The sequence below is a fragment of the Rana temporaria genome, chromosome 7 (assembly GCF_905171775.1).
Source record: "Rana temporaria chromosome 7, aRanTem1.1, whole genome shotgun sequence".
NCBI lineage: Eukaryota > Metazoa > Chordata > Amphibia > Anura > Ranidae > Rana > Rana temporaria.
The window spans coordinates 150,164,792-150,297,665 of NC_053495.1; the positions used below are offsets into that span (position 1 = coordinate 150,164,792).

General features: G+C 44.1%; 3 protein-coding genes across 3 annotated transcripts in view; 1 reads left to right on the forward strand and 2 right to left on the reverse strand.

Annotated features, from left to right (window-relative positions):
- The window catches only part of DNM3 (dynamin 3), a 414,911-nt gene extending 404,725 nt beyond the window's left edge, over positions 1 to 10,186 (reverse strand). Inside the window, exons 1-3 of the mRNA XM_040360124.1 lie at positions 9,874 to 10,186; positions 5,405 to 5,478; positions 1,053 to 1,202 (exon numbers count right to left, since the gene is read on the reverse strand). Coding sequence (XP_040216058.1) covers positions 1,053 to 1,202; positions 5,405 to 5,478; positions 9,874 to 10,058 — 409 coding nt within the window. The 5' untranslated portion in view covers positions 10,059 to 10,186. The remainder of the gene's footprint in view (positions 1 to 1,052; positions 1,203 to 5,404; positions 5,479 to 9,873) is intronic.
- Positions 10,187 to 31,092: 20,906 nt separating this feature from the next.
- Positions 31,093 to 64,702, reverse strand: EEF1AKNMT (eEF1A lysine and N-terminal methyltransferase). Its single transcript, XM_040360125.1, has 8 exons — positions 64,484 to 64,702; positions 59,228 to 59,981; positions 56,048 to 56,247; positions 53,800 to 53,995; positions 40,129 to 40,281; positions 36,793 to 37,005; positions 34,179 to 34,310; positions 31,093 to 31,517 (listed from the first exon to the last, which is right to left on the reverse strand). The coding sequence occupies exons 1-8, from the start codon at positions 64,634 to 64,636 to the stop codon at positions 31,243 to 31,245; spliced, it is 2,076 nt and encodes a 691-aa protein (XP_040216059.1). The 5' UTR covers positions 64,637 to 64,702; the 3' UTR covers positions 31,093 to 31,242.
- Positions 64,703 to 65,084: 382 nt separating this feature from the next.
- Positions 65,085 to 96,358, forward strand: ITPA (inosine triphosphatase). The gene is made up of 9 exons (XM_040360126.1): positions 65,085 to 65,236; positions 69,875 to 69,932; positions 70,017 to 70,081; positions 74,625 to 74,698; positions 79,151 to 79,182; positions 79,501 to 79,616; positions 83,507 to 83,583; positions 92,330 to 92,452; positions 96,247 to 96,358. Exons 1-8 carry the CDS (start codon positions 65,174 to 65,176, stop codon positions 92,433 to 92,435), a joined length of 591 nt encoding a protein of 196 aa, XP_040216060.1. The 5' UTR covers positions 65,085 to 65,173; the 3' UTR covers positions 92,436 to 92,452; positions 96,247 to 96,358.
- The last annotated feature ends 36,516 nt before the right edge of the window (positions 96,359 to 132,874 follow it).

A 132,874-nucleotide genomic window follows, 5' to 3' on the forward strand; every position in this document is an offset into this window, starting at 1 on the left:
CGACGGCGCGACTATTCGTTTATAGTCGCTCCGTCGCGATCGCTCCACGGAGCTGAAGAACGGGGAGAGCCGTATGTAAACACGGCTTCCCCGTGCTTCACTGTGGCAGGGCATCGATCGTGTCATCCCCTTTATAGGGGAGACACAATCGATGACATCAGACCTACAGCCACACCCCCCTACTGTTGTAAACACACACTAGGTGAAGCCTAACACGTTCAGCGCCCCCTGTGGTTAACTCCTAAACTGCAACTGTCATTTTCACAATAAAGAATGCAATTTAAATGCATTTTTTGCTGTGAAAATGACAATGGTCCCAAAAATGTGTCAAAATTGTCCGAAGTGTCCGCCATAATGTCGCAGTCACGAAAAAAATCGCTGATCGCCGCCATTAGTAGTAAAAAAAAATAAAAAAATAAAATGCAATAAAAATATCCCCTATTTTGTAAACGCTATAAATTTTGCGCAAACCAATCTATAAACGCTTATTGCGATTTTTTTTACCAAAAATAGGTAGAAGAATACGTATCGGCCTAAACTGAGGAAAAAAAATGTATATATGTTTTTGGGGGATATTTATTATAGCAAAAAGTAAAAAATATTGATTTTTTTTCAAAATTGTCGCTCTATTTTTGTTTATAGCGCAAAAAATAAAAACCGCAGAGGTGATCAAATACCACCAAAAGAAAGCTCTATTTGTGGGGAAAAAAGGAAGTCAATATTGTTTGGGAGCCACGTCGCACGACCACGCAATTGTCTGTTAAAGCGACGCAGTGCCGAATCGCAAAACCTGGCCTGGGCATTTAGCTGCCTAAAGGTCCGGGGCTTAAGTGGTTACATTTTCCTTGCATGTGATTGGGTATTCTTTGCAAAGTGAAGCTTTACCTCCTTTACTAAGCGCTGGGGCAACTGCACTTGCAGAGTGCAATTGCAGTTTGCAAAGTGCACAGTCTATTTGCCTTTAGTAAATCAACCCCATTGCATTGCATGTAGAATACAAACATTTGTTAGCTAATGTTTTCATAGATTACTCGACCTAAAATATCACATACCATTTGGTGAATATATCCTCAAATTTATAGGAATGGATGAAATTCCTTTATTTGTACCAGTTGTTCGATCGGTTTCTGCTTCAATTTCTTCACGAACCTCATCAAAATCTGAAAACCTTTTTCCTTTACAGTGCAGGAACTCGGCATATTCTGTAAGAAGAACAATGAAATGAGTTGTTGGTAACATTGGGCCAGATTCACAAATGACATACGACGGCGTATCTGCTGATACGCCGTTGTATCTCTGTTTCTATCTATGCGACTGATTCATAGAATCAGTTACGCATAGATAGCCATAAGATCCGACAGGTGTCGGATCTTAAGATGCAATACCGCGGCCGCCGCTGGGGGGAGTTTGCGTTGTAAACCAGCGTCGGGTATGCAAATTAGGAGTTACGGCGATCCACAAAGCTTTTTCCCGTTGTTACGTCGCCGCGAGTGTTAGTTTTCTGTCGCAAAGATAGGGCACCTTTTACAAAGTGGAAAATTACTCCACCATGTAAAAGTATACCCGTCTTTCCCGCGTCGCTTTTGAATTTTTTTTAAAAAAAATATTTTTCCCGGCGCAAGTCGTAATTTCGCGCAAAGCACGTCGGGAAATTTGCGTCGGGAGCATGCGCAGTACGTCCGGCGCGGGGGCGCGCCTAATTTAAATGGTACCCGCCCCATTTGAATTGGCCCGCCTTGTGCCGGACGGATTTACGATACACCGCCGCAAATTTCCAGGTAAGTGCTTTGTGGATCGGGCACTTAGACAGAAAATTTGGGGCGGTGTAACGTAAATCGGTTACGTTACGCTGCGCCCGGGCTACGTGAATCTGGCCCATTGTGTCTTATCTCACATATCATGAAGTACAGCAAAAAACAAAATTCTGCTTTGTTCCTAAATTTTAATCTGAACACAGGCTTTATTAGCTGGAGCTAATAGTGGGGGTCATCATGTACAAAATGTAATAACTGATAATTATATTTCTGTATACATATAAACTGAAATGAAAAATATAGTACAGCCATTTTAGGGCCCATTCACACTAGGCACTGCATGTGAATCGCACAGGAACGTTCCACATGCGCTTCACATGCAGTTCTGTGCAGTGTGATTTCATCCTCGTTTATTTTGAATGGGCTGAAATAGTACCACATCACATGTGCTGCACTACTTTTTGAACATACGGTGACCGCATAGCATGGTGATCCAGTGTGGGCTAATGCAATGCATTTGCGACTTGCGTTTTGGGGTGTTGTTAACTTGAACTGATCCCCACAGCAGATCACATTGGTATTGTGATCGGAATGTGATGCAGGAAGCTGGGTGGGAACGTGGCTCTCCTACACTGCATTATAGTGTGAAGGGGCCCTTAGCTGTCAGATTTTGTTAACAAATACAAAGAACTTGGTAAAGGTGCTGAAATGTGAGTGTTCCTGGACTATGGACATTCAAATATTTGCATATTTCAAATAGGCAGTAAATAAGCTTTACACAAACCTCACTGACCTCTGTAGCTACAGAAACTTGAGCAATTCATCATCAAAGTTTACAAAGAAACACTAAAGTTGTCAAGGTCATGTCCAAATGCTCTGCTAGCCCCAATTACTGTGGCAAGTAGGCTGCCAAACCACTGCTGGGAGGGGGGAGCTGAATGAAAGCGAGAATGAATTAGGTCACTTTTGAAAATGAGGCTTTTAAGGATTAGATGCGGGATACCCATCAGATATCACAGAGCGATTATCTGAGGAACGGTGGGCCCTGAACGCAGGCAGTCAGCAAGCTACTGTGATTAGCTGTGGGAGCTGTCAGCCTTCGTTTGCTTTCAATGGGTCTTCTGTCTGCAGCTAATTGCTGGGAACCCCTGCTGGGTCTCCTGCATTTAATCGCTAATGGTGCCTTACTCCACAGTACCTGCAGCTACAGAGGTCTATGAGGCTTGTTTAAAGCTTATGCACTGCTTGGTAAAGTGACATGTCATGATAAATGTAAAGGTGTTGCCAGTGGTGGCTGGTGACAGTCAGTCTGACACTTACCTGATGTAGGTGGCGGGTGGGGGGCTGCGGGTAGCGGCTACCATGTCCTCTCCTCCAGCACGGCAGCTTCCGCAGTGTGTCTCCTCTCTCCTCCTCCTAGGCGCTAGGCGTCCAATAGGATTGCCTGTCCAATCGGGTGACAGTCCACACTACCCACTTCCTGATTGGCTCGGAGGAGGATTAGTGTAAGAATAGTGAATATTCATTCGCTATTCTCACACAACTGGGTGGGCTCAGAGTGCAGGGCTCTGCGCCCCAAACCTAAGCCTACTAGAGCCTCTGGCTCTAATCATGTGCCTCTGGCTCCAATCATAATGCACAGGGCACAACTGGGTTTTCCCATGGCTCTTCTGAAAATACTAGTTGCCTAGCTGTGCCAGAGAATGGGAACAGGTATGCTTTAAATTAGAACTGAAAGCAAAACCTTTTTTCATTTTGGATAGAGTAAGGGGGGATTGTAACCCTCGTCATTTTTTTTTTTTTTTTGCCATCTGTGACCCACTGGGTACATTTCCCTTCACTTCCTGTCTTAAAGCCACAACAGGAAGTGAGGTAAATACCTCCAAAGTGAAAGAAATCCCTGGTCTCCAGAACTAGTTTGCATATTAGATGATTTTTCCTCTATTACTGTTCTGGTGGACCATCAAACCTTGGGATTTTCTTTCATTTGAACTTTTGCGAATAATGGTCCTCAAGATAAAAAGAGAGGGTGAATCTCTCTAACGGGGCAGAGACAGCAAGAAAAAATTAGACAGATGTTCTAATCCAGGGGTGCCCAACCTTTTGAAGAGCAAGGGCCACTTAAGCGACTTGGTAACCGGTCGCGGGCCACAATGAGCGGAGCGGGTGGATGGCAGTCCACTCGGTTCTATAGAGCCCACTTTACTCTCAGCACACTAAACTCACAGGTAATGGAAGTCTATGGCTCAGTGCAGGTAACCCACAGGTGCACTTCTCTGTACCTGCTGATCAATTTGAAAGCAGCCCAGTAACCCCTGCAGAACAGATATGTCCATATATACTGTGATTTTAGTAATAACCGTACCTTTAATAACAGTCTTCTATTCTATTTTATTCCATCCCAGAGCAGGAGGTCGCGGGCCATATCAGAGGGCTCCGCGGGCCACATGTGGCCCTGGGCCACTGGTTGGGCACACCTGTTCTAATCCTTCTCCGCTCTGTTCAAAACTAAAACTTTTGCCTTCAATTATACTTTAACCCCAGAGCCACCGGCTTTGTGTCAATAGATCCAGACAGGAAGACTCAGGAACGAGCACGCTCCAGGCTTCCATGGGGGCACCTGCCAAAGAGAAGGAGCCTGGAGCAACAATGGGGAACCCCAGAAGAGGAGGATCGGGGCTGCTCTGTGCAAAATCATTGCACAAAGCAGGCAAGTATAACATGTTTGTTATGTTAATTATAAAAATAAAAAAAATCAAGCTTTAAAGGGGTTGTAAAGGTAAATGTTTTTTTACCTAAATGCATCCTATGCATTAAGGTGAAAAAACATCCGACAATACTGCCCCCCATCCCCCGTGCCCCCGTTTTACTTACCTGAGCCCTCGGAAGTCCCGCGCTCGCCCCGTCATCCTCCTCGTTTTTGAGCCTGTAGCCTGGCCGTTGATTGGCTACACTAGATGGGTGGAGCCGAGACAGCCGCCGAGGGACCCCAGAAGACCAGGTTCGGGGTCACTTCTAGCTGCACAGTGGAGGTAAGTATAACATGTTTGTTATGGTTTTTTTTTTAAATGTTAACTTTACAACCCCTTTAATATCGCTTTATAGCCTTAAAGCGGTTGTAAACCGCATAAAATATTATTATTTTTTTCAAACCTGCAAGGCAAAAGGCATAATCAGCTAGTATGCACCGCATACTGGCTGATTATGAAATACTTACCTCGGAACGAGGTGAAGAACACTTACCTGGTCCACGCCGAGCGAGATGTCATCTTGCTCCGGCGTGTCTTCCGGGTATCGCCGCTCCAGCGCTGTGATTGGCTGGAGCGGCGATGACGTCACTCCCGCGTGTGCGCGCGGGAGATTTAAATTCGGCAAGGTCGGGCGGCTGCCGGTCTTTTCGCCGTGGATTCCCCCTGCGCATGCGCCGCTGCAATCAGCGGCGCATTGCGAGGGGAATATCTCCTAAACCGTACAGGTTTAGGAGATATTCTTGATACCTACAGGTAAGCCTTATTATAGGCTTACCTGTAGGTAAAAGTGAAAAAAGTGGGTTTACAACCACTTTAATCCATCCCTGTTTACCAGAATTTCGATGTATGTATAGGTTTCAAAGGTTTCTTTTTTAAATTATTATTCCCAAAATGTCCTACCTAGTTTGGAAGTGATGAGCTGGAGGAGCAATGGACGTCTTGTCACAATACCGGAGCCGCGTGGGAGGAAATCCCTAGAAAACAACATAATATGAAATCCATATGTAAAAACTAATTATTAATCAAGTGATATATAGATTAAAGGAACACTAAAGGCAACATTTTTTTTTATTTTTTATTTTTAAATAACAAACATGTTATACTTACCTCCACTGTGCAGCTCGTTTTTCACAGAGTGTCCCCGAATCCGGTCTTCTGGGGTCCCTTGGCGTCTGTCTCGGCTCCTCCTCGCAAAAGCTTTCCACCTTAATGCGAGCGAGCTCGCATGGTGGAAAGCTTTTGCGGGCGCGCTCCCGTGATACAGCGGCAGGCATAGCCGCCGACTGTATCACTCGGCCCCGCCCCCCGGCGCGCCGCTTCATCGGATGTGATTGACAGCAGCGCCAGCCAATGGCTGCGCTGCTATCAATCCGTCCAGCCTAGCCAATCAACCGCCAGGCTGGGAACCGAAGAGGATCACGAGGACGCGCGCAGGACTTTGGAGGGGTGAGGTAAGTAAAACCGGGGTTCGGGGGGGGGGGGGGTATGTACCGTCGGATGTTTTTTCACCCTAATGCATAGGATGCATTAAGGTGAAAAAACATTTACCTTTACAACCCCTTTAAGTACAGGCTTGTAACTGTGAGGATCTGTATTGCAATATAAACAGGTTATATGAGGTGCTAAGTTGTAAAATAATTTAAAAAGTCGACACTTAACAGGAACCTCTGCCCACATTATGCCCACTAAAGTATTCACTTGTTCCAAACAATTGTGTGAGTAAAAGGTCAATGAATTTCTGGACTCCTGACAGACCCTTGCATCTTTCATCCAGTGCTGCACTGACATTTCTGTATTCTGAGTCATGGAGAAAGCAAAATAATTGTCAAAGGATCTACGGGAAAAGGTAGTTGAGCCAGGTGACCGACCAGGCATGTGGGTGGATCTCGACTTCATTGTGGCGATCTTGCCCAATGCTTCAGCCCGTTGTCTGCTGAAAATTGGTCTCAGGAGTGCAGAACGAACTGCACTCATGTGATCCACAGGAGAAGTACAGCCAAATTTTATTTTCCTTTAATGCAATCTATGCATTAGGATAAAATTCCCTTCTGTGTGCAGCAGCCCCCCCCCCATTTCCCCCAGCCCCCTAATACTTACCTGAGCCCCATCTCGATTCAACGATGTTGCACAAGAGCTTCGGCTGTGTGGGACTCCCCCTCCTCATTGGTTTTAGACAGTGGTGGGCGACATTGGCTATCAATCAAAGTCAGTGAGCCAATGAGAGAGGGGGTGGGGCTGAGGCATGGCTCTGTGTCTGAATGGACACACAGAGCAGCGGCTCAGCTCAGGTGCCCCAATTACAAGCTGCTTGCTGTGGGGGCACTCAGCAGGAGGGAGAGGCCAGAAGCACCTCAGAGGGACCCAAGAAGTGGAGGAATCGGGCTGCCCTGTGCAAACCCACTGCACAGAGCAGGCAACTATAACATGTTTGTTATTTTTAACCACTTGCCGCCCAGCCGCCGCAGTTACAATTTGTCTGGATGGTTAGGCTGCGCAAATCGACGTGGCTGTACATCGGCCCGTTTAATAGCTATAGCAGGCAAGGGTGTGTGCGCCCACGGCGCATAACCGGAGCTGATGCGCATTGCCAGTGGGCGCGATGTCCACCGGCCACCCGCGGTCGCTCCACAGAGAGCCAGAGTGGGGATCTGTCAATGTAAACAAACAGATCTTTGTTTTGACAGGGGAGTGTCTATTCCTAGTGATCAGCAACAGCGATCTCTCTCTACTCCCAGTCAGTCCCCTCCCCCCAAAGTTAGAAACCCCTCCCGAGGGAACAAGTAACCCCTTGATTGCCCCCCCTCCCTAGTGTTAACCCCTTCCCTGCCAATGTCATTTATACAGTAATCAGTGGCTACTTTTAGCTCTGATTACTGTAATAATGTCACTGGTCCAAAAAAAGTGTCAAAAGTGTCTGATCTGTCCTCCTCAATGTCACAATCCTGCTAAAAATCACTGATCACCGGCAAAAATAATAATAAAAATGCCATAAATCCATCCCATAGTTTGTAAACGCTATAACTTTTGCACAAACCAATCAATATACGCTTAGACCCCTTTCACACTGGAGCGTATTGCAGGCACTATAGCGTTAAAAATAGTGCCTGCAATATGCCCTTAAAAATCTGTCCCCATTCACTCCAGTGTGAAAGCCTGAGGGGCTTTCACACTGGAGCGGTGCGCTAGCAGGGCGGTAAAAAAAGTCCTGCTAGCCGCATCTTTGGAGCGGAGAAGGAGCTGTGTGTTTACCGCCTCCTTCTCCGCTGCTGCCCATTGAAATCAGTGGGACAGCGCGGCTATACCCGTAATGCGCATTGCGGGTGGTTTTAACCCTTTCTCCGCTGCTAGCGGGGGGGTAAATGCACCCGCTAGCGGCCAAAATGCGGCGCAAATCCGCCCGACACTATGGGCAGCACAAAAAAGAGCTCTTATTGTGATTTTTTTTACCAAAAATATGTAGATGAATACCTATTGGCCTAAACTGGTGAAGAATTTTTTTTGGAAATGTATTATAGCAAAAATTTAAAAATGTAGGCCCAGATTCACAAAGACTTACGACGGCGTATCTCCAGATACGCCGTTGTAAGTCCGAATGGCCGCCGTCGTATCTATGCGCCTGATTCATAGAATCAGTTATGCATTGATTTGGCCAAGATACGAGCGTCGTAAGTCTCCTACGCCGTCGTATCTTGGGGTGCAATAATTACGCTGGCCGATAGGTGGCGCTTCCTTGATTTCCGCGTCGAATATGTAAATGAGCAAGATACGCCGATTCACGAACGTACGTACGCCCGTCGCAATTAGTTACGCCGTTTAGGTAAGACATACGCCGGCGTAAAGATAAAGCAGGTCTCTAGGTGGCGCAGCCCATGCAAAGTATGGACGTCGGAACAAGCGTATCTTTTTACGTTGTTTGCGTAAGTCGTACGCGAATAGGGCTGTGCGTAAGTTACGTTCACATCACAGGCATTGAGCCGGCGTATCTTTGGACGTAAATACGACGTGATACTGAGCATGCGCGCGCATGCGCCGTTCGTTTGGCCATGCATCTACATGGGGTCAAGCCTCATTTAAATACAACACACCCCCTACAAGCCTACTTTGAATTACGGGCGCTTACGCCGGCCCATTTACGCTACGCCGCCGTAACTTAGGACGCAAGTGCTTTGTGAATTCAGCACTTGCCTCTCTAAGTTGGGGCGGAGTAGCGTAAATACGATACGCTACGCCCGCGCAACGTAAAACAGCCCTACGTGAATCCGGGCCATAGTTTTTTCCACAATTGACTGCCTTTTTTTATTTATAGCGCAAAAATTTAAAATCGCAGAGGTGATCCAATACCACGAAAAGAAAGTTCTATTTGTTGGAAAAAAGGACGCCTACAGTGTCGGACGACCGTTTAATTGTCAGTTAAAGCGACGCAGTGCCGTATCGCAAAAAACAAGACTTTTATATCACGTTAACAGCAATGATGGGTACAGTTTGAAATATACAATAGATCGGGATCATTTAACAACAGCAAATCCATTCACACTTAGAATAGAATTGTGTTGCATAAATAAACCTCAATGAGAAAAATAAATTCATGAAACTCATTTGCTTGTGAACTGCGAAGTCCGTGACATCAAAGATGACCAACGAATGAATGCTACTATTGATGCAAAAATAGGAGAATCCCACTATTTTGTAGAGATAATCAAGCCATTCAGAAGAAAGAGTAATTCTACCAGAAAAGACAAATTCATGGCTCGATTTCTTGGTTGAGAACCAGCTCACGATGATGTAGAAGAAGCAATGTGAATGTCTCGGAAAACGAAATGCATCCAAACCATTGACTACACCAAATCAACTTACTGTTCAACGCACTTCTATAGAGAAAATAGTCATTTCCTTAGTCATCAGCTCCAATGAAGCAAAAAAACTGATCAATATGACCATCAAACAATTTAGTGACAAACTCCAAATAAAAAACACAGAGGACTATAAAATGAAACATGTTATGCATATAAACTCATCATTCTTGATTTACATTTAACTTTCTCAGCCAGGGATGCAGAAACCCATTTTTATACTTCTGTTTATTAAGATATTATATGCAAAATCACGAGGGCATACTTCTGAAACTGGCCATACACTGATCGAAAATCATCATGTTCGGTCAATTTGTCGAAGGAACACGTTGGAAATTGTTCCTCAATCAGCAGCTGCAGGCAGTCCAGCTGTAGTTACTGATTGGTGCATTCTGACTCGCCATCTCACCTGCCTACGAGGTTCTCCGGCCACACGCTGCTCCCCTATAGTCCCGCCATCTCACCTGCCTACGAGGTTCTCCGGCCACACCCTGCTCCCCTATAGCCCCGCCCTCTCACCTGCCCACGAAGTTCTCCAGCACGGAGCTCTTCCCGGCGCTCTGCCCGCCCACCACAGCAATCTGCGGCAGGTCCAGGTGGCAGCTCTGCCCGATGGCGCTGAATGCGTCCTGTAGCCGGTTCACCAGCGGGATCAGTTCCTGCATCTCCCGGTTACCCATCACACAAAGTTTCTGGTCGGTCATTGGGAGCCGGTTATCCTTCCAGGTACAGAGGGGGCAGTGGCAAGGAGCTGTGTGTGGTCGGAGCTTGCAGCCTTTCTTTCCGCTTTACAACCAGTGATCCGCTCCGACTGCTGTCTCTGGTGCTGGAGGAGAAGACAGGCGGAGCATGCGCACTGAGCTCTCCTCTATACACATAGAAAAGTTCCTCTGCAAGAAGCTGCATATACTATTATATGATTCCACATCTGACTGCAGGAGGTATTATATAACCACTTCTCTACCAGGCAATTTTTTACATTTATGATACATTAAAGGGTATGTAAAGGATTTTTTTTTTTTAACCACTTAAGACCCGGACCTTTATGCAGGTAAAAGACCTGGCCAGTTTTTGCGATTCGGCACTGCGTCGCTTTAACTGACAATTGCGCGGTCGTGCGATGTGGCTCCCAAACAAAATTGGCGTCCTTTTTTTTCCTCACAAATAGAGCTTTCTTTTGGTGGTATTTGATCACCTCTGCGGTTTTTATTTTTTGCGCTATAAACAAAAATAGAGCGACAATTTTGAAAAAATGCATTATTTTTTGCTATAATAAATATCCCCCAAAAAGATATAAAAAATATATATTTTTTCCTCAGTTTAGGCCGGTACGTATTCTTCTACCTATTTTTGGTTAAAAAAAATCGCAATAAGCGTTTATCGATTGGTTTGCGCCAAATTTATAGCGTTTACAAAATAAGAGATCATTTTATTGCATTTTTATAAAAAAAAATTTTTTACTACTAATGGCGGCGATCAGCGATTTTTTTTCGCGACTGCGACATTATGGCGGACACTTCGCACAATTTTGACACATTTTTGGGACCATTGTCATTTTCACAGCAAAAACTGCTATAAAAATGCATTGTTTATTGTGAAAATGACAGTGCAAATTAGGAGTTAACCACTAGGGGGCGCTGTAGGGTTTATGTGTGACCTCATATGTTTTTCTAACTGTAGGGGGCGGGGCTGGACGTGTGACCTCATTGAACGTGTTTCTCTATATCAGGGAACACACGATCAATGAAGCTGCCACTGTGAAGAACGGGGAAGCTGTGTTTACACACAGCTCTCCCCGTTCTTCAGCTCCGGGGGCCGATTGCGGGACTCCAGCGGCGATCGGGTCCGCGGCCGCAATCACAGAGCTTCGGACCGTGGCGCGCGCCCGCGACTGGGCACTTAAAGAGGATGTACAGGTACGTGCTTGTGTCCAGCCGTGCCATTCTGCCGCCGTATATCTGCAGGAGGTGGTCCTTAAGTGGTTAAATAACAAACATGTTATACTTACTTCCACTGTGCAGCTCGTTTTGCACAGTGTGGCCCCGATCCTCGTCTTCTGGGGTCCCTCGGCGGGTGTCTGGGCTCCCCCTCGCAAGAACTCATCACCTTCATGTGAGCGAGCTTGCATGATGATGAGTTCTTGCGGGCACGCTCCTATGATACAGCCAGCGGCCATAGCCGCTCACTGTATCACTCACCCCCGACGCACCGCGTCATTGGATGTGATCGACAGCAGCGCCAGCCAAAGGCTATGCTGCTTTCAATCAACCAATGAATGAGCCGAGTAGCAAGCGCGTTCACAGCGCGGGACTTTCGAGGGGTCAGGTAAGTAAACAGGGGGGCTGGGGGCCAATGTTTTTTCACCTTAATGCATAGAATGCATTAAGGTGAAACAACTTTTACCTTTACAACCCCTTTAACCACTTCATTTCCGGATGGTTTACCTCCCTTTATGACCAGGCCAATTTTTGCGATACGGTACTGCGTTACTTTTAGCCCTGGTTCACATTGATGCGATTTGACATGTCAAATCACATGCCAAATTGGCAGCAATTGCCAGCAATGGCAGCGTCTGGATCTGTGCGACGCAGCATTTGCAGCGCCATACCGATTCCCGAAAGTAGTTTCTGTACTACGTTTGGCGATTTCAGGGTGCGATTTCCAGAAACCCGCACAGATGTCTCTAAAATCGGGATTGAAATGAAGGAATGAAATCGTGAGAGTTCAGCTGAACTCACATGATTTCATTCCCGCAGTTAGTGCGAAGCTGGGCTAACTGACAATTGCGCAATCGTGCAACACTGTACCCAAAAAAAATTTATGTCCTTTTTTTCCCCACAAATAGAGCTTTATGTTGGTGCTATTTGATCACCTCTGTGGTTTTTATTTTTTTCCATATAAGCAAAAAAAGACGGACAATTTAAAAATATATATATATTTTTTACTTTCTGATATTAAACACATCCATTAACAAAAATTAAAAAAATCTAATTTATTCATAAATTTAGGCCAATATGTATTCTGCCAAATGTTTTTGGTAAAAAAAAAAAAAAATCACAATAAGCGAATATTGATTGGTTTGCACAAAATGTATACCATCTACAAGCAATGGGATATATTTATCAGTTTTTTTTTTTTTTTTTTTTTACTAGTAATGGAGGCGATCAGTGACTTATAGGGGGACTGCAACATTGCGGCAGACAAATCAGACACTAGGTGACACTTTTTTGGGGACCAGTAAAACGAATACGGTGATCAGTGCTACAAATATACACTGTCACTGAACTAATGAGACTGGGTGGGAAGGGGTTAACATCAGGGGCGATCAAAGGGTTAAATGTGTGCCTAAAATGTGCTTGGTTACTGTGGGGGAGGTGCTTGTACTAGGGGAAGGCAGAAATCTGTGTTCCTGGATCAGTGCCTTCCCTACTGACAGAAAGGCAATCTGCCTTGTTTATATAGGTAGACCTCCGTTCTGCTTGTGCCCCGAATGATCGGCGGGTCATTGAGTCTGCCGGACCCGTTGATTGGCTCCCGCTGTGTCCAATCACAGTGGGTGGGAGTGGGTCGCCAGCGGCGCACGTGTGTGCCCCAGATTTGCAGGATCACGCAATTGGTACATGATCCTGCACAGGAGAGCCACCTTGCTGCCGTATATGTACAGTATAGGGTCGGCAAGCGGTTAAAGCAATACTAAACCCTGGAGTCCAGGACTCCAAAAAGTCAAAATTTCAAGTTGTAAAGTGCTGAGCAAACTGTTGGCACTATATAAATCCTGTGTAATAATAATAACACCATTCCCTAATGCAGGGCTCGACAAATCCCGGTCGCCAGGTCGCCATGAGTCCTGGCGACTTGGCTTGGAAGGTGGGCAAAAAAAAATATATTTTTTTTTGTGAGCTGGCGCCATCTGGTGGTAAGCCGTTGGTATTACAAGTTATTACCACCAGATGTGTGAGCTGGCGCCATCTGGTGGTGGCCGTTGGTATTACAAGTTAAGCATTACAAGTTAAACAGCAATTCTAATGTCATTTTTCAATATTTTTTACTATTTTCACTGCCATCTTTTTCCCTCTAATTAGAACCCCCAAACATTATATATATATGTTTTTTATCCTAACACCCTAGAGAATAAAATGGCGATCGTTGCAATACTTTCTGTCACGCCGTATTTGTGCAGAGGTCTTACAAGTGCACTTTTTTGGGAAAAAATTACACTTTTTTTTAATTAAAAAATAAGACAACGAGATTAAGCGGAACGGTCCGGACTTCCGTTTCCGGGGGTGGTGACGTGAGCATGGAGGAGTGAGCGCGCTGGTCTAGCGGAGGTCCGTGGTGCGCCTCGACAGAAGAGCGGCAGTTTTGAAACCCCCTCTCCCTTCACCCCTCCCGGCGAGTGAGGGAGAGTGGCGCCTAGTATGCGGCGCTGAACAGCTGATGTCGCGGCGGGGAAAGAAGAGCGGTAGCTCAGGAGGAGTGCACACGCCCGGCCATTCGTATATTACCAGGTACATGACGGTACAAAGGGGCAGTGCACAGCAGAAGGACGCCAGTGGAAGTGCTGTGTTGAGGAGGGAATCCCTGACAGAAAGCTCTCTGCAAGCAGCCGCTGTAATACTGAGGCCATATGCAGCGGTCACAGCAGAGGCGGAAGGAAAGCGGCAGATAACAGTACCGGAGGATACCACGGCAGTAGGATCAGCTGCAAAGACCTTGACAACTCAGGAGGTTCAAAACCGGACGAGAAGCACGGTAGCAGCCCCCGAGGTGGAGTGGATAGGGGAAGAGCTGACCGGAGGTATTTCATACCCATCTACAGAGGTAAAGTCACTATTCCCATTGTCATTAACGCCAGATATACGGAAATTATCGGGGGCTTATATCGCAACGCATACAGAGACACTGACTGCACCACCCACACTAGAAATTAAAAGTGTGAAAATGGCCATAGTAGGTGAAATGTCTAAGGTAAAGGAAAAAATACACTCAGCAGGAGAAGACACACAGCCTGACTTACAGAATAGAGGGGACACAGCGAATACACCTCTACAAGAGCAGCCTCTTGACATTAGACAATTAAGCAGGCTTATCCAGGCCCTTCCAACTAAAGAGGACATTCAGAAAATGTTAACGGCCTTGACAGGCACACTGAAAGAAGAGATGGAAGAGGTCCGGATAAGAGTGTCAGATGGGGAGCAAAAAATAGCTGTACTAGAGAACCAGCAAGCTACAGGTGACTATAGATTAGAAGTCCTGGAAGAAAAAGTCCGTAGACAGCAACAGCAGCTGGTTAGACTACAATTAAAGGCTGAAGAGGCGGATAATAGAAGCAGAAGAAATAACGTGCGCATTAGAGGCATACCGGAAAGTTGTGAGGGCGCTGCGCTAAGAGAAGCTGTCGTATCTATCTTCAACAAAATATTGAAAAAAAATTCAGAGTCCCCAATAGAGCTGGATAGAGTACATAAGGTTCCTACAATAAGAAACCCGGATCAAAGCAGTCCTCGGGATGTGTTATGCCGAATACATTTTTTTAGAATAAAGGAGGATATTCTGAGGGAGGCATGGAAAGAAGGAACTATGATATGGGAGGGGGCAAGTATACAGCTATTTCCTGATTTGTGTTGGCAAACAAAAGCAAGACGACGTATGTTGAGACCGCTACTTGAATATATACGCAGTCAAGAAGCTACATACAGATGGGGATACCCGCTGGCTGTAAATATAAAAAGGGCAGGAAGAAACTTTAATCTAAGAGACCCCTCTCAGCTCCCCGCTCTTTTTGGATTTCTGGAAGCAACACCTATAGAAGTACCGAACTGGTTAGACCTACCAGACACAGTATCAGATAGATAGAAGGAGGATATAGACAGCAAAGGTCCACAGCAATACAGACATGGATACTAAGGAGCGACATCCCTCTAAAAATTGGAAGGAAGGGAGAGGAAGCTAATTACCTGCCCCCAGTTAAGGGGGGTTTCTGACAATAATTAACACCCCCTTCTTTTTTATAGCCCTCAATTTTTTCTTTTTTTTTAAGGGCTGGGAAAATATGTTGGATATTGGAAAAATTGGAGTAAAGTGTGCAGTAGAACACAGATGGGGGTTAAGCTCAGAAATAATGAGGAATTCTAATGCCTGCCTTTTTTTTTTTTTTTTTTTTTCTCCTCTGTGTGGTTTGGGGGTATCCTGAGAACATTTCTCTCCCTTTGCCTTTATTTTTTTTTTTTGGGGGTCCTTTCTAGGCCATTTCCAAACGCTGGCTGGTTATTGGTGTTTAATGCTGGTGTAGTTGGATTTGGGGTTTATGTATTTTGGGTATGTTGTGGGTATGCTCATAATTAGAGAAGGTTAGAGGCCAGAATTGCAAACCTGAAACCAATATAGGATATGATCGGACTCCCCGTCCACCAAAGGGGGAGGGGTGGGAATTTAGGGTTGAATGGGAAGGGGTAGGGGGGGGGGAATAGGGAGAAGGGGTGGGGTTGGGTTAGAGGGGAATTTTGTTTTTTTGTGGGTTTGATATTGGATTGAATGATATTGTATATATTGGGTTAGTAGGGGTTTAATGGTTAAGAGGCAGACATCATTTCACTAAATGAAGTATGATAAATATTACAAGGGGTTTAAGTATCAAGTGGGAATAAGGATGGGCAAGAGTGAGACACGAACAAGTAAGGGAATGGGAATGAGTAGAGATGCAGTGTAATAAGGAAGGAATTGATCACACGGGTAAAATAAGAGCACTTGATTTAGGGAAGATTTTGACACTAATGTCTAGTATATCTAGACACACTAGAGGATGGGGATAACACAGTCAATAGAGGACTAATTTAAAGGAATGACACGGGGAGGGGGGGGAGGAATGGGAAGGATTTGGGGGAGGGGGTGGGAGGGGAAAGGTTAGTGGGAGATGGGATGAGGGGAGGAAGGGTGGAGGGGAAGAACAAACAAGCAACCCAAAATAGGGATTCTGTGGAGCCAGGGAATAATGTAAAAGTATTAAGATTGCAAGATCGTTGGGCCATGGCAGGGAAAGGAGATAAGAGAGAAAGAAGTGAGAGGAGGGAAGAGGAGGGATGACAGGAACGACAAGTATATATAGAATGATATGTATGTGATATGTATGTATAATATTGTAAATATGTGGATACCGATGCTATGGAAGAGGGATGAAAAGGCCCAGTTATAAAAAGGCTGTTAGCTGTGTAGGAGACGGGGGGAGGGAGGTGGAGGGTGAGGAGGGGGGGGTGGACGGGGGGGGAGAGGATTTTTTTTTTTTTTTGTTCTCCCTTTCTCTCCCCCCTTCTTGCTCCTCTCCTCTCTTGGTCTTTGTTTCTCTCCTTCTCTGGTGGGGAGAGGTGGGAGACCAAATAGACGAGGGGTACCCGGACCTGCGGGAAGGCGCGGTTCTCCTTGCTGCTCATACATCGACCCCCATTAGAGCGTCTCTCCTCCGTGTGGAGGGAAGTCGGAGACGCTAGGTGGAGGGTATTTTTTTTTTTTTTTTTTTTTTTTTTTTTCCTTTTTTCCAGGTCTGAGATCCCAGGGGTTAAACCAGATCAGGTCACTCTTTCTTTTTTTTTTCTTTCTCTCTCCCTCTCTCTTCCCGGGCTTGCCTTTTTTCCCCCCCTTCCTCGCTCGCTTCCCCTCGCGCATTCTTTTTGGCCGGGGGGTGGAGCCCCCCATCATCTTAGTGTATCAGCCCCCGATCCCTTTCCCCTCCCAAGAAGAGCGGTGGGGGTTAACCTAGGCAAAATTTCAAAATGTCTAAAATTACGGTAATGACCTATAATGTGAAAGGGCTAAATAAACCGGAGAAACAATCAAAATTAATGGCAGAACTATGGAGATCAAAGGCACATATAGTATTTCTTCAAGAGACTCATTTTAAAAAAAATAAAATTCCAAAGCTAGAGAATCACAGATTCCCAAAGGTGTATCACAGTTCCTCATCGTCAACAAAGACAAAGGGAGTATCAATTATGCTCTCAAAAACGATATTATGGAAAGAGTTAAGCATAATAAAGGAAGAGGAAGGACGCCTCCTTATTGTGAAAGGATACATAAATGAGCAGAAGGTGACCCTGGTAAATGTGTACTTGCCCAATGACGGTCAAATAGCAGCATTGGAGAAGTACACAAACAGGGTACAACAGATTACGGAAGGTATTGTAATAATGGCAGGAGACTTAAATATTGCTCTAGATCCTATTTTAGACACATCAAGGGGAACCTCACATCTAGCATATAGTAAACTAAGAAAAGCAAATAGGCTCCTACAAGAAACACAGGTAGTAGACTGTTGGAGGACCACCCACCCACATGAGAGAGACTACACTTTTTTTTCAGCGAAATATAGAACCTATTCCAGAATAGATTATATATTTGTATCACAAAATTATTTACAGGGAATAGAGGAAGCTACTATTGGGTCTTTTTCAATATCTGACCACGCACCTATAAAGTGTACATTGAAATGGGGGGAAGAGGTAGCACGTGAATGGCACTGGAAAATCAATGAGTCCCTTATAAGGGACCCAGAGTATGAGGAAAAGATAAAACAGGAAATGGAGACCTTCTTTGACAATAACGAGGATGGAGAAGTGACCCCAATGTGCATTTGGGAAACACATAAGTGTTATATCAGAGGAATATTGATATCCCTGGGAACACATAGGAAACGAAAGATAGGAGCACAGATGGATGCTCTGATGGGAGAAATCCGTAGACTAGAAAAAGTACATAAGAGATCTTTAGCAATACAGGTAGAGGAAGAGCTGAGGAAGACACGGGAGGAATTGAACCTAATATTAACGGATAAAGCGAAAGCATCATTAAGAAGGTGTAAACAAGCGTTTTATGAATTTGGCAACAAACCAAGTAAGATGCTAGCGAGAGCTTTAGGTGAGGTAAGAGCCCAAAACCATATAGAGGGTATTAAAACAACGGGGGACAAAATAACGAAATCCCCACAAGAAATTGCTGAAATATTTAGAAACTATTATGTGAGTTTGTACCAACTAGAAGGGGAGCAGAGGATGGCTAAAATGGGGGAGAGGGAGGGAAAAATAAAAGAATACATAGAGAAGTCAGGAATGCCGAAGTTATCAGAAGATATAGGGAGAAGTCTAGAAGGCCCGATAACAGCAGAAGAAGTTAGAAACACGCTTAAGCAGCTAAAACCGGGTAAAGCACCCGGCCCAGATGGATTTACCCTTCTTTATTATAAGACTTACGCAGAAAAGTTGCTGCCGAGATTCTTAGATGCTTTCAACTCGATACGAGAAGGACAGAAGATGCCAGAAGAAACTCTTATGGCACATATAGCGGTTATACAGAAAGAGGGGAAAGACCCAGCGCAATGTGCAAATTATCGCCCAATATCTTTACTGAACGTTGATTTGAAGATCTTTGCAAAAATTTTAGCAAATAGAATATTACCATACACGCCTAGCCTGATACATCAGGACCAAGTAGGCTTCACGCCAGGAAGAGAAGGTAGGGAAAATACGCAACGAGTGATTAATGCGATCCACCTCTCGCAGTCACATAAAAAGCCCTTAGTATTAGTATCTACGGACGCTGAAAAAGCATTCGATAGGGTTGATTGGAAGTTTTTAAAATCTATTATCCAACATATAGGACTGCGGGAGGGAATGCAAAGATGGATTATGAGCCTATATTCCAGACCAAAAGCGAAAATAAAGATAAATGGCATTATGTCAGAACCCTTTGATATATGCAATGGGACACGACAAGGGTGTCCTTTATCGCCATTGATCTTTGTTTTAACATTAGAACCTTTTTTAAGAACAATAAGGCTAAGCACAGATATTAGAGGAATAAAAGTAAAGGGGGGAGAGCAGAAGCTCGCCGCATTTGCCGACGATTTAATGTTTTTTGTGACAGAACCAGTACTATCTCTGCCCCCACTGCTTGCAGAGATAGACAAGTATGGAAAAATCTCAAACTTTAGAGTAAACTATGACAAATCAGAGGCAATGGGGGTAGAGATGAATAATACACAACAACAACATTTGGCGAACTGCTTCCCGTTTAGATGGACGAACTCACATGTAGGATACCTGGGGACTAAAATACCGAAGAAACTAAGCAGAATATTAGAGTTAAATCTAGCCCCGTTGGTAAGACAATTGAAAAAAGACTTACAGAAATGGGACAAGGAGGTGTTTACTTGGTTCGGGAGGATTAACATCCTAAAGATGAATGCAATGCCGAGGTTATTGTACGTACTACAGACACTCCCAACAAGGATACCGCAGGGATTCCTAAAAGGAATCAAAGCGAAGTTTGCAGGATTCATATGGGCAGGGAAACCGGCAAGAGTGAGAAGAGATATCTTAACACTGCCAAAGGAAAAGGGGGGAGTAGGATTCCCAGATCCGCTAGCCTATTATGAGGCAGTTCACCTGTCGAGAGTACTTGACTGGTGCGTTGCGCCAAAGATCAAACCTTGGATCCTTTTAGAGCAAGAAATGACGGATATCCCACTGGAGGGGCTATTATGGCTCTCTAAATCGGTCATACCACAGACAGTCAAGAGACACCCAACGATAGGGACGACAATAAGTACTGTTAAAAAAGTACTTAAAAACCTAGATGACGAAACGGAAGTCAACCCGATGACACCAATTCTAGGGAACCCACTGTTTACTCCTGGCCTGAACGATCCAGGATTCGGGAACTTAAAAAATAGAGGTCAAACTAGATTGATACACTTTCAGAGAGAGAATCGGGTAATGTCTAATGAAGAAATAGAAAGGGAACTGGCCGAACATCTAGACCCGTTTAGGAGAAGACAGTTAGGGGGATTTCTCCGAACTATTCGAGGACAAATCAGGGTGAGAGAAATACTGACGGAATTTGAGAAAATGTGCCTTAAGAGAGAACCAGTAAGACATTCACTATCCCTGTTCTACTCAATGGTAAACGAAATAAAAGCGCCACGAGTAATAGGTTTTATTCAGAGTTGGGAAAGAGACCTAGAGGTAACATTCACGGAAACTCAGAAGAAAAAAATCTTTCAATTTAATCATAAAGCATCAATAGCATCTAAATTCCAAGAAGGAGGATATAAGATTCTGAGCAGGTGGTACAGAACACCGGAGGTCTTAAATCGGATATTTCCCCAAGTATCAAATATTTGCTGGCGATGTCAGAAAGAAGAGGGAACTCTGCTACACATTTTTTGGAACTGTGAAGGAGTCAAAGACTTTTGGAAAATGGTATCTGAAGTGATAGAAGAAATAACTGAGATAGTGTTGGGGGATGAACCGGCGACTTATCTGCTATTAGATTTACCCATGTCAATAGAAAAATTTAAGAGATCCTTAGTGAGACATTTAGTGGTCACAGCCAGATCGTGTATCCCGGCTCTTTGGAAGAGCGCATGTTCCCCAAGCAAATCACAATGGATAGCCAAAATCACTGAAATGCAAAGCATGGAAACCCTCACGGCTTCTTTGAGGGAGAGGGAGGAGAGGGTGGAAGAGATATGGGCACCATATGTCAGATATAGGGCGCGGGGGGGGGAGGGGTAAGGGTGAGGAGGAGAGTCCATTAGGAGGAGGAGGGAGAGCTTTAGGAGTTTTTTTTTTTTTTTTTTTTGGTTGTTATGCCGAGTAATAGACTCGGGGGAAGGGGGGGGGGAGGGGGAGAAGATGGGGTATTAGTGCCTTAAACAGGGGAAGATCACGTCAAAGATGTAGAAAAGGGAGGAAAAGAGGAAAAGGAGAAAAAGTACTTGGGTAGAAGAGATGTAGAGGGAGAGCGGTAGATAAAAATAGAGGAAATCTGAATAGGAGAAAAGACAAACATAAGAATGTAGAGTATGAAGCTGTTTATATTGTTTGATGTGATACGAACCTGTGTTTTGAGGCAAGGTGATATGTTGAAAAATGAAAAATAAAGAATTTGTAAAAAAAAAAAAAAATAAGACAACAGTAAAGCTCTACCAATCGCGGCGATACCTCACGTGTGGTTTGAACACCGTTTACATATGCGGGCGCTGCTCGCGTATGTGTTCGCTTCTGCGCGCAAGCTCGTCGGGACGGGGTGCATTTTTTTGGCTCCTAACTTTTTTAGCTGGCTCCTAGATTCCAAGCAAATTTGTCAAACCCTGCCCTAATGTCACCCTATCATTAGTAAATATTGATACAAAAAAATCACTGGCGCTCAATGGGAAATAACTAATATCCCATGAAATACTTGAAACCCTCGTATGGGCTGAGAACAGTCCGTGCTCATTAGTAAAGATTGTATAAACCTCTATTTTTATGCCCACTGTGTTTGGTAGTATCATCCTTTATTTCCTGGTCCCATAGAAGCCAAGGCAATTGACATAGGAGCACGCCCGTAAGGTAAATCCCTTGGGAGAGAGCCTCCCAGAGGGGGTTATCGAATGCATGTAGGAGCCGCTAGAGCTGCTGTGGGACCCCAGAACAGGAGAATCGGGCCCACTCTGTGCAAAACAAACTGCACAGCGGAGGTAAGTATGGCATGTTTGTTATTTTTATTTTAAAAGCGGATGTCCGCCGAAAAAAAAAATATTAAAAGCCAGCAGCTACAAATACTGCAGCTGCTGACTTTTAATATTAGGACACTTACCTGTCCTGGAGTCCAGCGCCGTCCGCAGGAGAGGATGAGCGATCGCTCATCACTCTGCTGCTCCCACTGCCATCCTCTGTGAGGGAACCAGGAAGTGAAGAGCTCCAGCTTCACTGCCCGGTTCCCTACGGCCCATGCACGAGACGCGCTGCGCCGTGCTGACTGGTTCCTGCTGTGTTCTTGGAGCTGTGCGTTTCCCAGAACACAACGGCGGGAGGGGGGTGTGATCGGACGTCCTGCCCACAGACTGTGTGGCTGGAAGTGGGTGCAAATACCTGTCTTTAGAGGTATCTGCACCCTCCTCCCCCCTGAAAGGTGTCAAATGTGACACCGGAGGGGGGAGGGTTTCAATGAGCGGAAGTTCCACTTTAGGGTGGAGCTCCGCTTTAAACTGAACCTTTACTGTCACTTTAAGATTCCTGCAAACATGTGAGTGTATCTTTTTAGTAATAAAGGAAATAATAATAAAGGAAAGTTTCGTTTTTACAATATCACACTATTGGAGTGCTTCTCTTTTTTATTCGGCCCGGCACCGCTCTGGAACGATTGCTGAGCTGCCGTTGGTTGCTGGAGCTTGTTGTTCATCAATCTTAACCACTTAACCAATTCTGACACCTCTCTCCTACATGTAAAAATCATCATACATTATATATGTTTTTTTTAGCAGAGACCCTAGAGACTACAATGACGGTCATTCCACCTTTGTATCTCGCATGATATTTCATGCTTTAAAAAAAAAAAAAAACAGTAAAATTAGCCCAATTTTTTTGCATAATGTGAAAGATGAAGTTACGCCAAGTAAATAGATACCCAACATGTCACCCTTCAAAATTGCACACGGTCGTGGAATGGCGCCAAGTTTCGGTACTTAAAAATTCCCACAGGCAATTTTTTTTTACTGGTTACATGTTTTGAGTTACAGAGGAGGTCGAGGGCTAGAATTATTGCTCTCGCTCTAACGTTTGCGGCAACACCTCACATGTGTGGTTTGAACACCGTTTTCATATGTGGGTGGGACTTACGTATGTGCTCGCTTCTGCGTGCGAGAACACGGGGACAGGGGCACTTAAAAAAAAAAATTTTATTGTTAATTTCACTTAAAAAAAAATGTATTTTGACACTTTTAAAAAAAAAATCATGTAAACATTTAATTGGATGTAATAGGAATATTGCATTACAGGACCTCTTTACAGTGAGATATGGGGTCAATATGACCCCCACATCTCACCTCTAGGCTGGGAAGCCTAAAATAATAATAAAAAAAAAAAAAACGATCACCGCTTCACAGCAAAAGCTGCACAGTTTTTTTTAATGCAGAGGCCGGGCGTGACATCATAACATCGCGCCCGGCCTCCGAAATTCATAGAGACTCTTGCGACCATGTGGTCTGCCGGAAAGCTCTATGATCAACATCCGGGCCGGCAGATCCTCTCACTGATCGCTCAGGTGAGTCGGTGGCATTCATAATATTTATTTGTTAGTGAGAAGGCGACCGTGGCTGATGTCACTTAATTCTGATTATATTTATTAATTAGTATTAATTTTTCTAAAGAATATCGTATCTGCCCCTTTTTTCACTTTATGTTGAGCATAGAGTTGTTTTCGGTCTGCTTGGCAATTTGTTAAGTATGACCGGCCGTCTTCTATTATATAGACACAAGATGGCGCTGTTGGCAGGTCTTTGTTTGTTGTGCTAGGTTGCTGAGGCAACGGCACACTGTATAACACACTGCGGGACGCACACGTTGATCTCCCCACCCTATGCTGATGAAGTCCCGCCTATTGGGACGTAACGTACGAAAGGGGGAGGAGTCACGTGACTTCACCCGCGCTCGCCGTCTCACACGCTGCTTTGTGAACAGAACGTAGAATCGGAAGCCTGCAGCTCCGATACATGCTATTGATGCTTCACACTCGGCTTTGAGTGCCACTAATTGTGAGTTGTTACCTGTTTTTTAATAAATACTTAGTTTTACCAGACAGAGAGCACTAGTCTGTTTCCTCTCTCATTCACATATACCCTCCTGCTGATCTGGAAATTGGCTGAGCTGAGTTGCTGGTAGCTGCCTGCCTATTGGGATTCAAAGGTTTTTTGCTTATACCTGGGAGGTGTAATACGCTTTGTGACCTAGCCATGGTCGAATGGCTAAGGTGAGAGGCCATCTATCTATTTATCTAACCGGTGGAGGATTCTTTACCTGTGGATCACAGATTTTCTGATTTACTGCACTCAATCACTTTACATTGGAGCACCATTTGGATTTTTCACTTGTGCACTTTATGGACTCTCTTTAATATTTAATTACTATTTTATTGTTTTAGATTTTATTTGCGCTGCACTATTTTATACACTATATGACTTTGGGACTTTTTATTTGAATTCATCCTTAGTGCTAACTTGCAATCTTTTGTTTTTTGTGTTTATTATTCCAGCGCTGAATTTTTCTTTATATCAGAGTCGGTGGAAGCACCAGAGGGCGGCAAGAGGGCAGGGGCGTCCCCTCTTGCTGCCCGTAAAAACGATCAAGCGGTGGAACAGCCGCTATGATCATTCTTATGGTGTAGGGCAGGGGTCTCCAAACTTTTCAAACAAAGGGCCAGTTTATTGGCCTTCAGACTTTAGGAGGGCCGGATTGTTTTTTGGAAAACCGATCGCAAATAGTGAAGTTAGGACCTTTCATTTCTGAGAAACGCACATTATCGTGCGGAGTCCCTCAAGGATCCCCCCTGTCGCTGGTGTTATTCAACATCTATCTTTGCCCTCTTTTTGAGATTATTAGCAGTCAAAAACTGCTCTACCACTCATATGCAGACGACACGCAACTATATTTCAGGATTTGCAATAAAAAGGATCACCACCTCAATCTAGAGACATGCCTCTCTTTGATAGAGGACTGGATGACAAAGAGTTATCTTAAACTCAACGGAGCGAAAACAGAACTTCTCCTGTTTCACGCCAAGCGTATGAATCAACCTGCAACAACTTGGACCCCCCCGCCCGTTCTGGGCAAAATCATCACCCCTAGCGCCAAAGTCAGAAGTCTTGGGGTCATCTTCGACTCCTACATGACAATGGATGCACAAATAGGGTCAGTAGTCAGCGGATCTCACCATCTGCTGCGCCTACTACGCAGACTTACTCCTTTTATTCCCAAGGAAGACATAGCGGGCGTGGTGGGAGCTATTGTAAACTCAAGATTGGACTATGCAAATGCCCTTTACCTCGGACTCCCCAAGTACCAAATCGCTCGTCTACAAGTCGTTCAAAATACGGCCGCTAGACTTGTGACTGGGAAAAAACCCTGGGAATCAATCTCACCTTCACTGAGAACTCTTCACTGGTTACCAGTAAAAGACAGAATCACTTTTAAAGCACTCTGTCTAACGCATAGATGTATCTATGGGAATGCTCCCCATTATCTATGCGAAAAAATAAAAGCTCACAACTCCAATCGCGTTCTGCGATCCACCAATCAAAATCTCCTCCAGATACCGAAAGCCAACTACAAGTCCAAAGGAGAAAGGAGATTTGCGGTCCAAGGGCCTAGACTATGAAACGCTTTACCAACCAGCATTCGGTTGGAGGAGAACCACTTGGCGTTCAGGAGAAAGATCAAGAGTCATCTCTTTTGATACCAAAGGAGACAGGAACAACAAGCGCCCAGAGGCGATTAAGTTCGCATGTGCTGCGCTATATAAGTTTTCATTCATTCATTGTTGTCAGCTTAGGCAGAAAATGTCCCGAGCCCAGCATCAGTGAGAATAAATAGGGCCTCAGGGTTCGTGGTCAGTAGTAGGAGGAGTAGTGCCCCTATTAGTATGAGGAATAGTATCCCATCATTGGTATCAGCAGAAGAAATAGTGCCTCCTTGGGAGGAATGGTACCCCAAGGGCCAGATAAAGGCTAGCAAAGGGCCGCATCTGGCCCCCAGGCCGCAGTTTGGAGACCACTGGTGTATGTAATTGCTGGCTGAAAATACCGATATCTGAATGATGCCTGTAGCTGTAGACATCATTCAGATATATCGCCACAAAGCAGAGGACGTCATATGACGGCCAGCGGACGGCAAGTGATTAAAGTGAACCTCCTGCCTACCTGGGATGTCGGATTATCTCTGTAAGATGAGCATGTGTTGACCACCCTTATTAGGGTGTCACGTGATATCTGGTAAGAAGTGTATCAGAGGAAAGGGTGTCACCTGGCTTTCCTAAGGATTCATTTGCCGTCACATTTGTGGGATTACTGCAATTGGAACTTTCGGCTTTTTCTTTTAGATATCTTGGACTTTACAGGTGAAACTCTAAAAATTTGAATATCGGTCAAAAGTTCATTTATTTCACTAATGCAACTTAAAAGGTGAAACTAATATATTAGAGAGACTCATTACATGCAAAGCAAGATAGGTCAAGCCGTGATTTGTCATATTTGTGATGATTATGGCTTACAGCTCATGAAAACCCCAAATCCACAACTTTTGATCATTTATCTGGAATTCCTCTTCTGGATTGGATGATGGAGGCTGTTCCGTGGGGACCCTTGTGAGGGGTGTTTCCGAGCTCAGACGGGTTCTATCGCCTGTTGGTGAGTGGGCGGCGGCGACTTTGTTTTTCTCATGAAAATGGTTTTTAACCACTTCCAGACCTGCGCACGACGATGTACGTCCTGTTTTTAAAGATTGATATCTCGGTAACGGCAGCAGCTGCTGCCACAACCGAGGTATCGATCTTTAGTGTGCGCGGTCTGGTACACGATAACGGCGGTCTCCGCGGCGGATTCGCCGCGAGATCGCCGTTATCGGTGGCGGGAGAGGGGGCCCTCCCGCCGCTCTCCCGCGCCCTCCGCCGCTTACCGGAGCCGTCGGTAGCGGCGGAGGAGATCGCGACTGTTCGGCAGCTGAGCGGGGACGAGACTGAAGGAAAAATCTCCTTCGCCCGTCCCCATAGCTCTGCTGGGCGGAAGTGACGTCAAAACGTCAGTCCCGCCCAGCCTCTTAAAGAGACTAACTTTCAAATATTTGTTTTGTTTTTTTGCAATTTAGTCTAAATATGAGATCTGAGGTCTTTTTGACCCCAGATCTCATATTTAAGAGGACCTGTCATGCTTTTTTCTATTACAAGGGATGTTTACATTCCTTATAATAGGAATAAAAGTGATCAATTTTTTTTTTCAGTGTAAAAAGTAATAAAATAAATAAAAATAAATAAGAAAACAAAAAAAAATGTTTTTAAAGCGCCCCGTCCTGATGAGCTCGCGCGCAGAAGCGAACGCATACGCGAGTAGCGACCGCATATGAAAACGGTGTTCAAATCACACAAGTGAGGTATCGCCGCGATCGTTAGAGCGAGAGCAATAATTCTAGCCCTAGGCCTACTCTGTAGCTCAAAAAATGCAATCTCTAGAATTTTTTAAACATCGCCTATCGAGATTTTTAAGGGTAAAAGTTTGACGCCATGCCACGAGCGGGCGCAATTTTTAAGCGTGACATGTTGGGCATCATTTTACTCGGCGTAACATTATCTTTCACAATATATAAAAAAATTGGGCCAAATTTATTGTTGTCTTATTTTTTTATTAAAAAAAGTGCATTTTTTCCAAAAAAAGTGCGCTTGTAAGACCGCTGCGCAAATACGGTGTGACAAAAATATTGGAATGACCACTATTTTATTCTCTAGGGTGTTAGAAAAAAAATATATATAATGTTTGGGGGGTTTGAAGTAATTTTCTAGCAGAAAAAACTGTTTTAGTCTTGCAAACACCAAATCTAAAAAACACCTAAGGTCTGGAAGTGGTTAAACCAACATTCTAATATAAAACTATTACAATTCAGTGTTGGTATGTATGGTGGACATATGGATGTGCTTCAATGTTGATGTTACCAGAGAACATTGTTTTGAGACGCTCTTTTTCAGAATGTATTTGCACTTTCTCCTATAAGGCCTCTGAAGAAGAGATTCAATTCTTGAAACATGTTAGGCTTCATCCTAATTCATCAGCATGACGTTGCCTACACACCATCGTTTTAAGCAAAGCAAAGCGCGGTGACGTACAACACGTACGACAGCACTATAAAGGGGAAGTTCCATTCGCCTTTGGGCTGCTTTAGCTGATTCCGTGTTAGTAAAAGACGATTTGCGCTTTTCTGTCTGTTACAGCGTGATGAATGTGCTTACTCCATTATGAACGGTAGTTTTACCAGAACGAGCGTTCCCATCTCATAACTTGCTTCTGAGCATGCGCGGGTTATTTACGTTGTTTTTAGCCCACACACGATCATTTTTTACAACCCGAAAAACTACATCGTTTAAAACGACGTTAAAAAATGCAGCATGTTCGAATTTTTTTTGTCGTTTTTCAGAACCTGAAAAATGATGTGAAGCCCACACACGATCATTTTAAATGACATTTTTGAAAAACAACGTTGTTTTCATGCCGAAAAATGATCGTGTGTACGCGGCATTACGGAAATTTGTAATAGCTCATCTGAGCATAATTTTGTCTTCGTATATCAATGTATTGTACAAACTACCGACATGTTTGATATTGTACATATATATGTTTTTTAATTGTTTTTCAAATAAATGATATTTTATGATATATAAAATTCTATCTGTTTGCCCATAAAGTCCCATTTACCGGGGGGTACTTGTGCCCTGTTTTTCAGGGTTCTTTTTCCCAATGTCTGGGATGTTGGCAACGCTCTAGGGAGAATTTTCTATTCTCTCTTTGTGGTTCACCACTTATACTAAATGTAGTCTATAGGGTGCCAATTCGTTATTCAAGAACCAGAGCTTTTCAATAAATAAATCCAACATTTTAGACCAAGTAGAATATTTAAAGAAGAGAAAACCACTAAAGATTATTTTTTTCTCCGCCTATGTGGCCCTAGACCTCGTCTAAAATATATTGCTTTGATTAGTATTTACCATATATACTCAAGTATAAGCCGACCCGAATATAAGCCGAGGCACCTAATTTTACCACAAAAAAATGGAAAAACATATTGTCTCGAGAATAAGCCTAGGGTGAGAATGCAGCAGCTACTGTAAGTGGAAAAGAGTGTCAACGATGCCCATCTGCTGACTCACTGTGCCCATTGCATGCATGATTACCGTATTTATTGGCGTAGAACGCACACTTTTTTCCCCTAAAATCAGGGGGAAATCGTGGGTGCGCGTTATACGTTGATCCGTGCTGTCTCTGAGTGCCGCCGCTGACATATACCGAGCGCAGTACACTCGGCTCCGCTCGCGGTCACGCCCTGTGCCGCCTCCTAGCCTTTATGCGAGGAGCCGAGCGTGGCCGACTGTACCGCGCTCGGTATATGTTGGCGGCGGCGCTCAGAGACAGCGCGGGGAGGACACCACCAAGGCCCCGAGTGTACTGCGCTCGGTATATGTCGGCGGCGGCGCTCAGAGACAACGCGGGAGAACACCACCAAGGCCGCAGACGGACACCGGACCGGACAAGGCTGCCGGGCAAGACACCGACTAGGGGCATTCAAACTGTAAGTAATTAATTTTTTTTCCTGAAATTTCCCTTCTAGACTTGGGGTGAGCGCTATACGCCGGTGCGCGCTATACCCAGATAAATACGGTAGTTTATATTAATTAAATACCCACCAAGCATTTAAACTAAATCCAAGGTGCTGCGCACATCTTAATTTCAGCCTGCACCATTTTAAGTAGACAATCTTCTTTCTTGACAGTATTGTCTCTTTCTATATAAAGCTTTCAGAACTCACATTATCAAAACACATTTTAAGCACAATAAACAATAAACTTACGCTGTGTGTATAGGAATGTCTGCGCTGTCCCGCCTCCTCCTCCTCGTAACAATAAACTAAAGCCCTGTACACACGATCGGTTTGTCCGATTAAAACAGACCTATGAACTTCTCCCTACACCCGCTGTCACAATTTGAAAATAGTGTGACGGTGCGGTGCTCTTCCCACATGCCTGCTGGCACAAGTAGGAGGGATCGGGGATAGGCTGCAGATGCTGAAAAATGCTACATAGCAAAAAGGTGAACATATCCTTTAAGGCACTGATGCTTTTGATTGCTAGTCTCAGAAGACATGGAGTTATATTTTGTGAATGTAATTTCCATGCTGCTTGCTGGAGAGAAATCTGCACTTCACACATCTTCAGGTTTAAGATTTATTCTGTGGCTCTCCTGCTGCTTCTTGAATATTTCCCAACCAATCAGAAAGGTCTCTGACATGAGAAAGCAAAGTCCTGCCTCTACCAAGATGGCATCCCCCACACAGCTACACAAAGCAGATCAGGGCAAGTCAATAATGGGGAAATTTCAAATGACGGTAACACTGCTGACTAGTCCTTTGCCCCCAACATCCCATTGTTGTGCACAGCTTCCAGAGTTCAGATCCTCTTTATCACTAAGGCCGCGTACACACGATCGGTCAAAACAGATGAAAACGGACTGAAGGACTGTTTCATCGGTTAACCGATGAAGCCGACTGATGGTCTGATGTGCCTACACACCATCGGTTAAAAAAACCAATGAGTCCAACACGGTGACGTAAAACACACGATGTGCATAAAAAAAAACGAAGTTCAATGCTTCCAAGCATGTGTCGACTTAATTCTGAGCATGCGCGGCTTTTTGAACGATGCTTTTGCATACCAACGATCGGTTTTGACCTATTGGTTAGGCGTCCATCGGTTCAATTTTAAAGCAAGTTCTCTTTTTTTTGACCGAAGGATAACTGACCGATGGGACCCACACACGATCGGTTTGGACCGATGAAACGGTCCTTCAGTCCGTTTTCATCGGTTTTGACGGATCGTGTGTACGCGGCCTAAGGCCCCTTTCACATTGGGGCAGGAGGTGCGGTGGCGGTATTCGGCTGCTAGCAGAGCGGTTTTTATAGCCACGATTTTTACTTTGCTTTCAATGGGAAGGAGCGATGGAGAAGCGGTAAACACACCGCTCCAAAGATGTGGCTAGCAAGACTTTTGGAGCGGTCCTGCTAGCGCAGGGCTTTCACACTGGAGAAACAGCAGGTCGGTTGGCAGGTGCTATTTTTAGTACAATAGCGCCTACAAACCCCCTCAGTGTGAAAGGGGCCTAAATTATAAGAAGCACTGTGCAGAAATTATGCTATATTGTATAGGTTATATACATTTTAACAAAAAAATGGAGTTACACCTCATCTGTTACAGACACCAATTAGTGTTCTTCTCTTGATAAGGTAGAATGTTCAATGTTTTCCATGTGCTAAAAAGACTGCAGAATATTCAAACTATTTGTATTGACTTGAACATTTCGGACAGGGTATAGGTCTCATCCCAGAGAACTCCAGGCCTCTTTAACTCTTTCTCCAGGTTTTTAGCAGATTCCATTAATTCTGTCAGGCTAATTTTCAGTTCAGGATTGGGGCAACAAAATAGGATTTCATTCACTTCATCCTCGATCATCAGAGCATAAATCAGTGGGAAGACTTCTTGAATGACACTTGTCACCTGTCTCTTCAAAATGGCATCACGGCACACCAGATTCAAAATAAAGACCCCTGCAAGAAAAAGTTAAACCAAAAACAACCATTTATTTGAAAATTTAGAAAGCAAATGTGTGTATAGTGTACATTGTAGAGACGACTATCCCACTTCCTGTCACTAACAGCACAATGTTTTGGACACGTTCTTAGGAAGCTTCTGATAAAGGACAAGTATGTGCAAAATGTTGGAGTAATAAAAATAAAAATGGAAAACTCTACAAGATCAATTTCAGGCACAAACTTGTTTGTGGCTTTATGAGTGGATCTGCTCAGGTTGTGGACCATGTGAAGCTTAGTTTGCTTCTGCATAAACAGACGCAGAAATCTGCCAGCTGCACACTGCTTGGGGGAATCGCACAGCTAGTCGTTTCCCTCTCTTGCTGGGCATGGAAGGATTAGCTCTGCATGCTCAACTCCATCATTTGTGATCATTCCTCTGAACTGAAGCACCATCATCCTGCAAGCTCCATGCTCTAAATAGGCTTTAAGGCGAGGTCAGTGCAGTCAGCATGCACCTAATGAAAAGTGTTTTGTCTTACTACTCTCTACACTTTGGACTCATTTTGGTTAACTCAGATGTCGTCTCCGATCTATTCCACACATCCATAAAAGAGGCAGTGCAGACCGAAGCAGAAAGTGCCTTGCATACTCTATATTGCATCATTGTGATACTCTTGCCTTCTCATGGTGGGCACCCACTAGGTGGTCCTTGTTTGACCCCAGTTGCATTGTGATTGTGTTATTTTCTTTTCCTGGTAACAGAATGGATATCACTGTTTGCTTTTTAATAGGTAAGTTCACCTTTACAAAGAAATCTGTAAGGTGAACTTACACAGGACCCCCTACTCAACCCACCACCCGATCCCACTGACCTGGACCGCGGCAATCTCCTGTTCCGAGCCCCGGTATATCTGCATTTGGACATTCAACTAAAGGGATTTCTAACCCCCGGACTCCTGACACGGACCTGGTGAGCAGGACCGGGGGGGGGGTCCTGTGCAAGTTCACCTTATAGATTTTTATGTTAAGGTGAACTTACACTTCACATTTTTCGGCTGCTGTATAAAAAAAAAAAAAATCCACTTTTGATAACATAAGTGTTTGTGTTCTATGGTTATATACACTTAAAGCGGTTGTAAACCGCATAAACTTTTTTTTTTTCAAACCTGCAAGGCAAAAGGTATAATCAGCTAGTATGCACCGCATACTAGCCGATTATGAAATACTTACCTCGGAACGAGGTGAAGAACACTTACCTGGTCTATGCCGAGCGAGATGTCATCTTGCTCCGGCGTGTCTTCCGGGTATCGCCGCTCCAGCGATGTGATTGACTGGAGCGGCGATGACGTCACTCCCGCGCGTGCGCGCGGGAGATTTAAAATCGTCGGGGTCCGGCGGATGCCGGTCCTTTCGCCGTGGATTCCCCCCTGTGCATGCGCCGCCCGCATTGCGAGGGGAATATCTCCTAAACCGTACAGGTTTAGGAGATATTTTTTATACCTACAGGTAAGCCTTATTATAGGCTTATCTGTAGGTAAAAGTGGGTTTACAACCACTTTAAAGAAAGACTGAACTTCGGAAATTCGTCAGGTGCTTCTGTTAATGTTCAATCACGGTATATTCACATAGAATATTATACACATGTTCTGTTGGTAATACAATACACCAGCCATAATCTGCTTTTACGATATTGCTTAAAAAAAAAAAAATATTCTCTTGTTAATTCATACTACTATTATGGATTGTAATTACTCTGCTGGCCTTTAACCACATCCCTACCGCGTCATTGTAAAATGACGGCGGCAGGAACCCCTCCTCGATCCGGGTGGACGTCATATGACGTCCTGCGTTCCCGGCGATCTAGGACGCGCGCCCGCAGACGCTCGTGACCCAGCGCGGGTGCCCGGCCGCCGCGATTGCCGGTAATCACGGCAGGAGCCCCCTACAGTTATAACACATCTTAGGGAACATATTAACCCCTTCAACGCCCCCTAGTGGTTAACCCCTTCCCTGCCAGTCACATTTACACAGTAATCAATGCATATTTATAGCATTAATCGCTGTATGAATGTGAATGGTCCCAAAAACGTGTCAAAAGTGTCCGATGTGTTCGCCGCAATGTCACGGTGACAGTAAAAAAAAAAAAAAAACGCAAATCGCCGCCAATACTAGTAAAAAAATTAATAAAATAAAAAGGCCATAAATCAACTATTTTGTAGACGCTATAACTTTTGCGCAAACCAATCAATATATGATTAATGCGATTTTTTTTTACCAAAAATATGTAGAAGAATACGTATCGGCCTAAACTGAGGAAAATATTTTTTTTTTTTTTTTTTAAAACTGTGATATTTATTAAATAAAAAAGTAAAAAATATTGTGTTTTTTTTTTTAAATTGTCACTCTTCTTTTGTTTATAGCGCAAAAAATAAAAACCGCAGAGATGATCAAATACCACCAAAAGAAAGCTCTATTTGTGGGAACAAAATGCTAAAAAAAAATTTGGGTACAGTGTAGCACGACCGCGCAATTGTCATTCAAAGTGCGACAGTGCTGAAAGCTGAACATTGGCTTGGGCAGGAAGGTGCGTAAGTGCCCGGTATGGAAGTGGTTAAAGTCCCATTAGGGGTTTTGTTTTCCCCTCTTTCTTCACATAATATACCATGTTCTACTCACCATTATTCTTGAGGAGTTTGTGCACATTTTGAAGAAAGATTTTCTCCACAAAAGCAGGTGGTGGACAGCTCATGCCAAGACTGGTGTCTTTACTGTCCACATCAAACATTATCACGTCATAAGCAGCTTTGTCTGTAGAGAAAGAAAATAAAAACGCAGAGATCAGCTTTTCTACAACTTGTGATTAGAGTTGACACTTCATCTTAAAACATGTGACTAAGAAGCAATGGATCCAATAACATATTATAAAGTGTCTGTGAGAGATCACATGTCATTTTGTTTTTGAACTATACTAATCTGCTATTTAACTTTGTTTAGTGTTTAAAACAGGGGTGCCCTACTTTTGAAGAGCGAGGGCCACTTAAGCGGCTTGGTAACCGGTCGCGGGCCACAATGAGTGGAGCGGGTGGATCACAGCCCACTCTACTCTATGGGGCTCCTGATCAGATGGAAGAGGACAGATCCTCTTCTGTTTTTTTTAGCGGATCGTATTGGACGTAGGTGGGTGTAAACGGACACATCTGCTGCTCCATAGGAGGTATATGGAGGGTCTGATTGGGTCAAACCGATTGTGTGAAAGGGACCTAAGGCTGCTTTCACACTGAAGCGCTACAGTGTACCTACACAGAGGGCGCAGCGCAGTGCCCCTGTGGCTTTCCTGCAGGTAAGCAGCACTTTGCCATAGACTTCTATTATATACTGCAGGTGTAGAGCACTTTCTGAAAGCGCACCAAACCCACAGGTAATAACAGAAGTCTATGTCTCAGTGCAGGTAACCCACAGGTGCACTGCACTGCACCTGCGGATCAGTATGAAATCAGCTCAGTAACCACTGCAGAACAGATATGCCCATATTATACACTGTGATTTTCGTAATAAACGTACCTTTAATAACAGTCTTCTATTCAAGTATTGGCCGCTGCTGCTGTCCCAGGCAGAGCGCATTTGTTATCACTCCGCCTGTGACAGGAGGTGGTGCTATACAGGAAACATAGGCTTATGCGGCTCTGCTTCACAACTGCGTGCTTCCTCTACTGCAGGCTTCATTCAAAACAGTGATGCTTTGAGATGGCAGGACGGCAACCCGTGATCTGGCATTGCCAACCAGACATCCCAGAGCAGATCACGGGCCACGTTGGGCACCCCTGGTTTAAAAGACGCCTAGAGACATTAAAGAGCATTCCCCTGGTCCAGTAGCTTCTAGCCAAACCATGAAATGTTAGTAAGCTTGTGGGACTCCTCTTGTGGGAAAAGACAATTGGCTGGGTTGGATATTACCGTATTTATCGGCGTATACCGCACACTTTTTTGCCCTGAAAATCAGGGCAAAATCGTGGGTGCGCGGTATACGCCGATACCCGCTTTCCCGCGCCGAGTTTGAATACTGCGCCGACATATACAGAGCGCAGTACACTCGTGTATTGTCGGGCAGTCTCGGCTCTTCCCGCGCTGACGTCCTGGACGTCAGTGCGAGAGAAGCCGAGCATTGCCGACAATACACGAGTGTACTGCGCTCTGTATATGTCGGCGCAGTATTCAAACTCGGCGCGGGAAACGAGCGGGGAGGACGCCGCAGAAGGACGCCGGACCCGACGAAGAGGACAACCGAAGCCGCAGACGGACGCCAGACCCGACGAAGAGGACACCGATGGACGCTGCGCAAGACACCAAAACTGTAAGTACAAAACAACTTTTTTCCACAGGATTCGAGGCAACTTTAGGGGTGCGCGCTATACCCCGATAAATACGGTACATAAGAAATTGGCAGCTTAGGATCCTGCTATGGCATGCAACACATTCTTGACAGTCCTAGGGCTAAAGGAAACCATACATGCTGCTAAACAGTTTTTAGCTGTCATTTGTTTTTAGTGAGAGAGTAAAACTATTTTGTTCCTATGGGAAACAAATACTTTTCTTTTAGGCCCTTTGCACAAGAAGACCAGTAAGAAAATGTAAAGAAAGAAACTTATTGAATCATGATCCTTGACCATAGGGTTACAGCGCCACCTACAGGAATGGGACACTAGGCAGGAAAATGACACATAACCCACCTATGGCCAGTCCTAGCTGGTATAACCCCCATCTCTGCTATAGATATACAGATCCACCTGTCTGGTCAGGCCAGGGGAACAATGTGACACAAATTACAGGAGTCGGTCATATGTGTCCCAGCGAGATGTTTAACTCCCTGGCCACCACTGTCCAGGAACTGGCTCATTGCGGCCGACCCAGCACAGAACTTTAGGTCTGTGCATGCTCATTGGCGAGACTGGGGTAAGCGCTGGATCTAAATTATCCAGCCTGTCGCCCAGCCCAGTTGTTTGCTGAAGATCTCTGCAGGAAAAATTCCAGAAGAAAAAAAGGGCTATGGAACCATAGGTCCCAGCAGGGAACACTAGGCAGAAATAACTGGCTTGCCTATGGCAGAGTGGGGGTTTAGACCAGCTAAGACTGCCCATAGGCGGTGATATGTTCTTTTTCTGCCTAGTGACCTACTCCTGTAGGTGGCACTATAACCCTACAGTCAAGGATCAGAAGAGCTGTGTCCATCAATGAACGTAAAAAAACTTTACACGCAAAAAATAAATCAAACATGACATGGATATCAACTTACCTTTGTCTGCCAGGTTGTTGATATGAACCAATCCATCAGCTAAATGAACTTTCATACGCTCATCTTGAGTGAAACCAAACCAACTGGTAGCCACATCCAATACGGAAGGGTCAATTTCAACAGCTTCAACATGTGAACCCAAGAAATAGTCATGAATAAAAAGGGATAAGCTTCCTCCTCCCAGTCCTACCACCAATACAGATATGCGCTGGTCTGTAAAAAAAAAAAGCAAGACTTAAATGTACATTAAAACAACATAGATTGTGTGCTCATGCTTGGTAAAAGCCATGTTTCAAAATCTCGCATTTTGAATTTACGGTAAAGAGCAGGGTCGTTTAATACAGACCGGAAAACCATATACCAACACGGACAGCCTGCATTCATAAAGTACTGCTTATCAATCAATTATGTAGAGCACGCCTGGACAACCAATAAGAAATAAGTTGACATGTATTAGACCAAGGTAAACTTTACATGGTTTCTTTGTGTCTCATCACACCACTGCTTTTTGCACTGTTCTACTTTATTAGGCCTCAAGTTTAAAAAAAAATATGAAAATCTAATTAACAGTTAAAGCATAAGTTTGAGGTGCTCACATCTATGCTGCAAAAGCAAGTGCATTCCTGTGAACCACAAGAGAAGTATGGCCAAAAAGCTTTGGCAATATTTTTATTTTAAAATTATAAAGAAAGAAACCAGTTTAACCCCTGAAGCTTTTCTTTGATTTCTACAAATTGCAGCAGAAGAAAATACCTCTGATGAAGTCACGTGTCGTGACGTAACGCGTAAGGCCCCCGCTAGACGTGACCGGAAGTGACGTGACATCCAGTCCACACAGCCGGAACTTTGTTTTCACGCTTGATCGTTTATGCTTCTGGTTTAAGCATAACACTTGTTTATTTTATTTAAATTTTTTGAACTGCATTAAAACTTTTCGGACGTACTTCACCATTGCAGCCTTTCTCATTATTTTTGGGGATACCCTTTGTGTATATGTACACGGAGCCTCCATTTTGGTGAAGACCAAAGCCGTACACACAGGGAGAAGGACGCTGTCTCTGGCTTTCACTCCAGTCGAGGATCCACAGGACCATAGCCGCTCATTCAGTGGGGAGGAAGTCGGGGAGGAACTTTGTCTCTGGGACACATCCCATCCGAGGATTGATCATGCTGTTTTCCCATGATAGGGAGGTAAGCGCTCTGTGAGCCCAGCTGTACCAGAGGATTGTCTTATTATCTGCATATCACCTGTATACGGATTCACGGCTATATTTTTAGTATTTGGCACATCCCTTCACACAACGTTTCACTATCACAGTGATTGTCACACATGGACTTGTCACATTTGTGCACTTATTTCCTCTTAGTCTAGAGGATTGATTTCTTTTACGTTTTAATGTGCACCATTCAGTAATTTTTGCGCTCATCACCCACTTTATTCAGAAGAAAAAGTGTACCCTCCTATCGGTGTGATTGTGACCAGCCACACATTCCTCCATCCATCTGCAAACCAAATAAAAATAATTGGGTGCTGCTCAGGTTATAATGGAACGCTGGTCCTGTGCCCACCGACGTGAGTGCCAGCCAAGGAAGGAGCTGGTCTATGCATCAAACATTGTGTATGCAAAAAGGATGTCCCAGAGGCCGCACATCAAAACAGACCTATTGTAGGGAAGTGCATGGTAGTCTGAGCCTGGCTACTCCCCCAACGCATTTCACTCCACCCCTCGAAGCTTAAAGTGGATGTAAAGTCAGAAGTTTTTTTTATCTTAACGCATTTTATGCATTAAGATAAAAAAAATCATCTGTGTGCAGCAGCCACCAGCGATCAGAGATGTTGTAGGATTGTCTCGGCTGCCCGGGACTCCCCTCCTCATTCGTTCAAACAGCAGCGCGGCGCCTTTGGCTCTCACTGCTGTCAAAGTCAGTCAACCAGCCAATGAGGAGAGAAAGGGTGCGGGGCCTGGCCTGATTGGATACACGAAGCTTCAGCTCGGATGCCTCTCATAGCAAGCTACTTGCGGTGGGGGCACTTGTCAGGATGGAGGGGCCATGAGAGCCAAAGCGGGACACGAGAAGAGGAGGATTCAGGCTGCCCTGTGCAAATCTACTGCACAGAGCAGGCAAGTATAACATGTTTATTATTTTACAAAAAACAAAACTTTACAAATCATTTTAATTATGGGTAGCCACGCTCCCAGGACATTCCCAGATATCTGACATCATTCATTGGGTTCCTATGGAGTCTCCTCCAGTCCAAAAGCACTCTGAACTTATGCCTACCCAGTCAGCAGCAGTGTTGCACAATCCGCAGACTGGATGCCTCTGCTACTGGGTTCCCTGGAAGTCCCGATTTTGTATTCTATATAAATGCCATATTTTTATGCTGCACTAAGATGGCACCCTTTGTATTTTTATAGATACACTAACAAATTAAAGTCATGACAACAAACTCCAGTTAACACTTTATAAGCAGTTACAGCAACTGTTCTTTTTTTTACTTTTGGGATAAATGTTTTACATAAATAAAACAGATCTTTGTAAGTAACCTTGGCAGTGGTAAATGGTTTGTCTCAGCCCTCTAACTGCTTTATCTGCATAAGATATTGTTCTTTTGAAAAACAACAGACTTGCTGGCCAGATTACACAGAAGAAAGCCTAAAATTAAAACAAATGCAGCCATCACATCTAAGAATTGATCATTTGCAATGTAATAAATGGGTTCAATATGGCTTTAATATCATTTACCAAAGGCTGTGTCATTCCTAGGGGTGCAACGGATCGTCACCGATCCGTGATCCGAACGGGTCACCCTGTTCGGATCGGCACACCACGCGATCCGCTGGGCGCTCCGGAGCCTCGGCCGTAGGAAAGTCCCGGCTTAGGCCTAGCTCCGGAGCGGCGGCCATCTTGCTCCACCCCTGTGTGCTTGTCAGAGCACAGCGTGACACGCCTCCCCGCGCTCACTACAGACCCGGAGCTGCCTGCAGACATGTGGAGACAGCGTCGGTGAGCTCTGCACCTGCAGGTAGGAGCTACACCATCACTTGGGGAGCATGTCTGTACACCAGGGTGGAGGGGGGTGACACCAGGGTGGAGGGGGGTGCATAGTGATTAGGTGGGTGTAACAAGATTTGTCTTTTTTTTTTTAAAAATTTGCTGATCCGAGGATCGATCCGATCTGTGACTCCTGATCCGAGGATCGATCCGATCCGTGATTTTTTTGATCCGTTGCACCCCTAGTCATTCCACAAAGTGCAAGATGAAAAACAAGATAAAAAACAAACTCCCAGTTTTCAGCATAAGTGTGTCAATCGCAATAAATGAAAGCAATACCTGGAAGTACTCCTGGATTGCGGAGGAGTGCCAGTCCCGAGATCATTACTTTATGATGTTCACAGCACAAGTAGCTTTTGTCAATAATAAGTGACGACGGAGTCTCTCCCTTGTCTGCTGGCGGGGGTTTCTTTTTTTTCTTCTTTTTTAGACCTAGCAGAAAGGGGAAAAAAAAATATTATACAGTTACAGTATGTGTCAGTAATCAGAAAAAAATGAATGCCAATAAAAAAATATATTATAATAATAATAGTGTTTTAATGCTGCCACCCCTTTAACCTACTGGCTGTAGGGTCTGCCCTACGATTGCCAGGTGCAAAGATAACCTTGAAAAAAAAATGGCTATCCAATGAGAATATATTTACTAGTTGGTGGTCTAGTAGTACAAATACTTAAGACCTCTTTCACACTGGGGCACTTTGCAGTCGCTATAATGCTAAAAAGCCCCAAAGGGCATTCACACTGGACAATAATTGTTGGTAGTGATCTTGCGCTTAACCTCTTTACCACCGCGCTATAGACAAAAGACGTCTACAGCGCGGTGGAGTTATTCTGGGAGGACATCCTCCCAGAATCCTTCACTCGCGCGCCCCCCTACTCTGCAATACCATCAATACTCTGCAATACCCCCATACTCTGCAATACCCCCCCATACGCTGCAATAACCCCCCAATACCCGCTAATATGACAGAAACAAGATTTTTTTATTTTTATTTTTACAGAATTTTCAGTGTTTTTTTCTTTTATAGCGCAAAAAAAAACCCCAGAGGTGATCAAATACCACCAAAAGAAAGCTCTATTTGTGGGGAAAAAAGGACAAAAATTGCAGATGGGTACAATGTTGTATGACTGAGTAATTGTCATTCAAATTGTGTGAGCACCGAAAGCTGAAAATTGGTCTGGTTAGGAAGGGGGTTTAAGTGCCCAGTGGTCAAGAGGTTAAGAAATAAAAAATACAAAAACGTGCAAACGGCATGAAAGTGACTAAGTGCTGTGCCTGAATTACAATAAAATCATAAATTATACAAATATGTGAACCAATAGATGATCAGCAAATAGATTATCAGCAAATGTATACAACATGAATATGTGATCAATAATCCCAAAGTGCACAAAGTCGCAAAAAAGTGCAAAGTGCAAATCGTGCAAAACTGCAAATTGTGCAAAAATGCCAAAATTGATTTAGCCGAGTGTGAAGAATGGTTCAATATAACAATACATGGTAAGAGAATGCAGGGTGTGATAAAGTTCTGTTTAAATGAATGATGGGAACAAACAGGATCAATCTTCCAATATATCAATAATCTTGATGGAGATGTTTCCTTAATTGCAGTATTGAACCATACTCTGTGTCCTCCACCAGTCTCTCAGAACTCTCACCTCACTGCCAAAAGATCTTAAGCACATCAACTTATTCCCTTATCGCCAGTCTTCTCTGCTGCAAATGTCGTAGCCACTGCGATATGTTCACTATTCGGCTCCTCTATCCCTTATAGTAGCACTATAACAGCAAAGGGGGGGGGGGGACTCCAGCCCATACCCAGGGTATAAAGAAAGGAGGAGAGGAGGCTCCAATAGTGTAGTATAAAAATGAACCTTTAATAGTTACACACATAAAAATGGATTCTTACAATGTATAAAGAAAGAGAGAGCTTGTAAGGTTTAAATGCAGCGAGATGCGCTGTCTTACGGTTCCCTTCACTCCATCCGATCTGCAGTAGCCTCTGTATCCCTACGACGTTACGTCACGTACCTCGTGACTTCCTCAGGGGAACCTGATTGGTTGCTGAGGCATCCTAATTATACCGTCCTAAAACCAAAAGTCTACGATCCGCCATTTTCGTAAACAAATAGTATGGGCGCCGCCATTTTCCATAGGATCCAGGAAATGGCAGGCAGCTCCATTTTGCTGAAGTCTTGTTTATCCATATCAGTGGACATTTATTTATAGTAATATCATCCTGTATTAGTATCATTGTGGATGGCTAAGCAGCTGTGTTATTATCCCTATTCTGTAAATTCACACAGCGGGCTGACTATGTTCTAGTAAAGCATACAGGACTGTCCCACCAGCCATGGAAGTCACCCATATGGTATTCCCACTATTACTCCACATTGTTGACATTAACAGGCTAGTATGAACAATAATTAAATGTGGACGATTTCAATAAAATAATATAAATAAACCCAAATATTAGAGCAATTAAAAATGGAATAAAATGAAATAAAATTAAATTAAAATGACAGACTCAATATACCCAGATTTACCTCTTATAATATACATGCCACCACATATCATGGAATAGCGCAGGGACAGTAAGTAGGATAGAGATATAAATGTATAAATAAAATCACAACCTCACTATATAATTCTAGATGGTAATGTTACTAGCCTAGAACATAGAGTATAAAAATAGGTCTACTTTAAAACCATAGTGGGCTCAAATAAACGGATTAAAAATTGCTTAAAAAGCAGTTTGAAACAAACTATACATTCATTCCTCCCGGTGTTAGAGTATTAAGAGTGTATATCCACCGGGAATCTTTTTGGCCAATATCCCTAATTTTATGACTACCTCTCCATGAGGCCTTATGTTTTTTAATACCCCAAAACTGTAGTTGTGATGGATCTTGGTTGTGAAATAGTGCAAAATGTTGCGATACATTTGCTTCTGAAAGCCTTTGCATATATTCTGAATATGTTCTTTTATTCTTACTTTGAGGGCTCTTTTTGTCCTGCCCACATACTGAAGTTTGCAGCTGCATTGCAATATGTATATTACTCCCCCAGTGTGGCATCCTAAAAAATGTCGCTAATGGTATGTGTTTGTCCAGTGTTGGTTCCAATAAAATCAGTTCTCTTTCCCTGTAGTTTTTTAGCATGTTGACACGCATAGCAATTTCTGCAAGGGAAAAAACCTTTTCCATTGAAGAAATGACCAGTTACACTTACCGGTAGCTGGATTTCTACGATGTCTTACAGGACGGCACGCTGAGAGTAGACTGGCCACCTGACAGGAAACACAATCAAAAAAAAGAGGTTAAAAGGCCCCACCCTTCCCGTGTGCCTCAGTTTGTAGATAAGTAACCGCTATTAGAACACGGTCCTAGGACCTAACAAAAAAATAACTCCGAATAGCAGTAAATAACAGGGAGGGAAGTAGGCCTGCCGTCCTGTAAGACATCGTAGAAATCCAGCTACCGGTAAGTGTAACTGGTCATTTCTCCCTCGTCTTCCAGGACGGCACGCTGAGAGAAAAACAAGCAATCTTCGGGCCTACCTTAGGGCGGGACCACCGTCTGTAGGACCTTCCTACCAAACATCAGATCTTGCGGTGACAGCAGTTCGACTCTGTAATGTCTGACGAACGTATTCTGGCTTGACCAGGTCGCCGCTTTACATATTTGTTCTATGGAAGCTCCTGCTCTTTCTGCCCAGGAGGCTGCCAGTGATCGGGTGGAATGGGCTTTGATAACAGGAACTGGTCTACCCGCTAAGGTGTAGGATAAAGAGATAGCCTGCCTGATCCATCTGGATATAGAAGCTTTCGTTGCCTGCTGACCCTTTTTCTGACCAGAAAAATTAACCAAAAGATGAGGGGAATTCCTAAACTCACTTACCCTCTCTAAATAAATCAAAAGACAACGTCTTACGTCCAAGCAATGAAAAGTAGCCTCCTTCTCATTCTTGGGATCTGCGCAAAACGAAGGGAGGACTACCTCCTGGGATCTGTGGAATTTAGTTGCCACTTTGGGCAGGTACAGAGGATCCTGACTCAGTACCACCCTGTCTTCAAAAACCCGAAGAAAGGGTTCCTTAATGGAAAAAGCATGCATGTCTCCAACTCTTTTGGCAGACGTGATAGCCAACAAAAAAGTAAATTTAAAAGAAAGTAATTTAATTGGAATACTATCTATAGGTTCGAATGGTGCCTTAGATAGCTGATTCAAGACTAGGGAGAGGTCCCAAGGGGGAACTCTAGACACTTTTATAGGGGAAAGTCTGTCCCTAGCTGTCAGAAACCTCCTAATAAGAGGATCCCCAGAAAGGCTCCTGTCCAAAAAATAGGACAAGGCCGTAACTTGGACTCTCAAGGTCTTAGTGGCTAAGCCTAGTTCCACCCCATCCTGGAGAAAATCCAGGATGACGGGGATGTCAGGGTAGGAGATCTGTTTCGCGGAGCACCAGCGCGAAAAGACCCCCCAAATTCTTGCATAGATGAGTCTGGTGACTTTCTTGCGACTAGCCAACAGGGTTCCTATCACCTTTTCCGAACAGCCTCTCTGCTGCAGGTTCCACCTCTCAAGAGCCATGCCGTCAGGCTGAAGAATTCTGGGTTCGGATGAGAGACCGGCCCCTGCCGCAGAAGACCCGCCCGGGGAGGGAGAGGAAGCGGGGGAGCTAGAGCCCAATGTTTCAGGGTGGGGAACCAGGACCTCTTGGGCCAACAAGGAGCGATTAAAATCAGGTTGGTGTCTGAGGCGTTCAATTTTTGCAGAACCCTTGGGATGAGATTCAAGGGAGGAAAGGCGTAGGCCAACCGGAATCTCCAGGGTTGAGCCAACGCATCCACCCCCAGTGAACCCTGCTCTCGGGAGAGGGAAAAGAACCTGTTCACCTTTTTGTTCCCCTTGCACGCAAAGAGGTCTACTTCTGGGCGACCGAGCTGTTGGCAAACCCAGCTGAAGGTCTCCGGGCATAATTCCCATTCCCCCTGAAGGATGGGCTGGCGGCTCAGAAAATCGGCCTCCAGATTGAGGGTCCCTCTTATATGGACCGCTAGAAGAGAGGGCACCCTCTGTTCTATCCAACTTAGGATCCTCAGGGAGAGGGCTAGGAGAGAGTGTGACCTGGTGCCCCCCTGCCGGTTGAGAAAGGCGATCGTAGTCGCGTTGTCGGAGAGGACTAGGACCTCTCGGCCCTGAATTCTCTCCTCGAAGGCTTCTAGAGCCTCCCCAACCGCCAATAACTCCCGGTAGTTGGAAGACGCCCGCCTTTGCTGGGGATTCCAAGAACCCTGGACTCGAAGTTCCTCCGTATGGGCTCCCCACCCCCAGCTGCTGGCATCTGTAGTGACTTTGATCGGGTTGACCTGACTCCACAGACGACCCTTTAAAAGGTTCTGGGGAAACAGCCACCACTGTAAGGTGTCTTTTACTGGAACCGGGATACTGACCCTGGTATCCAACGTCTCTTCCGTTCCCCCCCAAGATGAGAGAAGGAAGGCCTGCAGGGGCCTTGAGTGGAGTTGTGCCCAAGGAACTGCCGGGATGCACGAAGTCATCCGTCCCAACAACCTCATGATTTCTCTGAAAGAGGAATCTACAGCCGCTACTAGGGACCTGACCGCTGTCATAAGACCCTGTGCTTTGTCTTGGGATAAGACAAGCTTCCTTTCTAGGGAGTCTATAAGAAACCCTAGGTACATCTTCCTTTGTTCTGGAAGGAGAGAAGACTTCTCCTTGTTCACGATCCAACCAAGGGATTCCAGGGTGGTTATGACAGTGGCCAGGTCCAGAAGGAGCTGATCCCGACTCAGGTTGAAGAGCAAAAGGTCGTCCAAGTAAGGGACGAGGGAGATCCCCTTTAAATGTAGAAAAGCCATCACCTCTGCCAGGACCTTCGTAAACACCCTCGGACTGGAAGCCAGTCCGAAGGGGAGGGCCGAGAACTGCCAGTGCTGAACTCCTTGGGCAGAGGTGAGGGCGAATCTGAGGAATCTCTGGTGATCCGGACAAATAGGAACGTGAAGGTAAGCATCCCTCAAGTCTATTGTCACCATGAACACGCCTTCTAACAAGAGGCCCCTGAGACTGTAAACATTCTCCATACGAAATTTTTTGTATTGAAGATGAACGTTTAGGGGTCTGAGATTGATGATCAATCTGAATTTCCCGAGTGGTTTGGGAACGACAAAAATATGGGAGTATACCCCCTGGCCCTCTTGATTTGGAGGGACTGGGACTATGACTCCCTGTTCGGCCAGGCTGGCAACGTTCTGGGAAAGTCCAGCGGCTTTGCGGGGATCGTCTGGTAGGTGTGTGAGGAGAAAAGTGGGGGGAGGAAACTGGCGGAATTCTAGCCTGTAACCTTCCCTGATGATCTGAAGGACGTGAGGACTCCTGGTTATCTCCTCCCAAGCGGGAAGGAACCTGGAGAGCCTGCCCCCTACCCTCTCGTCACTTGGGATCCTTTTCACCAGGCTTGGGGCTGGAAAAAAGGATCCCACTCTTTGGCTTATCCTTTCCAAACCCCCAGCGCCTGCCGGGCGCCGATTTCTTTCCTGGGGGGGGGGGTTTTCCTCTGGTTGGGACGAAAAAACTTCCCCCTATTTGCTCTAGGTCTGGAGGGAAATTTATTTCCTTTTTCAGAGGATCTCGCTAGGGCCTGATCTAATGCGGTGCCGAACAGGAGGGAACCCTCAAACGGAATCGCACAGAAGCGGTTTTTTGACGCAAGGTCGCCCCTCCAAGTTTTCAGCCAGACAGCTCTCCTAGAAGCATTGATAAGTGCTCCAGTCTTGGCTGAAGCGCGAACCGTCTCAATAGCTGCGTCTGCCAAATAGGCTACCGCACTGCCGATCACCTGGAGGGACTCTTGAGTTTCTCTAGACTTGGAAGAACTTGCTAGATGATCTAACAGCCTGGAAGTCCAAGCGGCAGTGTTCCTTGCGACGCATGCTGAAGCTAACGCAGGACCCAAAGCGGCTGCATTGGCTTCCCAGGCTCTACGGAGGGAGGTATCAGCACGCCTATCCATGGCATCCCTTAAACTCCCTGCATCCTCAAAAGAGAGATCGGATTGTCTAGAGACCTGAGCTAAAGATGCGTCAAGACGAGGAACTTTAAAAAAGGTATCTTCCACCTCATCTTTAAAGGGGCAGCGGCGTTTCCAGGTCTTAAACTTGGGAAGTTTCTTTTCTGGCTCAGCCCATTCCCTCCGGATAATATCCTTAGGGATTGATGCACTGGGATAGTCTTAGACTGAGGCTTAATTAAACCCAAATACATCCTGTCCTGGGCTGAAACCTGCTCCGCTGGATGTTGGATCTGCTCAGAGGCGTAAATGGCTGCGAGAAGACCCTCCATATCATCTGCGGAAAATATATATTTTCCAGACCTGGCATCCTCGTCCTCTTCCTCCGCCTGGCTTTCCACCAGGCCCTCGTCCTGAAGAGTGACCTCAGAATCCTCGGAGTCAGAGGAAGGAGCCTTCCTAGTTCGCTGGCGGGCCAGCCGCGCAGAAGTGGATCCCTCCTGAGACGAAGGACCAGGCACAGGGGGATCAGACTCCCTACTTTTCAAGGAAGATTTAAAATCCTTGAGAGTGGCGAGCATTTCCGACTGCACAGAGAGAAAATCCTTCATGATTCTCTTTGGTCTCTTTCCCAGCTAGTTTAAGGATACACTTGGAGCAAAAGGGTTTGTTATAGTCTGTCGGGAGCTTATCATTACAATTCCCACATTTCTTAATTTTTTTAAGGGGCTTAGAAGATCTACTGGCTTCCCCCTGGGCAGAAGGGTCCTCTCCTAAAACATAATGTAAAATAGAAAGGCCCATTAGCAACATACTCTCACAGCTGAGGGTTTACAACAAGAGGGGGGGGGGGGGGGGGAACTCCCCACCCCCGAACACAAGGAGGACTCACCCCGGGTGGACTCCTCAGCAGCCAGGTCTGTCAGACGGTCCTCCATGATGAGGGCGCCCGGCCCTTCTCTCTCCCCGGCTGCGTGTTGCTCTGCCTCTGCTGTGCAGCGAAATGTGGCATCCGTCGGTGGAGGCCGCCATCTTGTAGGGGCGGAGTGACGTCACGCCGTCGTGCGCGTCATCAATACGCGCCCAGCAAGTGACGGCGCCGCTCGGAGCGGCGCCCAGCCCAGCCGACACCACGCTGCAGAGGGGAAGTCTCCCTGTAAGGTAGGAGGGAAGACGGGGGGGGGGGAGAGAGGAACGGCCGCCTCAGAGCACTAGGGAAGCCCTGCTAGCTAGGAGGCTCTGGCGTCCAGGGAGGCACTCTTCTTAGTTAGCACTTTCAGCCTCCCTAGACCAAAAAGAAGGGATACCCCCCCGGGAAAGTGCAAGCACCTTGACCGGACCCAAAAGCACCCAGTACCTGTGGTCTAGACTCCGGGGGGGGGACCACCAGCCCCAGGCCTTAGGTCAGGAAAAATAAAAAACTGTTTCGCTGTAGGGGAAACACAATCAGAAACTGAGGCACACGGGAAGGGTGGGGCCTTTTAACCTCTTTTTTTTTATTGTGTTTCCTGTCAGGTGGCCAGTCTACTCTCAGCGTGCCGTCCTGGAAGACGAGGGAGAGAGTATAGCTCTGTTTTGGTGGTGATACTACTACGGATTTAACAATCACGTCCCTCAGGGTGGGAGCTCTCTTATAGATAATTTTAGGTTCATCTGGTAGGATGTGTTTGAGGTCTTTATCTTTAAGTATATGCCAATGTCGTTCTATTAATTTGGCTACCTCTTTGTGTTGTACGTTGAAATCTAAGATAAGACATGGGTAATCTTGCTAATTTTGGGGATTTTTCTTTATTTTGTAGCATGACATTCCTGTCCATCTCATGTACTTCTTGTATTCGATCTTGTAGCCAGGAACGATCATATCCCTTTTCTTAAAATCTTTTACCTATGTGTTGGGCCTGTTCTTTAAAGTCTTCTTCCTTACTGCAGTTCCTTTTTAGTCTTATAAATTGTCCCTTTGGGATGTTATAAAGCCACCGCTTGTGGTGGCAGCTTTCCAAGGATAGTTGGTGTCTACTAGGGTTGTCCCGATACCGATACTAGTATCGGGACCGATACCAAGCATTTACCCGAGTACTTGTACTCGGGCAAATGCTCCCAATGCTTCACCCGATTCTTATACTGTCGGCGGTGATCAGTGCGTGGGGAAGTTACAAGCACCGATCACCGCTGTATAGATTTAAAATTAATTTCTCCGCTTCTCTCTACACCCCTCCCCCCACGCGGCTTTCAGCTGCTTTAAAATCAGCGGTGATCGGTGCTTGTAACTCCCCCACACACGATCACTGCTGACTGTCCCGTGTCCTCCTCCAGCCCCCCTCCGTTTTGCTGCAGTCTGTCTCCCTCCATGTATCCCGCCGTGTATCCCATGTATGCCGCCATGTATCCCGTGTATGCCGCCGTGTATCCTGCCGTGTTTCTCTCCCCTTCCGTGCTCCTCCTCCACCCGCATGAAATGTCAGGATGGAGAGCGGGGTAGGAGCCGGTAAATCTGGCTCCTTACTGCTCCGAATGGACAGAGTCAGTGATCACTGACTCTGTCCATTCACATAACTGAAACATTGTAACCTGCGTTTACAAATGTTTCAGTTTATGAATGAAGAGAAGACGCGGCCTTCTCTCCTTTCATTTTCAGCTCAGCTGATGCTGCTGAGAAAGGGACAGGGGAACAGGTTTGGTGGTAATTTTGTTTCCCTCAATGGACAATGACAGATCCAAAAAGTCAACCGACTTTTCATCAATTTTACATACTAGTCGGATGTTATCATTATCATTTAGTTTCTCCAAAAATGCTTCTAGATGTTCTCTACTACCATTCCATACTATGAGGTCATCGATGTAGCGTTTGTATAGAGTTAATTCTGGTGGTGGTTCCCGATATACTGCCTGTTCCTCCCACTGTGCCATGAAGGCATTTGCAACACTCGGGGCAAATTTTGCTCCCATGGCAATGCCTACTGCTTGTTTATAATATGTTTGATCATGCCAGAAGTAATTAAACTTAAGGGCAAAAATCCAAGCATTTTATGAGAAACTTTCTTTGTTTGCATAGTAGGTGGCTATGATTTTTTTTTAAAAGCCATTTGGTGGCATGGCAGGCATCATGGTGTTGAACAATAGTGTAGAGAGATGTAACATCTGCCGTAGCTAGCAAAGTGCGGCCCTCTAGTACTGGAACAGTCTCAATTAGTTGGAGGATGTGCTTAGTGTCCTTGAGGTATACTCGTGTCCCTTGGACTGCTGGTTGAATATAGTAATCTATATACTGTCCAAGTCTATATGTCAAAGAGTCTAGGTTTACAATCGGCATTCCCGGTGGGTTGTCTGTTTTTGTGTATCTTGGGGACAGTATATATTATTGGGATCCTGCATGTTTCTGGTATGAGATAATGGGATTCTTTTGTATTGAGAATATCTTTTTTCAATCCCAAATTAAAAAGTCGTTTTAATTCCTTTTTATATTTCTCAGTGGGATTGCCCAAAAGTTTCACATAGGTGTTTTCTTCTTGTAAATGTCTCTCAATTTACTGATTTACTGTACTGTTCCTTGGCTTGTATTACTACTGCTCCGCCCTCCGGATCACTATATCCTTTCTTTCGGTCAGTGTTTGTATTCATTTCTTTATATGAATGGGATCATATTTTTTCCTCACTTCCAGAGCTTCTAAATCTTGTAAAACCAACGTTTTAAAAACCTCAATATATGTTGTCCATCTGATATTTGTGGAATATATACCGAATTGTTCCTTAAAGTGCTATATTTCCTTGAGGGTCCATATTCATACTTCGTTTCGGGAAAGAGTTATTCATAAAATATTTCTTTATGTTGATTTTTCTGATATATTTTTTGATTCCTATGTATGTATTGAACTTATTCAGATTTCTAACTGGAGCATGTTAAACCCCAATCAAGAACCGCAAGTTCTTCGGTGGTTAGAACAATACCACTGAGATTCACCACGTTATCTCCTAGTATGCTCTTTTTCTTTTGGACTCTTTCCTGCTCGGTTTCCTCTCTTTGTTCTATGTTTGATCTTGGTCCATTCTCCTGTGTGAATGGTTGGGATCTTGTGGTTGTCTCTGGGGAGAGTGATCCCTCCTCTCCCTGTCTACAAAAGGGCGTTGTGAATCTTAGTGTGGATATTGTTGTTGGTAATTGTGCTGGTATTGATCTTGATAGTTCCTAATAGGATCAAATCTATTCGAAGTGGCTATCTGAGTCCTATTGTACTGGCCATAATATTCCTGTGATGGCGGTGGATCTCTATAGTCTCTGTAGCCACCATTTTGTTCTTGCCACACCCTGCATTCTCTTACCATTTATTGTTATATTGAACCATTCTTCACACTTGGCGAAAAAAAAATTGGCTTTTTTTGTAAATTTTTGCACGATTTGCAATTTTGCGACTTTGTGCACTTTGGGATTATTGATCAAATATTCATGTTGTATACATTTGCTGATAATCTATTTGCTGATCATCTATTGGTTCACATATTTGTATCATTTATGATTTTATTGTAATTCAGGCACAGCACTTAGTCACTTTCTTGCAGTTTGCACGTTTTTGTATTTTTATTTCTTAAGCGCAAGATCACTACCAACAATTATTTATCTTTGTGTACAGTGAACACTATCAGATCTAGCAGTTTTTTAGCTCCAGCTTCTTCTTATTCACATATAATCACTAGTAGCACAAAAGACACTACTTCTATTCACACTGGTGCAATAGCAGGACGGTAAAAAAAGACCTGCTAGCAGCATCTTTGGAGCAGCGAAGGAGCGGTGTGTATACCACTCCTCCACCGCTCTTGCCTATTAAAATTAATGGGCACTGCGGCTATGCGCCGCTGCAGCGGCACTTTGCGGTGGTTTTACCCCTTTCTCGGCCACTAGCGGGGGGGGGGGGGTAAAAGCACCCCGCTAGCGGTCGAATAGTGCCACGAAATTGATGGTATAGCGCAGCTAAAAACAGCTGCGCTTTACCGCCGGCGCACCCATCGCCCCAGTGTGAAAGGGGCCTTAGAAAGCAGATGTAGGGAATACCAACTAGAAAAATAATAAAAAGAAGGCAACACAGCAATTTCAATCAAAAATCTTCTGGTATATCTGGGGTACCGAAGGCAGCAGAAGTGCACGGCCCACACTGTATGCTTCTAAGCAATTGGGAGGTTTGGGAATGCCATACTTTAGGAAATATTATATAGTGGCAGAACTAACTCAACTGTAACAACTACATAGCAAACACTATAGGCCAGATTGGGTGTCCTTCGAAGGCCCAGGCTTGTTCCCCACTTGCAATGGACTTGGTACTCTGGACTCCCTCGCCACATCGTAAAGCGATATTTTGCCCTACGCTTTCCCACTCTATTTGTTTATGGGACACGACTTGCAGAATATGGCCTTTATGTTCGTCACACACACCAGCGGCTCCACTCTTTGGCAACCCCTTGTTTCCACCAAGGCTGTAGGCTTTGACTGGTGGTTAACCAAGGGTATTTACCGCATTGGGGACTAAAGAGGGTTACGTCCTCGATCACACTTTGTTAACAGTCTGGATATGCCCTACTCTGAAAATTTGCATCCACAGCAAATTTATAATTTTCTTTAAATTGCTACAGCAATCCAGCCTAGACCTAGCAGTTTGCACCGTGTTTGAAAATAGGTGCATGCAGGAGGTCTCTATGCGGGGGGCATCTCCATGCCATATAAACTATTCTCAAACCCTACAGCCAAGTTGAATTATCAGATGTCCTGGGAGAGGGACCTGGACATTTCTCCTGAGGCAGATGACTGGCACAAATGGAGCACACGGATTCACAAAAGGTATTTTAAAATGTGGCTTTGATTGAGGCTAGCTACAAAGCTCATGCTAGATGGTACCTGGTACCGAAACACCTCTCGAAAAGGCTTGTTGGCCTCCTGCTTTAGAGGATGTGGCAAGATAGGCACGCCTTTACATACATGGTGGACTTGTCCTAAACTGCACCGTTTTTGGATGAGAGTGCACTCTTTTATTCTTTCAGTTACTGCCAATATTATTAAAGATACGAGTGCCCTACTGAATAAACCAGTCTACAATATTCCAAGATGCACACAGACCTTAAATATATTTCAAGTTTCTGGCAGCCAAAAGTGTAAACTAACTTGGATAATGCTAAATGTCTTGCGAGATAAACAACGTCTTTTCGTCAAAATATGGTCTCCTTGGCTTCCCTACTTGCAGGTCCCAGACATAAAGTGCTGATTCCAGGAATGGTTGGCATTAGACTTCAGGACAGACTCGCCTCCTTTTCTTCTCTATGTTTCCCACTTTTTTTCCCCCATTCATCCCATTTTACCCTCTACTCTACTTATTGTTCACAAACAATCGGTAATGGGAGTTGCATTGCCCATAAAAGAATGTATTGTGTTCTGACAATGGAGAGAGTAACTGCAGCCTAAAACATAAGATAACAGTTTGCAGAATATTTCATAAAAGGTATTGCGATATTGTTGTTGTTTAAAGTTTTTAGGATTATGGGTGAATGGAGGAAGGGCCTGTGGGACTACCCCGTGGAGGGCCCCCTCTTCCACCTGCGGGAACTCCGTGGGTTTCCTCTATGCAACCGCCTACGTAATGTTCGGTCCTCAAGTTTACTATTGTGCCTATGTCGGCCACCAAGGTTGACCTGTCTTCTTCGTGAAGCCTCGGTTAAAATTTCTCCCCCCACCCCCTTTGTTTCCTATGTATTTGTATTGTATTGTTAAATGATTTGAGTGTGGCAAGGATTGTTTGCCGCACTATTTTGTGACGTTCATAAAACTTTTTTTAAATAAAGACTATTGGAACAGAAAATTATAAAAAGATAAACATGGAAGCAGCACTAAATTTTTCATCAAATATGATCTAAAATACAAGCATCAGGTCTCTTACCTCTTTGGGTGGCACTTGGCAGTAGTCTGGCCTCCGACTGCACCACATTTTGGTTACTGAGGAATATAAGACGCCTGAAGTAGCTGGTTCCATCCCCTCGGGCATCCTCAACTACATATTCCCCACTCAGTTCACTCTGTCCACGATATTGCACTGTTCGGGTTCCTATGTCTCCTCCAGCTGATAGAAATGGTATCTGAAAAGAATGACCCACTTTAACAGTGCACTAAGGAACTGAAATGGGGATTAAACAGTTGATCGGGAAAATATACAAGTAAGATGAATGTAAAGCATGAGAAATTGATAAAACATTTCTCTGCATTTGCTGAGCAGCCATAGTGTTCTTGGACTGGACAGCCTAGCACCAGACCCCAACTATTGGTGTGGCGTTAGGGCAACCGGCTGACTATTACATTCTGATGATTTTTACAGATGAAAAACGACTTACTGACTCTGTACCTGTTTCCACAATATAGAGGCGAGGAGCAAAGTTGATGTAATGAGTTCTGACAAATATCTCCCTGACTAAATGTAAAAATACTAGCAACTGTGTGCTCTATTAAATATTTTCCTTTCATCCTATAGTAGTACAGACTAATTTTTGCATACCGTATTTTCCGGCGTATAAGACGACCATTGACACCAGAATTACACAGCCAAAAACCGGGGGTCGCCTTAAATGCCGGGTGAAGCAGCTGCCCGATGGATATCAGCCTGCCGGGTGCTCTGTGCTGTATGTATTCAGTATATGCGCCGCTCAGCCAATCCCAGCAGGCGATGCACTCTGTTGATGACTACAGAGCCTGTTAAGCCTGCTCGGATTGGAGTAACAACCTAGTCTGCTTGGATTGGCAGAGGTTGTTACTCCAATCTGAGCAGGCTTAGCAAGCTCTGTAGTCATCAACAGAGTGCATCACCCGCCGGGATTGGCTGAGCGGCACAAACACTGAATACATACAGCTTTACAGAGCACCTGGGGGGCTGATATCCATCTAGTATCTGGCAGCTTCTTCGTTTCTGAACATACGGTAAGGGGGTTGTCTTGTACGTTGACTATAGGCCAAAACCAACGTTTTAAACTGAAAAGTAGAGGGTCGCCTTATACGCCGGCAAATACGGTACGTATTCTAAGAATTAGTATGACAACATTTTTCGAATATACAGCCTACTATAGAGCAGATATCTTATTTCTCTCTCTTTCTCATCTAAAATGATTGGCTCTCACCATATTTTCTATATGCTGTCCGCCATTGCCCAACGTGTAGCACTTTGTCCCATTTCAAATGGTGAGGTAGATTTAGAGCTAGTGTGATGAACAGCACATCCCATCCCTGGCACTAGCACTGCCAAACCACACTGCTTGAAATGAAATAAATGATTAGCGCCAATTGCCCAACACCAGCACACACAGAGGGAGGCATTGTGTCAGCTAGGAAGGAAGGGGTGGGGGGAGGGGTATGTACAAGCGACTCTAGTATAAATTTACAGGCATGCTCACAGCAGATGCAGGTTCAAGCAAGAGAGCTCTGTTCTGCCCTCATGCTCAGTAAAAAGTTATGCAGCGAGAGGGGGCTTGTCAGTGCTCTCCTGCCCTTCTCCAATGATATGCAGAGGACTTTCAGCCCCGCTACACTGTTAAGTTTAAATTACGTCAGTGCTCAACAACAGAAATGCCACAAATTGGGCTTCTGGAAGGGGAGGAGCTGTCAAAGAAAGTATCTCCACAGTAATTCAGTGTTTCTTTGAGGAAGCAAGGATAGTTATTTATAAATGAACCCATAGACCAGCATCTATTTTTTAATTAGACTTAAAGCAGTAGTAAACCCCTGAAGAAAAAAAACCTGCAAAACAATGGAATGTGCTAGTATGCACCACATACTAGCACATTATGAAATACTTACCTTACAATACTTACCTGTCAGCGCTGACATGTTGCCTCGCCGTTTTTTCCAGGGCTGCTGGCTCTGGCACTGTGAGTGGCCAAATCCGCGATGATGTCACTCCCATGCATGCGTGTAGGATTCATACGCCGCTGACGTCAGTGGCTGCATGCGGGGTGAATATCTCCTAAACCGTGTAGGTTCAGGAGATATTTATTTTACCTACAGGTAAGCCTTATTATAGCCTTTCCTGTAGGTAAAAATGTCCAAGCGAAAAAAGAAAAAAAAAAAAATGTCCAAGCCGAGTATACAACCGCTTAAAGATTCCAGATTCAGTGGGTTATAGTGGTGGCAGCACACAACTTTACCTGGTAGTTATCTGGCAATCCTGACGGAGCCAATTCTAGAACTTTAGCAGTTAACTCTGACTGAATAGCTTCCATGTTTTCATACTGCTGATCCCTGTGCAAGGCCACGATTATCAGACGACGGAACCCAACGCTTCCTGCCAATTGTCTCCGTCCAGGTTCAGAACCAAACAACCACTCGGTTTCTCTTCCCTGGGGAACTGGAAAACAGGAATCCAAATGTAACTGACTGCGGTAACAAAAATATATAAATAAAAAAAAGGGTATTCAACTTCCCAGTTATGTTCATCCTTGTTGCATGATTTTTTAAGTCCTGTGGGGGAGGGGTTACTCCTGTGTTTTCTAGCCCTGCCCACAGATCGTGTCTAAAAATTAAGAAAGACTATTTGCTAGGGGCATGAATAAGACATTTCTATAAAATGTCATCCAGTTACAGACTAGATCTGCTTTACTTTGAGAAGCACTACGTATGAAATGATTGTATGGGAATGTCACTGCCCAGTACAAGCTTCCTGATGGTGACATTGGCCAAGCAATTAATTGTGTACTGTGTGTTTCAGTAAGCTTTTTACACTTTTCATTGGACGCATGCGTCAGGGTGACAACGCAGGAGAACCATTCAGCGACTAAAGGGGTTATTTACAAAAGGAAAATCCACATTGCATTACAAGTGAAAACTACAAGTGCAAAGTGCACTTGGAAGTGCAGTCGCTGTAGATCCGAGGGGGACATGCAAGGATAATAAAAACAGCATTTTAGCTTGTACATGATTGGATAATAATATCAGCAGAGCTTCCCCTCATTTCAGATCTACCCCTCAGATTTACAGCGACTGCACTTCCAAGTACACTTTCATTGAAATTTCAAGTGCACTTTGCACTTGTAGTTTGCACTTGCAGTGCAAAGTGGATTTACCTTTGGTAAATAACCCCCATAGTGTTGTCATCCTATAACAGGAATTGCCCGAACAAAACTTTTAGAGCAAGATTACAAGATTTTAGTTAAGTCAAAGTTCTAGAATTAAAATAATATTTAAAATTACATCAAAATGTTAAACAGTATGTATTATTTAAGGGATATTAACTGATTATGTATTTGTTTTCCTATGAAATATTTTGGTTTCAAAACAGACAAAATCATCACAGATGCACAGAAATCGAAACAAATATTGTAGCGTGACTATATGAAGTTAAAGGGGTTGTAAAGGTTAGTTTTTTTTTCACCTTAATGCATCCTATGCATTAAGGTGAAAAAAAAAAAAAAAAAAAAACAACAACTGGCAATGACGCCCCCCCCCCCCAAACCCCCCGTTCTACTCACTTGAGAGTGTTCACCTGCTGCGCTCGCCCCCGACATCCTCTTCTCCACTCCAGTCTGGCCGTTGATTGGCTAAATTGGATGGATTGATAGCAGCGCAGCCATTGGCTCACACTGCTGTCAATCACATCCAAAGACACGGCGCGCCCGGGGGGCGGGTCGAGTGATATAGCCGCTGACTGTATCACGGGAGCGCGCGCCCGCAAGAACCCCCATGGGAGAGAGCTCCCATGAAGTGGGTTAGTTCTTGCGGGGAGGAGCCGAGACAGCCGCCGAGGGACCCCAGATGACCAGGATCGGGGCCACTCTGTGCAGAACGAGCTGCACAGTGGGGTAAATATAACATGTTTGTTACTTTATTTTTTTAAATGGGAACCTTTAGTGTCCATTTAAAGTGCAACTAAAAAGGCAGAACTTATTTGTTTTCATTTTAGGAGTAGGCTAGCGTTACAACTCCTGTCAGAGTTTTTTTTTTTTCCCCCGTCTGTGTCACATAGAGGGATTTTCAAAAGGAAGTGCGAGGAAATCCATTTAAAGTGAGGAAATCCCAGGGTGTCACCAGAACTAGTGCCCCATTGGAAGATTTCCCTCAATTACTGTTCTGATATCAACCCAAAGTTTAGCATTTTATTTTACTTTCGACAAAATGCTAAACAGTACAAATAGAGGGCAATTAAAAAAAAAAAAGCATGCACAACTGGTGTTCTAATTCCTTTCCACTCTATACTTTAAAGTGATTTTATTTTTTTAAATAACAAAGTCTTTACAAACAGGTTTATACTTACTACAATGGAATTGCACAAAGCGGCCCCAAACCTCCTTTTCTCGGGTCCCCCGCTGGTGCTCCTGACTCCTCCTCTTCTCTATCGTGGCAAACCTGCATGCTTGATCTCAAGCCACGCTGCCTGTGTCCATTGACAGCCCCCTGCTCACTTGTCACAAGATTTGACAGACAGCCGTGGGAACCAATGACTCCCGCTGCTCTCAGCAAAGCCTGTGAAAGCGTGGGGAGAGCCACTACAGACAGGGCAACATCGCTGGATCAAACGAGGGCTCAAGTAAGTATTAGGGGGAGTGATGGGGCAATACCTCAACCTAAAAATATTTTAACTTATAGTAAGGAATACATTAAGGTATAAAATGTTTAGGCTTTGCAACCACTAATGGCTCGTTCACAGCATAAGTGCATAAAAACTGACGGGAAAACCGTACAGATTTCACTTGCAGAGACATCAGTTTTAATGCACGTTTCAATTAGTTTTCATGTGCATCAGTTATGTGCCCTGTTCACACCAATGTTGATTTCATATCAGTTGTTTTTCTGTGCAGAAAATGGCATACATGTTGCAGATTCCTGCACAGAAAAAATCTGCACGTTGTGGTGGGAACAGGGTACATAGAGAACCATGGTTTCCTTTGAGCTCTTGCAGGATTAAATTATTAAGAGCCGGTTCACACAGGGGCGGCACGACTTTGGGGGCGACTCGGCAAGGCGATCTTAAGACGACTTCAGAGGCGACTTGCAAAATTACTTCTGTATTGAAGTCAATGCAAGTCGCCCCGAGTCGTCCCCAAAGTCGTACAAGAACCTTTTTCTAAGTCGAAACAACTTGAGTCACTCCCATTGAATAAAGCGGAGCACGACTTGTCAGGCGGCTGAGTCGCCCGACGAGTCGCCCCTGTGTGAACCGGCTCTTACAGAGAAGTGAACAAAAATAAAAAATCAGCAGTAAAATAATTAAATGGTGAAGGAGAATAAGTGTGAACCTAGGCTTAGACGGATGTTTGACTTGGACTTCTTGATATTACACTCAGTGAAAAATTATACAGAAATATTAGAACATAAAAAAACAAAACACGTACTTATAAAAACAGCAAAGTGATTGGCATGAGATAGGCGTACTGTAGGACTATCTACCACATTAAAGGTGTAACGGGTTCTTCCAGAATCTCCATCACACAAGTCTAATGGCACTTCCTGAGAAGTCTGATTTTGGTTCAGGCGGTTACGGATTAGTGCATATTGCTGTCGTTCTTTCACTGCTGCCATTAGTTCATCAGGGCTTGAACAACGCAGAGGCTTGGCGCCCTCCTTATCAGCCATCATTTCCAAGACTTGTGGAAAGCCTGGCATCTGTCGTACCTTTGTCATTACAAATACAAACACTGGTAAAGGAAACTGACTGCCAGACTCATTGCTGCTGCCCTCTGATACTTGATGAACTCGAACCATCCATCCTCCTTGGGAGAACTGATTTACTAGTTTGTCCAAGACGTGGCCTTGAGCCAGAGATACACACAAATATCGTCCACCAAATTGCAAGACACGACCAATTTCAAGCAGCAATTTTGTAGCAGTTTCCAGAGTTTTCTCTTCTGTATCAGGGAGAATGGCATCCAATGTCCCCTTATCCAACACAGCCTGAAAGTGGGAATCAGGAAATGTAGTCTGTGTGGCGTCCATCAATTGGTAGGTCATCAGAGGTCTTTTTTTGCCATTTCGCTCGTTCATCTGACGAATGACCACCTCGCTCACATCAATGTTGGTCAGATTCTGGCATCCAGCATCATATAGCCTTTCACTTAACTCTGAGTTACCACAGCCCACCACTAGCACCTGTGAGAAACAAGATGTACAAATCAGTTATGTAAGCCCTGGTGCAGACCAAGACCTGTTGCCACCTTTTATCTATAAATGAATGCAGTGTACAGTAGGTGGTGAAGGGATCTCTCTTTTTTCTGTAATTAATTCCTCCAACACTTAGTAAAGCTCCCTAGTGAATATATTTAAAGCCAAAGTAGGGAGAGGGTTAAAGCAGAACAAAAGTCAACAAATAAGAACTTCCCAATACTGGCATCTCCTCCTCGGCTTCTTCTGGATGCCAGAACTTCAGCCATCACTTAAATGTACTAATAATATAAAATGAGCCTCACAGGCACAGCTCAGTGTATATTCCAAAGAAGATAGTGATTAATGAAGTACCGTATATACTCGAGTATAAGCCGACCCGAGGCACCTAATTTTACCACAAAAAACTGGGAAAACGTATTGACTCGAGTATAAGCCTAGGGTGTCCATCTGCATGCCTCACTGTGTCCATGTGCATGCCTTACTGTGTTGTCCATGCCTCACTGTGCCCATGACTAGACTGATGTTTAACATGGGAGTCTATGAAAGGGGTGCCCGGCTTTGAAAAATCAGTGCTCCCCGGCCAGACAACAAACCTTGCACACTTGTAGAGGAGAAATGGGGCTACATGTGTGCAAAGTTCCGGGTCCAGGGGACCTATGATCAGCCGGTACCAGGTCCCCAAAATCACCGCAGACATTACTGTTTAAACATGGGAGTCTATGGATGGAGTGCCCGGCTTTGGGGAAAAAAAAAAAAAAAAAAAAAAAAAAAAATCGGTGCTCCCCTGCCGTAGTTCCCCCGGACAACAAACTTTGCACACTTTGCACCCGTACCGGGTCTCCAAAGTCTGGGAAATCAGGCGCAAAAAGGGGACTCGAGTATAAGCCGAGGGGGGCATTTTCAGAACAAAAAAAATGTGCTGAAAAACTTGGCTTATACTCGAGTATATATGGCAAGTTTGTTTTATTGGTTTATCTTCAGAACTTCAACATTAAAAAGGAGAAGTATGACCAAAGCTATTTTGGCCATACTTTTCCGATGGATCTCTGGAGTGCACTTCATTCTGTTTTCAGTTCACAGCTGACGACACAGAGTTTGTCCAGGCTCTGAAAAGATCCTGACTAGGGTTGTCCAGATACCGATACCAGTATCGGTATCGGGACCGATACCGAGTATTTGCGCTAGTACTCGCGCAAATACTCCCGATACCAAAATAGAATACTTTTTTTTTTTTTTTTTGTGACATCGAACACAAATTGGATGGCACCATTGGATGGCACTGATAGGTGGCACTGGCATTGATTGAATGGCACTCATAAATGGATGGCACTGATAGGTGGCACTGGCATTGATTGGGTGGCACTGATGAGATGCACTAATAAGCTGCCTCCCTGCACTGATGCACTAATGGGCACTGATCTGCACTGATAGGTGGCACTGGCTAGCTGCACTTTTGGGCACTGGCACCGATGAGCTGCACTGACAGTGATCACTCCTTCAATGATATGTAGTTTTCCAGTACCGTATGCTAAAAAACGGTCCCACACCATGATGTACCAGTTCTTCATAATTCTAAAGAAAATATCTTTGGTCTGTATTGTGGTTTGAAAACGGTCACATGACATTAAAAAAAAGTATCGGTATTCGGTATCGGCGACTACTTGAAAAAAAGTATCGGTACTTGTACTCGGTCCTAAAAAAGTGGTATCGGGACAACCCTAATCCTGACCATATGGTTGGTATCCACCCAACTAGGGCTGCATCTAACGATTATTTTCATAATCGATTAGTTGGCCGATTATTGTTTCGATTAATCGGATAATCTTAAAAACAAGTGTGGTGTACAATTTAGTTAATATGTAAATAATAAAAAAAAGGCAATTTATTCTTAAATATTAATATGCAGTGGTAAATATAAATAACCAACTACAGTAATTGTAATGCCTTCTATTACCTCCACTTTCTCTGGGTTCAGATGTTGATCTCCCCTGCACAGTCTTTAAAGTGATTTTTTTTTTTAAACAAACTCGTTATACTTACCTGCTCTGTGTAATGGTTTTGCACAGAGCAGCCCAGATCCTCCACTTCTGGGGTCCCTCACAGATGCTTCTGGCTCCTTCTGCCTTCAGAGTGCCCCAATGGCAAGCTGCAAAGTATAGTATAGAGCGCTCGCTATAGCAAGGTAAACAAACTTCTGCCTTTAGAACCACTCACTTCCTGCCCAGGACTACATGTCCCATGAGGCATTGCTCCTCACACTTTCACATTCACAAATTCTCAGGCACTTAGTGACATGTATGGATGGTGTACTGAGCTGTATGTGTGCTGCACTGTATTTCCTGATATGTAAACAAATAATGCATTCTATATGCAGGCTAACTAATCAACTGGCCGATTAATCGATTATGAAAGTAGTTGACAACTATTTTCATAATCGATTAGTTGTCGATTAATCGATTAGTTGCTTCGGCCCTACACCCAACACTGACAGCTGGCTTAGCCTCTCAGTGATCTGCTAAGAGCCTAAACCAGAACCTCTCATCCCCTCCACAGAGCAGCTCTCCAGTGAATGCTGGAGCGGCAGAGCACAGAGCTGGTGACAATCACAGCTCTCTGCTCAAAGCGGAGAGGGAGAACTGAGCGATTAGCAGTGTTTGATCGCTCAGTTCTCAATACAGTGACCCAGTGACCTAGGTGAGTATAAAATGTTTTGTTTTGTTTTTCCCCCAAATCCTGAAATTCTCTTTTAAGTACTCCTGGTGCCAACAATTGACAAACATGACCACTCAAGTGACTCCAAAATCTCAATGAAGACAGGCTGCTTACTTCCAAGATAGGGAAATCTTTAACACAAACAAACAGAAAAAAGAGTATCTTGTCCCCAACAATATTGGTAAAAACAAGATATAAAGGGCATTCTAAGATGTTAATCAATTATACGCTGGGTTCCTCAAATGATAGTAAATGTCAACTCTCGTCTACTCAGATGGTGGCTCTAGACAGTAAATCTTTTGGTCACACTGAATCCGACTTCTAAATTGTCAGACTTCACTTAAAGCCGCACAATTTCAAAGGCACGTGTCTGTGCGACTTCAGGTGCAACTTTCAAGACATCTGTGTAACTCCAATCGGTGCCACTCCAATGCAGTCGGAGTCGCATTGACTTGACCGCTTCCATTTTTTTCTCTTCATACCTATATGTGAAGGGCTGCATTGGTGGGCACGGATACAGTTGTTGGTAATATTTATTTTTATAACTCAATTCTGCATAAAACATTTAAGTGTCATTTCATGAGATTTATGAGGGCATGTTTAGGGGCGAAATTAGGGGTGGGGCAACTGGTGGCAAGTAACCCTTCAGGCCTGGCTAGTAGCTCAGATATATGCTATATGTTAAAAATAACTGTGAAATGCAAAACTCCAGTGGGTGTAACAAGATGTCCGCCTGCCCCCTTTTCCGTGAATCGCTAGTGTGGAGGAGTGTTTGGTGTAGCAAGATGGCGATGTTTCCAATTCTGACAGGTCGCCTAATCTGACGGAACACCGGACCGTGTTTACAGGTCTTCTGTCAAAATAGCCAACTCTTCAAAGTCTCCAACCACGTCGCTTCCAGTTACTCTCCAGCATCAGTAAATAGAGATTTTGATGACTGTTTTGACACTACACCGGCAGCGTATACACTCCCGTACACCAAGGGTGGTCATTTGGACAGAGCAGCGGCTAAAGAGGAAAAAGTTGTTGCCGCCTTGGAAGCGGCCATGTTTTTGGTTATCAGCGGGCGTACCAACAATTAAGGATGAGCTCTGGCGTGTTCGTATAGTACACGTGCAGAGCCCGCCAGGAAGTGTGCACGGCGCTGCACTAATCACAGCCAGGGAGACATTTCACGATGCCTGCAGCCGAGCATGGGGACAATGTCTCCTTGACTGTGATTAGCGCAGCGCTGTGCTCACTTCTATGCGAACACGCCAGAGCTCATCCTTACTAACAATGTCCGCTAATTATATCATGTACTGTTTACACTGTTGGTGTTCTGTCAAAACAGCAAACTTGTCCAAATCTCCAATTACTGATGCTGGAGAGTCACCGGGTAGGAGGTGGAGGAGTTTGCTGTTTTGACAGAACACCAGCACAGGGATTAAGAGGTGTTGTGTACATCGCTATGTTAGCAGTCCCATAGCGGTTAATTGGGATGCAGCGGCTGCATGGACACAACTGCTGCTCCCAATGTGACATTGATGTTGGTAGGGGGATGCAGACCCTGGGTCGGATTGGGGCCGTGTACCCACATGGATGTCACACTGTGATCAGTGGCTGTGTCCGTACAGCCGCTGCTTCCCAATTACCAGCTACAGCCCTGCACAGATTAATACTCCCTGTGTGAACAAGGCCATGCAGATCCATATGACACTGAACACTGGGTTCTGTACAGGAGCCCTAGTAAAGATCTTACAGAAGAGAAGGCACCCTGCCCTCCATGTACACACCTTGTCTTTGGGTTTTATGTATTTGTGCAGCACCCCACACAGCTCCAAGTATCCTCCATACCACTCGAAGGCCCGCTCCCCCCTGCGCCTGAAGAACTGCTCCCAGTACTCGCTGGAGGAGAACTCCTTACTACTCTTCGGTAACAGATTCATCTTCCCACCATCCCTGCCTCTGTCATGCAGCTGTCACATGGAGCACACACTCAACACTTCCGGGTCACAGGTCTCCGCCTCCTCATTGACCACATGCTTCCTATACATTTATTTTCATTAGACAGCTGAGGTGTAGCAAGATGGCGGCGACGAATCGTCACTTCCGTTACAAATTCTGACCGAAAGTGGCGAAACACTGTCTGGAAAAAGACATTGGTCCAGCCTAACGGTGTATAGAACGGCGCTCTTGTTTGTTTCATTGCGGTGTGCTGTTGGGTTACAGCGACACCTTGTGGTAGTTTATATTTATAGCGTTTTTTAGGTCTGCAGTCAATTACTATTCTAGTGTACGGAAACAGCAGCCGCCTGTACTACAAGTACTTCTGGGTCACGGTGTCTTCCTTCTTGCTTGTGATTGGTGGGAAGGACTGTGCAGGGGGCGGGGAAGGACTGTGCAGGGGGCGGGGAAGGAGGAGGAGTTTGCCGCAGCCGGTTGCATGTTCCTAGATCCGATCGTGTGCTCCAATATACACATCAATGGCTGCAGGGAGTGTTAGAAGCGTCGTGTTTGTGACCGGCAATGCCAAGAAGCTGGAAGAGGTAGAGTATAGAGGAGAGCATTGATCACACAATCTATAGTGATGGGAATGATTGTATCCCCAGTGCTGGGCGGAATCTGTCACTGGCATCCCCGCCCACTTCTTCTGGAAATGCTAGCAGACTGGCTGTCATCCTGATCCCATGGCTTCAATAACTTCTGACATGGAATAAGTCCTCAGATCACCTCCAATGGGGGTGTGACAGTCCTGACTTCAACTACTGAACACATGGCGGGCGCTGGGAGGATTAGCGCTGATGTGTAGATTTCAGGGTTTCACGTTGTTTACTTCTTTTATGTGAATTACATTAACCACTTGGGTCCTGGAAGGTTTAGGACACGGCAATTTTTTTTTAACTGACAATTGCGCGGTCGTGCGACGTTGTACCCAGACAAAATTGATGTCCTTATTTTTTTCCCACAAATAGAGCTTTCTTTTGGTGGTATTTGATCACCTCTGCGGTTTTTATTTTTTGCACTATAAACCACATTATTATTATTTTATAATGGTTTTTGGTTAAAAAAATCCCAATAAGTGTATATTGATTGGCTTGCGTTAAAGTTATATAGCCAGATTCAGAGAGACTTACGGCGATGTATCAGTAGATACGCCGTCGTAAGTCCGAATGTGCGCCATTGTATCTTTAAGCGTATTCTGGAAACCAGATACGCCTGAATTTGGCCAAGATACGACCGACGTAAGTCTCCTATGCCGTCGTATCTTGGGTGCATATTTACGCTGGCCGCAAGGGGCGCTTCCGTTGATTTACGTGTCAAATATGTAAATGAGCTAGATACGCCGATTCACGAACGTACTTGCGCCCGTCGCTGTAATCTACGTCATTTACATAAGGCGTTTTTCTGGCGTAAAGTTAAACAACCAAAAAGCTGGTCTAAGTTGTTTAGGGCAGTGGTCATCAACCCTGTCCTGCAGGGCCCACTAACAGGCCAGGTTTGCAAGATAACTGAAATACATCACAGCTGATATCATTTGCTCCTCGGTGATTGCAGTATTCTAGACTGCATCTCCCCCAAGGTAATACATAAAACTTGGCCTGTTAGTGGGCCCTGCAGGACAGGGTTGATGACCACTGGTTTAGGGTATGGACGTCGGAAGTGCCGTCGGATTTTACGTCGTTTACGTAAGTCGTACGCGAATGGGGCTGGGCGTAAGTGAGGTTTCACGTCGTACGCATTGTGACGTTGTATCGTAGGGAGTATTTGCGACGTGATTCTGAGCATGCGCGCGTATGCGCCGTTCGTTCGGCCATGCATTCACATGGGGTCACGATTCATTTGAATACAACACGCCCACTGCCTTGCTACTTTGGCTTACGCCGGCCCATTTACGTTACGCCGGCGTACATATGGGAGCAAGTGCTTTGTGAATACAGTACTTGCCTCTCAATGTTACGTCGGCGTAGCGCATATGAGATGCGCTACGCCTAACTAAAGATACGCCCGTCTCTCTGAATCTGGCTAATAGTGTCTACAAACTATGGGATATATTTATGGACTTTTTTTTTTCTTATTGTTTTTGGTGGAAATCAGCAATTTTTTTTTTTGGGGGGGGGGGGGGGGATTGCGGCGGGCAAATCTGACACTAAGTGACACTCAGGGCTTTTTTTTCTCAAACAATAGGTGCTGGAACTTAACCACGACGCCACAAAACCCCTCCCCCTACAGACACCCTCCAAATCACATCAAATAGTGGGTGTGGTCAGTCAAATTTCACAAACAGTAGGAGAGTCTTAAAGGGGCATTAAATACCAGGATTGCATTACATACAGAGTGCAGAGCTGTCACTTGTAAACACAGAAACCAGACTTCTGTGTTTACAAGTGATTGTGGTGAGCAGGCACCAAATGGTCTAAGTCAGAGGTGGTGGAACTGAGTTCCACCAAGTTCCCCCTGAAAAAAAGCCCTGGTGACACCCCTTACCGTGGTGGCCAGTGAGAAGAATGCCCCATATAGTGGTGACCAATGGGAAGAATGCCCAATACAGTGGTGGGAAGAATGCCACATACATTGGTGGCCAGTGGTAAGAATGGTTCCATGAAACAGGACAGAAGTTACAAGCGAGGATGAATTTTCAAAGACATGCCATCAAGGAACATTAAAGGAGTTGTAAAGGTTCAAATATTAAAAAAATAACAAACAAACATGTCATACTTGCCTCCACAGTACAGCTCATTTTGCACAGAGTGGCCCCGATCCTCATCTTCTGGGGTCCCTCGGTGGCTGTCTCAGGCTCCTCCCCGCAAGAGCAATCCCCCTTCATGGGAAGCTCTCTCCCAAAGGGGTTAGCTTGCGGGGGCGCTCCCGTGATACAGCCGGAGGCTATAGCTGCCGACTGTATCACTCGGCCCCGCCCCCAGGCGTGCCACATCATTGATTAGATTGCTAGCAGCGCAGCCATTGGCTCCCGCTGCTGTCAATCTCCAATGAAGAGCCGAGAACAGCCTAAAGATGGTGGAGTAGCCAGCGCGTTCACGATACAGGACTTTTGAGGGCTCAGGTAAATAAACCGGGGAGCTTGTAAGCATCGGATGTTTTTTCACCTTGATGCATAGGATGCATTAAGGTGAAAAAACGTGAAGCTTTACAACCCCTTTAAAGAAGATGAGTTCTGCACACCTGTGGGAAATCATTTCTCACAACCAGACCACACTATAGAAGACCTTAAAGGGTAAGTTTACTTTTACAAAAAAATCTGTAAGGTTAACACTGGACCCCCTTTCCCCCATCCACCCCCTGTCCCGCTATACCGGATCCTGCATTTACCCGTTGTGAGACATCGGATCACCGCTTTACCAGTATGGGGATTTTAAATCCCAGCGGCTTAATCCCCTATACCAGGGGTCTCCAAAGTTTTCAAACAAAGAGCCAGTTTATTGTCCTTCAGACTTTAGGAGAGATGGATTGTGGCCAGCTGGGGGCAGGAAATGTCCCGGGCTCGGCATCAGTGATAATAAATATGGCCTCAGGGTTGGTGGTCAATAGGAGGAGTAGTGCCCCTATTAGGAGGAATATTATCCCATCATTGTTATCAGTGGAAGAAATAGTGCCACAGCGTTGGTGTCAGTGGGAGGAATGGTGCTTCATCATTGGTGCCAATGGCAGGACCTATGCCTCACTGTTAGTGCCAGTGAAAGTAATAGTGACCCAAGGACTGGATAAAGGCTAGCAAAGGGCCAGTTTGGAGACCCCTGCCCTAAATGTACCTCTCGGCGTGTACGGATAGGAGGCATTCTAATTGGTCGGCGGCATCACATGAACGGTGTTAACCAATCCGAACCCGCTTAGCCCATCCTGTCAGCATCGAAGAAGAGTTGAGAAAGCCGCTACGATTTCAAATCTCTGGACCGGTAAAACGTTGATCCAAAGTCTCACAGAGGAAGAACTTGGAACTCAGTATAGCGAGGCTGGGGAGGGGGGTGCAGTTTAAGTTCACCTTAGGGTCCTTTCACACGGAGCGGACCGTTTCTGTGTCTGCTCCGTGTGTCCGCCAAAGCTCAGCGGGCATCATCCTTCATCCTCACTGAGCTGTCGGCGGATAGGGCGGTCCCCGCACACAGTGCAGAGACCGCCCTGTCTCTGCTCCGCACTCCCCTATGGGGGATCGGATGCAGATGGACCGTCTGTCCGTCTGCATCCGATCCGTTCCGCCGGACGGAAGAAAAATAGGGTTTCTTCCGTTCGCAAAAGCGGATCCCGACGGACGCGGACGTTAGCGGATGCTCCATCCGCTAACGGACGCGATCCCATAGGGATTTATTACAAGTCCGTAAACGGACTTGTAATAAGCGGACGAACGGTCCGCTAGTGTGAAAGGACCCTTACAGATTTTCTTTAACGGTGAACTTGCACTTCAATGTTTTAGCTCATAAAGGGAAATTCAAAACTATTCAGGAAAGGAAAACTTTTAAAATAAGAATAATACTTATATTTAGCACAAAAAATAATGGCCTAAATTTCAGATCTTGGTTTCCTTACTCATTATCCACTAGTTTTACGACCCCCCTCTGTGACTATGATATCCCCCCCCCCCCCCAGTCTATAGCTATCCTCTGTCTTATCTCACTAACTCTGCTAGTTTTATTACCTTTGCCATGTGTGTGTTGTGTTTTTTTTTTTCCTTCCCTTCCCCCTTTAGCATAATGTTAAAAAAAAGAGAATCTCTAAAACGTTTGTGAATCAGTACTGCTGGGACCTTGAAGAAGGCTCTGTACCCCATGTGTGTGTGTTACAGGCCCTGATCTTGCACCCCTTTAATTAACTTCAGACCAGGCTTAGAAGCAGTTTAGAAACTTGACTAAAAACTTTTGTGGCAATGTCAATACAAGTACAATACAGTTCCAACCCTAACTGGCTAAGCTGTGGCTGCCCAGGCATACCTTAAAAGAAAGTCCATAATCAGTGTCCTCCAAAAAGTATCACGGACAGTACTCAATTGTTTCTGTCACAAGTGCACCAATAAGGCTGCAATCACCTTAAGCATGATGGCTATAGGAAACTATTGGACCCAATGAGTAACAAAAAAAAAAAATGTATTTAGTTTGTTTCAGTTATCAATTCTGTGGTTGGAACAACTGTAAATTGCCTACATTCTTTCTTCTTTTTTTTTTCTATATACACAGGTTGTCCAGATCCTGGGAGACAAGTTCCCATGTAAATTAGTGGCAAAAAAGATTGATTGTAAGTACCTTTTTTATAGTATGTAGCATTAATGGTGGGATGTCTGTATGTCACATTAATCATTTATTTTTGCTTTTTGTCCAGTGCCCGAGTACCAAGGAGAACCAGATGAAATCTCAATTCAGAAGTGCAAAGAAGCGGCAAAAGAGGTAAGCAGAGGAACAAATAATTCTATAACCTACTGGATGACGTCTTACTTTTTATTCAGAAAGAAGAAAAAAATATTTCTTTAATTAATCTTCTATAATTTGACTTTGTTTTGCAGCTGAACCTGAGGATTTTCATAATGTAGGACATGGAAACGTTGTATAACGTTAATAGTGTGTGTAATAAACTGCTTTAGTTCAAGGCCTTAATCACACCTGCGTATTTTATTGCATGTTGTCTGACAAGAGGTTGCCATTCTTTTCCCTGGGGCCTGTGTGCTGGGAAAAATAGTACATGTGCATTTTTGGCGCATCACCGTGAATTTTTGTCCTACATAGACTTCAGTGAGTGCACACGTGAAAGGCCTGTAACATGCTTTTTTTTTTGTGTGCAGTTTAATACATGACAACAAACCCCACCTTCTAGGAACTCTAAGGCCCCTTTCACACGGGCGTATAGAATTCAGCTTTTAGCTGCGGATAGATGACGTTATCTCAGGGGTTGACAAATTTGCTTGGAATCTAGGAGCCAGCTAAAAAAAAGTTAGGAGCCAGAAAACGCGCCCCGTCCCGACGAGCTTGCGTGCAGAAACGAACACATACGTAAGCAGCGCCTGCATATGTAAACGGTAATTCTAGCCCTAGACCTCCTCTGTAACTCAAAACATGCAACCTGTAGAATTTTTTTAAACAACGCCTATGGAGATTTTAAAGGGTAAAAGTTTGTCGCCGTTCCACGAGCGGACGTAATTTTGAAGCGTGACATGTTGGGTATCAATTTACTCGGCGTAACATTATCTTTCATAATATTTAAAAAAATGGGGATAACTTTACTGTTGTCTTATTTTTTAATTAAAAGAAGTGTAGTTTTTTCCCAAAAAAGTGCGCTTGTAAGACCGCTGCGCAAATACGGCGTGACAGAAAGTATTGCAACGATCGGCATTTTATTCTCTAGGGTGTTAGGATAAAAAATATATATAATGTTTGGGGGTTCTAATTAGAGGGAAGAAGATGGCAGTGAAAATAGTGAAAAATTACATTAGAATTGCTGTTTAACTTGTAATGCTTAAACTTGTAATACCAACGGCCACCACCAGATGGCGCCAGCTTACACATCTGGTGGTAATAACTTGTAATACCAACGGCTTACCACCAGATGGCGCCAGCTCACAAAAAAAAATAGGGCTCTATTTCTAGTCGCCCTGGCGACCGGGATTTGTCGAGCCCTGCGTTATCTACCGCACCTAAACTCACACAATGCTTTCCTCTGGCCCCATCCACACATTGCATTTAGCGATGGTTTCGTTACATTTTGGTTTTGTGCGGTTCGATTTAAAAAAAAAAAAAAAATCTGCGTCCAGGACTGATTTAGCGCAGCTATCTGCACATAACCGCAGATAATCACAGTGACTATTTCACCTGCAGGGAGCAGTGGCAACGAAGAAAGAAAAACAGAAATGGCAAGAATGTTCCACCACAGCTAAACACAGCCGCATGTAAACGTTGTGCAAGTGATCGTGTGCCTGAAGTCTTGGAATTTCAAAATAACAAAACATGCTTTTAACAGCGGCAGAACAGCTGCCCGTGTGAAAGAGGCCTAATGTATTTAACTTTCATTGGCAAAAAAAGGAAAATGCATAAAAATGTGCATCAATATGTGCTATAATGTACAGTGCAGATATTTACAGTCATTTAGGTTAGGTTCACACGTGTGTATCTGCATTGTCCTGTGATTTTTTTTTTTTTTTTTTTAAATATCTTTTTGATGTATTTACAGCGCTTCACTTTTTCCACATTTTGTTGTGTTACAGCCTTATTCCAAAATTGATTAAATTCATTATTTTCCTTTAAAATTCTACAAACAATACCCCATAATGACAACGTGAAAAAAGTTTTTTGAAATCTTTTCAAATGTAATAAAAATAAAAAATTTAGGTATGTACTTAAGTATTCACAGCCTTTGCCACGACGCTCAAAATTGAGCTCAGGTACAACCTGTTTCCACTGATCATCCTTGAGATGTTTCTACAACTTTATTGGAGTCCACCTGTGGTAAATTCAGTTGATTGGACATGATTTGGAAAGGCACACACCTGTCTATATAAGGTCCCACAGTTAACAGTGAATGTCAGAGCACAAACCAAGCCATGAAGTCTAAGGAATTGTCTGTAGACCTCCAAGTAGGGTTGCCACCTCATCCCTTTAAAACAGAACACATATGAATTACACAGGTTCTGAGGCTAATTTAATGCAGGTAAGGCACCAAATAAGTCTAATTACCACCTTAATTAGCCACAGAACCTGTGTAATTAATATGTGTTCTGTTTTTAAAGGGATGAGGTGGCAACCCTACCTCCAAGACAGGATTGTATCGAGGCACAGATCTGGGGAAGGGTACAGAAAATTTCCTGCAGTATTGAAGGTCCCAATGAGCACAGTTGCCTTCATCTGTAAAATGGAAGAAGTTTAGAACCACCAGGACTCTTCCTAAAACTGAGCGATTTGGGGAGAAGGGCCTTTGTCAGGGAGGTGACAGAGCTCCAGCATTTCTCTGTGGAGAGAGGAGAACCTTGCAGAAGAACCATCTCTGCAGCACTCCACCAATAGAATTGTATCGAGGCACAGATCTGGGGAAGGACATAAAAAAATGTCTGTAGAATTGAAGGTTCCAATGAGCACAGTGGCCTCCATCATCCATAAATGGAAGAAGTTTGGAACTACCAGGACTCTTCCTAGAGAGGGCCGCCCGGCCAAATTGAGCGTTCGTGGGAGAAAGGGCTTAGTCAGGGAGGTGACCAAGAACCCAATGGTCACTCTAAAGCACGTACACACGATCGGAAATTCCAACCGAGTGTATGCCTCATCTGAATTTTTTCCAAGGAATTCCATCGAAGGTTAGGTAGATAACATGTTCTCTTTTTTCTCTGATGGAATTCCGATGTAAACTTGGCCGGGCAAAAGCCAGATCTTGTGTACGTGGAATTACAGAGCTCCAGCCTTTCTCTGTGGAGAGAGGAGAACCTTCCTGACAAACAACCATCTCTGCAGAACTCCACCAATCAGGCCTGTATGGTAGAGTGGCCAGACGGAAGCCACTTCTTAGTAAAAGGCACCTTATGGACCATGAGAAACAATTCTCTGGTCTGATGAGGAAAAAAAATTAACTCTTTGGCCTGAATGGGAAGCGCCATGTCTGGAGGAAACCAGGCACCACTCATCACTTGGCTAATACCATCCCTACAGGGAAGCATGGTGATGGCAGCATCATGCTGTGGGAATGTTTTTCGGCAGCAGGAATTGGGAGACTAGTCGGAATCAAGGAAAATTAATGAAGCAAGGTACAGAGACATCCTTGATGAAAACCTGCTCTGGACTTCAGACTGGGGTGAAGGATCATCTTCCAACAGGACAATAACCCTAAGCACACAACCAAGATAACAAAGTAGTGGCTACGGGACAACTCTGTGAATGTCCTTTAGTGTCCCAGCCAGAGCCCAGACTTGAACATCTCTGGAGAGATCTGTAAATGGCTGTGCACCGACGCTTCCCATCCAACCTGATGGATATTGAGAGGTCCTGCAAAGAAGAATGGGAGAAACTGCCAAAAATAGGTGTGCCACGCTTGTAGCATCATACTCAAAAATACTTAAAGCGGAGTTCCGGCCACAATTTCACTTTTTAAATATAAATACCCCTGTAATACACAAGCTTAATGTATTCTAGTAAAGTTAGTCTGTAAACTAAGGTCCGTTTGGTTAGGTTGTTACAGCATTTAGACACTTTATAAAATAGAAATTGACTGGGGCCATCTTAAGTGTGGGCATCATGAAGCCAGACTGTATGACTTCCTGGATTTCAGCCTTGCAGATCTCGCACATGCTCAGTGCTGCACAAGCAGTGTCAGATCAGGTTTCAGCACCTGTGCTGTCCAAGTCACATGATTCTTTGAGACTGGGGAGTGCACAGACTCCTGGAAAGTTACACCCACTACATTCCCAGGAGTCTGTGCAGTGTAGGTTAGGAAGCATTAAGCACCTAGGTGCAGGAAGTGGGAAGATTAACTATTCTGCCTAGCAACAACACTTTCAAGGCATCTAGAAAAAAAAAAAAAAAATTCGTAACGGACTAATGACATTTTTTTAAAACTACTGATGTAATGTTATATTTATGGGTGGAACTCCACTTTAAGCTCTTACTGATAACTGACGCAAGGGCATTAGTAAGAAAATGACCCTGTATTGGTCGTCACTGGAAGTAAAGAATGCCCCTGTATCATTAGTCAAATAGAAATAATAAAAATTGCCCCTGTGCCAGTGGTCAGTGGGAATAAAAAAAAATGCCAGTGCAAAGTAAAAAAATGTCTCTCTATCAGTTGTCAGTAGGAGTAAAAACCACCACTGCATCAGTGGGAGTAGGTTAAATCGGCCCCCCCCCCACCTCCGGGGCATTGGTGTCAGTAATTAAAAACTATTCGCGTAATTTGGTCCATATTCATTGCCTTTAATTCTAATATATGCAAATGCCTTTCTTAATTCATTGTTTTCAGATTGAGGGCCCAGTTATTGTTGAAGACACGTGTTTGTGTTTTAATGCTCTAGGAGGACTTCCAGGTCCTTATATGTAAGTAGAATTTTTATTTTATTTTTCCTTTTTAGTGTGTAAATATTTTGCTTTACCTTTTTAATGTATTTAACAATTTTGACGGAAACCTGTCCTGAGAATATGACAGCAGAGGCCGCTCTTTAATTAGGCGGTCGCCTAAGGCCTCGCACTCACAGGGGCCTCACGGCCGCCTTACTCGCCCAATGCGTTACCCCAGTTTTGAGGGACAGGGGACCTTAACAGACAGCGTTAAGAGCCCTGACTCAGGAGCGGGGCCGCCTGCGTCCCTAACAACCAGTGAATATCGGTGACACCACCCTTTGTGACGTCAATGATCCAGCATGCCCTCAGTCAATGACATCTCAAGGGGACGGGTTCACCAGGTGGCCGCCGCCCCTTAGTTATTAAAGAGCAGGATCTGTGGGCCGCCTTGTTAAAGGGGGCTTTCAGATTCCGATAATCCCCCTGCCCGCAGACCCCCACAACCACCGGCCAGGGTTGTGGGGAAGAGGCTCTTGTCCTTGAATTATTTTTCCCATCGTGGGCGTGAATGGGGCCCCATATCAAGTTTTTGCCTAAGGCCTCACATAGCCGCCTCTGTATGACAGTTGCCATTGCTGTCCTCTTTCTATAAATGCTAGTTCCCTGGCTGTCTCTGAGTTCAGTACTTTGTGTCATGATCTGAATACTAGTCCTGCTCTGTGTCTCAGAATGTTGTAAATACATTGGATTAGCAATACAGCTGGTCAAAATTAGACGTTAAAGTGTTACTAAACCCCAGGACCCTGCATTCAGTATATCTATTTTCCCACAGTACACAGAACATGGAAGTGCAATTATTTTAGGAAAAATAAACTGCTAAATACCTTTTCTCATCAGCAGTTGGAGAAGTCATGTATCAGTGTCTGGTTAAAGCTTGTAGGAGGAGTTTTCAGTCTCCCATGGTTTTCCTATCGGATACATGACTCCTGACCCTCTGTCTGGACAGTGCTGGTCCTGTGCTGATCACATCTACTTTCCCAAGAAAAAAAAACTCTCTAGCAATATACACCAAACTGAGCATGTGCAGACTGTCCCCCAGCCTCTGTACTATCCAGAGATGGTTTGGGGACTCTGGAAAAAGGGGAGGTTCAGAGGAGAAAGGATCAAACAGCCTTTTCAAGCAAGATGCAGGAATAAAGTGGTTCTATATGCAGAAATTTTTATAACTTGATGCATTAAGATAAAAAAAATCCTTCTGCGTGCAGTAGCCCCCCTAATACTTATCTGAGCCCCATCTTAATCCAGCGATGTTGCACGAGAGACTTGGCTGTCCAGGACTCTCCCTCCTGATTGGCTGAGACACTTAGCGGGCGCCATTGGCTCCCACTGCTGTCAATTTTAGATTCCACAGAGTATAACAAGCATGCTTTTACTGCATATACAGACTGATTTTACTGTTGTAGGTTTAGTAACACTTTAACAGTAGAGGCCTCAATATGTTTGTTCAGGTTTTGTTTTAGGAAGAACAGTGGAACTCCAGCCAAAACTTTTTTTTTTTTTTGTAGTGAATTGAGTGGGAAAGTGTTCGCTTTAATTTTTTTTTTTTTTTTTTTTTTTTGACATCTTGAATTTCTTTTTTTTTTTTTTTTTTTTTACTTTCTGTTCCAGAACAGAAAAGTAAAAGATGTTCTCAAAGTTGCCCTTGTGTGTTTTATATTTACACCAAATCTACATAACTATAACAAACAAAAAATAAAGAAAATGAAATACACTCAAGGGAATTATGATACCTTATGTAAGTACCGAACACTGGAAATGTATGTCTATAAGTAGCCTGTCGACCACTCAAAGCGACATAAACCATCACTATTAAAAACATAAATCTGATATGTAATATTATTTATTCGGAGTACCTTTCTTTCAATCAATTTTTTAAATAATTTAATGCAGTTAAAGTTATCAAAGTTATTGAAGCAGAACCAATCTGTATTTGATCACCACAAACTAAAAAGACAATTTATTTTTAATCAAAATTGAATCCCCCATCCATCCATCTATCCATGTCTCAATGTAATATTTTGTTGAGAGCACTTTAAAAAAAATACCCCTCTAGCATTTCTAGCCATGGCCCTTTCGCGTAGATCAGTTTTTTTTCCCCTTGATTTTTTTTTTTTTATTATTTACTTGGGTTATTTATGTGTAGTATTAACATTTGTTTGATGATCTGAATCATTTAAATGTAACAAATATGCAAAAAAAAAAAAAAAATCAGGAAGGGGGTAAATACTTTTTTTTTTATTTTTTTTATTTTTTTACAGCGCTGTACACACTATAGAAGGGTATGCTCTGTTAATTTTTAATTTTGAGATTTACAACCACTTTAAGGTTCTTGCTTTATGGATACAAGGGGGGGGGGGGGTAAGATACAGTAAAACCTTGGTTTGCAAGCATAATTAATTCCAGAAACATGCTTGTAAGCCAAAGCACTTGTATATCAAAGCATTTTTTTAACAGGGTATTAAAGAGAAGAGAGGCACTTCTAAGTTTAGCAACTTATTGCTACACTTATGTTGTATCTTCATTAAATGTAACCATATTGCTACACTTGAAGGCTCCTCTCTTCTCTTTTTATACTCGGTTGTTACTAGGGTTGTCCCGATACCGATACTAGTATCGGGACCGATTCCGAGTATTTGCGGGAGTACTCGTACTCCCGCAAATACCCCCGATACCAAAATAGAATACTTCCCCCCCCCCCGCCGCCGCCGTCGCATCCCGTCGCTACAACGCATCCCGCCGCATTCCCCGCTTGGTTAATACGGGCAGGGAACATTACAGCATTCATTTGAACAGCTGTAGTCTTTCCCGCCCGCCGTGTATAGACACTCCCCCTTGCTCGGGTGAACTGTCCAATCCCGAGCAAGGGGGATTGTCTATACGCAGCGCGGCGCCAATCATTACAGCTGTTCAAAGCTGTAATGTTCCCCGCCCATATTAAGCAGTCGGCGGCAGCGGGGATGCGGCGCGATGAAGGTAAGGGGGACAGGACATGGCTGCATATGGGGAGACCTTGCTGGATGTGGGGGACATTGATGTGGGGGACATTACTGGATACGGGGGACATTACTGGATACGGCGGACATTACTGCATACGGCGGACATTACTACATACGGGGGACATTGCTAGATACGGGGGACATTGCTAGATACGGGGGACATTGCTAGATACGGGGGACATTGCTAGATACGGGGGACATTGCTGCATATGGGGGACAATGCTGGATATTGGGACATTGCTGGATATGGGGGACAATGCTGGATATTGGGACATTGCTGGATATTGGGACATTGCTGGATGTGGGGGACATTGCTGGATGTGGGGGACATTGCTGCATACGGGGGACATTACTGGATACGGCGGACATTACTGGATACGGCGGACATTATTGGATACGGCGGACATTACTGCATACGGCGGACATTACTACATACGGGGGACATTGCTAGATACGGGGGACATTGCTAGATACGGGGGACATTGCTAGATACGGGGGACATTGCTGCATATGGGGGACAATGCTGGATATTGGGACATTGCTGGATATGGGGGACAATGCTGGATGTGGGGGACATTGCTGGATGTGGGGGACATTACTGGATACGGGGACATTACTGGATACGGGGACATTACTGCATACGGGGGACATTACTGCATACGGGGGACATTACTGCATACGGGGGACATTACTGCATACGGGGGACATTACTGCATACGGGGGACATTACTGCATACGGGGGACATTACTGCATACGGGGGACATTGCTGCATACGGGGGACATTGCTGGATGTGGGGGACATTGCTGGATGTGGGGGACATTGCTGGATGTGGGGGACATTGCTGGATGTGGGGGACATTGCTGGATACGGGGGACATTGCTGGATGTGGGGGACATTGCTGGATGTGGGGGACATTGCTGCATACGGGGGACATTGCTGCATACGGGGGACATTGCTGCATACGGGGGACATTGCTGTATGTGGGGGACATTGCTGCATGTGGGGGACATTGCTGGATGTGGGGGACATTGCTGCATACGGGGGACATTGCTGGATGTGGGGGACATTGCTGGATGTGGGGGACATTGCTGCATACGGGGGACATTGCTGGATGTGGGGGACATTGCTGGATATGGGGGGACATGGCTGCATTTGTGGGGGGACATGGCTGCATTTGGGGACACATTTAAAAAAAAGTATCGGTATTCGGTATCGGCGACTACTTGAAAAAAAGTATCGGTACTCGTACTCAGTCCTAAAAAAGTGGTATCGGGACAACCCTAGTTGTTACATGACGCTACTCTTATATCAAGACATCGCTTGTGTATCAAGGCAACATGTATTAAAGAATTTTGCCTGTCTTGCAAAACGCTCTCAAACCAAGGTTTTCATGTAAATGATTACTAATTTAAGCATTTTTTTTTTTTCAGAAAATGGTTTCTTGATAAGCTAAAACCTGAAGGTATGCATCCACTTTTCACAACTTTCATAAATTTGTTTTGTATTTTTAATTACTATTCTTCTTTTTCTTGGGTGGTGGGAGAATGTCTGTCTGTCTGTCTCTGTCCTGTCCCCCCCCCCCTTTTTTTTTTTGTTTTTTCTCCTCTAAAACATATTAGAAGCTGGTTTATGATTCAGCCTTCAAGTATCTTTTAAAAATTGAAACAATTAATTTTGGGTTGAAAATACAGTTAAAATGGCAATTGATTTTATTATTATAATCGTTAAAATGTGTACAATTAGATAAGTATCTAATACTTTCTATTGATTGCATTCACAGGTTTACATCGGATGTTGGCAGGATTCGATGACAAGTCGGCCTATGCCCTCTGCACATTTGCTTACAGCACTGGAAATCCAGATGACCCTGTACTTCTCTTTAGAGGCAAAACCCTGGTGTGTTCATTATCCACTTTTCAAATTTAAAAAATTACTATTTTATAAACTTCTAACCCACCAAAAAAAAATAAAAAATTCTGGGGAAACAGGCTTCTAAAATTTTATGACCCACACTGTGTTTGTTTGATTCATTAAGCCCTGGTTCACACTGGGTACGATTTGGAACGATTTGAGATGCGATTTGACATGTCGGCAATAGCACTGTCCTAATCAGTGCGACGCCGCATCTGCGATTTCAAAAAGTAGTTCCTGTACTACTTTTTGCGATTTCGGGCCGCGATTTACATTAAATTGCGGCCGAAATCGCGGCAAATCGCGGCCGCGAAATCGCGGTAAAATCGCAGCAGTGTGAACCTAGGCTAAATGATTTAAGAAAACGCATTGGGAGAGATGTACTAAAACCGGTGTGCACAGAGTCTGGTGCAGCTGTGCATAGTAACCAATCGGCTTCTAGCTAAATTGAACAAACTGAATTTAGAAGCTGATTGGTTACTATGTACAGCTGCACCAGATTCTGTGTGCACCAGTTAGGAAAATCTCCCTCATGCATTTTCTGAAGGCTGCATTCACACCTGAGTGTAGCGCTTTGCCGCAATTTTACGGCGTTTTTTACAGCGTTTTGCCGCGATATTTGTGCCATTTTTTACCGCGATTTTGGACAGGTCTAGGGTCACCAATGTTAAAAGCAGAAAAACGCCCAAATCTGCCTAAAAAAAAAAAAGTCCCAGAACTTGTTTGAGCTTCAGGCGTTTTGAACTTCTGGCTTCAGGCGTTTTGGAGTGGAGATGTGAACCATCTCCATGGAGAATAATTGATTTTTTTTCCCCTCCAGCGTTTTGTAGCTTCGAGCTTCAAGCTACAAAACGCTCAGGTGTGAATGGGGTCTTAATGATTTGCAGTTAAAGAGGAACTAAAGCTGACCATACACTGTTAGTGTCTTTTTTTTCTTCTTCACCCCCCCCTTTTTTTTTTTTTCAGCCATTAGGCTGATGGAGGAATCGCTCCCACCCAGACATTGTATTCTGACAGCTTTAACCACAGCAAATGTTAACTTAAAATGTAATACATTTGAGAACCTAGTGTATTTCAAAGATCAATAATGCTTCATTCAAAGAGGTGGCAAAAAACAGGCAGATGGACCACTTAGTAAGTGTCATCATTGATTTTAAAATGGGGAGTGCATAGAATGGTACACATGCATGCGTTCAAGTTGTCTTGCAGTGAGACAGAAATAATGCTGCATGCAGAGCTTGGCCAGCATTGAAGCTTTGCAACCGCCTCTGTTGACTTCTATTGTATTTTCCCTTCAAAGCACTAAGTGTGTGTGTGTGTGTGTGTGTGTGTGTGTGTGTGTGTGTGTGTGTGTATATATATATATGTGTATGTGTGTGTGTGTATATGTATGTGTATATATATATATATATATATATATATATATATATATATATATATATATATATATATATATATATATATATATATATATATATATATATATTATAAAAAAAAAGTGTGTGTGTGTTAAAGTGGTAGTTCCCCCTCAAAAAAAATGTTACCCTTAGATTGATGCTCATTTTGTCTAGGGGAATCGAAGCTGTACTTACCGTTGTAGAGAGCGATCTTCTCCTCCGCTTCCGGATATGGGTCTTCGGGAGTGGGCGTTCCTTCTTGATTGACAGGCTTCCGACGGTCGCATCTATCGCGTCACAAGTAGCCGAAAGAAGCCGAACATCGGCGCGGCTCTATACGGCGCCTGCGCACCGACGTTCAGCTACTTTCGGAAAATCGTGACGCGATAGATGCGACCGTCGGAAGCCTGTCGGAAGCCTGTCAATCAAGAAGGAACGCCCATACCCGAAGACCATACCCGGAAGCGGCGGAGAAGATCGCTCTCTACAACGGTAAGTACAGCTTCGATTTTAAAACAACTAGCCGATTCCCCTAGACAAAATGAGCATCAATCTAAGGGTAACAATTTTTTTGAGGGGGAACTACCGCTTTAAGGGCATTACTTGATGGGATTTGAATGAATGGAGATGGACTATATTGTAATGATGGAGATATCCTTGTCACGTGAATTGGACACATATGAACAATGTTGCCAAACCCATGGAAATTGTTTAGGCAATCCTCTAAAATAAGAAATATATGTATGGGTCGGTTGTAAGGTTTAAACCATGGCTAGAGTTCAGATGAACGTGGGGACATTGGTATGTACGAGTGCCTATTGTTGACTGCGTTTTTTTGGGGTTTGTGGTTTTGTATGTCTTGCACCCTTGTGGAAGTGGAGGAGGGGGAGTAGTAGCCATAGAGTATAATTTTGTTGGGGTGAGGGAGGTTTAATATGATTATTCTCTCTTGGGGTCCAGCAATTTGAGTAGTCGGGTAGACTATTCTATCTATTTATCTATAATATAGAAGTGAATATATTTTTGGACTTATCCCAATAATACTATAATCAAGGCCATTGTTTGGGCAAGGGTGTACGTAGTAGGGGTGCTGAATTTAATCGTAGCATCGCGATTCGGGGGTCATCGATGAATGCGACCCCAATAATCGATGTCAGGTGATGTCATCCGGACTTGCCCTTGCCCTGCCCATCCCGGGAGATGCCATTATAATCCATTAAGTGGCCACCGCTGCATGTGCTTTTTAAAATATACAGTGTTTCATACCTGCATTTCTGTCTGTATATTCCACTCATGTGACTGTTCGCTCCGGTCCGCCTCTCACTTCCCACGTCTCTCCTGACGTCAGCCCAGCCTGCCTCTCTTCTGATCTGATAGCTACAGTCGGTGGGTGGGGCTAAGCACTCCCACTGACGTCAGGAGAGAGAACGAGAGGTGAGAGGCGGGTCGGACCGGACAGAGTCACATGAGCGGAATATACAGAGTATACACAGACAGAAATGCAGGTATGAGAAGCTGCATATATTTTAAAAAGCACATACAGCGGTGGCCACTTAATGGATTATAACGGCATTTATTACAAAAGGGGTATTTTAACAGTAGTATGTCTACACCTCCTACATGTGCTCTGTGTTGACATTTCCCCGGCTTCCTGCTTGCACATTCCACGGAGTTAACTCCTAGTGTGCTGGAATGTGCAAACTTGGGACACCAGAGAAATTTCAGCACAGAGACAGTAGTACAGGGAACTTCACAGGGCTGTTTGCTGTGGATTCTAATCCCTCCCACCAGCCACATGCGTGAATTCCTGTACCCTGTAGTGCACCGGATTAGTGCACTTTTTAAAGCGGAGTTCCACTGGTTTTCAGTTTATCAAAAGAACCCCTTATTCTGTCCATGGCGCTGGCAATACTACTGTGGGCATCCGGCTGTGGCAGCTTCACAGCCAGGTGCGCATGTCTCACTGCGCTGTCCTGCATAGCTGGGCAATCTTCTGGGACCTGTGATGTGTCTCAGAAGATTGCAGGGGGGAAGGGCCGCCTAGGAGGCCCAAGTGGAAGTGAGAGCTCGTCTGTAATCGTGATGCATCGCGGAATCAAAACGTTGACCAGGTAATCGTAATTGAATTGTGAGACCAGTGAAGATGCGCACCTCTAGTAAGTAGGGTTTGTATAGGTTTATGAGTAATATGTTTTATGTGATGTATATTTCTTAATGAAGTATGCTGAAATATGTTTTTGTATTGTAAAATTGAACAATTAAATTAAACAAGACCGCATTAAAGTTCAATGCTTGTGTGAACTTGGCTAAATAATGCATATCTCTGTAATGATGATAATCTCATTAATGTAAATTTTTCTTCATCCACACAACAAAATAGTTGCATTGATCTTCTGACTTCTAGCCAAATATTTTATCAAAATATATTTTATGCTTTTTATTCCTTGAGGACATGACAGAATATCTTTTCATTTTTAGGGGCAAATAGTATCTCCACGAGGGCCGCGGGACTTTGGATGGGACCCATGTTTTCAGCCGGATGGTTTTGAACAGACGTAAGTAGTCTCTTGGTGTGAGCTGATATACATGGGGTACACCCTGGGACTTTAAATTAGGTGAATACGATAAGCCAAAAAACATATCATGATAGTAAAAAAGTAGATTTATTACAGTTCGTTGCACATATAAAACACAACATCAATAAATACAGGCTGATACAATATGCATACAGTGTGAACATAGGTCAGTCCACATACATGGTAAACAGTATATACCAATTACAAACATCAGAGAAATATGCAAGCACCGGTAGTACTTTTATATGTGCAACTAACTGTAATCTACTTTTTTACTATCATGATATGTTTTTTGGCTTATTCACCTAATTATAAAGTCCCAGGGGGAACTCCATGTATATATGTATTGTAATAGGGATGGAGGTGATGTTGGGGTGACACCAGACCTTATATTATGTTCCTTGGTGTGAGCTGAGGTCGATAGCTGTCCATAGCAATAGAGTGGAGGAAGAGAGGGGTGTATCTGATGTCAAGGAGCACAATAGTGGTTAGAACAGGTTTTCTATCAAGCTTCATTTTGCAGAACTCATAGGTAACCTATATCTTTAGCAACTCCAAGGAGCTTATTTACTAAAGGCAAATCCACTTTGAAGTGCAGTTGCTGTAGATTTGAGGGGGGCATGCAAGAAAAAGAAAAAAAAATGCATTTTATGCTTGCACATGATTGGATGATAAAATCAGCAGAGCTTCCCCTCATTTTAGATCTTTCCCTCAGATCTACAGTGACTGAACTTCCAAGTGCACTTGTATTGCAAAGTTTTATATATATATAATATATAAATAGTGTGTGTGTGTATGTATGTATGTATGTATGTATGTATGTATATATATATATATATATATAATGTGTGTGTGTGTGTGTGTGTGTGTATATGTATATATATGTATATGTATATATATATATATATATATCTATATCTATATCTATATATCTATATCAACAAAGGAGTGGCTCGAGAAGAAGCACGTTAAGGTCCTGGAGTGGCCTATCCAGTCTCCAGACCTTAATCCCATAGAATATATGTGGAGGGAGCTGAAGGTTCGCGTTACCAAACTTCAGCCTTGAAACCTTAATGACTTAGAGAGGATCTGCAAAGTGGAGTTGGACAAAATCCCTCCTGAGATGTGTGCAAACCTGGTGGCCAACTACAAGAAACATCTTACCCCTGTGATTGCCAACAAGGGTTTTGTCACCAAGTGCTAAGTCGTGTTTTGCGAAGGGGTCAAATACTTATTTCACTCGTTAAAATGCAAATAACTGTATAACTTTTTTGAAATGCGTTGTTTTTTTGTTTGTTTTTTGGATATTTTTGTTATTCTGTCTCCTCACTGGTAAAATAAACCTACCATTAAAATTATAGACTGATAATTTCTTTGCCAGTGGACAAATGTACAAAATCAGCAGGGGATTAAATACTTTTTGTTCCCTCACTGTTACGCATATTGCTGTATAAATTACCCTACTGAATAGTAATGAGCGGCAACACCGGCTTTTTTTATTTTTGTCATTTTTTTTTTTTTTTTGGTTTGTTTTATGTGCAGATCCAATAAAGCATCTCTCACACAGGCAATTTGTCCCTCAATGTATTTAAAATAAATGTATTCCATTAATATGTACCTATAAACTGAATGTAATTTGAGTAGAACAAAGACACATTTCCAATTATGTCACAACTTTAGAATTCCTCGTTACAAGTTTCAGTAAGACGTTATTAGGGCTTCTTAACTTCTATTCAATATTCCCTTTAAGGGCTGTAAGCCAATTGTTGCTTACCTGCCACCAGAGATGTGAGTTTATTTCTATACCTGAATAAGTGTCATGTTATCTGTTGAAGTGGTGTAATCTACACTACGGCCACATAGTGTCACTGTTTTCATAGTAACTACACTCCTCAAAAAAATTAACGGAACATTTTGAAAACGCATCAGATCTCAATGGGGGAAACAATCTCATGCTGGATATCTATACTGATATGTACTGGGTAATGTGTTAGGAATGAAAGGATGTCCCACCGTTGATAGAAATGAAATTGATCAACCTACAGAGGGCTGAATTCAAAGTCACTCCAAAAAACAAAGTGAAAAAATTATGCAGCAAGCTAGTACATTTTGCTGCAGCAACTCAACATGGTCCTCAGTAGTTTGTAAGGCCCCCAAGTGCTTGTATGCATGCCTGACAACATCAGGGCATACTCCTAATGAGACGACGGATGGTGTCCTGAGGTATTTCCTCCCAGATCTGGACCAGAGCATCACTGAGCTCCTGAACAGACTGAGGTGCAACCTGGCAGCTTTGGATGGACCGAACCATAATGTCCTAGAGTTGTTCTGTTGGATTTAGGTCAGGCAAGTGTGGGGGCCATTCAATTATAACAATTCCTTCATCCTCCAGGAACTGGCTGCATGCTCTCACCACATGAGGCCGGGCATTGTCGTGCACCAGGAAGAACCCAGGACCCACTACACCAGCGTAGGGTCTGACAATGGGTCCAAGGATTTCATCCCGATACCTAATGGCAGTCAGGGTGCCATTGTGTAGCCTGTAGAGGTCTGTGTGTCCCTCCATGGATATGTCTCCCCAGACCATCACTGACCCACCACCAAACCGCAGGCAGCATAAAATTCTCTGCGTCTTCTCCAGACCCTTTCACGTCTGTCACATATGCTCAGGGTGAACCTGCTCTCATCTGTGAAAAGCACAGGGTGCCAGTGGTGGACCTGCCAATTCTGGTGTTCAATGACAAATGCCAATCTAGGTCCACAGCGCCAGGCAGTGAGCACAGAGCACACTAGAGGACGTCGGGGCCCTCAGGCCACCCCCATGAAGTCTGTTTTTGATTGTTTGGTGGCCTGCTGGAGGTCATTTTGTAGGGCTCTGACAGTGCTCATCCTGTTCCTCCTTGCACAAAGGAGCAGATACCAGTACTGCTGATGGGTTAAGGACCTTCTACGGCTCTGTCCAGCTCTCCTAGAGTAACTGCCTGTCTCCTGGAATCTCCTCCATGCTCTTGAGACTGTGCTGGGAGACACGGCAAACCTTCTGGCAATGACACGTATTGATGTGCCATCCTGGAGGAGTTGGACTGCCTGTGCAACCTTTATAGGATCCAAGTATCGCCTCGTGCTACCAAGAGTGACACTGACCCTAGCCAAATGTCAGTGGTCAAAAATGCCACCTATAAAACCTTTCCTATTTTAAAATTTGTCTCGTTGCTATAGCTGCTGACTTTTAATATTACAACACTTTCCTGTCCAGGCATCCCGCGATGGGGGAGGGGAGCCGAGCTTACGGGGGAGGAAGCAAACAAGCGGAGCTTCCACTTTTGAGTGGAACTCTACTTTAACCGACCAGATTAATATCCCAGGAGTTTAATTGACTTGATGCTATACTCCTATTTAAAAAGTGTTCCTTTTCATTTATTTGAGCAGTGTATATTTAGTAAGACTTTTCCTTGAGGAATTATCACAGCAGTAGCATGTAGAATTATTTAGGTGAGAGAATATTTTAATACAATGTTCAACAAGAGGTCTTATTATTTTATTTTAATTTTGTTTTTAAAGCACAATTAAAACCTATTTTTTTTTATTGTAATACCTTATCTTAGCTGGTAATTTTAAATTAATAAAAAAAAAATATATATATATATATATATATATATATATATATATATATATATATATATATATATACATACACATATATACACACACACACACACACACACACACACACACACACACATATATATATATATATATATATATATATATATATATATGTGTGTGTGTGTGTGTGTGTGTGTGTGTGTGTGTGTGTGTGTATATATGTGTATGTGTATATATATATATATATATATATATATATATATATATATATATATTAATTTTAAATTACCAGCTAAGATAAGGTATTACAATAAAAAAAATAGTTTTAAATGCGCTTTAAAAACGAAATAAAATAAATAAATAAATATGAGAGAGATAGATAGATCTAGCCAAGACCAAATCCTATAACATAGAGCAAGATTTGAGCATTTCCCAATAAACCTAGAGTATTTATAGAGTACCCAGACATAGGGGAACAAAACAGGAAGTGAATATTATTTACAGAGTTTAATATTTCACTGCCATGTCTTACAGTATCACATTTGTCTGGACGGTGACATTACACTTTAGTATACTGACACTAGTGTACTGAAAGGAGTTCTTGGAAGGTCACCTTTTCATAGCATCGTTGATCCAATAAATATCCTGTGGCCATAAAGACCTGTAGTTTTTGACCCAGGTCCAAGTGTCTGCTGGCACTAACCAGGTCTACTGCTTGATGGGCAAACTCATTGAACTGCGTTCAGTCATTTTTTTTTAGTGCATTCTTAAGCAGCCCATAGATATGCGGTTTTCTTTACTTAAGAAAATCGCTTGATTCCCCCATTAACTCACTCAGTGTTTGATGGAGGAATCCCTTCCGAAGCACTGTTAGGGAGCCTTCCTGGCCTGCAGAATGCAATGATTACTGTTAGTGGCTATAGCCACCAGCAGTGATCGCATGTAACAAATCTTACAGGCTGGTTGTACACAAGTCGATCAATGAATCGACTTCAGTATAACCAGCCTGCCCATAGATGGATCGAATCTCAGGATGGTCCATCTTTGGCCGGCTCATGGTAGAATTTAAATCTTTTCAACATTATCTCAGATTGATCTTGTTTGCAGAGTGCTGATATGAGTACATTGGTAATAAACTTGGCAAATAACATAAACTGTGTTGCTTATTGAAAATTATCTGACTCTTTATTTCACGCTCTCATACTGAGCTGGGAAAAGGGATAGGGAAATCATTGGTTGCTGTACCCCGTACAGACAGACATAGTAATTACTGACTCATCCCTGGCCAGTATGGACACTCCAACCTTGGTAAAGACAACCACCCCATCACACACCCCACCAAACCCTCATGTAACAAATTCATGTACAGTTTCTGAAAACTATGCAGAGAGGTATGGTGCCAAGCATACTGAAGAATAGATTGAGTTTAGGGGTACCGGGTCCCCAAAGTTACCCAATAAATGACCGTTTAACATAGGAGTCTATGGAAGGGGTGCCAGACTTTGAGAAATCGGTCTCCCAGGCCAACAAACTTTGCACACTTGTAGAGGAAGAGTGGGGCTATATGTGTGTCCAGGGGACCTATGGCCAGCCGGTACCGGGTCCCCAAAATCCGGGAGATCAGGCGCAAAAAGGTGACTCGAGTATAAGCCGGGGGGGGCATTTTCAGCACAAAAAAAAATGTGCTGAAAAACTCGGCTTATATTTGAGTATATACGGTAATTTTACAGCATCACTGAGCACACACGTGACCTGCTGGCGCTCTCCTTGTTCTGTCTGAGCACAACAGTGGGAGGGGCTGAGAATTCCCACTGATGTCAGCTGGGAGGAGAGGAGGAAAACAATGGGAGGTCACGTGAGTCCCCAGCGGTGCTGTAAATAAGGTGTTTTGCGGAATAATAATAAAAAAAAACTGATGTTGCACAATATATCTTCTGTAAAAGAGGGGATTACAGGATTTCTTCGTAGTATGTTTACACCTATAGTTGTGGGCGGGGAGGAGATGGATCACATAAACTGACCACGGTATCATGGATCAGCAGTCATGATTACCATGGTCCGTTTATATTCGGGACACAGGAACAGGGAGGATCAACCAGGGTTCTTAGAACATACAGAGGGACAAATGACACAACACAAGCACTATGTTGTGTATCCTGCTTTTAAAGGATCAGGATTTATTTATTTTAATATACATCCACTACTACACAACCACTTTAATATACAATATTTGTAAAAAAAAAAAAAAAAATTATTCAAATAAAAAAAATGTTAAAAAAGCTACATTGTTACAACTGCGCAAAAAAGGCCGATCAATATTTTGAGTTTTTATTGGCATCTTTAAATGGTATAATGTATGTAATCTGCAGTTTAAAGCGGAGGTTCACACAAAAAGTGAACCCCCGCTTTTTTGATCCCTCCGCCTCCGGTGTCACATTTGGCACCTTTCAGGGGGGAGGAGGGGGGTGCAGATACCTGTCTCAGGTATTTGCATCACTTCCGGGTTCTGACTCCCGCAGGGAATCCAACCTTGCGCGTCACCCCCCGCTGTCTTTTGGGAAACATTGGGCCAGATCCACGTACAGCGGGCGCAACTTAAATATTCGGATTTAAGTTATACCGCCGCAAAATTTCTACCTAAGTGCCCGATCCACAAAGCACTTACCTAGAAATTTGCAGCTGTGTAACTTAAATCTGTCTGGCGCAAGGCGTGCCCAATCTAATGGGGCGAGTCCCATTTAAATTAGGCGCTCTCCCGCGCCAGAACGTACTGCGCAATTTTCCCAACGTGCTTTGCGCGAAGTTACGTTGCGCCGAGTTTTGAGAATCGCGACGGGTGTAAAAGAAAAAAAAAAGAGATGCGGCGGGAAAAAAAAAAAAATTGACAGCGACGCGGGAAAGAAAGGTATACTTTTACATGGTGTACTAAGTTTACACTTTGTAAAAGCAGCCCTAATTTTGCGACGGCAAACTTACACTTACGGAAAAAAAACGAAGGGAAAAAGCTTTGTGGATCTCCGTAAGTGCTAATTTGCATACCCGACGCGGATTTTCGACGAGAAATGCCCCCAGCGGCGGCCGCGGTACTGCATCCTAAGATCCGACAGTGTAAAACTATTACACCTGCCGGATCTTAGGGATATCTATGCGTAACTGATTCTATGAATCAGCCGCATAGATAGAAACAGGGATACGACGGCGTATCAGTAGATACGCCTGCGTATCCCTTTTGTGGATCTGGCCCATTGTTCCCAGGAGAGAGAGGGGACCAGTGACGGCGCGCCGCGATCCTCGCGCATGCGCAGTAGGGAATCGGCTTCACTTCCTGATTCCCTCACGGAGGATGGCGGCGGAAGCAGCCGAGGACCGAGCGATTGCTCAGCCTCGGCTGCTGACATCGCGGGCGCGCTGGACAGGCAAGTGTCCATTTTTTAAAAGTCAGCAGCTGCAGTATTTGTAGCTGCTGGCTTTTTAAAAAAAAAAATGGGCGGAACCTCTGCTTTGATAATTCTATGGTCAATCCATATTCTCTATCGATCTCTCTATCCCTCTCTCGTATACCCGCTCCACTAGATAGATGGTAACTAAACTGCTATAAAGATCAATGGCAAAAAAAAAAGGATAGTGCTGCGCTGTATAAAACTGAACATAAACTGCAATCCATGCGCTAAATGTAAACAATCGTAGCTGTGAAAATATTAAATAACGTGACGATGTGCAATGATACAAATAAACAAGCCTATGGGACATGACGCAGCCATGCATCGTACATGCACAAAGGTTGCTAGAGATTCTGCACATATGCAGACATGCCGCACAGCTTTTCCAGGTTCCATAAACTTGGCATAGGCTCACAGGGCGTCTACGCATGTACAAGATGCCAGGCCAAGATGGCGACTCATGAGCATAGCCAGAAAGATAGGGCTGGAAGGAGGACCATGCTGGACTCCATGGACTACTAAATATCTACAGTATGTTGTATTTGCATTCAGGAAGAATTGCCAGGAAATAAAAAAACATAGCTAGGTAAAGGGGAAGTTTCTCTTTAAGCATTTACTGGGTTCTACTTGAACTACCGTATTTTCCGGCGTATAAGACGACCCCCTAATTTTCCAGGAAAAATTTTGGTTTTGGGATATACTCGCCGTATAAGACTACCCCCTTCCTACTAGTCTTTCTGGAAGCTGAGGGTTAGCCAGAACAACCGCTGACCGAAACAGGCTTTTTTCAAGCCTCACTATGCCATTACATGCCTCACTGTGCCATTACATTACATTACATGCCTCACTGTGCCATTACATGCCCCCACTGTGCCATTACATTACATGCCCCCACTGTGCCATTACATGCCCCCACTTTGCCATTACATGCCCCCACTTTGCCATTACATGCCCCCACTGTGCCATTACATGCCCCCACTGTGCCATTACATGCCCCCACAGTGCCATCACATTACATGCCCCCACAGTGCCATCACATTACATGCCCCCACTGTGCCATCACATTACATGCCCCCACAGTGCCATCACATTACATGCCCCCACAGTGCCATCACATTACTTGCCCCCACAGTGCCATCACTTGCCCCCACAGTGCCATCACTTGCCCCCACTCCCCCCCCCCACTGTGCCATCACTCACGTTTTGCAGGCCGGTGACAGTCTCCGTCTGCTGCGAGCGTCCATGATTTCAAAGCCGCGCCATCTTCTCAGCGTGTCCTGTGATTGGCGGAACACAAATTTTCCCAGTAGCGCCTCTGTTCTGTGTTCCGTCAATCACGGATGCCTTCTCATCTCGTCCGAGGATGAGAAGGCATCCGTGATAGGCGGAACACAGAACAGAGGCGCTGCTGGGAAGATTTGTGTTCCGCCTATCACAGGACACGCTGAGAAGACGGCGCGGCTTTGAAATCATGAACGATCGCAGCAGACGGAGACTGTACCCGACGTATAAGACGACCCCCAACTTTGGATGCATTTTATTTGCATCCAAAATGTCATTTTATACGCCGGAAAATACGGTACTTTGTTTCTACATAAACTTTTTACCTGTGCTAAATATACATACTAGAATTATTATATATTTTTTTGCTTTTAACAAATGTTAACCTTTGCTTGCAGGTATGCAGAACTTCCAAAGGAAGTGAAGAACAGCATTTCTCATCGATACAGAGCACTAAAGGAAATGTCCGAATATTTCATCCAGAATAACACTCCCAAAGTATAAGTTTGTGAAGATCTGAAGTGAGTGTCATTTCCCTGGATGTGAATATATAGATTCCATCGGTTTTGGAACCAGGTTTTTTTTTCCGAGTGTCCAAATTACCTACTTGCAGCTTTACCATAAAAGTAGAAAAATTGTTGCGCATACAGCGGGCAAAATAAGTATTGAACACATCACTGTTTTTCTAGGTAAATGTATTTCTAACATGACACCACATGTTGGTAATAACCCATGCAATCCATACATGCAAAGAAACCAAGAAAAATACACTGTGTTACAAAAAGTATTGGGACGCCTGCCTGAGTTGGCAGACCCTTTAGGCCCTGTACACACGGCCGAGGAACTCGACGTGCCAAACACATCGAGTTCCTCGGCCAGTTCAGCCCTGAAGCCGCCGAGGAGCTCGGCGGGCCGAGAGCTCCCATAGAACAACGAGGAAATAGAGAACATGTTCTCTATTTCCTCGTCGGCTTCCTCGGCCGAAAGTGTACACACGACCAGTTTCCTCGGCAGAATTCAGCCAGAAACTCGGTCGGAAGCTGAATTCTGCCGAGGAAACTGGTCGTGTGTACGGGGCCTCACAGCTGCAACAGCTTCAACTCTTCTGGGAAGGCTGTCCACAAGGTTTAGGAGTGTGTCTATGGCAGTGATGGCGAACCTTGGCACCCCAGATGTTTTGGAGCTACATTTCCCATGATGCTCGTGCACTCTGCATTGTAGTTGAGTATCATGGGAAATGTAGTTCCAAAACATCTGGGGTGCCAAGGTTCGCCATCACTGGTCTATGGGAATGTTTGACCCTTCTTCCAGAAGCGCCTTTGTGAGATTAGGCACTGATGTGAAGACCTGGCTCGCCATCTCCACTCTAATTTATCCTCAAGGTATTTTATCGGCTTGAGGTCAGGACTCCGTGCAGGCCATTCATGGTCCACCACCCCAAACTCACTCATCCATGTCTTTTATGTACAGTACCTTGCTTTCTGCACTGGTCCAAATCATTTGGTGGAGGGGGAATTATGGTGTGGGGTTGTTTTTCAGGAGTTGGTCCTCGCCCTTTAGTACCAGTGAAGGGAACTCGCAGCATACCAAGACCTTTTGGACAATTTCATGCTCCCAACTTTGTGGGAACAGTTTGGGGATGGCCCCTTACTGTTCCAACATGAGTGCGCACCAGTGTACAAAGCAAGGTCCATAAAGACATGGATGAGTGAGTTTGGGATGGAGGACCTTGAATTGCCTGCACAGTCCTGAACTGCGCCCCCACCCCAAAGCACCTTGTCCCCATGTTGATGAGGACAAGGGCCTCTTCCCATCAACCCTGGACGTTGGTTGTTGAGGTCTGCGGGCGGAGGGCTTATCGGAATCTGGGGGCCACCTTATTAAAGGGGGCTCTTAGATTCCGATATGCCCCCCACCCTATGTGAATGAGTATGGGGTACATTGTACCCCTACCCATTTACCTGAAAAACTAAAACACACTAGACCGGTTTTTAAAGTAATTTATTATGCAGCTCTGGGGGTCTCTTCCGATTTCTTCTCCCCTCTCCGGCTCTTCTGCCTGTTCCGTTGATGTCTTCTCCCCTCTCCGGCTCTTCTCTGCTCTCTCTCCAGTTCTTCTCCCTCTGTCTTCTGCTGGGTCTCCTCCGCTATGTTTTGCTCGCTCTTGCCCAGTCTTCTCTGCTGTCTTCTTCCCTCCGCTCTTCTTCCGATGTTGACACAACGCTCTCTCCCGCTCAAATGCCTGGTGCGCTGTGTGCCACTACTTATATTGGCATGGAGCCAATATGTATTTTGCTACATATTTTTGGTAAAAAATTCCAATAAGCGTATATTGATAGATTTACGCAAAAGTTATTGCGTGTTACAAAATAGTGGGTAGGTTTATGGCATTTTTATAAATAGATTTATTTATTTTTATTATTATTACTAGTAATTGCGGCGATCCGTGATTTTTTTTTTAATGGGAATGCGACATTGCGGCGGACAAATCGGATACCTAACAGACATGTTTGACACTTTTTGGGGAACTAGTGAAATTATTACAGTAATCAGCGCTAATATGCACTGTCATTGTACTAATGATACTGGCAGGGAAGGGGTTAACATCAGGGGCAATCAAGGGGTTAACTGTGTGTTCTAACTGTATGGGGGAATAGCTCACTGGGGCAACACACAAGATCCATCTTCCTGCATAGCAGAAAGATGGGATCTGTGTAATCTCTCCTGTGAGAACGGAGATTTGCCTTGTTTACACAGGCAAATCCAACCCCCCCCCCCCCCGCGCTCTGCGCCCACTGATTGGCCCCCCTTAAATGGACCAATGGGAGTGCACGTGTGCCCCCACAGATCGCTGTGTACGAGCCCACTGTACACTTGCGGCGATTTGCGCAGCAGAGCCAACCTGCCGCAGTCTAACTGCGGTGGCTGGTCAGTACGTGGTTAAAGGAGGAGTATAAGCAAAGCTTTTCTGGCTTTACTTCTCCTGTAGATCGCAGGAATTCAGTTCATGCTGAAGCCTGCTGTTGGCTGACATCACAGAGCTGGTCCAGGCTCTGCAAAGATCCCAACCATAGGGTTGGGATCCACCCGGAAACGTGGATCGGCACCTGGCTCAACCTCTGAGCGATCCACCGAGAGCCAGAGCCAACCCCTCCCTCGCCCCTCCACAGCACAGTGCTCCAGTCAGCGTGGGGAGGGTAGAGCAGAGAACCACTGATTGACGGTCTCTGCTCAGCGAGAACTGAGCGATCAGCGGTGCTTGATTGCTCAGTTCCCACTACAGGGACATCAGGGGACAGATGCAGCTTTGGATTAATGCTGCATCCACCTAGGTGAGTATTAATACCTGTTAATCTGCCACAAATGCACATAGCTCCATTTTTGTGGACTGAATAATATCAACATTTTTGTGGACTGAATAATATCAACCTTACCAAGTTGTCTTTTAATATACTACTACAGTAAAACCTTGCTTTTGAGAGTCATTTGGTTTGAAAGCGTTTTGCAAGACGAGCAAAATGTTTTAATATTTTTTGACTTGATATAAAAGTAGCGTTGCAGCACAACTGAGTATAAAAGAAAAGCGACGCCTCCTGAGTGTAGCAATATGGTTACATTTAATAAAGGTACATTATTTAGCAACCCGCATGGTCGTCATCTACGTCATCCATACCATGCTGCGCTTCAAGCCTCACTTTCAGATCGATCTACTACAGGGCAGTCTTTCCGGTCACAATTGCAGACTGACAGCGGTGAGAGCCGGCGGTGCGGGGGATAGTCTAGGTGAACAGCTTTACCTCGGATGCCTGCATACTTAGATGTGCCTCTTTTAATTATCAACCATGTGAGTTGCTAAATGACGACCTTCATTAAATGTAACCATATTGCTACACTTAGAGGCGCCTCTCTTCTTCTTATACTCTGTAGCTCCTGCTGGATTTTGCTTCTAATCCGCTTGTCGAGGCTGCCATTTGTGGATGGACATTTTATGGTTGCACAACCTATCACATGGCTATAATCTTTTTATATGGACTGTAAACTGAAGGACCTATGAATAAATTGGTTGTGGAACAAATCATTTGAGTTTCCATTATTTCTTATGGGGAAATTCGCTTTGATATACAAGTGCATTGGATTATAAGCATGTTTCTGGAACAAATTTTGATGGAAATCCAAGGTTTTACTGTACATCCCAAATGACCAAAATAAAGCAGATAAGAGAGGCTCACTGTTGTGGGTTACATACGTTTTAATGTTTGCTTGCATCCTTTTTATTTTGCCATTTATAACCTTTCTATGTCTATCTCTTTTTTAGGCAACCATGTAATCCATTGAACTCTTGTCAAAAAACTTGAAATCCGGGATCTTTCTATCTTGATTGTACTTATTTACATATATTGCTTAATAAATGTGGTTTTGTACGTAAACCTTTTTTAGATTTTTTTTTTTTTTTACACCTTTTAAAGATGACCTATAACCATCTAAAACTACAATCAGCCACTTCAGGTACTGTAGTTGTATGATACATTAACACATACATACTTACTAGACCAGTGCCCTGTTTTAGGGTTCTGAGTTGGCATATTGCAGACAGGCTGACCTCCAGCACCATAACAACTAATTATGCTCTAGGACCACAATGCATGATGCTGATCCAGGGCAGAAGGTATGCAAGCCTGTCCCCCAGCATTCAGAAGAGGGCAAAGTCCATCTCCTCTAAACCTGTTCCACCTCCCACCCTCTGCTGTGCTGCTACCCAGCCACACCCCCCTACAGTTGTAAACACACTTCAGGTCACACATAACTCCATCAGCACCCCCTGTGGTTAACTCCCAAACTGCGATTGTCATTTTCACAATAAACAATGCATTTTAAATGCATTTTTTGCTGTGAAAATGACCATGGTCTCAAAAAATTGTCAAAATTGTCCGAAGTGTCCGCCATAATGTCGCAGTCACGAAAAAAATCGCTGATCGCCGCCATTAGTAGTAAAAAAAAAAAATGATAAAAATGCAATAAAACTATCCCCTATTTTGTAAACGCTATAAATTTTGCGCAAACCAACCGATAAACGCTTTTTGCGTTGTTTTTTTTTTTTTTTACCAAGAATAGGTAGAAGAATACGTATCGGCCTAAACTGAGGAAAAAAAATGTTTTATATATTTTTGGGGGATATTTATTTTAGCAAAAAGTAAAAAATATTGAATTTTTTCAAAATTGTCGCTCTATTTGTTTATAGCGCAAAAAATAAAAACCGCAGAGGTGATCAAATACCACCAAAAGAAAGCTCGATTTGTGGGAAAAAAAGGACGCCAATTTTGTTTGGGAGCCACGTCGCACGACCGCGCAATTGTCATTTAAAGTGACGCAGTCCCGATTTGCAAAAAGGGGCCTGGTCCTTTAGCTGCATTTTGGTCCGGGGCTTAAGTGGTTAACAAGGCTTGTAGAGTTAATCAGGTGCAACGAACGTTTTATGTTTTCAGCAACCAAAATTAGATTTTTATAGCACATTTGAAAATGTATTTTTATATTGCAGTGTATTGGCCTTAAAGCAATCAGTAAATCATTTTTATTTTATTCTATAAAAGTCTACATTGCCATTACAGCATGTATAGGATTTGTTATGGAAATGTTTTCATTCAAAAAATTCCAGAAAGAAGACCTAAAAAAGAGTCGTAGTAAATACAAATTTGGATTAATTAGCCTAATCCCATATGGAAAGTCATGGCGCAATCCCCAACATGCAAAAATTTATCCATGGGAGTATTGTTAAAACTTTTTTTTTATTTATTTTTTTCTAGAAAACTTTCTGACGCTGTAACTTAGAACAAGATCTGACAATTTCTCATTAAAACACAAAGAATTGTGTTTTTTTTTTTCAAAGGCCTACCCAGACATAAGGTGATGAAACAGGAAATTTATATTATTTACAGTTTAATATTTCACTGCCATGTCTTAAAGTATCACATTTGTCTGGATGATGACATTACACTTTTTAGTACACTCAAAGGAGTTCTTGGAAGGTCACCTTTCATAGTATCGTTAATCCACTAAATATCCTGTGTCCGTTTTAAGACCTGTAGTGTGTGACTCGGGTCCAAATATCTTCTGGCATTTAACAGGTCTACCGCTTCATGGAAAACTGCTTCAGTTGTGTTAGGAGATTTATTTTATTTTTTTGGGTATGTGCATTTTAACCTTCTGAGGCCTCGTACACACTATAGGATAGCCAGAGGACAAGGGTCTGAAGGACCGTTTTCATCGGTCAAAACCAATCGTGTGTGGGCCCCATAGGTTAGTTAACCTTTGGTTAAGAAAATAGGAACTTGCTTTAAAATTTAACCTATGGACGCCTAACCGATAGGTCAAAACCGATCGTTAGTATGCAAAAGCATCGGTTAAAAACCCATGCATGCTCAGAATCAAGTCGACGCATGCTTGGAAGCATTGAACTTTTTTTTTTTTTTTTCAGCACGCCGTTGTGTTTTACGTCACCGCGTTCTCACACGATCGGTTATTTAACCTTTGGTGTGTAGGCATGACGGACCATCAGTCAGCTTCATCGGTTAACCTAAGACAACGGTCTTTTAGACCGTTGTCCTCTGGCTATCCTATCGTGTGTACGAGGCCTTAAAGTATAGTTCCAACTTTCTCACTTGCTATTAGTGTTGAGCAGAATATGCCATATTCGATTTCGCGATATATCTCGAATATATATTCGAATATTCGAGATATATTCGCTAAATTCGAATATTCGTGATATTTTATCGAAATTAAATGATTGCGATTTTTCGCTATTGCGAATGCGAAAATAATTGCGATTTTTTGATAACTGCGGTAGGAGCACTCTGATTGGCTCAGAATATTCGTGATATTTTATCGAAATATCGCAACATGCGAATGCGATATTTATTGCGCAATTTCGAGAAATGCTGGAGGAGCGCTCTGATTGGCTCAGAATATTTGTGATATTTTATCGAAATATCGCAACATGCGAATGCGATATTTACTGCGCAATTTCGACAAATGCTGTAGGAGCGCTCTGATTGGCTCAGAATATTCGTGATATTTTACAATACAAAATAATTGCGAATATTCGGCAAATGCGGAAGGAGCACTCTGATTGGCTCAGAATATTCTTGATATTTTACAATACAAAATAATTGCGAATATTCGGCAAATGCGGAAGGAGCACTCTGATTGGCTCAGAATATTCTTGATATTTTACAATACAAAATAATTGCGAATATTCGGCAAATGCAGAAGGAGCACTCTGATTGGCTCAGAATATTCTTGATATTTTACAATACAAAATAATTGCGAATATTCGGCAAATGCAGAAGGAGCACTCTGATTGGCTCAGAATATTCTTGATATTTTACAATAGAAAATAAAAAGTGTTTTGCATTGGTGGTGATTCTTTACTCTATCCATCTGTCACAGCCGTTTGTCAATCAAACACCTTGAAGATTGAACACGTTCATGCTGCATGCTTTGGACTTTTTTTCACTTCACATATCAAAGACATTTTTATGAAAGATTATTTTTCTATTATTGGGACTATATTTCTTTATATATTTGTTTCACTGTGTATTTCACAAGTTATTTGCGCTTGCTTATTTTATAATTTGCCCACATGTCTTGTCACTAGACATATTTTTTATTCTTGTAGAGCGACTCCATTTTCTGTCTTGTATTAATTTATGTTGTATAACATTTTTGAGTTGCTGCTGTATTCTCCCCTTTTTTTAAGGTATGCGCAATTTTTTCCTTCTTACAAAAAAAAATAATATCAAACATACAAATATTCATAACAGAAACATACACAAAGCCCCCCCCTTTTGCATCAGAGACAATCAGAGTTCTCCTACCACAGTTATCGAAAATTCGCAATCATTTTCGCATTCGCAATATCGAAAAATCGCATTTTTTTTTTTTTCAATTTGGCAACATAAAAGGATCGCCTCAGCTTAGCTACTCGGCCCAGGGTCTCTAATCATACCAGCAATGCTTTTAGACGTCGATAGGATGTGATCTGTTTTAAAAATCAAATTGAAAAAATGCGAATATTCGGAATTGCGAATATTCACCGCGAAATTCGAAATATAGCGCGATTTCTCGAATATGCTATATTCGAGTCGAATATTCGCAATGCGAATATTCGTGAGCAACACTACTTGCTATTATTGACAGACAGAATGCGAACTACAGCAGTAAACATTTTTGCAAAAAACAATATATCTGATATTGTGTATCGGCGTATCTGGGGAAGGATATTTTTATAAGTTTGTGTTTCCAATAGAAGTTAATCAGGCTCTTCATTTCACTCTCCCATACTGAACTGGGAAAACATAAGTGAAAATCTCATTGGAGGCCTGTCTAAAAGACTGGTTGTGCTGGACACTAGAATGTTAAAAAGGGCTTTCTTAAATTTGTAATTTTTTTTTTTTCTTTAACAAAACTGTTCCACAGGAAACACAGGTCCTCTCTGCAGAGTTGTATGAGTGAGTGAATAACTTGTATACAGGCTCTACAATTGCGAACTGAATCGCCTCAAGGCGCTTGGTATCCATTTTCCTTCTGTTTATCCCTCAGAATAGGTGGGTCTTGAGTTTTTTTCTGAAGGCCAGGTGATCATTTTCCATTCGGATGTTAGTTGGTAATGCGTTCTACAGTCAAGGTCCTTGGACTGCAAATCGACGTTCTCCTTTGGTCTTGTAGCGGGCTTTGGTGAATTGTAGTAATTTTTGGTTAGTTGATCGAAGAACTTGATTGGGGTTTTGGTGTTTTTATTTTCTCACTTAAATATTGGGGAGCGCTTCCATGTACACATTTGTGCGTTAGGCATAGGGCCTTAAATGTGACTCGGTCTTTAACGGGCAACCAATGGAGGGATCTCAGGGATGGGGTGATTGGTTCCCAGTGTTTTTTCCCTGTTACCAGTAGTGCTGCCGTGTTCTGGACGACTTGGAGACGGGCAAGCTGGTATTTTGGGAGTCCGAGCTAGAGGGAATTTGCATAATCTAATCTAGAATTAATAATTGTCCCTACCACTACTGCTGTGTCTTCTTTGTGGATGAAGGGGACAATTCTTCGTAGGAGACGTAGAAGAGGGTGGGATCCACTAACTACTGATTCTATTTGTGCATCCATTGTCATGTCAGAGTAAAAAATGAGACTTTTGACTTTGGTGCTTGGGGTGATGGTTTGTCCCTGGATGGGTGGTGGTGTCCAGGGAGTTCTGGCCAGATTCTTTCGGTTTGCATGGAGTTGAAGGGGTTCTGTTTTTGCTCCATTGAGTTTGAGGTGACTCTCTGTCATCCAGTTGTCTATCTGAGTGAGGCATTTTTCTAATACGGGGTATTGGTTCTTTTTGTCGCCGATACGAAAATAAAGTTCTTTCACTGATGATGTCTGTATTGGATTTGGTTCTATTGGCCCAGTTCCATACTATGACTCTTCAAAGAGAAATCCTCTAGATGGGACAGGTGGGATGGGGCTGCCAGGCCGCTTGCCCTACCCTGTATGCTCTTTGGCAGGCTGGCAGTGGATTGGTGGTTACCTTCCCAAGTCTCGATCACTGCCTAAAACTATATGTTGCTAGGCCCGCTTAATGCCCTAGCTGCTGAGAACGGAGCTGGGAAACAGAGCCTCAGAGTGGACCTGCTGGCTGGCCCGGGACACTGCTAATGAGTGTGAGTATGGTACTGGCAACAAGCATGTTCCTTCTGGGGGCTTTCTGAGGACATGCTGCCTTTAGCGCTAGCGCCATTCTCTGTCCCTGATTCCTGTCACAGTTCCTCTGCAGTGATTGGCGGTCTGCTCCCTCTCCCCTTCAATCACCACTGAGAGATTGGGAAACGTGTTCAGCTACAGATCCATTAGCCGATGCTGAGAGGTCACAGAAGGTGCCCTGCACGTCCGCACATGGTGCTTTGGGCAGATGTGATATGATATGATACGATACTCACACTACAAAGAACATATGAGTTCAATTATTGCTGTTTTTATTGTTAATTAAGAAGCTCACTGTGGTAGGATTGTGCTTTCCTGTCCTTTGTCTTCACAGATTGCACATAGACCTTGTCCAAATCCCAAAGGTACAGCTACATACACCGTGGCTGGAAATTTTTGGACTGCACATTACTGGTTCTCTGAGCAGCATCACACCACAATAAGAGACCTGCACACAGTGATGGGATCACACTGAACAGGTTACTGTGTACACACTGCAACATCACCCCCTCCTTAGAGATCCGAGGGGAAGGGCTCTGATCCCCAAAGTTCCCCTTTTACATCTAGGTCTGCAGAGTTCTCCCTTACATTGCAAGGGGGAGGTCTGTGGACTATGATGTAAATGGAAGAAATTTACAAAATGATTAAATGTTTTGTTGATTTACCCCCTCTCCCGCCCCACCTTTGTATAGTGGATTTGGTAATTTTGCTAATCTTTTGTATAACTTTTTTATGTTTTTTCTTCTTTCCTCCTCTCCTTTTTCGTTGTCCCCACTATACAAAGGTGGGGCGGGAGAGGGGGTTAATCAACAAAACATTTAATAATTTTGTAAATTTCTTCCAGTTACAACAAAACCTCTGAAGAAGACCTGCAAGGGTCGAAACGCGTTAGATATTGCAATATGCTTGTACCTACACATGCCAAGCTGTATATCCATTTGTTGTGTCACATATGTATGGAATTTTAATCATTTTGTAATACCGCAACTCATATCTTAACTACCTCATATCCCCCTTTTTTGTACATGTAATCCAATAAAAAACCTTTCTCCTTTTTATACATTGTTTCCTAAATCATTAATTGCGCTGCCCAAAAACCCCACTGGGGAAAATACCCTTGATAATATTTCAAATGACTGGCCAGCCCAGGAAAATAATTCCCAAAGCTGACCTTGTGATACTAAAAGAAGACTTCAAGGACCTCAACATTTTATTACGTGAGGGTGCTCTGGATTGGGGAGTGGTGTGTTAAATGGGGCCCACATGAGTGTTCAAGAGCAAGGGGAGATCATCCATTGTAAAGGATTTTCTTGTTTTCTTGGGAGCATGTAAATTCTATCCAGTATAATCATGTCTGAATTTTTGTCTTGATGTTTAAGGGAAGTCATTCGGTCGTCCGTATATCTTTTTGAAATGCACCTTATTTGGATGGGTTTTCTAGTGGTTAAGTGACCACCTGATGATCCCTTCTTTCTGTGCACAGCCATAGTTGGGGTGGCAAAAACCCACAAAAGATAGTCGCTTGTAGTGACATACAGTTGTATTCAAAATTATAGCATTTTTTTTATTTATCTTTTGTTTTTGTTTTTTAATGTGAGTAAAGCTCAAATCCTTACATAGCTTTTATTTCCATACACACGATGCATTGGAAGCACTGCCCAGTCTATTCCAAATCAAAACATGAAGAAAAGATTTTCAAATTAGTTTTTACTTTACAGAAAGTGAAGAAAAATTTGTATTACTGTATTTGCTGGCGTATAAGACTACCTTTTACACTTAAAAAAAACTGGCCAAAAATACGCCGGGTCAGCTGCTCGGATGCCTGCTGGGTGTGCGGTAATACTGTATGTAGCTTTGGCTACATACAGTATATACTGCTTAGTAAGGATGAGCCGAACACCCCCCTGTTCGGTTCGCATCAGAACTTGCGAACACACCAAATGTTCGTGTGAACTTTAGAACCCTGTTAAAGTCTATGGGACTCGAACATTTGAAATCTAAAGTGTTAATTTTAAAGGCTAATATGCAAATTATTGTCCTAAAAAGTGTTTGGGGACCTGGGTCCTGTCCCAGGAAACATGTATCAATGCAAAAAAAAAGTTTTAAAAACGGCCGGTTTTTTTTCAGGAGCAGTGAATTTAATAATGCTAAAAGTGAAACAATAAAAGTGTAATTTTACTTTAAATTTCGTACCTAGGGGGAGTGTAAAGTCAGCATGTGAAAAAGCGCTTGTTTCCCGTACATAGAACTGTCCCTGCACAAAGTGTCATTTCTGAAAGAAAAAAAGGCATTTAAAACCAGCTGTGCGGCTCTAATGAATTGTCGGCTCTGGCAATTCAGAGATGATTCATTCATAAAAAATAAAAGCGTGGGGGTCCCCCCAAATTCCATTAACAGGCCCTTTAGGTCTGATATGGATATTAAGGGGAACCCCGCCGTCAATTTAAAAAAAGACGTGGGGTTCCCCCCAAATATCCATACCAGACCCTTCAGGTCTGGTGTGGATTTTAAGGGGAACTCCACCCCAAATAAAAAAAAATGGCGTGGAGTTCCCCCAAAAATCCACACCAGACTCTTATCCGAGCACGTCGTTAACATGGCCGACCGCAGAAAAGAGGGGGGGACAGAGTTCGCCCCCCCTCTCCTGAACCGCACCAGGCCACATGCCCTCAACATTGGGAGGATGTCCCCATGTTGATGGGGACAAGGGCCTCATCCCCACAACCCTTGCCCGGTGGTTGTGGGGGTCTGCGGGCGGGGGGCTTATCAGAATCTGGAAGACCCCTTTAACAAAGGGGACCCCCAGATCCTGCCCCCCCCTATGTGAATTGGTAATGGGGTACACTGTACCTCTACCATTTCACGAAGGAAGTGTAAAGAGTTAAAAAAAAACACAGACACCGTAGAAAAAATTCCTTTATTAATAAAAAAAAAATCCAGCGGTGGTAATCCACTTTTGATGCGGCTCCCTGCTCCAACGTTGTCTTCTATCCAGCGACGGATGATCTCTCCAGCGACGGGTGATCAGCGGTCCGGTCCAGCGATGAGAAGATCCATCCGTCCAGAGCGCAGCAGGCAAGCTCCACTCTCCGCTGGACACAGCCCAGTTGAATGACGCGCTGGAGCTTTGACATTTCTTATATAGGGGAAGCGGCCAACCGTCACGTGACCCCGCCCCCTCAGACGCACCCTTGTACGTCACTGGGAAAACCCGGTCCTCAGAAAATGTTTATATTACCTGTTTTCAGAAAAGGGAAGATTCAGGGCATTGATGTTGGTGTTGCATACAATTTATAACAGTTTTATTGCTTCATGGTTTGTTCTACAGTGAACCCAGGGAAGCAATTTTTAGTAGACTTTCAAGTGCAAAGGCTTCATACGTTAAGATTCATACAATACAAGATGGGTCGAGAGTATTTTTGTTTTCAAATTGATATATTAAAGTTTTCTTTTTAATCTAATATGTAATTATAACCCGTTGAAGATCTAACCTTTCCCCATCCTATCCAAAGCTAAAAAAAAATCAGTTTAATTTATTCATTTTAAAATGTTGCTAAAGTTAGTGTATGCTCTAAGCTGAATACAAATACATACAATACGTACGGTACATACAATACATGGGAACTTGATTCATGGTGCTTCCAAGGGAATACAGAAAGAGACATGGGAAGCCATTGGTTATTTTAGCTCACCAAAATCCACTAATAAATATCATAACTTTGAGTGGACATGTCTTTTTAGAATGCTTGCTGCTGCATAGAGTGAGATGCAACACTTTTATTGATAGCAAAGCCATCGGTAAAAAAAAATTACTGTTCACAGTATATTATTTTTTACAAGTATGATATTTCCATGTGGATACAAATCCATACATCCAACTGTGGAATACGGCTACAAGCTCTGCATCATGGATCTTGGCTGAAGCACCTGCCTATGTACTAGTACTGACGTGACTTTGGAGCCAGACATATAACCCACCAAATTCTGCCTTGATATTTCCTGAGTCGTAAGAGCTACCAGTTAATGTTTCCTATTTACAGTTTTTACTGAGGGTACTGAGTCAATCATTCTCAATAAACCAACCCTATACATTTTTATGATCACGGAGAAAAATTGTTTGTGTACATGTAGCGATCTCTATAAAGTACATTCATGTAAACAAATCAATGGGCTTGGTTTCCAAAGCTGTTTTAAAATAGACCTGTTACTGGGAGTTATGAGAGAACAAAGCCTAATGTCAGAATGTTTATACTGAAATATTAAAATAGTATTGTATTTATGGAAATATGCAAATCTTTGATTTGGGAGATTTACAAATTTCTACCCATACCATGCTATTTTGAAGGCAAGTGAATACAAATTATATTGTTCAAAATATATATATTTATTAACTAAAGATACAGTGCAAATTAAATTCAGGTATAATGTGTGATAAAACAAATAAATGATATACTACTACATATCAGAGATAAATGGTAATTAATGTTTAGATAATATTCACATACATTTCTATGCAAGCTCTATATTACAAGATATATTCACAGTTCTATACTTAAATGATACGTGTATATTTTTAAGACTTGGTAACTTGTAAAATAGCCTTCCGTGACTTCACGGCTTTAGTGTAAACAAATTTTGTTTACTTTAGTACTACGTAATCTCTTCTCGAAAAAAAACAGACCTTCTCCCTTACATTCTTAAAGCGGGAGTTCCGCGGGAAAACGTTTTTGTAAAGCTGATGGTACAACGAAAATTGTACTCACCAGTCTCCTAGTCGCAGCTGCGACCAGGACGATTTCCCCCAAAAGTAGATTTTATAAAATCTGATGATGGACATTGCCATCTTAACTGCTGGCACCGTGAATCCCTCATGTATTATCTTCCGGGATGCGGTGTCTCCTGAGAATCCCAGGAGACGCGCTGTGTTTGAAATCTCGCGATATCTCGCGGGTCACGTGACTAGTCACAGCGGGGAGTGTCCTTTTCAGGACGCTGCCGGCTGTTGTCCTAGCAACTATGCAGTGTGACGGCGAGCCGCGCCGTCAACACTGCATAGTTGCTAGGACAATGGCCGGCAGCGTCCTGAAAAAGACACTCCCCGCTGTGACTAGCCAGACTAGTCACGTGACCCGTGGGATTTCAAACACAGCGCGTCTCCTGGGATTCTCAGGACTCGCTCCCAGGAGACATAGCGCTGATCGGGGATTTTTCGAAACCACGCCCACTCCCACGGGGAAAAGTGAGTGACAGCTCACAAAAGGCCCTCATTCTAAGGTAAGGAGGCCTATTAAAAAAAAAAAAAAAAACGGATAGATACAGTACATTGGCTGCTGGTTTTAACAAGCAAAACTTGACAATTAGGGTGAACCACCGCTTTAAGCCTGCGTAGACCAAGTGTCAAATTGCACACAGTTTGATAATTCAAACAATACTTATGTTGAATTTAGGATGAATCTCTTTTACACATATATTATAATAGAACCATTGTACAGATTGTTGCCATTTAGCTTTATAAAGGCAAACCAAACTGTATATGTCTTTTAATATTTGGAATATAATTATTTCCAGGGGAGGGCTGGCAGCCTTAGGCCTGGGGGGCAAGTCCAGTCAAGTGGCCCTTTGAACCACCGACTCAGCTCACCTTCCATCTACACCACATTCCCCACAGAGAGAGAAAGAGAGAGAGGGCGAGACTGTTCCATATTGCCCCAGAGAGAGAGAGACTGCTTGACACTGTCTGCACAGAGTGAGAGGGACCGCTTCACACTGCCTGCACAGAAAGACTGCTCCATATTGCCCTCAGTGCAAAGTGGTCACCCTCTGTGGGGGCAGTGCGAATCGGTCACCCTCTGTGGGGGCAGTGCGAAGCGGTCACCCTCTGTGGGGGCAGTGCGAAGCGGTCACCCTCTGTGGAGGCAGTGCAAAGCGGTCACCCTCTGTGGGGGCAGTGCAAAGCGGTCACCCTCTGTGGGGACAGTGCGAAGCAGTCACTCTCTGTGGGGTTGAAAGTTTTCCAGCCATCAGAATACAGTGATCACTGCTGGCAGCTATAGCAGCCAGCAGTGATCGCCAAAAAAAAAAAAGACACGCTGGTTGTACTGAAGTCAGCTGATAGATTGAATTCTGTACAACCAGTCTGCACATAGATTAAAATTCTGCTGATATCACCTCCTCTGCCTGTCACTTTTCAGTGAAGCGGCGGTTCCTGCTGCAAGTGAATACAACCTTTGGGCTCACACTGGTGTACTGTCAGTTTTCCACAGTCATAGTCCCTCAGACTTTTTAGGTTGCACATTTTTGCTGCATTATCTGGAATTGCACCAAAGATGCAGCATGCAGGACGTTTTGTTCACTTTCAGTACATGCAGTAAAAGTGTGCAACCTCTATGGGAAAAGGGGTAACATGCAGGAAGAGTGCCAGTACACCAGCACTGTAGACAAACCACAGCATGCCAGTGTGAGCCCACATCATAAGGAGGGCAAGGTAGTGTCACAGGCTGCTAGAAAAACAAAAAAACGTTTCAACTGCAGAGAGCTGGAGAGAGGAGGAGGAGCTCACTTGTATGATCGTCCCAGCCTCCCAGGAGACTCACTGGATTACAGCCGACTGCCCAGATTTAACTTTCCCACCCACACATCCTTCACAGACAACACATACAGTAGGCTGCCTGGAGTGTGGGTGGGGAAAGAGAGAGAGAGCGCAGGTCCAGCCTTGTCCAGCCAATCGTGTGGGGGAGGAAGGGGCTGGACTCTGTGTAAGACTGTCGGCAATGAGACAGAGACGCTGGCTCATTATACTGGATTTAGCTGCTGCACTCGGCCAGCTCAAAAACTGCTCATGTGCGGTTCTGAGCTGGCAGCTCTTGTAGAGAATATTAGAGCAGCCCAGGGGGCAAATGCATGCCTGCCCCACAGCCCAGCACGCCCCTGATTATTTCATACTGCAGTTAAAAATAATATAACTCCAACAAATGGTTTTAGTTATGTGTATGCAAAAACACTTCAATTACCAAAAAGGTAAAACTAAAAGATTTATACTTTACCAGGCTCTGTCTGTTTGAGAAGAGAAGTCCCAAAAGGGACATCTTTCAACCCCCTACATCTTTGCGTTTGAAGATCTCCTCTTTCAGCTTCAGTCTCCCTGAGAGTTAGATGTTGAGCCAGCGAGAGAGAGCCCCCCACTGCTATATCATCTGCTACTTTTATCTTACTCCCAAAAGTGTGTGTGTTTGTTACAGCTATGTAATTGATGATGTCAAATGATGATATGTTTGGTAGGTTGTCATAGCAACCAAATATACGCCATCTTAAATAATTAAGTATTTTCACCACCAGAGGGCAGTAGCGTATTAGAAATCCATTTGAGTCAAAGACAATTTACGATACCCTGTGATTTAAGCGTCACAAACAGGGCCGCTGATAGGGGGGGACCACCAGCCCTCCTGTAGAGGGCCCGGGCACACAGGGGGCCCGGACAGCAGGAAGATCGGTGGAGCAGAGAATGACAGCGTTACGAGGCATCATCTGAAGGGACTATTTTTCCGCCTCCCCCGGCTCCCAGGTGGCCTAAGATATATTCCCTGGGCCCCATCAGTTTATTTAGAGGGGCCCAGTAGTGTCACTATAGGGGTGGGGATTGCGGCGACACCAAGACCGCTGCTACACACCTGCAGAGTAGCAGCAGAACGGTGCGAGTGATGCTTCACTTCCCTGTCAGGCGGAGTGATCTCCACCCGACAGGAGCTTCCTAGTCCCGGCTGGTCTGACGTCATCATTCAGAGGCTGGGGAGCGCGGGATTGAAGAAAAGATGCTGGCAAGAGTCAGGACCTGTAGCCAGAGCTCAGTGTCTCAGTGTCTGCAAGTGAGTAATCACGTAGCTCATTTGCATAACAATGCCGTATTTAAAGCGGGGGTTCACCCAAAAGTAAACGTTTTTACATTAGCTACATCCCTCCAGCATACTGCTAACATCTGCAGTATGCTGTTTTTTTTTTTTTTTTTTATACTTATCGTTATACGAGCCCTTATTATCCGGCTCCGAGCGGGGGATTACTTCCGGGTATAGGCGTTCCTAAGCAAAGAGGAGTTGATTGACGGGCTGCAAAAGCGCGGCACGCTTTCCGAAAATACCCGAAGTCACACTCGGGTGTTTACGGCGCCTGCGCAGTCAGCTCTACCCGGCAGGCGCAGGCGCAGTAAACGCCCGAGTTTGACTTTGTGTATTTTCGGAAGGCGTGACGTGCCTTAGCAGCCGTCAATCAACTCCTCTTCTCTTAGAAACGCCCATTCCCCGCAGGATTCCCCGCTCGGAGCCGGATAGCAAGGGCTCATATAACGATAAGTACAACAAAAAAAAAACAGCATACTGCAGATGTTAGCAGTATGCTGGAGCTAATGTCAAAAAGTGGATTTTTGGGTGAACCTCCGCTTTAACACCTCCATCTTAGATGTGTGAAGTGGACTGGTTAATGCTTTGGGGGAGGGGGGGTTAAATAATTTACAATTAACCCCTTTGTGTGCTGCATTAATGACAGTCATTGGCACCATCAGTGTTAATTAACCCCTTTTATGCTACAGCATGAAGGGGTTTATAAACATTGCCACTAATGCAGCACAAAGGGGTTAATTATTTATCACTGGTCAGAGAGTACATTAACCCCCTCCATGTGCCATATTACAATTACCAATCATCATCATTATGATCATCACACAGTACAGGTGCATTGAGCCACAGCACCTGTATTGTGTGATTATCATGATAATAATGATTATATAGAATGACAGAAAAATTCATCTTTAGACTTTATTCACACAGGGCATGCTGCAGACATGCGTCTAGCACGCAGAGCTGTCTTTTACTGGCTTGGGGATGTTTAAAGTGTTACATGCATCCCAATGCCGGCATCCCATTTATTCCTACTGAGACACACAGCCGCTATATCCCAATATGTCATGCGTGCGGGTCCCAGAATGCATGCAGGGTGCGTTCAGGGACCTGCACCAGCATGTCATATTGGGATAAAGTGGTTGTGTGTCTCAGTAGGAATAAATATGATACCGGCATTGTTATCAGATGCATGTAACACTTTAAAACAGTGTCACTGTTGTAAACAAGGTTAGGAGACTGTATGATACGTTAAATATGTTAAATACAGTTCTGTAAGTAACACCTTATTTTCCGGGAGTGCCCCTACCAAAACTACCGTGTTTCCCCGAAAATAAGACCGGGTCTTATATTAATTCTGGCTACAAAAAACACACTAGGGCTTATTTTCAGGGGATGTCTTATTTATTTATGGTATGTACAAAAAAGTTTCTCCCCCTGTCAGCTCTGGAGTCAGCATTGTGAAATTCTGTAATCCCAAAAATAAACCTTTGTTTAAAGACCCTATGAAATTATGTAATCCGTTCTGTAAAAAGATGATATCATGTGCAGTGTGTCTCCTTGTGTAACATACCTTATTTACAGTGCCGCTTGCCGCTCACGTGACCCGCTGGAGCTCTTCTTCCCTACTCCAAATACTGCAGAGGGAGGGGCCAAGATCCCCAATGACGTCAGCCCCACTCCGAGTACTGCAGTGGGTAGGGGGTTAATAAAGTTTTATTGAAAAAAACAGCTGACATCAGCCGGGAGGAGAGGAGAAGAGCTGCGGCGGGTCACGTGAGCGCCCAGCAGTGCTGTAAATAAGGTATTTTCCACAATAAAGTTACAAAAGGGAGACACACTGCACATTATATAATCTTTTTACAGAACGGATTACATGTTTTTACAAGGACTTTAACTAGGGCTTATTTTTGGGGTAGGGCTTATATTGCAGCCATCCCAGAAACTCACACTAGGTCTTATTTTCAGGGTAGGGCTTATTTTCAGTGAAACAGGGTAGACTCTGGATCCGCCCCTGGTACACACACTGCCCCCTATCCACATTAGTTGCTGCTGGGAGGTGAGCACTGAGCAGCCTTTGGAGGAGATAGGGGCGCTGTGTGTGTGTACAATGCAATCTACAGTAAGAGTGATCCGGTCTCATGTACTATAAAGACCAGCACTCTTCTGACAGGAGGGGAGAACAAAACACAGCACACCTCTTCATGGCTGTGTTGGCAAATGTAATGGTGATTTGGGGAGGGTGATATGTGTGAGGAGGAAGAATGGGGGGATATGTGCTGGGAGGAGAGACTGGGGGGGGGCAGAGGGGTAATTTAGAAGGGGTTGTGCTAGGAGGGGGATTTTTGTTTGGAAATTTGTGCACGGGGGCCCCGTCAGGTAGGCTGTACGGGGCCCCATGATTTCTATAAGCGGCCCTGGTCACAAAACACCATTAATTGTCAAAAACTGTCAAAACATGTGTTAAATTATTCCGACACTGTGGCTCTTTCTTCAAATTTATGTATTGGGAAAATAAACCCCACGTAATTAGCTAAGGGTAGTAACATTCCTCGAGATTGAAGTCATTTGGTTATTTCCACTGAAAGCTGCTGGGCAAGGCCAGTGCCAGTCTGACGGATAGCACCTCGGACCAATCCAAGCATGTGGCTCCTTACTTCTTTCCTCAGCATGACAAGCACAGATTACCTTAGCGTCAAAAAGTTAGGTCACCACTGGAGGGTAAGGGATGAGTTTGGTAAATGTACGGCATCACCCTGAGATTTTATCACAGCTTGGGGGAGGAGATTTTGTGCCGCCATTATTAAATGTTTACCCCATAAAGTACAGGCACATACTCCAGTTTGGGAACAGCTGGTCTAGACCTCATGTAAAAAATACGGAATTTGTAAATGGACATTCCAGGTGAAGCAAGAGGGGAAGAAAATAGGTTTGTTTACATGGAAAACCCATTTAGGCAAAAATAATAGGAATATCAGGCTCTCAAAACTAAATTTTAAAGCTAGTTAAACAAAAAAATATCAGAACAGCTCTAAAAAAGAATTAGTACTTTAGAATTTTAGCGTTTTTTAAAGCAGTCTATTAGAGACTATTTTAAGAAGGATTTTCAAAATACTGTTGCAAAATCAGTAATGATATGAAGCACTGGGTTTTGTGTTACTGGTCCCATATGGGACTCCCTAAAAGATTATAATTGGGAAGCAAGCCTTTAAATTGTATACCATTCTCAGAAACTAAAAAATGGAACAGAGAGGAAATAAAGAACAACACATTCTTCACAATGCTTATAGATACAGAGATGAATGAGGGTTAATGTACTGCTTGTTCAGAATATGTACGTAAATACTTTGGGGTGTACTATCTGGGCAAATATATGAGTGGATGATAAACATAGTCTGAAATGTTTTTTAATGAGAAATGATGATATCACAAAACCCAACCATATGCAGGAAATAACATGACTTTTATGAGGAAATTCACATCCAAAAGACTGGATTTTATTTTGAAACCAATTTGTTCCTAAAATGTACTGTTTAACCAGGCTGATTCTTTCACAACAGAATCTGAAAAATCCACTGGAATGTTGATTTGAATGTTTTTACAGCTAAACAGCACAGAGATGATGTACAGGGCAGGATTGAACTGGCACTATAACAAGCAAGCATTATACCCTGTGTTTCCCACTTGGCAATAAAGCTATTGGAAGAAGTTTGTCTTGGGAAGCAAATTCCATTTTAGTTTCATTTGGCAGTCCAAGGAATAAAAAAAAAAGAATAATAAAACTGCTACATCTAACTGAAAGGCACCAATGCAAACAAACATTATGATATGTGTGATTTTATTTGAACCTTGTCTTTAACAAATGTATTGAAGAGATAGCACATAAGCTACAACCAGTATAAGGGCTCATGCACACCAAAAGCTCCTTTTTGCAGGCATTTGAGCTTTTAAGAAGCTTGTGCTTAGTTGTGCTCTTTCACGTGTTTTTATTGCACGTTTTTTTCAGATTTTTCAAGCTTATGTGAGCACCAGTGTTTTTTTCACAAACCCTCCCCTCAGCTTATTGTTCATGCTTTTTTTTTTTTTTTCCATGCTTTTTTGGGTGTTTAGCTTTTTTCTGCTTGAAAGCAGCTCTTCTCAGGAACGTGAGATTTGGGGGGGGGGGGGGGGGGGGTTCTGCCTGTAAGTTCATATGCCTGTAAACTCTTAAAAAAGCCATAGGGCCAGATTCACGTAGGAGAGCGCATCTTTGTGCGTGCGTAACGTATCCTATTTACGTTACGACTCCGCAACTTTGACAGGCAAGTGCAGTATTCACAAAGCAAAGTTGCGGCGGCGTAGCGTAAATAGGCCGGCGAAAGCCCGCCTAATTCAAATGTGGAAGATGTGGGCGTGTGTGATGTAAATTTATTGTGATCCCACGTAAATGACGCTTTTTACGAACGGCGCATGCGCCGTCCGTGAAAGTATCCCAGTGCGCATGCTCCAAATTAACCCGCAAAAAGCCAATGCTTTTGACGTGAACGTAAATGACGCCCAGCCCTATTCGCGAACGACTTACGCAAACGACGTAAAACGTGAAAAATTTGACGCTGTTCCGACGTCCATACCTAACATTGGTACGCCTCATCGAGCAGGGGTAACTTTACGCCGGAAAAAAGAGGGGGGGATAGGGGTGAGACTTTAAATGAGGCATATAGAGATACTACCATAGGCCTCCATCCCTGTAAATAGATCAAAAATGGGGGAGGTTGGGACTTTTATATGAAATGCGATTTTAGCAATATGCAATTAAATATAAACATGGAAAAAAAAAAAATGTTACCATGTGGCCAGGCTCAAAGTTGTCAACCAAAAAGCACTAAGCCAAATAAATATGTCTAACTGATGTAAGTAAAAACAGAGGTTTAGTTGCAAGCATTTGCAAATACCTGGGAAGCTGCAGCGCCTGCGACACGGCACTCTGTATAGCTGCAGTCCTAACTATGAATTTAAGGTCTCCTGAAAGGGAGCCCAGGTGTGCTAATCAATAGGCAGAGGACATGTGATATCCTAAAGCCCGCCCCTACCTATAGTTGGTGTGGCAAAAGAGAGCACTGGAAAACAAAAGAAAAATAGGAGTGGAGCAAAAACCTTGCCAAACTTTACGCCGGAAAAAGCCTAACGTAAACGGCGTATCTGTACTGCGTCGGCCGGGCATACATTCGTGAATAGGCGTATCTAGCTGATTTACATATTTCTAGGCGTAAATCAGCATACACATCCCTAGCGGCCAGCGTAAATATGCAGTTAAGATACTACGGCGTAGGAGACTTACGCTGGTCGTATCTTAGAGAAATTTGGTGTATCTGATTCTTTGAATCAGGCTGACAGTTTCCTGGCTGAAGCGATCAGCCAGGAAACTGTCAGCCGAATGACACAGCGAGCGGCAGGGCTGCACTGCCCTGGTGCCGCTTTGAGCCGTGGCTGCAGCTCTCTCATTCTCCTCCTCTCGTATCACACACACAGCGCTTCCGTTGTGTGTCATGGAGCTGGGTCTGTGTTTGGCTGCAAGGTCCAGCTCCCCTAGATCGGCTAATGTGATAGTAGATTGAATCAGTGTTCTGCCTATCACATTTACCGGTCTAGGGGGGCGGGACCTTGTCACAATGTGCTCCATGACACACAGCGGAAGATGCACGCTGTGTGTGTGATACAAGAGGAGGAGGAGAGCGCTGCAGCCTCGGTTTAAAGCGGCGCCAGGAAGTGATGATGGGGGCACAGTAAGGCTGCAAGTGATGGGGCACAGTAATGCTGCACTGATGGGGGCACAGTAATGCTGCACTGATGGGGCACTGTAATGCTCCCTGAAGGAAGCTGTGCAGGATGTGGGCAGCAATTCGTCAGCTGTGGTCACCTGCCTGGCTGATCTGCAGGCCACCACAGCAGGCCTGGGTGATGAGGTCCACGCCCTGACAGAGGCTGTCAGGGACAACACAGCAGCCATCCAGGCGGGGGTGAGGCTGCAGGCGGACACCAATGCGGTCCTCACCCGCATTGCCCTGGATTTTGGATTTTTTGTGATCGACTCAGGTTATGAGTTTTTTATGTTTATTTGTTGTATATACTCAGGTTATGAGTTTTATTTATTTTTTGTAGCCCAAGCACACGGTTAGTAGTGCAGGCTACAGTGTGACTGGTGTTTGAATGTGGGGGTGACATTCCTGCCGGAAAAGGCGTGTCACCCTTGGTCGTCGGGGAGAAGTGATCCCCAGGACCAGGGAGAAGTGATCCCCAGGTCCGTGTGAATGGTGTATGAATGGACAGCAACATAATTGGAGCCTTGACGGGGCGTTGCTGCTCCCAAGTCCTGCTTGGTGGACTTGGGCTAATCCAATGTGATGAGGATGTGGGGTGTGTGTGCTAGGGACCACAGTGGTGTGCATGCGTGCATTCTCCTTGTGCCATGATGAATGTGTGTGTTTAACGTGCAAAGATGCCTACTGTGGGGCATCTCCTGACTGCTCTTCCCTCAGAAGAAGGGGTAGCCTCGGGCAGGGGGGGAATGTCTGGTTCGGGGGTCAGGTCATCACATATGTCAATCTCCAGGCCCTTTCTCACGGCGAAGTTGTGCAGCATGCAACATGCACCGATGATCTGGCACACAAAGTTTGGGGATAACAACAGGGTACCCCCGACTTATCCAGGCATCGGAAACGGGACTTCAGGAGGCCAAATGTGCGTTCCACCACTCCACGGGTACGTGTGTGTGCAGCATTGTATCTTTCCTCTCCTGGGGTTTGGGGGTTCCGGAATGGAGTCATGAGATGGGGTCCAAGTGCATATGCAGAGTCACCTGGAAGGGAAAAGACAGGAGGATGTTAGTCATGCATGTGCCCCTCGTGATGTCTGCATCATGGGGGCGGACAGTCATGCCTGACTCCCATGTCACTCACCAACCAGCCAGCTGTCCCCGTACACGTTCTGTTCAAATTCTGTTGGGATGGGGCTTTGATGGTATATGTAGCTGTCGTGGCTGGACCCTGGGTGTTTGGCACGGACGTGCCATATGAGGCATTGGGCATCGGCTATCACCTGTACGTTGATGGAATGCCAGTTCTTCCGATTGCGGTATATGTGCTCTGTGTCACGGGGGGGGTCGTAGTGCCACATGTGTGCAATCAATGGCCCCCACGGTGCGTGGGAATCCTGCAATTCGGTAGAAATCACGCATTGCGTTCACCCGCAGATGCTCATGGTTGGGTCTGATTATTTGGTGGGCCATGCGTATGAGGATTGCGGGGACAACCTGGTGCACACATCTGCTAATGGAGAATCGTGCCATCCCAGCCACAACTCCACTTGTACGCTGGAACGAGCCACTGGCAAGGAAATGGAGTGTTGCCAGTACATTGACCAGTGGCTCCACTGTATGTGAGCAGTGTGTCTGGCTGGTGATGTCATCTTTCAGGGTTCTGGCTAATTCCAGGATGACAGCAGGGCTGAATCTGAAGATGTGATACACCTCCGAATCCCCCATGCCAAAGACGTTTAGGCGAGGTCGGTATATCCACGCCCGTGCCCTCCTCCTTCTACACGCATGTAAAGCCAGTAGTATAGCTATGACCATGGATGCCCCTGGCATGTTGGCATACAGATTGTTGTCCTGCAAGTGTGGATGCTCAGCTCGTCCCTAACGGTGCTGCTGAAGCTGCTCTCCAGCTGACTTGCACACGTCTGGTGCAAAGTTACAGCTGCTTTTATGAGGGGTAACTTTAGACCAGACGTATGACTTATGCGCAGCGCGCGTAGCCCACGTCGGGCACACGTACGTTCGTGGATCGCCGTATCTCCCTCATTTGCATATTTGAATAGCAAAACAATGGTTCATCCAGCATATATTTGTACCCACGATGCGCCAGCGCAAAAAAATTACGTCGGTCGGAAAAAGCCTATTTTTCAGGCGTATCTAGTTTTGTGGATACGGCGCATAGTTACACTGGCGTATATATACACTTACGCCGCGCATCTCGAGATACGCCGGCGTAAGTACTTTATGGATCTGCCCCATAATGTCCGTAATTCGAATTTCGTATAGAATGAATTTGAATAGAAAAGTTTAGAATAGAAAATAATAGAAAAGAATAGACTAGAAAAACAATAGATAAACAGAGAGAAGGTCGCGCTGATAAAGCATAATTGGCGCTGTGTGCTGAAAACAGCTACCCAAAAAATGTAATTAAACAAATTAATGGTGACTATAAGTGAATATACTGATCATTAATTGAATCAAAAATATAATACATTGAATGCACAAATATACATGTAAAAATCAGTGAACAGTCGCAAATGAACCGTGATCCAACATAAAGTCCACCATAAAGGAAAGAAAGTTCATAATAAATAGTCTCCCAAGTCAATGCAGGAGCAGTGATTTTAATGATGCTTAACCACTTAACCCCCGGACCATATTGCTGCCCAAAGACCAGAGCACTTTTTGCGATTCGGGACTGCGCAGCTTTAACTGACAGTTGCGCGGTCGTGCGACGTGGCTCCCAAACAAAATTGGCGTCCTTTTTTTCCCACAAATAGAGCTTTCTTTTGGTGGTATTTGATCACCTCTGCGGTTTTTATTTTTTGCGCTATAAACAAAAATAGAGCGACAATTTTGAAAAAAATGAATATTTTTTACTTTTTGCTGTAATAAATATCCCCCAAAATATATAAAAAAAACATTTTTTTTCCTCAGTTTAGGACGATACGTATTCTTCTACATATTTTTCGTAAAAAAATATCGCAATAAGCGTTTATTGATTGGTTTGCGCAAAAGTTATAGCGTTTACAAAATAGGGGGTATTTTTATGGCATTTTTATTAATATATTTTTTTTACTAGTAATGGCGGCGATCAGCGATATTTTTTCGGTACTGCGACATTATGGCGGACACTTCGGACACTTTTGACACATTTTTGGGACCATTGGCATTTTTATAGCAATCAGTGCTATAAAAATGCATTGGATTACTATAAAAATGCCACTGGCAGTGAAGGGGTTAACACTAGGGGGCAAGGAAGGGGTTAAGTATGTTCCCTGGGTGTGTTCTTACTGTGGGGGAGGGTGGCCTCACTGGGGGAAACACTGATCCTCTGTTCATACATTGTATGAACAGAAGATCAGCATTTCCCCCCTGACAGGACCGGGAGCTGTGTGTTTACACACACAGCTCCCGGTCCCCGCTCTGTAACAAGCAATCGCGGGTGCCCGGCGGCGATTGAGCCCGCCGGGCACACGCACGGGAGTCGTGGGCGAGCGGGGGGCGTGTGCGCTATAACTAGTGGCCGCTCAAAGAGCCGACGTAGAGCTACGGGCTCTCGCCCAGGAGAGCCAAACTGCCGCCGTAGAATGACGGCGGCTGGTCGGCAAGTAGTTAAATAAAAAAAAAAATGAAAAATTCCTTTAAATATTGTACCTGCTGGGTGTCTATAGTATGCCTGTGAAAACGTCTTTGAGAACCCGGGTCTTGCCCGAGGGAACATGTATCAATGGAAAAAAAAGTTTTAAAAACGGTCGTTTTTTCATTGATACATGTTCCCTGGGGCAAGACCCGGGTTCTCAAAGACATTTTACGACAATAACTTGCATATTAGGCTTTAAAATGAGCACTTTTGAATTCGAACGTTCGAGTCCCATAGACGTCAATGGGGTTCTAAATGTTCGGTCCGTTGGAAGGTTCTGGTGCAAACCGAACGGGGGGGTTTGGCTCATCCCTAGTGCTTACGTGTGTTTAGCTGCATTTAGCCTACTTTCACACTCACACCGCCCGAGCGTTAGCGGTAAAGCGCTGCTAGTTTTAGCTTTGCTGGCGCTGTGTGGGCGGGAGTGGAGTGCTTTTAACCCCAAAAAGGGGGTTACCAATGGGTTAAAAGCCCTGCTGCTGAAAAGCTTTGCAGGTGCTTTGGCCGCGCTGCTCATTGATTTCTACACCGCTCCCGCACCGCCTGGAAGACGCTGCTTGCAGACCTTTTTTTTTAGTGTAAAAGTACTTGCGCTTTCACACTGGGGAGGCTTGAGATGCGTTTTACATAATTATTTTTAGAGCTAAAATGCCTGAAAAGCGCCTTTAGTATGAAAGGGGTCTTTAGAGTGTCTAATCGGATCCCTAATGCACATAATTCAATTTTCTCTACATACAGCTAACAGATGGTGGACGCACAGTAGGAATGACAGCATTGACAAATCATTACATAAATTTATATGCTTGAGAAACATCCTCTAAACACACAGGGCCAGATCCACGTAACGTGGCGCATTGTTCCGTCCGGCGTAGCGTATCTCTGATACACTAAGCCGCCGTAACTTACAGCGTATTTTCCTTATCCTGAAAGAATTTGTGCCGTAAGTTACGGCGGCGTAGTGTAACTTTGTTGGCGCAAGGGCGCGCAATTCAAATGGATGAGATGGGGGCGTGTTTTATGTTAATACGTCTTGACCTGACGTAAATGACGTTTTTTTTAACGACGCATGTGCCGTCCGTGGGGGTATCCCAGTGCGCATGCTCAAAATTAACCCGCAACAAGCCAATGCTTACGACGTGAACGTTATTCTACGCAAAGCCCTATTCGTGAACGACTTACGCAAACAACGTAAAATTTTAAAAATTTGACGCGTGAACGACGTCCATACTTAAAGCGGGGGTTCACCCTATCAACGAAAAAAAAATTTTTTTTTTTCTTTTACCATAAAATCAGGCATTGTAGCGCGAGCTACAGTATGCCTGTCCCAAATTTTTTACCCCCGTACTCACCTTGTAATCGTACATCGAAGATACCGGGGAATGAGCGTGCCTATGGAGACGGAGGATGATTGACGGCCGGCTCTGGCGCGTCACGCTTCTCCGGAAATAGCCGAAATAGGCTTGGCTCTTCACGGCGCCTGCGCATAGCCTGTGCGCAGGCGCCGTGAAGAGCCGAGACCTACTCCGGCTGTCTTCGGGGAGAGTGACGTGCCAGGGCCGGCCGTCAATCATCCTCCCTCTCCATAGGCACGCCCATTCCCCGCGGGAGCCGAAATCTTCTATGTACGATTACAAGGTGAGTCCGGGGTTAAAAAAAATCGGGACAGGCATACTGTAGCTCGCGCTACAATGCCTGTCTCGATGGTAAAATCATGTGGGTGAGGGTGAACTACCGCTTTAACATAGGATACGTCTCATATAGCAGGGGTAACTATACGCCGTCAAAAGCCTTACGGAAACGACGTAAAAAAATGCGCCGGCCAGACGTACGTTCGTGGATCGCCGTATCTAGCTAATTTGCATACTCGATGCGGAAATCGACTGAAACGCCACCTAGCGGCCAGCGTAAATATGCACCTTAGATCCGACGGCGTACTAAGACGTAGGCCAGTCGGATCTAGCCCAGCTTCAGGCGTATCTTGTTTTGTGGATACAAAACAAAGATACGCCGGAGCAAACTAGAAGTTACGCCGCGTATCAATAGATACGCCAGCGTAACTTCTTTGTGGATCTGGCCCACATACATTTGACAGTGCCATTGTTAGTGAGGCATTCGATTTTCCAGCTCTTTTGCATAGTGCTCAGAATGATCGTTTGCAATATTGTACACACGATCATTTTCCGGCATGGAAAAAAACTAAATTTAAAATGATCGTGTGTGGGCTTCACATCATTTTTCGGCTTCTGAAAATTCGAACTTGCTGCATTTTTTCATATAGTTTTAAACCCGCGCATGCCCAGAAGCAAGTTATGAGACAGGAGCGCTCGTACTGGTAAAACTACCGTTCATAATGGAGTAAGCACATTCATCACGCTGTAACAGACAAAAAAGCGCAAATCGTCTTTTACTAACAAGGAATCAGCTAAAGGCAGCCCAAAGGCGAAAAAAACTTCCCCTTTAGAGTGCCGTCGTACGTGTTGTACGTCACCGCGCTTTGTTCATCATTTTTAAAAAACGATGGTGTGTGGGCAACGTCGTTTTTAATGATGAATGCTGAAAAATTACATTTTTTTTTTATGCCGAAAAGTGATCGTGTGTACGCGGCATTATGCTTCTGAGTTTGAATTTTTCCGTATTCCTTCAATCAAAATTTGCTTGTTGAATTTTGCAAATGATGTAAACTTTGACTTTTTTTTTTGTTTAAATGTAATACCAGAATTCAGTTTGGGTTTATTATCTTCAGCTAAATGTTCAGACAGTGTCATTTGTCTTTTGTCTTCCTTGTCAGCACCTGTCACCATCCATTTTCAGGCATCCTAACAACGGAGACATTGTCGGCCTATACCAGAGAACCGAAGACTAATAAAAAGCAGGATCCTGTCACCGTGAAGAGCTGTTGAAATCATTTGAAACAACCAATTTATTTATTTGCCTCTTTTCATTGGAATGGAAAATAAACAGTGCAGAAATAGCTAGGAGATGGTTGAGTTTTTGCCCCCCAACCCCCAATTCTTAACAATATGTATAACTCTCAGGACTGGTGATGAGTGTAAAAATAAGATATTTTTTCCCCCCACAAAATTGTCATAATAACAAGTTTTTTTTCTCACACATGGCATAGGCATACTTGTAACTACACCCCAATACCACATGTGTGAGACTTTTACACAACCTGACCACATATAGAGGCCCAACATGCAGGAAGCCCCTTTAGGGGTTCTAGGGCAATAAATTACACATCTAATTTCATGACTACATATCACACTTTTGAAGGCCCTGAAGCACCAGGACAATAGAGAAACACACAAAATGACCCCATGTATGTATAAATGTATATTCTATGAGGCATAATTAATCTTTTGAACATGTTATTCTTTTCCACAATTTTTTGGAAAATGGGGAAAGAGAATAAAAACATTTTTTTATTTGTTTTACTCAAAGTTGTCTATTTATAAGATATTTGCATGTAAATACCAAATAATACACACCAAAATACATTCTGCTACTCCTCCTGAGTATAGCGATACTACATGTATGAGACTTTTCTACAGCCTGGCCACATACAAAAGCCCAACATCCAAGTAGCACCTTCAGGCATTTTGGAGGCATAAATAACAAATTTAAAGTAGAGGTTCACTCTAACACTAAAATCTGTAAATCTACAGGCATCCACAATCTAAAGACTAACCTATATAGCCCTGTAAAGAAGAAATTGCTATACATACCTTTTTTGAAGCCACTCAGTTCCCGTCCCATGCTGAGCTGTCAGCGGCGGTTTCATTGTGGAGGCGGGTGCCGAGGGGGCAGCTGACAATGGAAGTCCCATAGTAACTCTATGGGTGACATCACTTCCCATTCATTTTCCTGCTGTAGTCAGCTGTCTCCCTTTTAGAGCTTCTGTCGATAGAGACCAGGCCAGAGCGGCTTCAAAAAAGGTATGTATAGCGATTTTTTCTTTACAGGAATAGATATGTTAGTTTTAGATTGTGGATGCCTGTAGAATTAGAGATTTTAGTGTTAGGGCCAATGTCTACTTTAATTTCCTGACAACCTATCACACTTTTGAAGGCCCTGAAGCACTGTCACAATCTATGGTGAACGGGAGTGAACCACAACTGCGGTTTAGCAAAAAGATTTCAATGCACCTCTATGTTATGTGAGATTTCAGTATTGGACCCCCGGCGTCACTCCATTCAGAGAACAGGAGTTTGGGAGTTCACTGCATCATCTCTCTCTCACATATAGGAATGCGTTGAGCTACTAAGAGTGGATGTATTACAACATGCATCCAACCCCTAGTGTTAAAAGAATACGATGCACGTGGAAATTCCAATGCACTTCTGTATGTAAGTGATTATCAGTACCTGACCCCAGGCATCACTCCAATCAGAGAACATGAGTTTGGGGGTTCTCCACATCATATCACTTTAACATAAAAAAATGCATTAGGTCACTAAGGGAGTAGGTATGAAATACCTTCAACCCTTAGCATAGAAAAGTTAAAGGGTCACTAAAGGAATATTTTTTTTTAGCTAAATAGCTTCCTTTACCTTACTGCAGTCCTGGTTTCATGTCCTCATTGTTCGTTTTTGCTCTGATGTTGCTGTAATTCTGCTCTGTTCTGGACACTTCCTGGTTGTCTGTTTCCTGAGGACCACAGTACTGGGAGCTTCTAGTTTCGTTTTTTAAACCATCACTTCTCTATGGCTCTATACAGCACAGAGGCAAGATAACATGCAAAAACGAAACTGAAACTACAGGTACATTATATGATTGATTTTTATCTATTTTTAATCGTTTTAAAAAGGAATCAGTTAACTATTATGTCTCTATACCTTGTAAACAGTAATTTGAGCAAAATAAAAATTTCCTTTACAACTCCACAGCAAACAGCCAAAAGCACAACAGACGGTCCCAAGCAGTATGTTAATACTTAGCAAGCCAGAGTTAAATACAGCAATTGTTTAGAGGTGATATATGTAGCAGGTAATTCTAAAGCACTACAAGTGAAACAATTGCTACTTATCCGTTTGCAGGGCATGAGTCTTGTTGTATGCTAGCAGCAATGGGATTCCGTAGTGTAGGGTGTGAGCAAGGAAGATCTCTTTAGGGTGTCCCCAGCAATGGCAGCATGAATGCAGTGAAGGCATAGAGTCCAGCAAGGTAGTATTGCAGTATGGGGAACGATGGTGTCCGTAGTGTATCGTGGCCGGCTACGGCTGACAATAATAGAACAGCGTGTGTATTACACGCTGTTCTGTTTATACCTGCGAGGCATGTGTGCCGAATGCAGCACTGATTGCGCCCGGCACTTCCGCGTTCCAAGCTGGAATGCACGTGGCGCCGGGCGATGACGTCATTGCACGGTCGCCGTATGCACGCCGCTTACAAGCACCAGGACAGTGGAAACCCACAAAATGACTACATTTAGGAAAGTAAACACCCCAATGTATATTTAATGAGGTCAGGAACAAGCACAGGCGGTAAACAAAGTCAGGGATGGTTCACAGGTACTGTAGTCAGACACAGTATAGACAAGAGGTACGCAAATGGGAGCTCAGAGAACAGTAAAGTTGCTCTTGTCTTATATAGACAAGCAAACTAAAAGACTGACCAGGAAGTGATGGAAGGGAAAGAAATACAAGTCCACAGCCAAACAACACATGTGAAAGGAATCAGGTTAGAGAAACACTGCAGCAAGGAGATAAGAGTACACAAGGAGGAAACTGCTGGCTAACTTGTGACAAATGAGGCATAATGAGACTTTTGAACATCATTTTTTGGAAAATTAAAACATTTTTTTTTTTACTCAAAGTTGTGCATTTATAAGATATTTCTAACAAATATGTAAATGCCCAAAAATAAACCCCAACATACCTGCTGCTACTCCTCCTGAGTATGCCAAAACGACATGTGTGAGACTTTTTCACAGCCTGGCCATATACAGAGACCCAACATCCAAGGAGCACTGACAGGTGTTCCAGGGACATAAATTACACATCCAATTTCTTGACAACCTATCACATTTTTGAAAGTCCTTCATATTTCTAAAACAAAGCATGTACATACCAATAATTACACCCCAGAATACATTCTGCTGAGCAAATTGTAAACAAAAGATTATCTGTGGTTTTAGTAGTGCAGTTGTCCACAAAAGAGAGCATTGGTCCAGGCAGCAGGCATGGACGTGGTCAGCAACAGCGAAAAGGAATTGTCCAGGCAGCAGGCAGGAATACCGTCCATAGTCAGTACAGGCAGCAGGCAAAGATATTGTCAGAACAGCCAAAGCATTGCTCCAGGCAGTAGGCAGACATGTGGTCAGCAACAACCCAAGTAATTGTCCAGGCACAGCCAAAATATTGGTACTGGTAGTAGGCAGGAAGATGGTCCATAGTACATGTAGCAGGCAGAGGCATAATAGTAGTAAGTCGGCAGCAGACAGAACTATCAAACTTAGGGCCTCAGTCAGGTAAGACATGGGCACAGGGGTAGAGGCTTCTCCCACCCAAATCTCTTTGGCGCCTCTGGTCTCCAGACCCTAATGCAGCAATTATATAACCCAGAGAAAACCAAAAAACATCATTTTCTTTATCCAGAAAAACTATTATGAAGCCCCCTCACGTATGTGAGACCCCTGTGTTATCATGAATTCCACTACTACAGTAGCAGGGTAAAAGATCAGCAAAAAACGTAGTAAGTAAACAGTCCAGGGTCAGTTCCAGAGCAGGCAGAGAGGTACGGTCAGTTTAAACGGCAGGCAAAAGCATGGGCAAATAACAGGCCAAGGCCAGTTCCAGAGCAGGCAGAGGTATGGACAGTTTAGACAGCAGGCAGAGGCGTGATAGAATAACAGGCCAGGATCAGTTCAGGAGCAGGCATGGCATAAGGGGTGTGAAGGCAAATGGCAGGAATTCAAAATTACGTTTACCATACTTCACTAACAATGTAGAGAAGTATGGGTAACGGCGGAAACAATCACCTATGCACAGCCCTGGTTGGGAAGGGCACTGGTCCCCAGTGTAAAAACTGGTGTCTCATCTAACTTCTCTTCTGGTGCACACCCAATATTTGTTTTTACATCTTTGGCCTCTTTCTCTGGGAGGGACTTTTTTGGGAAAATGCATCTGAGCGAATACTTTCTGGTGGGCCATCAGGGCACAAAAGGGTGGTGACAATTTCCTCTTGATAGTGAAAAAAGGATACGGGTATTATAGATAGCCAAGTTGGAAAAAATAAATAGAGACTTTTTTAGGGTTGAAAATATATTTATTGGTAGCGTAACAAACAATGCAAAGAAAAACAACGTCCAGTGTTACATACTAGTGACAAGTGTGTAGACATGTGTGTAGCGCCTGTGTACTTTCAGTCCAGGTGCTATCTTAAATTTAGAGGGGGGATGAGAGAGTTACTTGGCTCTCATCCGGTTAATTTATGTAAATTGGGTCTCTGCCGGGCTGGGCTGCCTGTGGTTTCATTCTGTGTTCCAGAGATGCCTTTCTATCTCTGGGTGACGGGTGGCGCCAGAGGGGTTCACACGGAGGTGCCTCTCTTCAGCAGCCAATCAGTGAGGTTTTTCCCTCGCAGGTCATGCTGGGGGAGGGTATTTCTAAGGCAGACGCCTTTTAACGGGGTGGTTCGTTCTTGTGGTTACAGGTGCGGCACCCACCTTTAAAGTGTGCGCACATCACGGGTCCCAGCGATATGGCCTACCAGGCCAGGACGCACGTGCTACGCGATGTTCTCGGTTCCGGGACCATGTTGGCCCAGAGAGATTGAAGTTATGGCGGGGCCCCAGTCATCTACTGGGTCCTCCAACTGTCTGAGGAAGATCCCAAGCGAGTTGTGCTGTTCGATGGGAAATCAGTCTGAGGAAAGCCCGGAGGCAGGCGATCCAACAGGGCCTAGACAATCCATCGGGGATCGAGGTAACCGGACACTGGGAGTTTGTCTGTTGGCAACCTGTCAGTCGGTGACCATTTGAAAGACTATCTGAGGGAGATTCGGGCACTAAATTTACCAAGGAGGATCTACCTCACAATCTATGTTCTGGAGAAGGGGCCTGTGGCAGGGGTCCCGTTCTGACCTATTAATTTCTACTAAGTCTGTGGCAGAGACTATTTTCTCCTCAAGTTCCGAGTGATACTCTGGCTGCCAGGTCGGTGTGAGAGGCCTGTCCAGGTACACTACACCCACTCCGGCTGGAGTGGCGACAAAGTGAAAGTGCCGCTAGAAACAGGACTGCTTCTAGATTGTTCGAGCCTGAATCTGCAACTCTCCTCTTCACCCATCTTTTTCCTATCTACCTCAAGTTACTGTTTTGCCGTGTTGGGTGAAATAAAACTATCAGGAAAGGACACCTGCTGCTTGGACTTTCCATTAATGCTCTCATCATCATCATTACCCCTAGACACTCACAAAGGTAACACGCCATCCCTATTCTATCCAGCGGCTCCTGCGGGGGTAGCGCTACATGTATATTGAGTCAGCCCAATGGCTATCGCCCACAGCATAACTCCTTCTATCGCCTTATAGAAAATGAACATCAACGATCGTCCTTAGGAGCTAAAAACGACTTCTGTCAGGGAAGTTTCGTTGTTTCTAGTCAGATAGTATACAAAAAATTTCAAGAAAATTAAAAGGGAAGAGAGAAGAGGTGGAGCGACCCAAAGGTGGGCGTGAGTAGAGAAAAAGGGAAGAAGAAAGGAAAGAGAAAGACCAGGAAAGAGCAAAAGAAAATAGTCAGGGGAGAGCGCAAGAGCTGCTGCGAAGATATTTGCAAGAAAGAGTTAGGCCCCTTTCACATGTGCGGACCGTGGGGCAGATTCTCATAGATCGCCGCATCTCTGCGGCGGCGTAACGTATCTCATTTACGTTATGCTGCCGCAAGTTTTACAGGCAAGTGCTTGATTCACAAAGCACTTGCCTGTAAAGTTGCGGCGTAGCGTAAATCCCCCGGCGCAAGCCCGCCTAATTCAAATTAGGCGGGGAGGGGGCGTATAGCATTTAAATTAGGCGCGTTCCCGCGCCGAACCTAATGCGCATGCGCCGTCCCTAAAATTTCCTGACGTGCATTGCACAAAATGACGTCACAAGGACGTCATTGGTTTCGACGTGAACGTAAATGGCATCCAGCCCTATTCACGGACGACTTACGCAAACAACGTAAATTTTCAAATTTCGACGCGGGAACGACGGCCATACTTAACATTGGTTGCCCCTCATATAGCAGGGGCAACTTTACGCATCGCAAATCTAACGTAAACGTTGTAACTTCACTGCGTCGACCGCGCGTACGTTCGGGAATTCGCGTATTTTGCTAATTTGCATACCCGACGGGGAAAACGACGGAGGCGATACCTAGCGGCGGAAAAAAAAATTGCATTTGAGATCCGACAGCGTAAGAGCCTTACGCCTGTCGGATCTAATGGTTATCTATGCGTAACTGATTCTATGAATCAGTCGCATAGATACGATGGCCCAGATTAGGACTTACGACGGCGCACATTGCGTTGCGCCGTCGTAAGCCCTTTGAGAATCTGGGCCCGTATGTCCGCATTTTCATCCATCCATTGCGGATGAAAACGGGACATACATTGGTCCCTATGTGATTGCGGGTGTCAGCTCAGATTTTTCGGACGGAAGAAAATCCTATTTTTCTTCCGTCTGGCGGATCGGATCGGGTGAACACGGACATACGGTCTGTGTTCATCCGATCCCCCCATAGGGGAGAGCAGAGGAAAGACAGGGCGGTCCCTGCACAGTATGGACATGTCTAGCCCAACCCAGTGTCAGGTTTGTAAGTTAGCGTGATCATGTCGGGGTCGATAACATATTGGTGAGAGTATCAGAGGTGGAGCCAAATGGACCACAACATCTTGAATTTATCAAAGGTGTCACTGTCAAGGGCCAGCATCTCCTCAGAGACTTTTTTAAACCAATGGTGGGTTCTTCTTACAGCAAGGAAGGGCTGGATCATTTGATCACTGAAGTTGACTCCCCCCCCCCATGAACAAAGTGTAATCATAAACACATTTTGGTTTCTGGATTGGGCCATTCCTTCCAAGGATTTGCACGTAGCTGCCATTGTGAATTGATGAAAGCATGTAGATGTCTCGTTTGTCCCTCCACTTGCTAGCCAATATTTCCTTATTCTGCAAAGTCACAGACTCCCCTTGCGGTAGTTTTGCATTAAAGCGGAGTTCCGGCCACAATTTCACTTTTTAAATATAAATACCCCTGTAATACACAAGCTTAATGTATTCTAGTAAAGTTAGTCTGTAAACTAAGGTCCGTTTTGTTAGGTTGTTACAGCATTTAGAGACTTTATAAAATAGAAATTGACTGGGGCCATCTTAAGTGTGGGCTTCATGAAGCCAGACTGTATGACTTCCTGGATTTTAGCCTTGCAGATCTCGAACATGCTCAGTGCTGCACAAGCAGTGTCAGATCAGGTTTCAGCACCTGTGCTGTCCAAGTCACATGATTCTTTGAGACTGGGGAGTGCACAGACTCCTGGAAAGTTACACCCACTACATTCCCAGGAGTCTGTGCGGTGTAGGTTAGGAAGCATTAAGCACCTAGGTGCAGGAAGTGGGAAGATTAACTATTCTGCCTAGCAACAACACTTTGAAGGCATCTAAAAAAAAAAAATGTTTTCGTAAAGGACTAATGACATTTTTTTAAAACTACTGATGTAATGTTATATTTATGGGTGGAACTCCACTTTAATGAGCATTAGCAGGAAGCCCTTCTGTCAGGAAACGGCGTTTCAACAGTCTGCCTAGCAACAGCAGTGTTGGAAGAATGCCTGTGCGCAATAGCACAAACGGCGTGCACGGGCGCGCGCTATGACAGAACTTGGCGCCAAAATAGGCTATTTAAAGAGATCAGACACCTTGCTGCCTTGCTGTCCGGTCTACAGCGTTTCTGAGACCCCTGCTACCTGTGATTCTGATTGCTGACTTGTTACCTGATCCGGGTCTCCCTTGACCACTCCTGCTTGCTGCCTGTCTCTGATCCCGGCTTGTCCTGACTTTGCTTCTGCTTCTAACCTGATTGCTGCCCGCCTGATGAACTGACCCGGCCTGGACTTTGATTATTCTCTGGATTCTGCTTCTGTACTTAATCCGCCCACATGTGTTTGACCCGGCCTGTCCTCACCTGCCAATCTCCCGTTCCACCAGTGTCGTGCAACTGTCTACAGTTCTCAGCCTGCTGCCTGGACTACAAAGCAGGATGCTCCCTGATATAGGAAAAGGCGATCAATGACGTCACACGTCCAGCCCCGCCCCCCTACAGTTAGAAACACATATGAGGTCACACTTAACCCCTTCAGCGCCCCTAGTGGTTAACTCCCAAACTGCAATTGTCATTTTCACAGTAAACAATGCATTTTTATAGAATTTTTTGCTTTGAAAATGACAATGGTCCCAAAAATGTGTCCGCCATAATGTCGCAGTCACGAAAAAAATCGCTGATCGCCGTCATTAGTAGTAAAAAAATATTTTTTTAGAAAAATGCAATAAAACTATCCCCTATTTTGTAAATGCTATAAATTTTGCGCAAACCAATCGATAAACGCTTATTGTGATTTTTTTTACCAAAAATAGGTAGAAGAATACATATCGGCCTAAACTGAGGGGAAAAAAACGTTTTTTTATATATTTTTGTGGGATATTTATTATAGCAAAAAGTAAAAAATATTGAATTTTTTTCAAAATTGTTGCTCTATTTTTGTTTATAGCGCAAAAAATAAAAACCGCAGAGGTGATCAAATACCACCAAATGAAAGCTCTATTTGTGGGGAAAAAAGGACGCCAATTTTGTTTGGGAGCCACGTCGCACGACCGCGCGATTGTCAGTTAAAGCGGCGCAGTGCCGAATCGCAAAAAGGGGCCTGGTCCTTTACCTGCATTTTGGTCCGGGTCTTAAGTGGTTAAAATGGGTTGTAATCCAAATCAGAATTGGACTCAGACACAGAGAGCTCCCCGCTACTCTCGTCGGTCAAGCTTGGAATTTGGTATGTCTCCTCACTGGAAAAATGTTTTTTTTTACATACTGGTGACTGTGGGCTGTGATAACAAACTGCTGGGATAGGGACACTGAAACAGACACTGCTGGGTGCTGATGAGGCTGCACTGCTGGGTTCTGATAAGGGTGCATTGATGGATGCTGATGAGGGTACACTGATGTGCATTGATGAGGTTGCACTGATGTGCACTAATGCACTGGACTGAGGCTGCACTGATAAGCTGGCACTGATGGGCGCTGATGAGGATCCACTGATTAGCACTAATTAGCACTAATAGGGCACTGTAGTGGCACTGACGAGCACTAATAGGGCACTAATGAGTACAGATGAGGACTAATAAGGCACTGTAGTGGCACTGATGAGGGCTTTAGTGGTACTGATGAGAACTAGTAGAGCACTGTACAGGCACTGATGAGCACTGTATTGGCACTGATGAGGACTAATAGGGCACTGTAGTGGCACTGATGAGTGCTGTAGTGGCACTGTAGTGGCACTGATAAGCACTGTAGTAGCACTGTTAAGCACTGTAGTGGCACTGTTGAGCACTGTAGTGGCATTGATGAGTACTGTAGTGGCACTGATGAGCATAGATGAGTACTGTAGTGGCACTGATGAGTACTGTAAAGTAAAGGCACTAATGAGTACTGTAGTAGCACTGATGAGTACTGTAGTGGCACTGATAAGTACTATAGTGGCACTAATGAGCACTATAGTGGCACTAATAAGTACTGTAGTGGCAATAATAAGTACTGATGAACACTGTAATGGCACTGATGAGTACTGTAGTAGCACTGCTGAGCAGTTGATATATACCTGATCTGGCACTGCTGGGTAGGGGCGTGCATGCGAGCAGCAAGGCAGAACGTTCTGCCTATGTAAACAAGGCAGATTGCTGTTCTGACAGGAGGGAAGGCATGGATCCTGTGTCTCTGCAGGGGCCTAGATTCATGTCTTCCCCTAGTAAAAGCACCTCCCACATTATAGTAAAACACTGGTCAGGCACACAGTTAACTCTTTGATCGTCCCTGATGTTAACCCCTTCCCAGCCAGTATCATTAGTACAGTGATAGTGCATATTTTTTATCACTGTATTAGTGTCACTATTCCCCAAAAAGTGTCAGTTAGTGTCTGAATGTCCGCCGCAATATTGCTGTCCTGCTATAAGTCGCTGATCGCTGCCATTACTAATAAAAATAAATAAATAAAAATATCCCATAGTTTGTAGATGCTTTAACTTTTGCGTAAACCAACTAATATACACTTATTGGGTATTTTTTTTTTTTTTTACTAAAGACATGTAGCAGAATACATATTGCCCTAAATTTATGACGAAATTAGATTTTTTTTCAATTTTTTTTATTGGATATGTTTTTTTTTTTAATTGTCCGCCGTTTTTTTTTTTTTTTTTTATAGCACAAAAAAATAAAATGCAGAGGACCAGAGGTGATAAAATAGCACCAAAAGAAATCATTATTTTTAAGAAAAAAAAAAGAACATACATTTAAAGGAGTTCTCTGAGCTAAAACTTTTAACCCCCGCTGTGCCCGGGCTGTAAAACTATACAAAATCAACTTTCACTTACCTGCCTACGATCCCCCGTTGTTCCGATATCGCCGTCCCGTTCTCCGGTCCCGGTCTCTTCCGTTTCCTGTGTGTCGGTGACTCATAGTGCGCTCAGCCTATCAGCGGCCGCAGCAATGTCCCGTCGTGGCCGCTGATAGGCTGAGTGCACTATGAGTCACCGACACACAGGAAGCGGAAGAGACCAGGACCGGAGAACGGGACGGCGATATCGGAACAACGGGGGATCGTAGGCAGGTAAGTGAAAGTTTATTTTGTATAGTTTTACAGCCCGGG

Excerpts from the sequence above, each read along its gene's own strand:
- EEF1AKNMT (XM_040360125.1), bottom strand. The coding sequence starts at position 64,636 with ATGAATCTGTTACCGAAGAGTAGTAAGGAGTTCTCCTCCAGCGAGTAC. Across the intron at positions 40,282-53,799 it reads GCCAAGTGCCACCCAAAGAG|GTCTAAAAAAGAAGAAAAAA; the intron begins GTAAGAGACCTG and ends CCTTTCTGCTAG. Across the intron at positions 34,311-36,792 it reads CAACAACCTGGCAGACAAAG|ACAAAGCTGCTTATGACGTG; the intron begins GTAAGTTGATAT and ends CTTTCTCTACAG.
- ITPA (XM_040360126.1), top strand. The coding sequence starts at position 65,174 with ATGGCTGCAGGGAGTGTTAGAAGCGTCGTGTTTGTGACCGGCAATGCC. Across the intron at positions 69,933-70,016 it reads AGTGGCAAAAAAGATTGATT|TGCCCGAGTACCAAGGAGAA; the intron begins GTAAGTACCTTT and ends CTTTTTGTCCAG. Across the intron at positions 83,584-92,329 it reads CCGGATGGTTTTGAACAGAC|GTATGCAGAACTTCCAAAGG; the intron begins GTAAGTAGTCTC and ends CTTTGCTTGCAG.